Genomic DNA, 144,179 nt, shown 5'->3' with positions numbered 1-144,179 from the left:
TTGTCAGGATTCACTTTTCCTGCTGGCAGTGCACCTTCGCCAGCGGGTTTCGTGGCGGCGTGGGGTGAATTCAGCGGGAAATTCTGGAATTCTGCCGCCAGGAAATGGCACACTGCTGGGGGACCGGAGAATCCCACCCAAGGGGCGAAATTCTCCTGAAACGGTGCGATGTCCGCCGACTGGCGCCCAAAACAGCGGCAATCAGACGGGCATCGATCCGCCCCAAAGGTGCGGAATGCTCCGCATCTTTGGGGGCCGAGCCCCAACATTGAGGGGCTAGGCCAGCTGGCGGAAACGGCCTTTGTTGCCCCGCCAGCTGGCGCGGAATGACATCCCCGGGCGGCGCATGCGCGGAAGCGTCAGCGGCCGCTGACAGTTTCCCACGTATGCGCAGTGGAGGGAGTCTCTTCCGCCTCCGCCATGGTGGAGACCGTGGCAGAGGCGGAAGGGAAAGAGTGCCCCACGGCACAGGCCCGCCCGCGGATCGGTGGGCCCCGATCGCGGGCCAGGCCACCGTGGGGGCACCCCCCGGGGCCAGATCGCCCCGCGCCCCCCCCCAGGACCCAGGAGCCCACCCACGCTGCCTTGTCCCGCCATTCAAAAGGTGGTTTAATCCACGCCGGCGGGACAGGCAATTTATTGGCGGGACTTCGGCCCATCCGGGCCGGAGAATCGAGTGGGGGGGCCCGCCAAACGGCACGGCGCGATTCCCGCCCCCGCCGAATATCTGGTGCCGGAGGTTTCGGCAACCAGCAGGGGCGGGATTCACGCCAGCCCCCGGCGATTCTCTGACCCGGTGGGGGGTCGGAGAATGACGCCCAAGATCTTTGACTTGAAAGTTGAGGATATTAGGAAAATAATTCTAGGGGCCATAAAAATAGGAGAGTCATTAATAAATCCATCAGGAAATTCAGGAGAAACGTCTTTACCCAGGGAGCGGTGAGAATGTGGAACTCACTCCCATAGGGAGGGGTTGAGGTGAATAGTATAGATGTATTTAAGGGGAAGCTGGATAAACATGAGGGAGAAAGGAATAGAAAGAAATGCTTATAGGGTGAGAAGAAGAAACGTGTGAGGAGGCTCAGGTGGGGCATAAACCCCAGCATGGACCAGTTGGGCTGAATGGCCTGTTTCTGGCTGGAGAAGTCTATGTCATTTGATATAACATTTTGGATTGCTGAATGAGGGCAAATGCTTGCCAAAAACCTATTCTGAGCTTACCATACCCTTAAAATTAGTACCCACTTATTGTCTTGGAATGGCACAGGCAGTGGCTTAGAAACTGGGCAATTGGATCAATTTCTGCTCTGGAATGTGTTGACCCATGTCACACCCAACATTAGACCAGCGGCAAACTGGTATTGGGGTTTGGATTCCTGTGGCCTGTCAGTGGGCTGTGTGGGTAACGGCGAAACACTTAGCAGACGAGTTGAGTCAGTGTAATGAACGTGGCAATTAGGACAGAGTTGGGCAGTGACCAGAAAAGGTGGATGTGATCGAAAAAGGGAAGAGGGGAGATCGGGGAAAGGAAGGGGGTTGATCAGTAGAGGCAGGGGGAGATGGATAGAGGGAGGAGATAAATTGGGAGAGGGAAGAAGAAGCTCAAGGCAGGCCAGTTCCCCCAGTCTTGGCCAATATTTATCCCTCAACCAACACCTAAAAACAGATAACCCAGTCATCTATCATATTGCTGCTTGTGGAAGCTTGCTGTGCGTACATTGGCCCTTCATTTCTTACATTACAATAGTGACTACACTTTGAAAAATACTTCACTGGCTGTGAAGTTCTTTGGAATGTCCTGAAATGTCAGTCATAGTCTCAATCTTGAGCTAGATGGACAAAGGGTTGAGCATTTATAAACATCTCAAACATTCCTCAATCAGTGATGACTACCAACCATCCACTGAACAGTAATTGTGTCCGGGAAATGCTAAAATTGAAATCCAAACTTTGCTTTGACATCTTTCAGTTCTCTCAAGTTTACTCCACAAAATTGCATTTGTCTGGTGCAAAACGGTGGTGCAGTGGTTAGCACTGCTGTCTCACGGCTCCGAGGTCCCAGGTTTGATCCCGGCTCTGGGTCACTGTCCGTGTGGAGTTTGCACATACTCCCTGTGTTTGCGTGGGTTTCACCCCCAAAATCCAAAGATGTGCAGGGTAGGTGGATTGGCCATTCAAAATTGCCCCTTATTGTACTCGAATTATTTTTTTTTAAATTACATTTGCCTTAGATTGTGCTATGTTGTGGCATATGTTGCATATTTTGTTTGCTTTGATTTGATTTCTGCAAAAAATATCTGCCTGCTAATTAATCTTCAGCTTTGTAAAGGGGAATCTATTGAACAACAAATGACAGGATTCTCAGCCAAGTGTTAAAGCAAGTCTGTTTTTTAGAAGAGAATATTAGGGAGCAAAGGGTTTGTTTTAAAGGATTATTTTCCTTATTGTAGTGGTTGGCAAATTGTTGTTCATTTGCAGATATTTTCTGAAGCTTTGTCATTTGTAGTGTGCTGTGGTGCCGCGGTTATATTTCTCGAACAATCATCTGGAGAACATGAGTTCAAATCCCACGATGGCAATTAAAAAATAATAGGAACAAAAAGCAGTTATCAACAAAAATGATGGTGAAGCTGTTGGATTGTTGTAAGAACCCAATTGGTTCACTAATGTTCTTTAGAGAAGGAAACTTTTTGATGTTACCAAGCCTGGGGTATAGGCGATTCCAGCCCCAATCCAACATGGCTGTCTCTTAGCTGCCCATTTGAAGCAGCTAGTGAACCACTCAGTTCAATGTGCCGCCAGTAGTTTAAGAAGGTAGGCATGTTCAAGCCCTCAGAGTAGCTAGGAATGGACAATTAATGCTGGCCTAGCCAGTGCTGCCCACTTACATGAAATGAATGAATGTCAACAAAATGTGAAGCAACCTTCCTTTAATTTCTTCATGAGAAGTGGGCATCCCTTGCAAGGCCAGCATTTTCTGTCCAGCCCTAATTGCCCTTGAACCAAGTGACTTGCCAGAGGGCAGTTAAGAGTCAACCGCATTGATGTGGGTCTGGAGTCACATGTAGGCCCGACCAGATAAGGACGGCAGATTTCCTTTCCTCAAGGGCATTAGTGATCCAGATGAGCTTTTAGGACATTCGACAATGGTTTCATGGTCACCATTACTGAGACTAGCTTCCAATGTCAAATTTTATTAACTGAGTTTAAATTCCACCTGCTGCCGTTATAGTGTGATCATCATTTTAACAAAAATGTTGCTCAATTCTTACATTAAACAAATAAGGCACAGTGCTGAGGGGGTGCTGCGCTGGAGGTACAGTCTTTCAAGTGAGATTTAAAAATAAATACATTTAGAGTACCCAATTCTTTTTTTTCAATTAAGGGACAATTTAACGTGGCCAATCCACCTACCCTGCACATCTTTGGGTTGTGGTGGATGAGATCCACGCAAACATGGGGAGAATGTGCAAACTCCATATGGACAGTAATCCGGAGCCAGGATCGAACCAGTGTCCTCAGCGCCGTGAGGCCGCAGTGCTAACCACTGTGCCATCGTGCCACCCTTCAAGTGAGATATTAAACTGATATAGAATATCCCATGGCACTATTTCAAATAAGAAGAGGGTAATTCTCCCTGGTGCCCTGGCCAATATTTACACCTCAAACAGAACGCAAAAGTGGATGATCTGGTCCTTGTCTCATTGCTGTGTGTGGGATCATGATGTGTCTAAATTGACTTGCCGTGTTTCCCACATTACAGCAGTTATGGTACTTCAATAGTACTTCATTGTAAAACACCACGGGATGTCCTGATGTTGTCAAAACGTTTCCAATTGTTCTGATTATAAAATTGTGCGTTTAAGTCCTCTCTGGCTGAGGCTCCCAAGCATTGATGTGCGGCATGATCGTCACTTAACAGTATAGCTCACAGTGTAAATGGGAAGCTAGCGACGGAATGTATACAGCAGCAACCACCTGCAATGTCATCATTCTGCTCTTGGAGTTTTTGCTGATTGAAAGTGATCTGGTGTCCTGTTCTTTGAAATCTACACACACCTGCAGTATTCTGCTTAGCAACAGTGTCCATACCTGAAAATATATCCTCCTGCATAGATCAGCTGAAATCACTTTATCCAGCATTGGACTTTTAAACAGAGGGGGACAAGTTACAACACGCCTGCCATTTAATTAATTTCTAATGCAATCTAAAGGCAGAATTAATAAACATTGAAAGATTCAAACCTCACACTGTTAAATTATAGGTTGAAGCCAGACTTTCTTTGGTGAAGTTATCAGATTGTGTAATATGACCTGCACATAGAGTTTTAGACATGGTCAAAGTGTTCTCCTTTGGTTTCAGTTTCCAGTGCTATCGCAGCTTAATTTCTCTCCGTTGCTCTCTCTGGCCCGCCATTGGGAGACTGTTGAAGTTGAGATAAAAAGAAAAAAATGCTGGACCTGCTGCTGACTCAAAATTAAGTGGTGCAATGCTAAAAAGACTCAGCAGGTCAGGCAGCATGCTCAGCGGGTTAACAAAGGGCCACAGGCCCGAAAAGTTCACCTCATGCACCTCCCTCTCTCCACAGCTGATCTGCAATTCTATTCCTGGGATTTTCTAATTTTCTTACTGGGATTCCTCTCCCCCTTGGTTCTTTGAGAAGTGTTGTTGCGATTCTCCCTTCTGGGATTGCAATACAAAGTGGCAGGTTAATTTATCAGTTGCAGACCCTTAGACATTAATCTCTTCTCTTTCTGCAGACTGACTGACATGCTGTGTGCCATCAGCATATTTTATTTTTATTCAAAGTTTCCAGTATTTTTTGCAAAGCCGCAATTGAATGCAGCTTTGAAAGCACCAGCAATGATTAGCAAGCCTTGCCTCTGAATTGTCCTTCTGTTTTTGGGAAGGCAGAAGTGGGTGTCGTGTTGGGTGTTCCGCTATACAAACGAACCAACACGGTTGTAGGTGGTACAACTCTGTTTTATTATTCTTGGTAACAACAACTGTTAACTTCTGGCTGTGGTTCGTACTTTACCCTTTAACCTGTGGACCCAGCCCTAGCACTATCTTAGAGAGGCACTCAGGACATGGTGTATGTCTGAGTGGCACGCTGTGAACTCTGTGCTCTGAGCTATCTCCTGCTGGAATGAGCGGGAACTGTGGTTTTCCCTGTTTTATAGTGTGTGTGCTCTCACTGGTGATTGGCTGTGATGTTGCGTGTGTGGTGATTGGTCCGTTGATCTGTCCATCAGAGTGTGTGTGTGTGTTTGCACCATGATATGTTTATATAAATATCATGACATCCCCCCTTTTCACAAGAATATTTGCCTATATGGTAATAAATACTGGTGTGTGCTGAGTGCAGCTGAATATGTGTGTGCAATATCTACAACATGTACATGAGGCTAAACTATATACATAGGATGGTGTCGGGTGCAACAGAGCAACAAGGTTGTACCATAAACAAAACAAGTGCAATCATCAATTATCGAAAGAGAACTCCTGGAACGACAAAAAGAGAAACACATTAACATTGTTGCATAACAATTCAGTGAGTCCAATGTGCAAACAGGCTCATAAATCCAGCCTAGTAGGTGGGCGACGAATTTGTGTTGACTGCCTCAAGGGTGGGTCAGGATCCACCGGCTGAGGAATGGGCCTGGCCACGGGCGAGAGAGGAATAGGCAGAGTGGCAGGAAGCTCCACGAAGTCGACATCAGGGACAACAGGAAGGCGTGGCACCGGTGCATGATCACGTAGCGAGCGCAGAAGCAGCCGAAGGGCTCGCCGATTACGCCGGCGAATGGAGCCATCAGGCATGCGAACCAGGAACGAGCGGGGAGCCACGCGGCGGAGATCTTCGGCAGTTACTGACCAGCCACCCTCTGGTAGGTGTATGCGGACGTTGTCTCCAGGAGCCAAGGCAGGAAGATCAGTTGTCCGAGTGTCATGTGCCACCTTCTGCTGAGCACGCTGCTGTCGCATCCTTTGTAGTACTGGAGCATGGTCGGGTTTAGGAACATGAATGGATGGTACATTGGTCCTGAGGGCGCGACCCATCAACAGCTGGGCTGGTGAGAGGCCTATGGATAGTGGGGCTGAGCGATAGGCCAGCAGGGCTAAACAGAAGTCAGATCCGGCATCAGCAGCCTTGCAGAGGAGCCACTTCACGATATGGACTCCCTTTTCCGCCTTGCCATTTGACTGGGGATGCAGAGGGCTGGACGTCACGTGTGTGAAGCCATACGAAGCGGCAAAAGAAGATCATTCTTGGCTCGCAAAACAGGGCCCATTGTCCGACATGATGGTAAGCGGAATACCATGGCGAGCGAAGGTTTCCTTGCCTGCTCTGATTACAGCTGATGATGTCAAGTCGTGCAGGCGTATGACCTCCGGATAATTTGAAAAATAGTCAATTATGATGACGTAGTCCCTGTCGAGCGCATGAAAAAGGTCCACACCCACCTTCGCCCAGAGGGACGTTACCAACTCATGGGGCTGAAGCGTCTCAGGGGGTTGCGCCGGCTGAAACCTTTGGCAGGTGGGGCAGTTGAGCACCATGTTGGCGATGTCGTCGCTGATGCCCGGCCAGTACACAGCTTCTCGGGCCCTCCGCCTGCACTTTTCAACCCTGAGATGGCCTTCGTGTAATTATTCGAGGACCAGCCTGTGCATGCTGTGTGGGATCATAATCCGGTCCAGCTTTAGGAGGACACCGTCAATGACAGCCAAGTCGTTCCGGACATTGTAGAATTGTGGGCACTGTCCTTTGAGCCACCCTTCCGTCATGTGGCGCATCACACGTTGTAGAAGGGGGTGAGCCGCAGTCTCACGGCGAATACGGGCCAGACTTGCATCATTAGCTGGCAGATTGGCCGATGGGAACGCCACATGCGCTTCAACCTGACAGACGAACCCCCCCCCAATTTGGCGGCGTGCTCACTGCTCTGGACAGGGCATCCGCGATGATGAGGTCCTTTCCCGGGGTGTAGACCAGTTGGAAGTCGTACCTCCGGAGCTTGAGCAGAATGCGGTGGAAGCGAGGGGTCATCTCATTCAGGTCCTTTTGTATGATGCCGACCAGGGGGTGATGGTCGGTTTCCACGGTGAACTGAGGGAGACCATACGCATAGTCATGGAATTTATCTATGCCGGTTAACAAACCCAGGCAATCCTTCTCAATCTGCGCATAGTGCTGCTCTGTGGGGGTCATGGCCCGCAAGGCATAGGCGACCGGGGCCCGCCCATGATGCAGTGTCGTCCCGTTGCAGGAGTACCACCCCAATGCCGGACTGGCTGGCATCAGTCGAGATCTTTGTATCTCGAGTAGTGTCGAAGAACGCCAATACGGGGCTGTGGTGAGCTTGATCTTGAGCTCCTCCCATTCCTCCTGGTGTGCGGGCATCTACTGGAACTCCATAGTCTTCTTCACCAGGTGGTGAAGAGCCGTTGTTTGGGTGGCAAGGTTGGGAATAAACTTCCCCAGTAAGTTGACCATCCCGAGAAAGCGTAGAACTGCCTTCTTGTCTACCGGCTGCGGCATGGCTGTAATGGCGCTCACTTTGTCTGCATCTGGACGCACTCCTGACCGGGATATGTGGTTCCCCAGAAACTTTAGCTCAGTTTGGCCAAAAGATCACTTAGCTCGGTTGAGGCGCAGGCCGTGTTCTCGTATCCAAGCAAAAACGCGCTGGAGACGACTGATGTGCTCCTGTGGTGTGGTGGACCAGATGATGACGTCATCAACATAGGCGTGCACCCCTTCTATGCCCTCCATCATCTGTTCCATGATTCTATGAAACCCCTTGGATGCCGAGATGATGCCAAACGGCATCCTATTGTAGCAATACCTGCCAAAGGGAGTGTTGAAGGTGCACAGCTTCCTGCTGGACTGATCCAGTTGAATCTGCCAAAAACCCTTTGAGGCATCAAGATTTGTAAAAATTTTAGCATGGGCCATTTCGCTCTCTTCCCGTTTGGGTATGGGGTAGTATTCCCTCATGATGTTGTTGTTCAGGTCTTTCAGGTCTATGCAGATCCGGAGTTCGCTAAAGGACTTTTTTACGCACACCATGGATCTGACCCATGGCGTAGGCTCCGTGACTCGGGAAAGCACCCCTTGGTCCTGGAGATCCTGCAGCTGCTGCTTGAAGCATTCCTTAAGTGCTGCTGGGACTCTACGAGGTGCGTGAATGACCGGGGTGGCGTCCGGTTTGAGCCGTATTCTGTAAGTGTAGGGCAGTGTGCCCATGCCCTCGAAAGCCCCCTGGTTGTGTGCGAGGAGCGAGTGGAGCTGTGCCCTGAATTCTGCATCCGGGAAATCAGACGTGCCTTCTGGAGACAGAGAGTGTATCCTCTGAACGAGGTGGAGAACCTTGCACGCCTGTGCGCCTAGCAGGGAGTCCTTCGAGGATATAACTATCTCAAAGGCAGTGTGGCTGTGTATGAATTGTGTTTAACCTCGAGCTGGCAGGACCCCATGGCCGGGATAACATTACCGTTGTAATCGACCAACTGACAGCGGGATGGCCGAATCGGTGGTTTGACCTTCAAGGCGTAGAAGGCTGACCATGCAATGAGATTGGCGGAGGCACCAGTGTCTAAGCGGAATGTGATTGGTGATCGGTTGACCGTTAGGGTGGCACACCATTCATCACCCGGATTAACGCTGTGAACTGGCATCGGCTGGTGGGTCCTACTTGGGGACATCCGATTTCTGTCAATTATCGCAATGCGGAAGGCTTCCTGGTCGTCGGTATCACTGGTCTGTACGTCGTCAAGGTATGACTCGGTGTATGGAGGCTGAATGGCCCGCATGTCCCTGCGAGGCTGGCGGAATTGGGAAGCATTGACAGGTTGAGCTGATCGACAGCAGGCAGCGTAGTGGCCCATCTTGCCACAGCGAAGGCATTGTCGTTTTTTTGCTGGACATTGCCGCTTTAAATGTGCGGATCCACAGTTGCCGCACGTCGTGACATCATGGCGTTCGTTGCGCCACCGCGCATGCACAGTTCGGTCCTGTGTAGAGCACTCCTGCTCGTCACGCCCCTCTGCGTCGACGTCTCTATTGGCGCGTACAAGTGCGGGAGGCCACGGAAAGCGCGCGAAATGGCCGCCCTCCTCCGGGCCGCGGGCCGGGAGGAACTCGATGGACTGGACCCGCTCGGCCCCGTTGGATCCCTGCCATGCCGATTCGGCCGCCTGGAATTGGGAGTACCGGCTGGTCGCGTTTTCATGGAGGACGCAGGTTTCGATGGCGGTGGCGAGGGTGAGGCTCTTTATTTTGAGGAGCTGCTGGCATAGGGTGCCCGAGGTGACCCCAAAAACTACCTGGTCCCGAATCATGGAATTGGAGGTAGCCTCATAGCCGTAGGACTGCGCGAGGATACGGAGGTGTGCCAAAAAAGATTGAAAAGGCTCATCCTTACCCTGCAGGCGCTGCTGGAAGTGGTACCTCTCGAAGCTCTCATTCACCTCAATGCTAAAGTGTTGCTCAAGTTTTAGAAGGACCGTCTTGTACTTTGTCATGGCCTTGCCTTCCGCGAATACCAGGGAGTTGTAGATGTGGATGGCGTGTTGCCCTGCCGTGGAGAGGAGGAGGGCGTTCTTCCTGGTGTCCGATGCATTCTCCCTGTCTATGGCTTCTAGGAAGAGCTTCCAGTTGACGCCGAGGTTTCCAGCGATTTGGAGCGGCTGCGGCGGGCTGATGGTGTCCATGGCGAAGGGTGGCGGATCTCTGAAGATGTGCAGGTAGGTCTCACAGTTGCTGGGTACCCCACTCCTGGTACCATGTCGTGTTGGGTGTTCCGCTATACAAACGAACCAACACGGTTGTAGATGGTACAACTCTGTTTTATTATTGTTGATAACAACAACTGTTAACCTCTGGCTGTGGTTTGTACTTTACCAGTTATCCTGTGGACCCAGCCCTAACACTATCTTAGAGAGGCACTCAGCACATGGTTTATGTCTGAGTGGCACGCTGTGAGTTCTGTGCTCTAAGCTATCTCCTGCTGGAATGAGCGGGAACTGTGGTTTTCCCTGTTTTATAGTGCGTGTGCTCTCACTGGTGATTGGCTGTGATGTTGCGTGTGTGTTGATTATCATAGAATTTACAGTGCAGAAGGAGGCCATTCGGCCCATCGAGTCTGCACCGGCTCTTGGAAAGAGCACCTTACCCAAGGTCAACATCTCCACCCTATCCCCATAACCCAGTAAACCCACCCAACACTAAGGGCAATTTTGGACACTAAGGGCAATTTAGCATGGCCAATCCACCTAACCTGCACATCTTTGGACTGTGGGAGGAAACCGGAGCACCCGGAGGAAATCCACGCACACACGGGGAGGATGTGCATACTCCGCACAGACAGTGACCCAAGCCGGAATCGAACCTGGGACCCTGGAGCTGTGAAGCAATTGTGCTATCCACAATGCTACCGTGCTACCGTGATTGGTCCGTTGATCTGTCCATTAGTGTGTGTGTGTGTTTGCACCATGATATGTTTATATGAATATCATGACAGTGGGGACATTTGCAACAAGCAGTGTCCGTTCATGATCAATTGGTGGTGTCAGGGTTTGGAAAGCCAAGCTGTGATGGTGGACACCAGCGTCAGTTGTGACTCAGCTGAGATCATTCTCACCCTCTGTGTCAGAATGGCATGGGTTTAAGTGCCATACCCGAGACTTGTACACATAATCCAGGCCAACATTTTTTATTTTTGTTTTTTTTATAAATTTGGAGTACCCAATTCATTTTTTCCAATTAAGGGGCAATTTAACGTGGCCAATCCACCTACCCTACACATCTTTGGGTTGTGGGGGGCGAAACCCACGCAAACACAGGGAGAATGCGCAAACTTCACATGGACAGTAACCCAGGGTCGGAATCGAACCTGGGGCAGCACGGCGTCGTGAGGCAGCAATGCTAACCACTGCACCACCTTGCTGCCCTAATCCAGGCCAACATGGCCAGTGCAGTACTGAAGGTGTGCTGCACTGTCAGAAGTGCCTTCCTTCAGATTCCTGCTCTTGCAGGTGTTTGTAAAAGATCTCCTAACAAGCAGAATCTTCGCAGCATCCTGGCCAGTATTAACCCATAACCAATGTCACAAAAACAAGTTATCTGATCATAAATCCCACTGTTGCTTCTGGGATTTTGCTCTGCACAATTAGGCTGCAGTAATTCCTACATTAGGCTTTTCAAGTCTTTCTTATTTATAATATGATTTCTTTGAAGCTTCTTCATAACATTTCAAACCGAAGATCATCAGCAATATGGTATCTATCTTCCTTGTTGGACACATATGTTAATTTGCATAATACAAACTGATGTTAATTTGCATAATACGCACACCCAGACCAACACCAACACACACATACACACAGAAAGACACACTTACACATACAGAAAGACACAGCCATCCACACACAGAATGACACAGATATGCACACACACAGAAACAAAGACAGACACAGAAAGACGCAGACATACACACACACACACACAGAAAGACGCACACATAGACATATGCAGAGAAAGACACACACAGAAACATACACACACAGAGAAACACACCCACACAGAAACACACACACACAGAAACACACACACACAGAAACACGCACACACAGAAACACACACACACCACAGAAACACGCACACACAGAAACACGCACACAGAGGGAAACACACACACAGAAACATACACACACAGAAACACACACACATAAACACACACACACAGAAACACACACATACGCACAGAAACACACACATACACACAGAAACATACACACACAGAAACACACACCTATACACAGAAACACACACACAGAAATACACAGACAGAAACACACACACAGAAACACACACACAGAAACACACACATACATAAACACACACACATCCCACTAAGGGGTAATTTATCATGGCCAATCCACCTAACCTGCGCATCTTTGGACTGTGGGAGGAAACTGGAGCACCCGGAGGAAACCCACGCAGACAAGGGGAAAATGAACAAAAGCCACACAGACAGTGACCCATGGCGGGAATTGAACCTGGGTCCCTGGCTCTGTAAGGCAGCAGTGGTAACTGCTGTGCTAGGTGCCACCCCGTCACTGACACTGGTGTCCTCCACTGTGAAGACTGATGCAAAATACTTGTTTAGTTATTGTGCCATTTCTTTGCTCCCAATTAATACTTCCCCAGGCTCATTTTCCAGTGGTCCATTCTTGCCTCTCTCTTATCTTTCATATATCAAAAAAGAACTCTTGCAATCTTCTTTTATATTGCACCTACGCTAGTTTACACTCATATTTCACCTTCTCCCCCTAATTGTTTTTTGAGTTGTTCTCTGCTTGCTTTTAAACACTCCCCAATCCTCTGGCTTCCCACTAATCCTCGCCACATTGTATGCATTTTCCTTTGCTTTTATGCTGTCCTTGACTTCCCTTGTTAGCCATTGTTGCCTTGTCCTATCCTTAGCATGTTTCCTCCTCCTTGGGATGAATTTCTGTTGCGCCTCCCGAATGATCTCCAAAACACCTGCCATTGCTGTTCAACTGTCTTACCTGCTAGGCTCCCCTTCCAATCAACTCTGGGCAGCTCCCCCTCATGTCTTTGTAGTAACCTTTATTCAATTGTAAAACCATGACATCTGATTCCAGCTTCTCCATCTCAAACTGCAGGGTGAATTCCATCATGTTATGGTCACTGCCCCTGAAGAGTTCCTTCACCTTAAGTTCCCTAATCAAGTCTGCCTCATTACACATCACCAAATTCAGAATTGCGTGTTCCCTATTAGGCTCTACCACAAGCTGCTCCAAAAAACCATCTCATAGACATTCCACAAATTCCTTTTCTTGGGATCTGCTACCGACCTGATTTTCCCAGTCCAGCTGCAGATTGAAGTCCCCCATGATTATTGCTCCCCACAGGAAGCAAGAATCTCAAACCTGTTGGGCAAGGTTAAGGACTGAAGCTCCTGTAACCGTACCTCCTGCCTCACTCGCAGACAGGCCCTCCTGCCCCTGACCACTGGCCGAATTCAAGTTAGGTAATCTAAGGGGTGTGACTGCCTCGGAATGCGCCGGCCCCGACGAAACATGGTGCCGGGGTTCTGGGGCCGGATGCGCAACAAAGTAGGCCCGGTGGGGAGAGGCTGGCCCGTCGATCGGTGGGCCCCAATCGCGGGCCAGACCCCATCGGACGCCCCCCTCCCCCCAGGGAGCGAGCACCCCCCCCCCCCAACAGGCTGCCCCCTGGCCCTTCGTGCAGAGTTCCCGGCAGCAGCGACCAGCTATGCACGGCCCCAGCGGGACTCTGCTTTTTCTGCGCGGCCGCTCGGCCCATCCGGGCCAGAGGATCGGTGGACCTGCCGCTTACAGCGGCTCGCGACCGGTGCCGCGTCAAACGCGCAGGCGCAAATGGCACCGATTCTCCGCACCTCAGAGAATCGCGCGCCGGCGTCGGGGCGGCTTGGCGCGGTTGCGCCGATTCGTGGCCTGGCGCGAGGCTGGGAGAATCACGCCCACAGTGTCCAAGTACCTCTCCCCCTCCCTGATGTGTTGCAACGTCCAAAGCTCAGAATCTAGTTCATCAGCTCTGAGCTGGAGTTCCTCAAACCACCAACATTTACTATTCACTAAGAAACACAATTTGGCTCCCCCCCCTCCCAACAACTGACTGTAATCAGTTCCCTGAAAAAGGAGGTGAAAGGCTGCCATCTCACGTAAAACCCTTCAACCAACCCCCTCACGGTGTACTCAATCTTCTCAATGTGCAGAAATTCCATCAGGTCTCCCAACCAAGCAGAAGTCTTAGGTGGCACCAGGGGCCTTCACCCAAGCAGAACTTGCCTCCGGGCTATTAGCGAGGCCAAGGCTAGAACACCTGCCTTTGTCACTGTCTGCAGTGAATCCTATACTTCAAAAATGGCCACCAACAGGCACAACCCCAGCTGAATGTCCAAAATCCCTTGTATTGTATCAAAAATAGGAGACCCAGAAACTAACAAGCTTAGGGCAAGACCAAAACATGTGGGTGTGGTTTGCCAGCCCCCTCGAGCACTGCTCACATCTATCCTCCCCCCCCCTGAGAAGAACCCACTCATACGTGTCCTAGTCACACACACACACCCTGTGCACCACCTTGAACCGGACGAGGCTTAACCTAGCACATAAGGATGTGAAGTTGACCCTGTGAAGAGTCTCACTCCACACACACACAATACACACACACACACACACACACACACAAACTCACACACACAACACACACACACACAACAAGCACTCAATACGCACACACACAACACACATACAGATATACATACACACACAAGCACACAACTCAAAGCACACATACACAAATACAAAGGCACACATACACAGGCACACAAATACATATACCTGTACACAAACACTAACATACACACAAACACACTCACACAAATACACAAACACAGACATACATGCCTTTATACAAAGATATACACAGATACACACATACACAGACACACAGGGAGACATACAGAGGTATACAAACACACGTAAATTCGCAACACCAAAGCACACATACATACACAGACAAATACACGCATACATACAAACACAGACACACATGGAAACACAAACAAATACACACATACACACACCCATACACAAACACATAGACAGATACACATATGAACACATACACACACATACACATACACAAATAAAGAATGAGACACACATTTTAGATAGAGTGGACGTTCAGAGACTATTTCCTCGGGTGGATGTAGCTGTTACAAGGGGCATAACTATAAGGTTCAGGATGGGAGATATAGGAGAGATGTCCGAGGTAGGTTCTTTACTCAGAGAGTGGTTAGGGTGTGGAATGGACTGCCTGCTGTGATAGTGGAGTCGGCACTTTAGGAACTTTCAAGCGGTTATTGGATAGGCACATGGAGCACACCAGAATGACAGGGAGTGGGATAGCTTGATCTTGGTTTCGGACAAAGCTCGACACAACATCGAGGGCCGAAGGGCCTGTTCTGTGCTGTACTGTTCTATACGAAGTCTTACAACACCAGGTTAAAGTCCAACAGGTTTGTTTCGATGTCACTAGCTTTCGGAGCACTGCTTTTTCCTCAGGTGAATGAAGAGGTATGTTCCAGAAACATATATATAGACAAATTCAAAGCTGCCAGACAATGCTTGGAATGCGAGCATTAGCAGGTGATTAAATCTTTACAGATCCTGTTCTATGTTCTACACATATACTTGTGTACATACAAATAAACATGCACACATGAACACACACAAACATACACATACATTCACACACACCACATATACTTATACACACAGTCACAGGCACAACACACACAGACATATGCACATAGATACACACTCATGCACGAACACACACATAGACATGCACATATACACATACACATGCAAACAAACAGACACAAATAAATGCACAAGTAATCACATACACTAACGCATACACTTACGCACAGACATACACACTCAAAGGTACACACACATATATACAAACAATACATACATGCAAAGACACAAATACACACATACATACACATGTATTCACACATATACAGACACACACATAACACATGGACACATACATGCACACACACACGTAGGCACTGCCACAACACACACATGTGCACATACATACACACACATACACTATCACTCACACACCCACACACAGACATATATACTTATAAACACATGCATAAACACATATACTAGCACACACACAGGCTCATGCATAAACATACTCATATACAGATATACACAGACACAAACAACACACACATGCACATATACACAGACACGAACATAGACATGCATACACAAACAAATATACACCAGCGCACGCACATTCACACACCCATACACATGGGAACACACACATACACACACCCATACACAAACACATAGACAGATACACATATGAACACATACACACACATACACGTAAACACAAATAAAGACAGAGACAAACATCCACACATGGACATACACATATATACATGCACACACACAAACGCACATACACACACTCACATAGACAGATACACATATGAACACATACACACACAAATACAAACACACACACATACACAGATCCACACACAGACCTACACAGATACACAAATACAGATACATACACATATACACATTCACTCATACATACAGACACACACGCTTACATGCACATATACACACACATACACAGAAAGACAGAAGCAACAAAAAATATGCAATTCTTTTTCCATTTGTGGCTTTGATGATCGAAATTGCTAACGGGGAGAACTGCAATTCTATATTTGAATTACAATGTCCAATCTTTGGAATAGAAAGCTGCTCATAATCATGCAAAGAGGCACATCAAAGTGGCTGAAGCTTTTTTAAATTCACGAGCAATTGTAAATGGAACCTGTCGTGACTTGCGAGACCTGCTGCATACGTGATTAGCGACACAAGTGATTCCAAACCACCCCATTGAGCAAGAGACAAATAAAAACATCTCAAATTGATTTCGTGACCTCAAAAAACAATACTTAAACTCTTGGAAGTGAGAAAGAAAAGAAAGAATTTGCATATGTATAGCGCATTTCACCATTCACAACCTCCCAAAGCACTTCACAGCCAATGAAGTATAGTTTTAAAGTGTAGCCATTGTTGTAATGTAGGAAATTCAGCAGTTAATTTGTGCACAGCAAGCTCCCACCAACAGAGAGTGTAGACCAGGCTCAGTTTAATATTTCATCTGAAAGGCAGCACCTCCAACAATGCAGCACTCTCTCAGCATTGGCACTGAGCTCATCAGCCTAGATTGTGTAGTCAGATCTCCAGAAAAGTATGCAGAATTTGCTCCAGCTGCAGTCGATGGGGGTGGATGTCAAGGAGGATCTCCAAGAGGTGAAGAGCCAGCAAGCCTCGCTCTACACCTCGGAGGCCTCCAAGGTTATCTTCCGTTCCAGAGTCCGCTCCGTGGAGCAGGACGAAAAGTGCTCACGCTTCTTCTTCCAAAAGCTGCACAGAGAGACCTCTGTGATCAGCAGCCTGAAGGAAGAAGATGGCTCTGTAAAGTCATCGCAGTCTGACATCCTGAGGATCAGTAAATCCTTTTATACCGGACTGTATGATCTGAAGCCAACAGATAGCACTGTTTCCCAGACCTTCCTGTCGACTATCACGGAGGTCATAGGCGACAGCGAGCTGGAAAACCTGGACAAACCACTAACTCTGGACGAGTTGACAAAGGCCGCCAAGTCCTTCGAGACGAGTAAAACTCCCGGAAGCGACGGCTTACCGGTTGAGTTGTATTCGGCTCTGTGGGACTGGATGGGCCCAGACCTGCTGGAAGTGTACGAGAGTATGCTTCTGGAAGGCAGCATGCCAGAGTCCATGAGGAAAGGCATCATCACCCTCATCTACAAGCAGAAGGGGGAAAGGGAAGAAATTCGAAATTGGCGACCCATTTCACTGTTGAATGTGGATTACAAAATTCTAGCCAAGGTCATCGCCAATCGGGTCAGGTCTGCTCTGGAGTCGGTGATCCACCCTGACCAAACCTGTGCTGTACCCGGCAGGAAGATCTCTGATAGCCTCGCGCTACTCAGGGATACGACCGCCTACGTGCAGGACAGGAGGGTGGACACCTGTCTCATCAGCCTTGACCAGGAGAAGGCTTTTGACAGAATATCGCACACCTACATGATGGATGTGCTCTCCAAAATGGGGTTTGGGGAGGGAATTCGCAATTGGATCAAACTGCTCTACACAAACATCTATAGCGCAGTCTCAATCAATGGGTGGGAATCAGAAAAGATCCAGATCAAATCTGGAGTCAGGCAGGGCTGCCCTCTCTCCTCAGCCCTGTTTGTGTGCTGCATAGAACCTTTTGCCGAGTCCATCAGGAAGGATCCGGGTATAAGGGGAGTGACGATCCCAGGCAGTGGAGGCGTGCAAGTCAAGGCCTCCCTGTACATGGACGACGTTGCTGTCTTCTGCTCGGATCCTGCGTCTGTGCGCAGGCTCTTGACCACCTGCGACCAGTTTGAACTGGCCTCGGGAGCCAAGGTAGACCGTGGCAAGAGCGAGGCCATGTTCTTTGGAAACTGGGCCGACCGGTCCTTTGTCCCCTACACTGTCAGGTCAGATTACCTGAAGGTGCTGGGGATATGGTTCGGAGCTGCTGGGGCGTGCACCAAAACCTGGGAGGAGCGCTTAGCAAAGGCAAGGCAGAAACTGGGCTGGTGGGAGCAACGCTCCCTCTCCATTGCGGGCAAAACCCTGGTCATCAGGTGTGAGGTACTCTCGGTGCTACTGCACGTGGCGAAGGTCTGGCCCATAACCCGACCCTACGCCGCAGCAGTCACCTGAGCCATCTTCAAATTCATCTGGAGATCCAAGATGGACCGTGTCCGAAGGGACACCATGTACAAACCTCTGGAGAAGGGAGGGCGGAATGTACCCAACGCCTCCCTCATCCTGTTGGCCACCTTTGTGTCCAGCTGCATCAAGCTGTGCGTGGACCCCCAGTATGCAAACACCAAGTGTCACTACATACTGAGGTTCTACCTGTCCCCGGTGTTACGAAGGATGGGCCTGGCCTCATTGCCGCGGAACGCTCCAAGTAGTTGGACCGTACCGTATCACCTGTCCTTAGTGGAAACGTTTTTGAAGAAAAACACCTTTGACCACAAGGCAATGAAGCAGTGGTCAGCACGTAATGTCCTCGAGGCCCTCAAGGAAAAGGAGACCGTGGAGGACGTTGGATGGTTCCCTGAGCAGACTGCCAGAGTCATCTGGCAGAACGCCTCATCACCAGAACTTTCAAACAAGCACCAAGACCTAGCTTGGCTGGTGGTGACAAGGGCCCTCCCTGTCAGATTCTTCATGTACACCCGAAGGCTCTGCGCCAATGCATGCTGCCCTCGGAGTGGCTGTGGGGGAAATGAGACGGTCACACACCTCCTTGTGGAATGTGCCTTTGCAAAGAAGGTCTGGAGAGAGATGCAGTGGTATTTGTCAAGGTTTATCCCGAACAGATCTGTGACACAGGACTCTGTGCTCTACGGACTGTTTCCAGGGACACACACCGAGACAAATGTCAACTGCTGCTGGAAGGTCATCAACTCGGTGAAAGACGCTCTTTGGTCTGCCTGAAACTTGCTGATCTTCCAGTGCAAAGAATTGTCCTCGACCGAGTGTTGCAGACTGGCACATTCCAAGGTCCAGGACTACGTACTGAGGGACGCACTCAAGCTTGGGGCAGCTGCCGCCAAGGCGCAATGGGGAAAGACCACTGTGTAAGGTCTTTCCAGCAAAGGTACACTGAGGGGCGGGTAACAGTGTAAACCCCCCTCGGTCTGGGCAACCAACACTCCAATGTATAAAACAAACATGACAATGTAAATATTTAAGAAGGAATTGTAATGTAAAGAGTGATATGTGAATAATAATATCAAAATTGAATGGAAGAAAGTCAAGGCAATGTGCAACTCTGCCGGAAATGTACAGTCAAGCCAATTTGAAATGTTTCTGTAATGCTTATGATAAATTTTATGAATAAAGTATATTTTTTGAAAAAAAAAGTCAGATCTCTGGAGTGGGCCTTGAACTCATAAACCTCTGACTCAAAGACAAAAGTGTTACCTCTAAACTTAGCACATAGTCGCAATGCATAGAAAGAGCAGTCCAACATTGTGACAAATTGGGAATCCAGATGTACCTTTCAAATTAGTAAATTAAAGTATGCATCAGGTGTATGTATAGCGATGAGGCAGTGGTGCAGTGGTATTGTCACAGGACTAGTAATCCTGAGACCCAAGGTAATGCTCTGGGGCTCAAATCCCACTAGGGCAGATGGTGAAATTTGAATTCAATAAAAATCTGGAATTAAGAGGATTGGCATAAAACCCGTCTGGTTCACTAATGTCCTTTAGGGAAGGAAATCTGCTATCATTAACTGGCTTGGCCTACATGTGACCCACAGCAATGTGGACCATGATTTTAACGGGAAAAGTTCTAAGTGCCGTATTAGACGCAACTTCCTGGGTACTTCCTGACAGTCGATCGGCGAGACCGTGGCCCATATTTAACAACACTTAGTGGTGGAAATGATACCCCACGAGCTTCACAGTGGAACTGGCCGTTTCACCATCTGATTTTCCTGTGAGTCCGGAATCTCCCCTCTAACAAGGGGGAGCTGCTTATAAACCATTCCCTCCGAACCAGCTCCCAGGCAGCACACGACCATGGCATCACGTAGACCGGCTCCAGGCTTCGGTGATGCCAACCTGGCCAGGCTGCTGGATGTGAGATGGGTCACCGTGTTCCCTCAAGGGGGTTGGAGGACCAGTAACAGGGCCGCCAAGTGCGATTCCCAGCTTGGGTCACTGTCTGTGCGGAGTCTGCACGTTCTCCCCGTGTCTACGTGGGTTTCCTCCGGGTGCTCATGTTTTCTCCCACAAGTCCTGAAAGACGTGCTTGTTAGGTGAATTGGACATTCTGAATTCTCCCTGTTTACCCGAACAAGCACTGGAATGTGGAGACTAGGGGCTTTTCACAGTAACTTCATTGCAGTGTTAATGTAAACCTACTTGTGACAATGAAGATTATTATTATTACCGCATCTGTACCCCAGCATGCCATGGCACCCACCAGCACAACCTCTCCATGCCTAGGAGCAGTGCCCACACATACCACCTGCCATAGATACTCCCCCCTCCCCTGATGCATCAAGCGTGTGACGCACAATGCCCACTCTTTGTCCCCACAGGAGAAATTAGCCAATAATAGGCCAGAAAGGGCCCAGATGGACGGTGGGGTTACGGACATCAGAATCCTCACCCCCTATGAGAAATGGGCCCTCGGGATCGCGGGGTTGACCGATCGAGCCATCACAGCTCTCAACCCCATCTTCCACCAGCGCAGAGGCACACACCTTGGTGGGCGACACTAGTGGGCAGGCTTCTGGGGAAGAATCTGTTGAGAACCACACAGTTGCTGATGCACATCGGGCAGAGGCAGGAACACCCAAGGTAATCACTGTCGGTGGTCTGCTGGATTCCAGGACTCAGCTGAATCCCAGTCAAATACCGAGCCTCTGGGCAAGGTTATCCCAGAGCTGATGCAGATGCTAGGACACAGCTGTGAGATTCAGGAGGGGATGTCACTCAAATTCCAGCGAATGTATAGCTGACTGGTGTCCAAGGCATGTCTCAATCTGTGCCGACCATGGCTGAGGGCCTCAACATCATGTCCCAGTCGCTGAGGGATGTGTCCCAGATGCAGGTGGACACTGCCTGGACTCTCCGGTGTGTGTCCCAGTTACTGAGGAGCAGCGCCGAGGACATCAACACCATGGGCATTGCCAGGACCGGCTGAGCCGGATGATGCAGAGGCCTCTGGAGCTCAGTCCAGCTGCCCCTCCATCCCAAGGTGGCCCGCAGGGCCCTATGGGCACCATCCGGGAGGAGGGAGCACTGGTGTCTGACCCGGTGCCTTCCATCAGGGAGACAACGGTGGCCTCTACCTCACCCAAATGCCTCTCTCCAGGCACCAGCGCATCTCAAGGGTAGTGGGCAGAAGAGGTTGGCACAGAGACACTTGTGGCACCTATATGTTGGCTTGGGCCCCCCAGCTCCAGGACCCCAGAAGACACCCGCCAAGGACATCAAAGGTCACAGGGTGCCAGAAGTAGCACGCGGGCACCACCTCTGAAGTGCACCCTGGGACCCCACCTAGACATAACGGCAGAGCACAGAAGCTTATGAAAAATGAGGATCTCTGAGTGGGTACTGGCGCACGGGAGTGTGTGGCACCACGCGTAGTTAGGGCAATATGGGTTTTGAATGTGCACAATTATAACACGTAAACATGTTACACCTGATACATATGAAGCCTCTGACATGTCATTGTGGGAGGAAACCGGAGCTCCCGGAGGAAAGCCACGCACACACGGGGAGGACGTGCAGACTCTGCACAGACAGTGAGCCAGCCGGGAATCAAACCTGGGACCCTGGAGCTGTGAAGCAATTGTGCTAACCATTGCGCCACCGTGCTGCCCTGTCCAGCTCAAAGTTGATATAGTCTGATGCCTGGACATACAGGGCATCCAGTGAACTCACAGGTGCACTTGTGGGCTGTATCTTGTGAAATGCTGCACGAGTCCCTGCTCGCGCCCTGGAATGAACCGGCTGTACCAAAGTTCAGGGCTGCAGTGAACTTCATGGCCACCAGGAGCGGATGTCTTTCTCCTCCACGGGGTACCAGGTCCGCAAGGTGCGGCACCATCCCCTTGTTGAGATCCTGCAGCACATGCTTTCTGACATCTCCTCGAACGACCAACAACGCCTGTACACTTTGGGCTGTCGTTGCCATCCCCCTTCGGCTTCCTCCTCGGCCTGATGGGCGGCCTGGTCTCCAGGGTGTGTGGCGGCCCCCTGCCCATACGGTGCTGCCTGAAGCCTGTGTCGCGCGCTGATGCCTTCTCCGGCGTCTGGCTGCCTGGGTTGCCACCAGCACCGGGAGGGCTGCCACTGCAGGGTCAACAACACCATCTATCTTGGTTGCTGCAAGGAATTGGAGAAGGAGAGAGACGAACAATCAGTTAGGGCTTGCAGCCCGGGATCCTCAAATCTCCTGAGCCTCCCCCACCCTTTCTAGTCCCGCCTTCTCTCTGAGTGCCGTCCACCGAGCCAGTTATGCTGGAGGACCCCCACCCTGCACAATCACACACCACCACAACAGGAACCCCCAGACCCCAGACCACTGCCGGGAACACTTGGGGGACCGGGTTCAGGTCCCCTCCCATGATCCCATCACTCACCCTCTGGTTGCGGGTAGATTCCCCAGTGCTGAAGCCCAGCTCTTGGGTGTTTGATTGTTGGTTGCTGTCTGTGTGGTATTGACTGCCCCAGGGTTCAGACACAGTATCCAGGCCTCGCAGTTTAATTGGAATGCTATGCAATAAAACCAGTCTGGGACATGGCACATGTACCCACAAGAATGCACTTGAGAATATTTTATTGGCAAAAATGGTCAACAGTAACAAAGACTGGAAAATCAACTACATAACATTCTACACATCACACTAACCATTAAACAACAAGGAAACAACACTGTTCCATATTGGTACAAATACAAAGCTACATCAAGTATCACCCCCGGTACATTCCTCAACAGAAATGGAGGACAAGCTTGAGAATGTTTTATCAGGTCCAGAGCTTTGTCGTAGAAATGATCTATCCATCAATGCGCTACCTGTTGGTTGATCCACGTATCAGTGCCATTCTCCGTCCAGAAACTGCAGCTGTGCAATCCCATCGGAACCAAATCCTGGCACCCACACTCTCCACTGGCGCCCAAGGTGCAGCCGAACATCCTCAATCGTCAGTACGCCCAATCTGCAAGCTACATGCAGTGCTCACCACACTAGCAGCAAAAGCATCATCAATCCGTGAAGTCAATCCGTTCAATGTCTGCAGCAGGTGGCTCATTTGGATTAATGTCGCGCACCAGGTGCTGTAGAATCTTCTTGCTTCAAACCTGATTGCCATCCGGAGTCAGCGTCTCCGCAGCCTGGTGTTCCAGGTTCCAGATATCTTGGAAAGAATTGTCCTTCTTTCCGGCTACAGAAAAAGAAGGAAACAGCAACAGCAGCCTCCAGGTGACAAGCAGCAGCAAACAGCAAGCAGCAAACACAGCTGTGAAGTGCTCACATAACTAACAATGCTAATTCCATATCAGCAATTGCCTTCAGCTATGCAGCCAGAGGCTGCTCACAGTCAGAGGGAATTAAAGTGACTGTTAGCACATAACCACGAACAGGGCTCTGTCCTGGAAATGTTTGGTGGGGCAGACAGGCAGCAGCTGTAGCTGCCCCTGTTATGGGTATCCACTATATTGGAAGATGGCCTTTAGAACTCGCAGGTGCTGAGCCCCTCACCCCCACAGCCGAGGACGACCTCCAACCAATGGTGACAGCACCCCCACCAGCTCCCTCCCTCGCAGGACTCCCCCGAGCACTGGGGCAGCAGCTCCAGTACTCCTGGGGTGCATCCCCGAAACATACCTCCTCTGATCGCCTCAGCAGTCATTGTGTTAGGTTCACAATTTTAAATAGGAGTGCTATACAATGCCCGTGTGACCTCTCGCTGGGGAGCCGGGTAGGTCCTGGGAGGCCGGTCGATAGAGCATCAAGCCTGTTAATGAGATGGAGATTGCCCTTAATTGGTCTCAATTGGTATCTCACCACGTCTAGGTGGGACCCGGAACCCACCAACGAGTGCGAGTCAGGTATATAGCAATCCGATTCACGCTGGGCGCAACGCGACCGTTAAATTGTGCCCATGGGTTTTTCTCAAAATACCCTCTGAAATGGCTGAGCGAGCTACTTAGTTAAAGGACAACTAGGGATGGGCAACAAATGGACGGCCACTCCCAAAATATATTTTTTTAAAACACTGTTGTTGGGAAGTGATCTCCATATTTCATAATCACATGGCGTCTGTGAGTGAACATTCATCTTTTTATTGTTTTATTGATGAGCTCCAGAGGACTGAGTGCTTTTTGATTGTTGGAGTTAATTCTTGGAGGCAGATTTTTTAGTAGCGACACACGTGTGCAGAACATTTACTGGATTGTGTGCGAGGCATTTTCTACTAAAATTACTGCAAGCGGATAAAACCGTGTCACCATCTGTGATTCGTCAGCAATTTCTATTAGAGGGCACTGATTTTGTTAACTATATAACTTGATTTACAATGTTTCAGTTTTGCTCCATATTCATAAAGATATGATTGTGTAATGATTGAATGATTTTTCACAGATTTTTAAACGCCTTCAGATATTTGTCGTAGCAGATTTCACAGATGTACAATGTGATGGAGTACAATGCGCCATCAGAGAGAACATTGCCTGTGCAAGTAAATCAACTGAGCTCACAGCTTTTGCCAACCTTTGTTTCATAAACATTACGTTCAGCATTTGATGTCCATTTTTAATATTGACCTTGAGGGAGAAATGACAGGAGGTTTAGCAATGAGACCTTGGACGTATTCATTGAAAATAACATGATTGAGCTGATCAGCCAAACTCAAACAGGAAACATTGTGTGTACTTTTTCCCCCTTGTAGGGTTTCCAAGGGGCAATGGTGAAAGATTGCGCGCTCAAACGGCAATGGGCCGCTTCTCCATGGCATGCTCACCCAGACAGACGTACGACACAAATAAGGTGGGCATGACTGCATCAGTTGTCTTCTGAACGTTTGTTTTAATCCTTGTCCTTTCTCTTGTAGAGGTACCAGCAATTATGCATTGAGCATTATTGGTAATCAGTGAATGTCTATCTCATGGATAATTACATAGCAACTAACTAATAATAAACAATTGAACTGAGGAGAATGCTCACCACAGAGTCCTAGAGTAAAGAAAGGGGGAAAAAGAAAGGGAGAGAGAATGAGCAAGAGACCGTAAAGAGACCGTAACAGAATAGGGGTAATATCAGTGCAAGATAATGGAGTTGGGAAAGGGAAAAAAAAGACTGAAGGAGAAACAGCATTAAGAGGAGAAAACATATCCAAAATCCACATTGGCGGTCAGTCCATTAGTCAGTCTGTTGGTCAGTCCATGGCTTATGTGAAGGGAGAAGGCGGGTGAGGGGTCATGCACCTTCTTAAGCTTCCCTCTTGCCCTCGCATCTTCGGCCTTTTTCATTCATTCTGTTCTGAAACCACTTAGGCCTTGGTAAAGCAGGCTGTGCCATCATGGGTGATCCAGTGCACAGTCTTCCCAGCTGTTGAGGTCAAAGCCAATCTTCTTCCCGTAGGTTTATGGGCTATCTTTGAAGCATTTCTGCTGGCAGCCCTGTGATCTTCGACCAGTAATGGACTGGGAACAGGGAGGGCTCTTCAGAAGGCAAGTGTCCAGCCTGCTGATGCAGAGGCCTGACCAGTGAAGTGGTTGCCATGTGAGAATGGTCTACACCCAGGAGGCCTGTTTCCTGGAGAATGCACAAAAATAAAAGCAATGTTGATGCTGGAGATCTGAAATTAAAACAGAAAGATTTAGAAAAGAACAGCAGGTCTGGCAGGATCTGTGGAGCGAGAAACATAGTTAACGTCTTTGGTCCAGTATGAGTGTTCCGAAGAAGAATCATATTGGGCTCAAAACGTTAACTCTGTTTTTCTCTCTACACAGTTGATGCCTGGCCTGCTCAGAATTTCCAGTTTTTATTCCTGGAGAATACATTCATATGGTTATCCATTCAGGTGATACATAAGGAGTGGGATTCTATCAGCCAAGGGCCGGGCCGGAGAATCGCCATGACCCACGTGAATCGCGCCGCAGAGCGGAGAATCGGTGCCATTGGCGCCGGCACGGTCGGCGCGGTGCCAGTCGGGGGCCGCTTTATGCGGCCCTGTAGCCATCTGGGATGGCCACTTACAAAAGATCCCGGGAAATATGGCCACCTGCAAAGGACAATGGGAAATATGGTCAAGCGAGGACTCAGACTCTCAGAGCTTATGTATATTGGCAACTCAGATAACTAGACTCTATCAAAACCTCCAGCTACTTTGCATTCTAATGGCCCATTTCCCCAGAACAAAAGACCTCTCCTCAGATAACAGATACAGAAACAGACTCATCAGCGCCACTCCCTTTGCTCAGGGAGCCAAGGTCAATGACCGCTCAGGACACGCCCTGCCATCAAGGCACCCGCCCCTTTATTGGTCAAAATCGAAGGCAGTAATCGAAGCCTGCCGAATTATTGGGTCCAAAGCTAAGGACCACCCAAAAGAGCGCGAAACCGCAGAAGGATAATGAGAGGCACTGCCATGTGTTCGGTCTCTCTTGGTCCCGGCGCTCGGTCTCTCTTGGCCCCGACCTACGCCTGAAACCAAGTGTAGCATCACGACCAGAAGACAAGTTCAGGGCCAACGATCGCTACCAGCGGATGAGCCCAGCAGAAACAAAGTCACTTCTCCAGACCCAACCACGCAAGATCTGAACAAAGGCCTTGTTCCTCTGCATAAAGCCGGGTGCCTGAAGTTAAGTACAAGTTGTTGTAGTGTTAGGTGTAATTTAGCTTGTAGTGTTTTATGTTGCATGTCGAAGTAATTCTTGTGTGTAAATAAACTATCATTGAACTTGGACTAACCATCTGGTTGTTTTGTCTTTGATTGATATCCGGTAAAACCTTGTGGTGGTATCATTTGATACCTGGCGACTCTGAAAAGCAATATCATCATTAATAACTGTCATATCAGTATCCAGTTAAAAAGAACAACATTATTGCCGGCTCCGGTGCGAATTGGCAAAATTATTGGCGACATCGGACGGGACTCGACCTAGAAGTGATTTTGTCACTCCGAGAGAACCCACAAAACTTTGCATTAGAAACCCAATTGAGAAAAGTGAACGAAACCACAAGTGTAAGACCCATATCGATCAAATCTCCAAGATTCGGAAGTGTGAATTAACTTGCATGCATAATCACAGGGATATAAGGTAAACACGTTAGATTTTAGAACAAAGAAAGAACAAAGAAAAATTACAGCACAGGAACAGACCCTTTGGCCCGCCAAGCCTGCGCCAATCCAGATCCTCTATCTAAAACTGTCGCCTATTTTCTAAGGATCTGTATCCCTCTGCTCGCTGCCCATTCATGTATCTGTCTAGATACATCTTAAATGACGCTATCGTGCCCGCCTCTACCACCTCCGCCGGCAATGCGTTCCAGGCACCCACCACCCTCTGCGTAAAGAACTTTCCACGCATATTTTGTTGCGTAAAACTATCGGGAGTATTGTGAACTGGAAAATAGCCTAGGCCATACCCGTTGTTCGAATCGCCGCCTTATTCCCCCTGTCCCAAATTAACGGTAGGAAAAGAGATAATAGAAGCAATGGCAGCAAAGGCAATGGAACGCTTAATGAACAGGATTGCGAGGAGCCTGATTTCGTTTACACCACCCCACTAACCATCACCCAATTGAGAGATGCCTGCGCCAAAATTGAACCATTTGAACCCACAGCCGACCCGCATAATTTCTTTGAGAGAGTACGACAGCAAACAGTTATGTATGGTCTAAATGAAATGGAGGAAGCTAAGCTTATAGTCATGAGCCTTGACCCGTCCGTTAGCTCAGCTTTACCAGAACCCCAGAATGTAGGAGGAGGAAGCCTCCAGGAGATGAAGGCAGCTACTTTAGACGCAATTGGATACAACAGCGGAGATCCCGTAGAAGGTTTGAACCAATGTAGACAAAAGAAGGGAGAGCATCTGACTGCATACGCAGGTCGCCTTTGGATCCATTTTAAAGCGGAATTTTGGGAATTGAGCCGCACAAACCTAGATAACGACAATACAACTAAATGGACTTGTACTTTAGTCTCCCACGCCACAGAAGCACGTCAAAAAACCTGTGTAAATTACGACCTCACAGACGCCACACATAATGAAGTTTGGGTTTTAAAGAGACTCCAGAGCTTGGGAACAATTCCGACATAGAAAGGCAGATCAGGAGAAGGCACAAGCGAATATGAACCCAGTCAGGACTACTCAGGACCCCGCATGGGTAAATGAGGGCAGAAATGTAGGTCAGCACCCCAGAGCACAGGCACCACGAGGTTGCTATAATTGTGGACAAAAGGGACATTACGCCCGCGAATGCAACGCCCCCCCCCCCCCCCCCGAACCAGCAACGGAGGAAAATGTAACTGGTCTGATTAGTAAGTTTGCAGACGACACAAAGGTTGGTGGAATTGCGGATAGCGATGAGGACTGTCTGAGGATACAGCAGGATTTAGATTGTCTGGAGACTTGGGCGGAGAGATGGCAGATGGAGTTTAACCTGGACAAATGTGAGGTAATGCATTTTGGAAGGGCTAATGCAGGTAGGGAATATACAGTGAATGGTAGAACCCTCAAGAGTATTGAAAGTCAAAGAGATCTAGGAGTACAGGTCCACAGATCACTGAAAGGGGCTACACAGGTGGAGAAGGTAGTCAAGAAGGCATACGGCATGCTTGCCTTCATTGGCCGGGGCATTGAGTATAAGAATTGGCAAGTCATGTTGCAGCTGTATAGAACCTTAGTTAGGCCACACTTGGAGTATAGTGTTCAATTCTGGTCGCCACACTACCAGAAGGATGTGGAGGCTTTAGAGAGGGTGCAGAAGAGATTTACCAGAATGTTGCCTGGTATGGAGGGCATAAGCTATGAGGAGCGATTGAATAAACTCGGTTTGTTCTCACTGGAACGAAGGAGGTTGAGGGGCGACCTGATAGAGGTATACAAAATTATGAGGGGCATAGACAGAGTGGATAGTCAGAGGCTTTTCCCCAGGGTAGAGGGGTCAATTACTAGGGGGCATAGGTTTAAGGTGAGAGGGGCAAAGTTTAGAGTAGATGTACGAGGCAAGTTTTTTACACAGAGGGTAGTGGGTGCCTGGAACTCACTACCGGAGGTGGTAGTGGAGGCAGGGACGATAGGGACATTTAAGGGGCATCTTGACAAATATATGAATAGGATGGGAATAGAAGGATACGGACCCAGGAAGTGTAGAAGATTGTAGTTTAGTCGGGCAGTATGGTCGGCACGGGCTTGGAGGGCCGAAGGGCCTGTTCCTGTGCTGTACATTTCTTTGTTCTTTGTTCTTTGGAACCAGCAATCGAACGTCCCACCTAGGAACAATGTTAGGCCCATACATAGCATTAGCGCTGATCAGATAATGCAGTAATTAATAGCACAGATTGAAGGTGTTCGGACTCCCCAACTTGGGTCTGCGACACACTCTGGGACAAATGGATTTAAAGGACATGTACAGCAGGATACATTACGGCCCCCATAGATATTCAAATTGGAAACATAAACACCAAGCACCCCGTTGTTTTAGTGGACTTGCCCCAAACAGCAGAGCACATTTTAGGAATCGACTTCATGAGCTCACGCAACTTTTCCTTTGACCCCGTGAATAAGTGTGTATGGATAATGGCCAGAACAGCAAGAGCCCCCGCCACGCTCACAGTAGGAGACTACGAACATAGAATCTGCTCAGTAGGCAACTATTGGTTTGATCCGCAAGCCATCAGTACAGATAAGATGATTAAAGAGGTCCTAAGAAAACATAAAGCATCCTTTGCCCAGCACAAGCACGATTGTGGAAAAATTCCGGGAACAGTCACAATTACAGGTCCCGATCCCAAGCCCCAGAAGCAATACAGTTTCCCTCAGCAAGCCGAGGGTGAGATTGCAAAAGTTATCAATAGCTTACTAGATCAAGGAGTAATTCGGCCCGTAGCCTCAACAACAATGCCGTAATTTAGCCCGTAAAGAAACCCGATGGTTCATGGAGATTGACCATTGACTACCGAGAGCTCAACAAGGTCACCCCATTAGCTGCCCCCACCGTTGCCACGAGTCCCGAAACCATGCTGAAGCAGGGAGTACATGCTAAGTACTTTACTGTGCTGGACATTAGCAATGACTTTTGGTCTATTCCCTTAGATAAGGCCTGTCAATACAAGTTTGCGTTCACATTTCAAGGACAGCAGTATACGTGGACTTGCCTCCCGCAAGGTTTCCACAACTCCCCCTCCATCTTTCACCAACAATTGGCCAATGGACTTTCCAAATTTTCCCAACCCATATGCCTCATTCAGTATGTGGACGACTTACTCCTACAGACGGACACAAAGGAAGAGCATGTTAAGCTTCTTTCCGAATTGCTAGGTCTCTTACAATCAATTGGATGCAAAGTCAACCTGAAAAAAGCCTAGATCTTGAAAGAAAAGGTCCTTTACTTAGGTACCATTATCACATACGGGAAAAGAGAGATCGAACAGAAACGGATTGAATCAATAGTTAAATTGCCCCTGCCCCACAATGTCACTGCACTCCGATCATTCTTAGGATTAGTTGGGTATTGTAGGAACCATGTAGATGGTTTTGCCACAAAAGCAGCCCCACTTTCAGAACTCCTTAAAAAGAATGGGAATGGCTTCCTCAGCACATGGATGCCATCGATGAATTAAAACGCGCCTTAGGCACAGCCCCCGCTTTGCAGGTACCAGACCTACACTCTCCCTACGCCATAGAAGTAGCGACCACCGACCAAACGCTCTCTGCAGTACTACTACAGGAAAGACATGACCGTTTAGGACCTGTAGCCTATGCCTCATGAGTTTTGGATCCCGTGGAGCAAAGATTTTCAGCCTGCGAACGGCACTTACTCGCAGTCTGTTGGGCAGTTCAATATTTTGCGTATATCACAGGCCTCAACCCCATAATGATTTTAACCGAGCACACCCCAAGGCAGCTACTGTTAGATGGTAGGTTAAAGGATGGTTCAGTTAGCCAGATCAGGGCAGCTCGCTGGTCACTGTTATTACAAGGAAGGGACATCACAGTTAAACGGACAAGGACCCACACATTTTTAGCGGACAACCTGCAGTATGAAGGAACCCCACATGAGTGCCAGATCATTGCAGCCAAACACCACACAGGACCCTTTATTCCAAAATCACAACCCAAATGAGCAGGCATCAGAACACAGAATTCCTGGACCATGGATAACTCTTCAAAAATTTATGTAGATGGTTCCTCCACCATTGACAATGGAAAAAGAATAACAGGATGTGGTATTTATGTGGAAGACACGCAGGGATGTGCATTAGAAGAAGTATCTTTAAAATTGCCAGGCCACTTAGGAGCAATAGCATATGTAGTGCAGCACCCAGATTCTTTCCCGACCCCCGCAGATATATATTCGGACAGTTTATATGTCTGCAATAGTTTGACAGAATTCCTGCCCCTGCGGGAATCTAGAAGATTCATATCCGCTGATGGTAAACCCCTACCCTCAGCCCCATTATTGAAGCATATTCTTGAGACAGCAAAAGATTGCACATATGGCATAATCAAAGTCAGAAGCCATCATCGTTCCTCCCCACCCAGTAACGTAAAGGCAGACGCCTTAGCAAAGGCCGGATCACGACACGGTCACTTTTGGCAACCCCCGAGAGTGAACCGATACACGCAGTCCAGGTTTCACAGACCAATATCGAAGATTTAGCCCAGGCCCAAAAGGCAGACGACACTTTTAAGCAAGTTTTAGACGGAAACTACCCAGCCCCCTATGACAAATTCAAGGACTTACTGACGGTACAGGACAATATAATTTTAACGAATGGAATTTATGTGGTCCCCACCCAGGACAGAAACCAGATAATTTGCCAGTTTCATGACGGACACAGACATCAGGGGATAGAAACCACCATTGCCCACTTAAGACCTTTGTGCTGGTGGCCCGATTTAAAAGCAGGCGTCACGCATTATGTTGAGAACTGTTTAATCTGTGCAGAGAATAATTTTGAAAGGTACTCCAGTAAAGGACAATTAGGACACATCCGACCTGTTAATGGCCCATGGACGAATTTACAGCTCGATTACATTGGTCCCCCCCCCCCCCCCCCCCTGCAGAAATGGTTTTAAATATGTGTTGGTAGTAATCAACACCTTCACAAAACGGGTGGAAGCATTTCCCTGCAGGACAAACACGGCTAAGGCAACAGCCAAGATCTTAACACAGCAGATATTTACATGCTGGGGACTCCCCCGCAGCATTGAATCAGACCAAGGTTCCCATTTCACCGGCCAAGTAATGCAGAATTCCTAACGATTTTTGGAATAAAACAAAAATTCCACATTGCTTATCACCCCCAATCCAGTGGTATTATGGAACTTATGAATCGGGCCCTGAAAGCGACTATTAGGAAAATGGTGCAACATCATAACACCACATGGGATACAGTTCTCCCATTCACCCTTATGTCTATTAGGAAAACAGTATCAAGTTCCACAGGATTCACCCCCCACACCCTCCTGATCAGACAACCCATGAAAGGAACGGAATGTTTATTAGGACTTGATTTTGCCAGCCCCACAGTCATCGCCCTCATCCACGAAAAAGCAGTCCAACAACTCACGGAAAATATTAAAGCAGCCCAGCTCGCTGCAGCTGTCCGACTAGGTACTAGGAAAAAGCAGAGTAAGGCCTTCTTTGATAAAACAGTCTACCCAGTAGAGTATACAGTCGGTCAGCAAGTGATGGTTTGCCTGTATAATCCCAGTTCATTCCTCACCCCTAAATTTGCAGGACCCTACTCTATTTCAGATGAAGTGAGCCCCTCTGTGTACGAAATAACATACCCCAATGGAAAAACAGGTTGGTTCCATATCAACCAGCTTAAAGTTTATGGAACCCAATGTAGCCACTCCCACCATGTCTCCCGAGCAATGGCAGATGATTCCGCCCCGCCCATCGACAACTTAGACCAGCCCCCCCCCCACCCCCAGCCAGGACAGCACGTCCATGCCCACAGACCCAACCATGTCACCGCCCACAGGTACGCCTTTTCACCTTGAGCTTGATTCGGACAACAGCGACAGCCCCTGGAACCACGACCAGGACATGTTTGGCCCCCTGTACCCCCTTTCACTGCCACAGCCAGAATCAATGCCACCGCCCAACAACGGAACTTTGCCCTTTGCAGCTATCGCCCCTCATGACAAACGAACCCCCCATTGGCACCGCAACAACTCTTGGCGATTAGTAAGGAATGACGATTCGGATCCCACGGCGACCCACGCGACCACGGCACAGAAACGACAGGCACGAGTTTGGCAACTGGGAGATAATGATGACTCAGAGTCTGACTCCCATTATGGTAACGCTTTCACAACGCTTTTTGATACGGAACCCTGAGGTGTCCAGATGATGAGAAAAAGGAACCGCATGTGAATTACGGTGTCCTATTTCCTGATGGAACCTGCCCGCTTTCTTTCTTTCTTATTGCTGCATGGTTTTAATTAATGTCGGCCAGTTACAAAATTTCTTGATACTGTCATGGTTGCTCTTCTGAGCAATTTACTGCCCAATGACCGTTAAAGGAACAAATTGTTGGATCCCATACGTTACAAATTCTTTCTGCTCATTCGGTCACCCAGGTAGGGAGTAACGGCACTAATCCCCGCCCCGCCTGAGGACCCCCAATGCATCCAGTCAGCCAAGCTCGGGTAGTGGAGCAACGGCACTGATCACCGCCCTACCTGGGGAATCCCACCCATTCTTGCCCTGCCGCGCCCACACGCACCTAATGCTTCGATCACTTCAAGTAATCTGGAATGGTTCCCTACACTCCTTACTGTCCTTGACAGGTCTTTGTTTCCCCTTATCTGCTCTGTAGTGTGGTTTAAAGAATGCCTTTTGCCACAGCCTGTACACTCAACTCTTTACCTTCTGCAACTCTTTGGTCGCTACCCCAACTGCTATTTACATGTTTGACACACTTGGTTGTTATACATTTGCTGCTATATGTGAACTACCTCTGGACCCTGGCCGGAGAAATCATCCGCCCACTCACCGCATCGACCACCAGCTGCGGGATTCCTTGCACTTCAACAGAATTTTTTTTTCTGGATGTCTTGTCTCTAAAATGGTTATTTCAAAAAAAAAGAGGGAGTCACACGTGGTGGCGATTCTAACGGGTAATTGAAGTTGAAGAGAGAAAGACAAACAAAACGAGATGTTAACCAACGATAATAACAGATATTATGCTTGCACTGTCAGGAATATACGAAGAACAAAGAACAAAAAGACAAGATGAAGACAGGACTGATGACCTCCATTGTGGTCATCGCTGGACTCCTACAACTGCGCATGTTGACAGCCTTTGTACCCTACACCACACCGGCCCCGGACATGACCATACAATATGAGACCCCTCGCCCGGACACCACACCTCACATGAAAACAAACACTGCTACCCCCACATGGTGCGAAAACATTGTAAAATGGTATTCCCTTTCCTATACAGCAGAAGCCCTTTTGGTCATAGCAATACTCTGCAGTGTCGTTCAGACACTTAGACTCCCCAAATGGCGAAGGAGAGCCTCCCCCTCCCTGATATACACACTCCGAGCCCCTTTCCTTGGAATCCAACAAACCCCACAAACCTTTTAAACCTTTTTCACTGACAAAATAAAAAGATTGTACTTCAAGGTAGAGATGTGATGCTGCTGTTTATTTCTTTAAAAATTTTGTATTGTACATAAGTTCCTTTTTGATATTTGCCAGCAGCATGAGAGTAGCTTAGGTAATGATAGTTAGAGGTTCCCTTGTGTAAATAAGTTAAATGTAGAATGATTAAATGTTTTATAGTGGTCCCTTAGAGTTTATGAATTTATGATGTGTTGATAAAATTAGGTAAATGCACCAAAAACATAGGACAGAGTAGTGTAGAACCTGTCCTTGGCCAAGGATAACCGGCACACCAAGGACGGATGAGGATTAACAGTGTGATCCACCATGCTTCGCGTTCAAGATCAAAAGGACAAGATGTAGCCATCTGGGATGGCCACTTACAAAGGATCCCGGGAAATATGGCCACCTGCAAAGGACCATGGGAAATATGGTCAACCCAGGACTCAGACGCTCAGAGCTTATGTATATTGGCAACTCAGATAACTAGACGCTATCGAAACCTCCAGCTACTTTGCATTCTAATGGCCCATTTCCCAGAACAAAAGACCTGTACTCAGGTAACAGATACAGAAACAGACTCATCGGCGCCACTCCCTTTGCTCAGGGAGCCCAAAAAACCAAGAGCAATGACCGCTCAGGACATGCCCCGCCATCAATGGCACTTTATTGGCCAAAATCAAAGGCAGTAATCGAAGCCTGCCGAATTATTGGGTCCAAAGCTAAGGGCCGCCCAAAAGGGCACGAAATCCCTGAAGGGTAAAAAGAGACACTGCCATGTGTTCAGTCTCTTTTGGCCCCGGCGCTCGGTCTCTCTTGGCCCCGACCTACGCCTAAAACCAAGTGCAGCATCACGACCAGAAGACAAGTTCAAGACCAACGATCGCTACCAAGCGGATGAGCCCAGCAGAAACAAAGTCACTTCTCCAGACCCAGCCGCGCAAGATCCGAACAAAGGCTTTGTTCCTCTGCATAAAGCTGGGTGCCTGAAGTTAAGTACAGGTTGTTGTCGTGTTAGGTGTAATTTAGCTTGTAGTGTTTTATGTTGCATGTCGAAGTAATTCTTGTGTGTAAATAAACTATCATTGAACTTGAACTAACTAACTGGTTGTTTGGTCTTTGATCGATATCTGGTAAAACCTTGTGATGGGATCATTTGATACCTGGCGACACTGAAAAGCAATATCATCATTAATAACTGTCATATCAGTATCCAGTTAAAAATAGCAACATTATTGGCATCTCCAGTACGAATTGGCAACACTCCGGCCATAACAAAAAACCCGAGGCCGGCAGGCGCCGTCCACGTGTGGTCTTACCCGACGGGACCCTGGCGTGGAAGGGTCCAGGGCCAGCCTGTGGGGGAGGAGAGGGGTCCGACCCGGGGGGGGGGGGGGGCTCTGCTGCGGCCTGGTCAGCGATCGGGGCAACCGATCGGCGGGCCGGCCTCTTGGGCTGGGGGCATCGTTCCTTCCACACCGGCCCCTTTAGCCCTACGCCATGTTGCGTCGGGGCCAACGTGGAGAAGGGAGCCACTGCGCATGCGCGCGGAGGTGCCGGTGCCACTGTGCATGCGCGGACCCCGCGGCGCCCAGTTGATGCCTGGATCAGCAGCTGGAGCGGCATGGGTCGCTCCAGTGCCGTGTTGGCCCCCTGTAGGGGCCAGAATTGATGATCCTGAGGCCATCTTGACGCCGTCGAGAAACGTGACAGCGTTTACGACGGTGTCAACACTTAGCCTCAGAATCAGAGAATCAGAAAAGTCTGGGTGGTGGCCCGACCATTGCAGGTGGCCACTGTTCGCATGCGCGGCTACGGACCCGGCAATTTTCCATCCGTGTCTGCAGGGAAAGCTGGGGGTTTTACGTGGCGGAGCATCGGTGTGGGGGTGGCGCCGACTTTTTGGTCGTAATACTAGACACATGCTTCAGACATAGCCTCAAAATCAGAGAATCCAGCCCGAAGTGTCTGAATAAACTCCTTCCTCTTTTGATTACCTTGTCAATATAAACTGGTGAACCATGTATCAGAATGAGAGAGGTACATTGATGTCACACCTATTGGGTTACCGTAGCATAATACTTATATCACTGGATTAATGTTTCATACGTTCATGAATTCAAACCCCCACAGTATTTTTGTGAGTTGAATTGAGTTGAATTGAATTCAATAGAAAGCTAGTCTCAGTAATGGTGACCATGAAACTATTATTGATTGTCGTAAAAACCCATCTTGTTTACTAATGTCCTTTAGGAAAGGAAATCTGCCATCCTTATCTGGTCTGGTCTACATATGACCCCACATACACAGCAATATGGCTGACTCTTAATTGTCCTCTAAAGTGGTTGTGTAGATCACTAAGTTATATTCAAGAAGGGACTCTTAACTAACTTCTCAAGGGTAACGAGGAATGAGTGATAAATACTATAAGACCATAAACATAGGAGCAGAATTAGGCCACTCGGCCCATCGAGTCTGCTCCGCCATTCAATCATGGCTGATATTTTCCTCATTCCCATTCTCCTGCCTTCTACCCATAACCCCTGATCCCCTTATTAATCAAGAACCTATCTATCTCTGTCTTAAAGACACTCAGTGATTTGGCCTCCACAGCCTTCTGCAGCAAAGAGTTCCATAGATTCACCACCCTCTGGCTGAAGAAATTCCTCCTCATCTCTGTTTTAAAGGATCGTCCCTTTAGTCTGACATTGTGTCCTCTGCTTCTAGTTTTTCTTACAAGTGGAAACATCTTCTCCATGACCACTCTATCCAGGACTGGCAGTATCCTGTAAGTTTCAATAAGATCCCCCCTCATCCTTCTAAACTCCAACAAGTACAGACCCAGAGTCCTCAACTGTTCCTCATACGACAAGCTCTTCATTCCAGGGATCATTCTTGTGAACCTCCTCTGGACCCTTTCCAAGGCCAACACATCCTTCCTTAGATACAGGACCCAAAACTGCTCACAATACTCCAAATGGGGTCTGACCAGTGCCTTATATAGCCTCAGAAGTACATCCCCAGTCTTGTATTCTAGCCCAATGTGAATGCGAACATTTGCCTTCGTAACTGCCGCTTAACCTGCACGTTAACCTTAAACAAAACGTGAACAAGGACTCCCAAGTCCCTTTGTGCTTCTGATTTCCTAAGCATCTCCCCATTTAGAAAATAGTCTATGCCTCCATTTCTCCTTCCAAAGTGCATAACCTCTCACTTTTCCACATTGTATTCCATCTGCCACTTCTTTGCCTACTCTCCTAGCCTGTCCAAGTCCTTCTGCAGCCCGCCTGCTTCCTCAATACTTCCTGTCCCTCTACAGATCTTTGTATCATCTGCAAACCTAGCAGCAGTGCCGTGTCAATGAAGCCCATATGAGAAATAAACAAAATATCAGGGACCTACTTGCAATCGGCCATATTCTCAATCAAAAGCTTTCTAATGGAAAAAATAAACACGAGGGAGAAAGGAAAATGTTAATAAGGTAGATGAAGACGGCTAGGAAGAAGATTATGTGGAGTATAACCCCCAGCGTAGACCAGTTGATCTGTTTCTGTGCTGTATGCAATGTATTTAACACTCCACTGCCCTTAGAGATGGCCTAGCATGCTATGACCACAGATTGCCACCACCTCCTCAAGGATAAACGATAAATGCTGCCCTTGCCAGCAATGTCCAGATTTCAAGAATTAATAAATAATCTCTTCATGTCCTTCTGTGTTCCGACCTCCATGGCTATCGCTGGATACTTGTCTAATGAACAGAGATCCAAACAAATGAATTAGGAGCAGGTGTAGGCCATTCAGCCCCTCAAGCCTATACCATTCAATAATATCATGATCTGATTGTAGCCACCACCCACTTCCCTTTCTTTGACTCGCTTGTCAATCAAGAACCTATCTAAAAATATTCATTGACCCTGCCTCCACCACTCCTTGGGTGGTCACGACCCTCAGAGAAATAAATTCTCCTCACCTCAGCGTTAAATGGGAGACTCCCTGGGGTGAATTCTCCGTTTGGGAGATGAGGCGCGGGATTCTCCATCCAGCCATGCTGGAATCACGAAACGCGATTGTGTGGAGAATAACGTGCAGCCGAAAATTGAGGCCAGCACCGGGCACCCAATGGAATGCCATGTTCCGGTGCCTCGACAGCGGGTTAATGCTTGGGCATGCAAATTGTACAGTAAAGGCCGTTGGCATATCATTAATGGGCCTGACCCAACCCGACATTCTCTGGACCTCCTGCAATGCTCGGCTTCCACTAGGTGGAAGTACCGGCAGCGTGGTGCCCCCTCGCCACCACAAACCACCACTCACCAGTTCCCCCAGCCCCCGCCAAAAGCCCTTCCTTCCCACAGAACGGCTCCCCCTGACTGTGGCGGTGGTGGACTCAGTCCACAGCTACCACGCCAGTGTTATGGGTGAGGCATTTTCAGAACCCCAAAATGTATCATAGAGTTCAACCAACCTCTCCCTTTAATGGATTTGTTGCTTTTCCGAGCACACGGCTTGTTACCTAGGGGTGGGATTACAATTATGGACACGTGTGTTTTTAAAACAAAAAACACTGTTTATTCCATGAACTCAACTTAACATCTTAAATAAACATTGGATCTCTTAACACCCCTTACTTCAAAGCTAACTCAGAAAATATTGCAACAATAAATAATTCCTTAAAATGTTCCTTCAAACTTCCAAGAGACTTAACACCTTTAAACAAAATCACATCAGGTTAAAGGCTTCACTATTATAAGTTTAAATCACCCAAATGATCCAGAGATAGTCTTTCATGGGAGAGATCCAGCTCACTGCAAAACACAGACACACACCCAGTTCTTTTCAAAACTTGCAGCTCTCTGGAAACACACAGGCACACACAAACTGCTTTCTAAACTGAAACTAAAAATCTGCAAAATTAAACTGCAAAATGGCTGACCTGACCTCAGCCCCACCTACTCTCTGACATCACTGTTTTCTTAAAGGTACATTGCTTAAACATCCATGTCTTAAAAGTACTCTTACATGACACCAGGTTCACAAAAAAAAGGATGTGTTCCACGCCATAGGGAACTCGGCCCATCGGGAGCGGGCCTCAAGTGACGCTCTGAGGTCATCCATACAGCGTGCGGCATACTCTTTGAGTACGCCGTTTTCAAGGTGGTGGAGCATCGTAAACGTGGCGCCGCCCCCATCGTAAACAGGGATTCTCCGGCCGATCGTAGAACGCGATTTTGGCATCAGCAACAGGAGAATCCCGTCCTTTATCCCTGAAACGGCGAATTCCATCCTATGTTCTCCTGCTGGAGAAGAATTGCACCCATGTTATGATCCCCATGGGAGCGCGAATCAGGATGCAATTTTGTATCCCTTGCCATGCAAAATTATGCATGGCAAGGAATACGAGGGATTCCTGAAGGAACTCTGTTATTAGGGAGCCCTCAGATCCATTAGCTGCAACCATTCATAATATTCTAGTAGCGGACTGTAATGGACAGTTTCCACAAACCATCTTGAGCCTTGATTCATTCATCTCCTCTCATGAATCAAAGACTCCCAAGTGGTGAAACCCCAATGTTTACAGATATTGACCACATCAAAGAGAGGTAAGTGCATTCCAAGCACTATGCATTTCAATCACACGCTCTGCCCCTTATAGCCACCCGCTCCTTATCGTCAGCACTAGTGCATCTCCACACCTCAGGTGAGCGATACCTTGCTAAGGGGTTGCCAAATTCACCCCCCCCCCTTCATGCCCTGCCTCAATCCTATCTTCATAATCCCCTCAGGTTACCTGGATTCAGTGCTAGGGCTGTTGGGGGGCTTCAATGGCCTCCGAGCCACCTGGCGTGGTCAGTTTTGTGAGGGCCACGAATAATCCAGCACAAGTTTCAAGGATACAAAGAAATAACATTTATTTATAATAACATATATATACAACAGCAGCAACTTTGCTTGCTGCTTACTCCTTCCTGCTGGTTCCAGCTTTATTTATACAGGGAGTCTGCTAATGATTTCTCAGCTCCCCTCATTGGGGAAGCTCATACTCCCACAGGATTGTGGGATTGTCATTAGTCCCCAGCCAATGGTAAGCAGGCAGGTTATAACATCCCTCCCCCCCCAAAGTCCAAGGAATCCATCGAAGACCCTGGCGAAGGAGGGCATCGGACTCTTTTTGCCGCAGGCCAGACACCATTTGCACGAGGCGCTGGATCGGGCGGCGTGTAACGAGATGGAGGCCGGCGCTTCCGCGATGAACAGCGTAACAGTTGTACATCCACTGCCCATGGGCCCGAGGATTCCCCCTCTGATGCGTCCTGTGTCTCCATCTCGGAGTCAGAGTCTGCTGCCTCTGTCATCTCGGCGTCTCTATCTCCACGGGGTTGTGTAACGACCTGCGCAGGCTTTGAGTGAGGCACCAGAGGAAGATTGTGAGGACTACTTTCCATTGTCTCTGGTCTCTGTGGCTGTAGAAATTAGCTCCGGGGGCGGGGAATCTTTGGAAGGGATAGTTTTCTGGACCGAATGTGGTCTACATGTTTGCGCTGGAGATGACCCTGGGCTTGCACCTGGTAAGATATAGGGCCCGTTTGGCGAAAGATTACGCTAGGGACCCACTGGGCACCACCAGCAAAATTGCGAACGAACACTGGGACACCGGGCGCAAACTGCCGAATGGGCCGATGCCGAGAAAAACCCTGTCCCTGCCGTTCTTGTGTGCGGCGTACTTTTGCGCTAATAAAACCATACTAAGGCGGGTGCGAAGTCTCCGGCCCATTAGGAGTTCTGCGGGAGCTATCGCAGTCACCGCATGGGGGGGTGGTCCGATACGAAAACAAAAAGTGAGCCAGTCTCGTGTCCATTGACCCTGAAGACTGCTTCTTTAGGCCTCGTTTGAATGTCTGCACTGCGCGCTCCGCCAACCCATTTGAAGCCGGGTGGTAAGGGGTAGTGCGGATATGGCGTATGCCGTTCATCTTCATGAACCTCGCAAACTCCTCACTGGTGAATGGAGTGCCGTTATCTGTGACCAGCACCTCTGGGAGCCCATGCGTACTAAAAGACAAACGCATCTTCTCAATTGTTGCGCAGGACGTTGTGCCTAGCATCTTATGCACCTCTAGCCATTTAGACTGGGCGTTGATTAATAAAAGGAACATGGATCCTTGAAAAGGGCCGGCAAAATCCGCATGCAAGCGCGCCCAAGGCCACCCTGGCCATTCCCAGTGATGTAGGGGCGCGGCCGGCGGAAGCTTCTGATGCTCCTGGCAAATGCAGCAGTTTTGGGCCACCTTCTCAATGTCGGCGTTGAGGCCTGGCCACCAGACATAACTCCGGGCCAACATTTTCATTTTGGTCACACCTAGATGCCCATTGTGCAAGTCTCTTAGTATCAGCTGCTGTCCTTTTTCCGGGACAATCACACGCGTCCCCCACAAGAGGATGCCGCCTTCCACGCTGAATTCTGACAGCTTGGAGGAAAATGCCTGCAACTCGCCTGGGAGCTGTCTATACTGCCCACCATACAGGACTATGTGTCGAACCTTTGACAGGACTGGCTCCATCTGGGTCCACTCACGGATCTGTGATGCCGTGACAGGCAAGGTGTCCATAAAATTTAGGATTGCAACCACCTCACCGGTCATGGGGGTCGACATGGGGCCGGTCGATAAATCGGCTCAGTGCGTCGGCATTCGCTATCTGCGTACCTGGTTTGTGCTCCAGAGAATACTCGTATGCAGCGAGCAACAAAGCCCAGCGCTGGATCCGTGTGGAAGCAATGGTCGGTATTGGCTTATCCTCTCTGAAAAGTCCCAGCAGAGGCTTATGACCAGTCACGATAGTGAAGTGGCGGCCATACACATGGTGGAAACGTTTCACTGCAAAGACCACCGCCAGGCCCTCCTTCTTGATCTGCACGTACTTTTTTTCCGCTGCAGTCAATGTGCGGGAGGCGAAAGCTATCGGTCGCTCGGCCCCGTTCTCCATCTTGTGGGACAGGACGGCCCCAATACCATACGGGGATGCATCACATGTGACGAGCAAAGGCTTTCCAGGATCATAGTGGGTTAGTAACCCAGACGACGACAATTGTTGCTTTACCCGCCAGAAAGCGGTTTCTTGCGGCTGACCCCAAACTTCAGCAGAAGGTGCAACGGGGCCAGCGTAGTTGCCAGATTGGGGAGGAACTTCCCGTAATAGTTTACGAGGCCGAGAATAGAACAAAGATGCGAAGTGTCAGTCGGGGCGGGGGCCTGTTGAATTGCGCGCACCTTCTCTGCGACAGGGTGCAAACCTTTGCGGTCCACCCGATAACCCAGGTAGACTACTTCCTTCGCCTGAAAGACGCACTTTGTGCGATGTAAACGGACTCCAGTCTCCGAATCTGTACCTGTAAATTTATAGTCGCCGCACAAGCGATCTGTGGCATCTGGCTTCAGTACAGGTACAATTGGTGCTGCCCAGTCAGCGAAACGGACGGGCCTGATAATACCCAAAGTCTCCAAATGAGTGAGCTCCCCTTCTACCTTCTTGAGCAAGGCGTAAGGCACCGGGTGCGCCCGGAAATAGCGCGACGTGGCTCCTGGTTCGACTTGGATATGGGCTACGACCCCTTTTATTTTCCCCAAACCGGGCTGGAATACATCTGGGTATCGTCCTAGCACCTCAGTCAACTCTCCAGAAACTGTTTGGAGGATATGCTGCCACTGCAACCGCAAATTGCGCAACCAGTCCCGACCCAACAGGCTGGACCCATGGCTGCCCACCACGATAAGTGGGAAACGCCCCTCCTGGCGTCCATAAACAACAGGGGTCATCGTCGTTCCTGCAATGTCCAATGGCTCCCCCGTATAGGTGGCCAACCTGGCCTGTGTGTCGGTTAATGTAAAGGACTGTATACCCTGCTTGATGCGGTCGAATGTCCTCTGGGCGATCACGGAGACCGCTGCGCCAGTGTCCAACTCCATCTCGAGCGGGTGACCATTGACCCGTACTATCACTTTAATGGGGGCCACACAGGGAGCTGCCACACAATGCAGCTGCAGGCTGTCGTCCTCTGTCTCCACGTCCTCAGGAGTAATCGCCGCAGGTTCATCCACATGGAAGGTACGGCCCCTGGACTGGTCCCAGTTTCGGTCGGAACGACGGCATCTCTGGCGCCCCCAGGACCGGCGTCCGCGACGGGGTCGGCGCCTACAAGTCTGACACGGACATGGCTCCTCATCCATTGGTTCTGAAGAAGGCTCCCTTCGGGGAGGAATATCCGACGGCCACTGGCGTCGATCCAGACGTCGCCTCACCCAAGGTACCGCAGGAGTGCGGGGGGACATTTTCGGACGGAAGGGGTTGCGCCCCAAGGCATGCACCTCCATTCCCTGTAGCTCCTGCACTCCTCGTTCTGCGCTCTCTTGGGACAATACTATTTGAATGGCCTGTTGAAAAGTCAATGTTGGCTCAGCTAACAACTTTCTCTGGGTGGCCGCATTGTTAATACTGCAAACCAAACGGTCGGGTAACATTTCTGACAAGGTCTCACCATAGTCACCGTACTCCGCAATCCTGCGTAGCCTGGATAGAAAGTCGGCAAGGGATTCTCCTGGGGTCTTCTCAGCAGTAATAAACCGGTAACGTTGGACTATAGTGGACGGGGTTGGATTAAAATGTTGCCTCACTAAATTCACAAGTTCATCAAATGTTTTGGTGTCTGGCGCAGCTGGGTACGTAAGCCTCCTAATCACCGCAAACGTATGCGGGCTGCAGGCAGTGAGCAATATGACCATCTGGCGCTCATTTTCGGTGATATTGTTTGCCCGGAAATAGTAACGCATCCGTTGTGTGTACTGTTCCAGCTTTCCAGCGCAGCATCAAAAACATCCAAACGTTCATACAGAGGCATGGTGTTATAGAAAACAACTTCCAACCTGTATCCAACAAAAATCCAGGGATGTGGCTTCAGCAGTGTAGACAGCTATTCACTTTAACCCTCGTCGCCAGTTTTGTGAGGGCCACGAAGAATCCAGCAAAAGTTTCAAGGATACAAAGAAATAACATTTATTTACAATAACATATATATACAACAGCAGCAACTTCGCTTGTTGCTTATTCCTTCCTGCTGGTTCCAAACTTTTATACAGGGAGTCTGCTAATGATTTCTCCGCCCCCCTCATTGGGGAAGCTCATACTCCCACAGGATTGTGGGATTGTCATTAGTCCCCAGCCAATGGTAAGCCGGCAGGTTATAACAGTCATCAAATCTGGTTTCTCGTGGCGGAGACCAATCGTGATTCCCGCTGGCCTCAGCTGTGCCGGTGGGTGGGAAAGAATCCCAGGAGCTGGGAGATTCCGGCTTGAAACGTTCTGTTTAAATGCTTGTTTAAATATACTCATTTGGTTCATGCCCAGCGAGAGCATGAACGAGATCCCTTGCCAACTTTCTATCCAGGCTACGCAGAGGTATATGGCATTGAGCTCTGCTCGGCATCCGGCATGACCCCCGATTAGAGGCTCTCCCTCTATTCTCCTGCAACAACGGGATGTGCGCTGGGCACAAAGCTGGTGGAGAAATGCCCCCTATATCTCTTTAACGTGGGGAAATCTCTGAAGGTGCTTATCGTAAATGTGTCCCAAATGTATGTGTTTGTGTGTGTTGTGGAAATGTGCGAGTGTTTAGAAAGGTTTAAGTATGCAAACAAAAGCAAAATACCGCAGATGCGGGAAATGTAGACAGGAAATTCTGGAAATACTCATCAAGGCAGGAGCAGGCAGCATCTGTAGAGAGACAAATGTTTCTGATCAATGTCCTTTTGTTAAGCATGGAAAAAGTGAGAGTTTTTAGCAAATATCATGGAGAGGGTGAGGGAAAAAAACAAAAGAGGGTGGAGGAGCAGAGGGACCTGGATATGTATGTGCATAAATCTTTGAAAGTGGCAGGGCAGGTTGAGAGCACAGTTAATAAAGCATACAGTATCCTGGACTTTATTAATAGAGGTATAGAGTACAAGAACAAAAGATTATGCTGAATTTGTGTAAGTCACTAGTTTGGCCACATTTGGAGCATTGTCTTCAATTCTGTGCACCACACTTTAGGAAGGATGTGAAGGCAGTACAGCAAAGAATCACTAAAATTATCCAGGAATGAGGAACAGTGGCAGGATCAGACAGAGTCAGCATGGATTTACGAAAGGGAAATCACGCTTGGCATATCTAGTGGAATTCTTCGAGGATGTAACAGGTTCTGCACTGTAAATTCTATGTAAATGTAGAGTTGATGAGGGGGAGCCAGTAGATGTGGGCCGGAATTCTCCGGCCGATGCGATTCAATTTTCCCGCTGGCAATGCAGCATTGCCAGCTGGTTTCCCAGTGGCGCGTGGTGGTTGCAATGGAAAATCCCGTTGACAAGAGACGGGATGATTGAATCCTGCTGCCAGTGAACGGCATGTGACCGAGAAACTCGTGCCTGGCGTACTGACGAATCTTGCCCATGGTTTATTTGGACTTTCAGATTGAGAGAGGGGAATGTGCAATGAGACAGGGGTGTCCTTGTATACCAGTCGCTGAAGGCAAGCATGCAGGTTCAGCAGACAGTAAAGAAGGCCTTCATAGCGAGAGGATTCAAAACATCTTGCTGCAGTTATACAGGGCCTTGGTGAGACCACACTAGAAATATTGTGAGCAGTTTTGGTCTCCTTATCTGAAGAAGAATGTTCTTGCTCTTGAGGGAGTGCAGTGAAAGTTTACCAGACTGATTCCTGGGATGGCGGGACTGTCATATGAGGAGAAATTGAGTCGGTTAGGATTATATTTGCTGGAGTTGAGAAGAATGAGGGGAAATCACATAAAAACATATAAAATTCTAATAGGACTAGACAGGGGAGATGCAGGAAGGATGTTCCTGGTGGCGGGGGAGTCCAGAACCAGGGGCGTCATTCTCCGACCCCCCGCCGGGTCGGAGAATGGCCGTTGGCCGCCGTGAATCCCGCCCCCGCCCCCGCCGAAGTCTCCGGTACCGGAGATTGGGCGGGGGCGAGGATCGGGCCGCGCCGGTTGGCGGGACCCCCCGCTCAATTCTCCGGCCCGGATGGGCCGAAGTCCCGCCCAGAAATTGCCTGTCCCGCCGGCGTAAATTAAGCCTGGTATTTACCGCCGGGACCAGGCGGCGTGGGTGGGCTCCGGGGTCCTGGGGGGGGCGCGGGGCGACCTGACCCCGGGGGGTGCCCCCACGGTGGTCTGGCCCGCGATCGGGTCCCACCGATCCGCGGGCGGGCCTGTGCCGTGGGGGCACTCTTTCCCTTCCACCTCCGCCACGGCCTCCACCATGGCGGAGGCGGAAGTGACTCTCCCCACTGCGCATGCCCGGGAAACTTTCAGCGGCCGCTGACGCTCCCGCGCATGCACCGCATTTCCGCGCCAGCTGGCGGGGCAACAAACGCCATTTCCGCCAGCTGGCGGGGCGGAAAACCCTCCGGCGCCGGCCTAGCCCCTCAATGTTGGGGCTCGGCCCCCAAAGATGCGGAGCATTCCGCACCTTTGGGCCGGCGCGATGCCCGTCTGATTGGCACCGTTTTTGGCGCCAGTCGGCGGACATCACGCCGTTGGGGGAGAATTTCGCCCCAGGAGTCACAGACTAAAGTTGCGGGGTAAACCATTTAGGATTGAGATGAGAAAATTCTTCGTCCAGAGAGTGGCGAGCCTGTTTCATTTGCTACCTCAGACAGCAATTGAGGCCAAAACATATGTGTTCAAGAAGGAGTTAGATCTAGCTCTTGGAACTAAAGGGATCAAAGGATGTGGGGGAAGACGGGAACAGATTCCTTAGTTGGATGAGCTCATTTCAACAGCTGGTGCAGGCACGATGGGCCAAATAGCCTCCTTCTGCACTGTAACAATTCTGTGATTCTGTGTAGATCTCTGAGATGGGGAACAGCAAAGATTACTAATATCACTTCCGGTGACGGCGGGCGGGAGGCGGCCACACAATGGAGGGCTCCCGTTCGGGAACAGCATTTTCGGGACTTTAAGCCCGGTCCCAGGGTCCACGGAGGTGGCAGAAGCAGGGAGAAGGCACGGAGGTGGGCACAGTGAAGACACAGGAGGAAAAAAAAAACAAAGAAAAATGTCGAGGGTGAGCAAAAAAACGGCCGGAAAAAAAACAGCTGAAGGTCCGTCGGGGAGTGGAAAGGTCACCGTGGGATCACCAAAGAAAATGGAGGCTGGAGCACCAGGGAAGGCCACACTGCTTACGGCTGAAGAAATAACTAAGGTGATGGCTGCGGAATTTGAAATGCAGTTGGCGCAGATTGCGAAATGCATGGAGACGGTGAGGAAGGAGATGAGGGAGGCTTTGAGTGTGCTGGTGGAGGAGGCAGTTTCCCCGGTGAGGACGGAGGTGGCGAGCGCAGTAGCGGTGGTGCGAGAGCATGGGGAGGTGCTGCAGGAAGTGGAGGAGACGTTATTGCAGCACAGTGATCAACTTGCCTCGATGGGGAAAGAGATGCGGAAGGTGATGGACACTAACAAGGATCTGCGAGGAAAAATGGAAGACCTGGAAAACAGATCCAGGCGACAGAATTTGAGGATTGTGGGGCTGCCCGAAGGAGTTGAAGGACCGAAGCCGACTGAGTATTTTGCCGCGATGCTGGAAAAACTATTGGGGGAGGGGGAGGATCCCTCCTGATATGAACTGGATCGGGTTCATCGGTCGTGGAGGCCTGTACCAAAGGCGAGTGAGCCGCCAAGGGCAGTGACTCTGCTTCCGTAGGTACAGGGTGAAGGTGAAGGTCCTGAGCTGGGCCAAGCAGAAGCGGGTGGTGAAGTGGGCTGGAGCTGGTATACGTATATACCAGGACTTTACGGTGGAGCTGGCAAGGAGGCGGGCTGCCTTCAACTGGGTGAAGAGGGCACTGTACATTAGCAAGGTGCGGTGCGGCATTGTATATCCAGCAAAGCTGAGGGTGACTTACAAGCTCAGGGACTTTTATTTTGGAACGGCGAAAGTAGCGGGGGAGTTTGTGAAAGCAGAAGGACTGTGGCAGAATTGACAAATTCAGGAATGGCCATGTGCCGATGTAACCTCATGACTGTATTTTCTGCTTTTTTGTATCACTGCGCGCGGGTGTAGAGGCTAAAGGCGCCAATGTGGTATATATTTGGGCAAGGGAAGGGACGGGACTTTCACTCGAAATGAGGGTTCTTTGGGGTGTAGGTAGATATGCGGGGTTTGTGTGCTAAAAGGGGATCTTTGGGCTTTCCTAGGGCCGGGCAAGGGGGAAAGGGACCCGGGCGGGGGCCTCCACGCTGGCCGGTTTAAGCCGGCCAGTGAACGGGAGTGAGGTGGGGGGAGGGGCTGCGGCCATCGGAGCCTGGCAGAACAGGGTCCGAGTGGTCTAGCCGGGGTGGAAAGTTGGGGGGAAGGAACCGAGGTTGGGAGGAGGAGTTTTACAAGAGGCAGTGGACGGGAGGAGCTGGAGACCTGGGGTGGGGGGGGGAGCTGTGTAAGATTAAGGGTGACTACGGGTAATCCCTGATTCCTTTTTGTCATTTGTTTATGTAAACATGCGGGTTGAGGTTTGGGGGTTGGTGGGTAGATGGGATCGTTGTTATTATGGGGACTGACATATCTTGCTGATTATTGTGTATTGTTGATGGATGTAAATGTGGGAGAAAATGTGAAAAAGGAGGAGAATAAAAAAATTTTTTAAAAAGAAAACCCAAAACAAAAACAAAACAAAAAAAGATTACTAATATCTAAATGTATACAGTTGGCACTCACATTTGAGCATCCATATAGACAGTTGCTTATATGGGCAAGGCCATATCCATTATCCATTATATTGACATCGATTTCAAAGTTGTTGCTCATGGTGTATTCAGTGTCCTGTATATTATGGGCAGAAACAGTAATGTTTATTCACTCATTCACAACTCATTATGGTATGCTGAAAGCAAGAAGAAAGATGAGTGAATAAAATTTGCTTAATGTTCAAGTATCTTTTGTGTACTTGAACCCTGCCAATCCCCTCTCAGTGGAGTGTCAGATTACAAGTTATATTCAACACTAACTGCAGAATAAATAAAGCTGGAGGTCGGAGTGAAACGGAGATAGGCTGGACAGTCAATACACAGGAGGAACAAGCTTGTACAATTGAGTATTGTAAGAACATTACTCCATCATACCAGCTGGTCTGAATCAGGGGCAAATCTCCTTCACATGAAAAGTACATGTTTGGAACATAGGAATGTAGGGGCAGGAGTGGAGCATTCAGCCTGTCCACCACTCAATCAGCTCATGGTTGATCAGCTAACTCAACTCTACTTTCCTGTGATATTCCATGTCTCTTTATATCAATAGTATCCAGTTCCATGGGGGGGGTTCTATAATATTGAAGGCACTATATAAATATAAAGAAGAACACTTCTCAATTAGGATCTTTCCAGCCTTCTAGACTCAACATTGAGTTCAACAATTTCAGGTCATAATCAATGCTCGCATTTTTTTTGCACACGAATTAGGATCAGGAGTAGGCCATTCGGCCCCTCGAACCCACTCTGCCATTCAATAAGATCATGGCTGCTCTGTTGGTGTTTCTAATTCCACATTCCACAGTGGTTAGCACAGCTGCCTCGCTGTGCCAGGGACCCGGGTTCGATCCCAACCTTGGGTGACTGTCAGTGTAAAGTTTGTACATTCTTCCAGTGTCTGCGTGGGTTTCCTCCGGGTGCCCCGGTTTCCTCTCACAGTCCAAAGATGTGCAGGATATGCTAAATTACCTCTAGGTGGGTTTACGGGGATAGGGTGGGGAATTGGGCCTAACTGGGAGCTCTTTCAGAAGATCAGTGCAGACTCAATAGGCCAAATGAACTCCTTCTGTACTGTAGGGATTCTATGGTTTGATGATTCCTATCTACCCCTGATAACCTTTGACTCTCTTGCCTAACAAGAATCTATCTACCTCGGCCTTAAAAATATTAAATGACCCTGCCTCCACTGCCTTCTGAGGTGGGAAGTTCCAAAGTCTCACAACCTTCTCTGAGAGAAAGCATTTCTCCTCATCTGTCCTAATTTTAAAACAGTGCGACCCCTAATTTTAAAAGAGTGTCCCCTAGTTCTGGATTTACCCACAAGAGGAAACATACTTTCCATGTCCAACTTGTCAAGACCATGTATACTTCAATCAAGTCACCCCTCACTCTTCCAAACTCCGGTGGAGACAAGTCCAGTGTGCCCAATCTTTCCTCAAAAGACAACTCTCTCATTCCAGGTATCAATCTAATAAACCTCCTCTGACCCACCTCCAACGCATTTACGTCCTTCTTTCAATAAGGAGGCCAAGGAGACAGCAGCTGTTTGTAACTCACACTTCCTCTGCACCCATCTTTTGTTTCTTTACTCGTCCCATTTCCACCCTCTTTCATCTTGCAGCATCATCTGTTTTAATCTTCCCTGCCTTCCACTTTATCGCTGATCGTCCCTTCTGTTCTTCCCCTTAAAATCTATGATGTCTTTCTAACTTCATCCCATTTTTACGAAAGGTCATTGACCTGAAACATTAATTGTTTTATTCTCTTCACAGATTCTGCCAGACCTGCTGAGTATTTCCTATTTAAATTCAAGTTTCCGTTATTGTCTTGATTATATGTGTGCTGATGTGTGAATATATGTGAATGCGTGTGTGTAAATCATGTGCTGTGAGTTTGTATAAGATTACCCGATTTAATCTGTCACTTTTGCACCATGTGCTATCACAGTGTGATATGGTTCCTTCAACACTAGGTCGCAGCTCTGATCAGGGAAAAGTTGAACTCCAGTTTTCATACAGTTCAACGGATGTTTCAGGCGAGTGATCCTAAGGGAGCAGGCACAGTTTCAAAGTAAGTCATAAATTCTACAAAGACTTTGCTTTGGGAGAAAGCCAAAAGTCTTGACGGATCATATATCTTTCTGTAGTCTTCAATACAGTGGGGTTTATTTTAGGCGTGGAGTATGTTGGTTGAAAGCAACAACAGTTAGATTCTACAGCTTGTACCTGTTAGTGATTATCTTAAATTATAGATGATAAATTACAGGAATGACATGAGTTTATTATTAATTAATGCTGATGCTTGTTGTTTCATAGTCAGTTGTTACAACACAGAAGGAAGCCATTTGGCCCATCAGCTCCATCCTGGTTTCGTTGAGTACAGATAAGAGTTGCAATGTTGGGCTCCGAAGCACCTGTGGTTTTGACGCTATAGGGGACTGTTACCACGATGCCATTGGCAACATGTGTGCATGTGCCCAGCACATTCTGTGTCAAATGCTATTTTGTTGAAAGTGTTAATGAGGATGTAAGGAGAGTATGCTGGAGTAGAATAGAGTAGACAGATTACACCAGGCAGTGTGTATCGCTGATTTGATGGTAATGCTGATATTATGGGGCCTCATTATTCTATCTATCATAATCTCTTAGCCCCACACATTGGAACATGCATTCAGAGACACCTCACCTTCAACACCAATGCACCCACCCCTCGCCCACACACGAACCATCCACTCGCCCACACACACACCACCCCTCGCCCACACACACACACCACCCCCTCACCCACACACACACACCACCCCTCGCTCACACACACACACCACCCCCTTGCTCACACATTCCCCCTCGCCCACACACACACACACACACCACACCCACACACACAACCCCGTCGCCCACACACACACATCCACCTCGTCGCCCACACACACACAACCCCGTCGCCCACACACACGCACACCACCTCCTCGCTCACACACACACCACCCCCTCACTCACACATTCCCCCTCGCCCACATACACATCATCCCCAGCCCATACATTTCCCCTCACCCACACATATACCACCCATTCGTCCACACACGCACCACCCCCTTGCCCACACCACTCGTCCTCGCCCACACACATGCACACACACACATCCTCCTCGCCCACACACACATCCCCCCTCGCCCACACACTCACATATCCCCCCTTGCTCGCATTCACATCCCCTCTCGCCCACACACATCCCCCTTCACTCACACACATATCCCCTCTCGCCCACACACAATAGATCCACCCTTGCCCACATACACATCCCCCCTTGCCCACACACACATCACAATCTCGCCCACACGCACACATCCTCCAACAATATTTAAAGGGATCATCAGCATCTTTCAGGTTATATTCTGATTACATCTGACTGATTCTCTTCGAAATTTTCTGTTAAAATTCTTTGGATTTTTGTTACACAGCCTCCTGAAGGAGTATTAATTAGTTAATCAGTTATTTACTCAAAAATATATAAACGGAGACTGCTGGGACACTGGGATGGTTGGTAGGTAGGAATCAGACATAAGTAATGCTGCATTCTGTGAAGAAACCTAATATCAAGAAGTGTAATAATGTCTAGTTTCATATTTCACCAATTGACTTGGTATTGAATGATCATTGATAACAGGGCTGCTCTCTGTGTACTCCCTGCTTGATCCCAGTGATGGGTGCCATGGTAACATTCCCACTTGGGCTGCAGTGTGGGAGGGAGATAATCAGAGGCAGCATAAAATATAGAAGCTACCTCATCAACATGAGTTTTCAGGGGCACCTCTCTTACTTGCATATAAGCCAGGAGAAGAGAGTGCGCAAGGAAGTCAGCCATCTCTTGGAGCCAGACCTGCAACCTCAGATCAGAGCAGGGTGAGGCCGACACCGTCAGTGATTGTAAGGTTATTGCGGCCCTGACTTTCTTTATGTTGAAATGTTTCCATTCTGCAACAGGCAACATATCTCACATCCCTCAATCTGCAGTAAACATCCGGGAGGTGACAGAGGCTCGTCAGGCCAGGAGAGCAGAGTTCCTTGTGTTCTGTGTTCAGTCCTGTGTTCCATCAATCTTTCAGTCACTCTATTAGACCAGGGGGTCTCTCCTGGGTGACCAAGGCTGTTCACTCTATTCACTTGATTGATGGCTCCACACTACAACTCAACAACATGTGTCCATCATGCAATGAGGGCCATGTTGTATGAGAAAAATCATCGAGCAGACCATTGGGTGGCTGAAACAATAGTTCAGCTGCCGTAGTTATTCTGGAGAAGCCTGCAGTACAAGCTGGAATGAGTGTTCTGATGTATGACAATCTGCTGTATCCTCCAGAACCTGGTCTTCATGAGGGCACACACCTCGCCTCCAAGGATCTGCTGAGCACCTCAGCAAGAAGGTGGAGGAGGCAGTTCACTCATCCATGTCCTGGCTGGACTGCCAACATCATTTCATTCAAATCCAAAATCCCATTTTATAACACTATCCTCCCTCTGGTACACACCATCACGCACCTCATGGTCACAATGCTAAAATAAAATCCATTACAAAACAACAAAACAGCCAACAGTCCTTATAAAGCTTTACAAATCACCCTTATGCATTCTCTTCATTATTGTCATGTCTTTGCCTGGCCTACTGATCCTACACAGTCCTCCCCAGTCGTTGCAGCATGGCAAATCAGAACAGATTGTTTGAGGACAAAGGGAGATGTGGAATGTTGGATTATGTAGGAACATACTATTATCTGTTATGGTATCAACCCCGTCATGGTCACTCCAACGATGATGAGCAGCTTCTGCTCCAACAGTGTAAAGACATGTCGCCAAGCCGATAGCTTCCCAGTTAATTGCAGCTGCCTCTGGTTGTGCACATCCTTTTCCTGAAAGAGAGTGGGGGAAGTGTGCCAGTGCATGTGACGCAATGTGTTTGAGTGATGTGGCTCTCATGGTTGAATAGCTGGCAGAGCATGCAAGGTGTGAGATGTGTGCATGTAGATTGCAGCAGTGCTACATTGCGAGGGTGAGGCAAAGTAAGTTGTGGTTGCTAGAGGCGGATGGTAGGTGGAGTGTTGGATGTGTGATGCACTGAGCAGTGTGTGTGAGGATAGTGGTTCAGTTGTAAGGACATGGCATTTGAAGGGGAATTCATTGGGTTTGACCATAGGTGTGAAGTAATTAAACTTCCTGTGCCATTGCATCCAGGTGCTCAAGGCAAATGTTATATCCCGCACCTGTCTCACGGGGTAGGGGTGATCCACTACCCCATGGAGCTTGCAGAATATGAGCTCCCCTATAAGGGGGCGGGGACCCTTAACAAGGTTCATACATCGTTGTACAAATAGACCCAGTAGGGAACTACTGGAGCTGTGCATAATAGTTAACGTGGTACATAAAGTAAGTTTTGTTTTTATCTAGAAATTGGTGTGGACTCTTTATTGCTCCCTTCGAAAATTGGCGGCAAGAGGCAGCATTGTTTGCATCCATGATTATCTGTTCCAATTCCTTTCTAAGTGTTTGTCTGCATGGCCTCCTGCCCCGCCCCCCATCTCCCATGGATCCAGGATATCACTCCTCCTCCCCACCTATTTATTTAATTATTTAACCATGGAATCACCATGTTGTTACCAATGTAAGGTAACCAAAACAAATCAATGTGTGAGATTTAAAATATGCTATTAACATGAGGAACTATTTCCGATGCCCTCTTGGCCAATTTCCCACCTTACACACCCGATGAGTGTGAGCTCTTCCAAAACCCGGCTGTCCATATCCCAACTCGCATCAAGCCCCAATCACCCCTGCATTCACTGACCAATATTGACTTCCAGTCTGGCAAGTAGCAACACCCCAGTTTTAAAGTTCTCATCCTTGTTTGCAAATCCCTCCCAGTATCTCTATTTCTGTGAACTCCTCCAATCTCACAAACCTCCAAGATATTTATGGTTCTCTAATTCTGGCTTCTTGAGCATCCCTGATTTCAATCGTCTATCGTGCCGTCAGCCCCAGAGGCCCTAACCTCTGGAATTCCCTCCCAAAAACTCTCCAACTTTCTATTCCTCCTTTAAGGCACTCCTTAAAATTATATATTTGGTAAGGTTTTGGTCAGCTGTCCAAGTGCTGCATTATGAGGCTCAGTGTCATATATTCTTGAAAATGCTCATGAGACATGTCGTTACTTTAAACCTCCAAATAAATGAAAGTAGTTGTTGGCATATTAACTAATCACCAACTGGTAACTGATTCATTTGGCACAGAGAGGCCCTGACCAGAATTCTGTGGAATTTGTGCGGATACTTAAATACACAACAGATCAATGACCTCCTCAGCAGGTAATTACAATCTTTAAATACATTCCAATGCTTTTTCTGCTCGTAATTGGAGATTAATGAATGCAATGGTTAGGTGTACTTGGGGGAAGATCTCAGTGGGGTACTGCAAGTACGTCCCCTAATTATTCCCCATTTTGTCACCATTGATTGGCTGCCAAGACACACTGGCTGTTTCGGTGGACGCCATCAGTGGAGAGGGCACATTAATGTCTAAGGCAATGATATAGATTTATAATTACTCTCTGAGGAATTAAGAGCATGAAATTCAAGGAAGGAAGTCAGTTTTTTCTCAAGTTTAGAATGTCGCTTATTTTTGGCCTCTCTCCAGATTTTCTCATCCCGCCCGTGACTCTGGCTGCCCCTGGTCAGAGTGGAAGACCCTCAGCCCAAGTACCCATTTGAAGAAGAACACGGGAGCTCCCCCCAGGCTCACATTTAACCTTCAACCAACATTATTAAATCAGGTTTTAAAGAAAAAAAAAAATCGCATCGCTGTTTGTGGGATCGCGCTGTGCACAAAACCAGCTTCAGATGAAAAGGTCCTGCCTCTGTTAAGTCTGGTCACTGAACTTCATATTTCATTCCTATTAGGCGAGACACTTCACAAAACTGTAATACTTTACACTAACTTAACAAGTTGTTAAGTTTCAATCATTTTAATCACATCTATCTCAACATCTTGTTCTGGCAGTAAACTGCAGGTCAGAATAGATAGAATTGGGCAAGAAGTCTAAATGGTTTCTTCTACCAAACTCTCAAGTGGAATATGCAAATGCTTATATTCAGGTTTGAGACATCAATCATTTGCATTTATGTAGCACCTTTCAGAATCTCATATAGCTAGTGAAGTACATTTTGAAATGCAGTCACTTTAGTAATGCAGAAAATCTGTCGCCAATTTTTGCACAGCAAGCTCCCACAAACAATAATAGATAAAAACAAGAAATGCTGGATAAACTCTGCAGGCCTGGAAGCACCTGAGGAGGGAGAAACATAATTAACATTTTGAGTCCTTATGACTCTTCTACAGAACTGAAGAGAGGTGGAAATGTATGAATTATATAGTTGAAGAGGCGGTGGAGGAAGTGAGGCAGAATAGAAGAACAGGGATAGGTTGGAGCGAAGAAGAGATTAACAAAGGACATAAGATAAAGGGTAATAGTTAATGGTATCATTAAGGACTGAAGAATGCTAATAAGGTTATCTTACCTTTTGCCACTATTAGCATTCTTCAGTCCTCAATGGCACCATTAAAATCCCCCTTGTCTTGTGTCCAGAACACTTTTGTCAATCCCCTTTTGCTCTGATCGAACCCTGTCCTTCTATTCTGCGATTTTACAGCCAGATGCCGTTCCCACTGCTAACCCTCCCCATTTATCCAGCCTGGGACTGGTACCAATATGCACCAACATGCCTGCTTCAGTGACTGGATTCTTTCATAGACAACAAGTGCTGGAGCGGGACTTGAACCCTGGGACCTTCCAGCCCAGAGGCAAGAGAGCTACCCACTTCGCCAGTCCAAAAGAAGAGTGTTCCAATATCAATCTTTGCCTTTTATTACTCTGGAAGTTTAGTTCGATATAATTTTTTAGGTTAACCTCGAGTACTCACTAAGGTCTTGTTCCAGAGCTGAAAAGTCCAGTTTGCTCTCATTGTCCTTTGGAGCTTAGTCTTCTCTGAAGACAAACCTGAATCCTGGTTCCCATTTTTGTGGCAAAAGTTCAGCCTATTGATCGCGAATCTGCTCCTGGAAAATTATTGGAAATTTGTCACGTTCCTTACCCTGAGCACCATGTTTTTGCCGACCTATACGTCTCCTAATATTGGTACTCTTGTCCTGTTGCACAGCTTTGAAAAGTTTGCTCATCTATCTCCTCCTCAGTTCAAGCAAAAACCTCCCACCAATGTAATTACTGCCTCTCTGTTCCCCAACTCAAACCAAATCGATTCAATCCTAGAACCATCCTGTCAGTCTTTCGTAACATCCTTAATATCTCCACTCACCCATCTCTTTTCCCTTCTCTTACATTCCTGAATAGTTGCTCGGCAGGAATACTAAGAACCCCTTTCTGGCTTTATCTGAGCCATGTATCTGTTAATGTAGCCACATTTTAAATCCCGTGTTGCAGCCCACCAAGCTTGGTTATACTATGGAGTGGACACAGATTTAGATACAGCTTAATGCTGCCGTAGTCACTTTTGTTATTTTCCTCCATCCTGTCCCTGTGATTTCAGAGGTATTTCTAATTTTATTGCTGTTAAATCTCTCCATCCTCCCTATCAATACAAGCTAACGTCTCAGTGAGATCATTTGTTCTGTCCACCTTGTACAGGAGCTCGTGCTCCCTGAACCAGTCCCAATGCTCCAAGAATCAAAAACTCTGCCCCTTGCACCATTTATCCAGCCATGTATTTACTTGCACTAGCTTCCTGTTTTTATATTGATTAGTATCTGGCACTGGGAGTAATCCTGAGATTACTAACTTTGTGGTCCTTTGTTAAGTGCTTTGCTTAGCTCCTCAGTTTTTATAGCTGTGCTATTGGCTCCAACATGAGCCATAAATTCTGGCTGTACCCGGTTCCTCAGAACATGTCCTGCATCCGTTTGGTGATATCCTCGACCCTAATACCAGGGGGGGCAACATACCCCAGGGGAATCTGTGGTTACAGGCAAGCCTTGTCATGCCCCTAACTAGCGAATCCTTTTTGACTACACCATTTCCACCCATTCATTTTTGTCAAATATAGTCAAACCACTGCAGTGCTGGAGGTTTAATTCTTATTGGTTTCCTCCAAGTTCCATCTCCCCTGAAAATTGCTTAACGTGACAGAAATTTTGGGGTCAATTGCACTGTCCGTGTCCCTTTCTCTCCTACCTTGTGGCTATTGTGTTTTTGTTCAGTGACTTCCTCATGACAGAACAGATATTTTATGATGATAGTTAGATAATTATTAAGCTTTGTCTCTCTTTAATCTCTATGTAGTTTTGGAATGGTTGGCTTATCGCGATTCCCCTTTGCGGACTTTGTGAGCCGTTTCCAGAATACTGAGGTAAGCAGAGGAAGCATGAAGGGAACCTTCCTTCCCCAAAGTACATTTATTAAGAAGGAATGAAAGAACTTGGACTTTGCTGAAAAGAGAGACATGATGCTGAAGCTTTTCACCTTACCCTCATCAGGACAAACACAAGAATACCAAATTGCAAAAACCTGAGAAAAGGGTGCCGATTGGTTGGTAAGCCAACTCTGATTGGCCAAGGCATTGTCATTAGAAAGCAATAGGGAACTGTAGACTCCTCAAGCCCCCGGGTAATTCAAAAATGATGCAAGGCTTGAACATGTCTCTCTTGTTTGCAGAGAATGGGTCATTGTGTATGAATGTATGTCGCTTCTAGCAAGCGTAAGTGAGCCAAGTTATAAGCTCGACTGATTATCTTAAATTGGTTGTTAGCAGAGCTATTAGTGCACTCAGGATTGCATTTGTCTTGATGAGTGCAACATAAAATCTTCAGCGACATGTCTCTTTTCAACAATATTCAACTTGTGTACTGCCAAGCAACTGAAAGAACATGAATTTCTATAGCACCCTTTCACAACCTCTGAATGTTCCAAAGCACTTTGTAGCCAATGAAGTAACTTTTGAAGTGTAGTCACTGTTTTGAAATATCAAATGGGCAGCCAATTTACATACAGTAAGCTCCCACCACCAACAATGCAATAATGAGCAGAGATTCAGGTGCAGGTTGAGGGACAAATATTTTAGAGGAGATTCGGGAGAACGCCCTTGCTCTTCAGAATGGAGAAATTGGATCTTTTATGCCCACCTAAGAGTATTGAGGGGGCTTCAGTTTGACGTCTCATCTGAAAGATGACACCTCTAACAATGAAGCACTCCCTCAGCAATCCATTGGGGCTTCAGCCTAGAATTTGTGCTCAAGTCTAGAGTGGGGCTGAATGCAGAACTTCCTGATGTAGAAGCAAGAGTGAGTTGCAGCCCTGCCATGGGTTGAATATCTACCCTTTTTTGAAAGTCGTTGGTGCAGGCTAACATTTTCAGGTTGTAGGCAATGATACACGATTTCAGAGTGATTCTTCAGTGCAGGTAACTGGCCCAGCTAAACAAGATGAATGCCAATCTGCAAATCCGCCCAACACATGCCAATGGCAGGCGGTAAGAGTGGGAAAGGTTCTTGGTCAGCCATGTAATGGGAAGAAACTTGGAGCCTCGACCATCACTCTCCATAGCTGCAGACCACAACATGCTTGTAAATGTGCATCTTGCCGCAGCAACTCAGACTCCTCAGGGGACAGTTTGTTCAGTTGGCTGAATGACTGATGTGGATCAAATTGGTGTCAGTAGCTCTGGGGTGAATTCCCTATTCTAGTTAGGGAGGATTTGGGACCTGCATACTTACCCAACTGTGGTGGCGATCGTGGTGATATACAAAATAGGAGCAGGAGTTGGCCATTCGGCCCTTCAAGCCTGTTTGGCCATTCAATATGATCATGGCTGATCCTCTATCGCAGTGTTTTTCAAACTTTTTTCCAGGGAGCCATTTTTACCAACCGGCCAACCTTCGTGACCCATGCCGGCCAACATTCGGACCCACCATTTTCTCTTGCCTTTAATGTGAGAGGTGAGCCTGCTTGGTCCTCACGATCTCACTCCGATCAGGTTGACAGGAGAAGAGGGCTATGCTCATATCAGGTGCAGGATTCGCGAGTCCCACTTTGAAAATGCCTGCTGTATCTCAACCCCACACTCCAACATCCTCCCCATTCCCCTTGACATCTTTGAGTATAGAAAACTATCTATTTCCTTCTTAAATATATTTAGTGACTTGGCCTCCAGTCTTTTGTGGTAGAGAATTTCACAGGTTCACTATTCTCTGAGTGAAGCGGTTTCTCCTCATCTGAGTAATAAATGGGCGATCCTGTAACTGTGACTCCATGGGCGCGATTCTCTACACCCGCGTCGGTTGGGAGAATCGCCTGGGCCGCCAAAATTTCCCGCGACGCCGGTCCGATGCCCCCCCGCGATTCTCCCAAGCGGCGGGAATGGCCCCGTCGGGTTCCGCGGGCCGCAGGCCGGAGAATCGCCCGAGACACCCAAAATGGCGATTCTCCGGCTCCCCTGCTATTCTCAGGCCCGGATGGGCCGAGCGGCCAGCCCAAAACGGCAGGTACCCCCCGGCGCCGTCCACACCTGGTCGCTGACGTCGGGAACAGCGTGGGAACGCTGGGGCGGGGGGGGCGGCCTGCCGGGGTGGCGGGGTGATCCTGCACCGGGGGGTACCTCAAATGTGGGGTGGCCCGACGATCGGTGGGCACCGATCGTCGGGCCGTCCTCTCTGAAGGAGGACCTCCTTTCTTCTGCAGCCCCGCAAGATCCGTCTGCCATCTTCTTGCGGGACGGACTCGGAGAAGACGGCAACCATGCATGCGCGGGTGACGCCAGTTATGCGGCGCCGGCCGCGTCATGTATGCGGCGCCGCCTTTATGTGGCGACAAGGCCTGGCGCATGTAAATGACCCGGCCCCGCTCCTAGCCCATTATCGGGCCCTGAATCGGTCGGGATAGGAGCCGTTTTGCGCCGTCGTGAACCTCGACGGCGTTCACGACGGCGTGGGCACTTCGACGCGGGATTGGAGAATCCCGCCCCCGGTTCTAGAATCTCCTTGTTCTTACTCCCCTCCGATCTAGACACCCCCCCCCCATCCCCCCCATCCCCTCACCCCCACCCAGCCGGAGGAAACAACATCCTGTGTTCTGTCTGTCCAGGCCTGTCAGCATTTTATGTTTCAATTAGATCGCCTCTCATTCTTCTGAGTTCCAGCGAATACAGTTCCACTTGACCTAGTCTCTCTTTATATGACAATTCTGCCATCCCAGGAATCAGTCTGGTGAACATTTGCTGCGCTCCCTCTATGTCAAATATATTCTTTCTTCGATAAGAAGACCAAAACTGCACACAATACTCCAGGTGTGATCCCTGTACAGCAGTAAGACATCTCTGCTCCTGTACTCAAGTCCTCTTGCAATGAATGCCAACACATTATTTGCCTTCTAACTGATCGCTGTATTTGTATGCCTACTTTCAGTAACTGGTGTACTAGGACACCCAGGTTCCTTTTTCTTTTTGGCTAATCCACCTACCCTGCACATCTTTATGTTGTGGAGGCGAAACCCATGCAAACATGGGGAGAATGTGCAAACTCCACACGGACATTGAGCCAGAGCCCGGATCGAACCTGGGACCTTGGCACCGTGAGGCAGCAGTGCTAACCACTGTCCACCGTGCTGCCTGCCCAGGTCCCTTTTCACTTTAACATTTCCCAATCCATCACCATTTCGATAATACTCTGCCACTCTGTTTCTACGTCCAAAGTGGATAATTTTACATTTATCCACATTACGCTGCACCTGCCATGTATTTGCCCGCCCACTCAAGTTGCCTCTTAACATCCTCTTCACCACTCACATTCCCACCAAATTTCATGTCATCAGCAAACTTGGGTTGGTCCTGCCTTTGGGCAGAGAACTAATCTAACTGTGGTCTTGGTCACTTCTGATGTTGATCATTTAGCACAATGGGTCTTACCTTCAGCCAATATTTGTAAATGACATTTATTACTTTGAAGTTTTGTCCCATAGGTTGGGAAGACTGAGTGGATAACGAACGTTCAACCAAAACAATTGCAGGAGAATGGGGCCAAGAATGCCAGAAATTGTTTTCTGCTGCAAAAATCAAGTAAAGTTGAAGAAAACGTTCAAAATCATCTCACTTTACTTGAACAGAAAGTACACGAGAGGTGAATGTTGCAGAGCAAAACAATAATATTTGATATTTTTTGGTGATTTATTAACATAGTGAAAGAGTTGGTGTGGAAATGACTCTTGGAACCATCACAAGCCCATCGCTTGCGTCAAATATTTGAGATTTTAAAAAAGACTTGCATTTCTGTAGCACCTACTACAACCTCAGGAAGTCACAATTAATTTCACAGCTGATGAGCTACTTATGAGGCATTGTCACTGTTGTAATGTAGGAAACAGGACAGCCAATTTGAGCATATGATTATCCCAGAAACAACAATGTGATAAACCTTCAGGTGGACAAAGAAGATCCCATGACATGAAACAGAGCAGAGGGAATCGCACTGATGTTCCAGACAACATTCATCCCTCAATCAATATTGTTGAAACAGATAATTTAGTGATGATGGTATTGTATTTTGTGGGAACTTGCAGTGTGGAAATTGGTTTCTTACAATACAATACCAAAAGTGATGACAAAGTAATTAAGGGATATGGGGAAAAGGCGGGATCAGGGTATTGAACTTGATGATCAGCCATGATCATAATGAACGGCGGAACAAGTTCAAAGGGTCAAATGGCCTCCCCCTGCTTCTATTTTCTCTGTATGTTTCTGTGTAAAAGGTTTTCATTTGTTGTGGGAAGTTGATAATAGTGCCATGCATTTCAGGGTTAAAGAGATGGCTAGTAGATCAATATTTGCACCTAGCTCATACAATCTTAGAAATGACAGCACCAAAGAAGGCCATTTGCTCTATTGCTCCTGTTCTATCACTTCCAGCTAATCCCCTTTCCCTCCCTTTTCTTCATATCCTTCTAAATTTGCCCCTTTAAATACCTATCTAATTCCCCTTTGAATGTGCTTTCTTTTCAATAGCCAGTTGCAGTAAAGCACCTTTGTCCTAAAACCCCATCGTCTTATTTGAGAAAGAAACCTCAACAGTCAACATCTATCAGGCTTATTTTATACATAGGTATTTTATTCATATTTCCATGTTGTCACATCAAACATAAACTGGTGAATATCAAGAATGTAATATCTGTGGCCCCCCCCCCCCCCCCCCCCCCACCCCAGGTGGGTTTCCTTCACCTGGATATTACAAGCCTGTTATAAATCTCATCAACATGATGTCACGTCAAAAAGGGGGAAGATCCCAATGTGAGTGGATTATACGGTGGGGAAGACTGAATGATATGATAATCTATTTAAATGATCTTCCTGGCTTTTCTGGGTGGGAACCTCATTACGTCAGTGGTAGTGGGGTGGGGACAATTGCGCCACGCGATCTCGCCACCGAGATTCTTGTTTCAGAGATCTTGTGGGTGTAAAATCCCGGCTATGCTTCTGTACAAATGTTCCCATGCGCGTGGACTAATAAATGAACCCTCAATGGGGTTTCCCAATCCCTTATGAGCGATTCGTGTCTTTATGTCATAAAAACGTGATTATTATGTTACTGAGTTAATAGATCAAAGAACATGAGCTCATGAGTGGCACGGTAGCACAGTGGTTAGCACTGTTACTTCACCCCACCAGGGTCCCAGGTTCGATTCCCGGCTTGGGTCACCGTCTGTGTGGAATCTGCACATTCTCCCCACGTTTGCGTGGGTTTCCTCCGGGTGCTCCGGTTTCCTCCTACAAATCCCGAAAGATGTGCTTGTTAGGTGAATTGGACATTCTGAATTCTCCCTCTGTGTACCCGAATAGGCACCGGACTGTGGCGACTGGGGTATTTTCACAGTAACTTCATCGCAATGTAAGCCTACTTGTGACAATAATAAAGATTATTATTCCATCATGACAGTGTAAGAACTTGAATTTATGTTTGTTATTCTTTCATGGGATTTGGATGTTACCCTTGAAAAGGTGGTGGTGAGTTACTTGTAGTGTTCAATGGTTTAACTGATCTGTATTTTATTATGTTAGTTTGTTGACTAATCAATGATTGATTGTGTGCCTGAACTGTGCTTGATTGATTAAACCTTGGAGTAGCCTCTGTGTGCTAAAATAAACAGAAACGTCCAGAAAGACTTGAGAAGCCAGAGTTGTGAAAATATGTATAGAAGTCTTGTGATTACTGAGTGGTAGTAAATAAATTGATTGTAGATGTAGAACTAGTGTCAACCTGCATCCTGAAGTAAATCAGATATACAAAATATACTATATTGCCTTCTTGAATCACTGCAGTCTATATGGTGTAGGTAGATTCATCAAAGTGCTGTTAGGGAGCAAGTTCCAAGATTTTAACCCAGTGACTGAGAAGGAACAGTGAAATAATTCTAAGTCAATCATAGATAATCATAGAATCCCTACAGTGCAGAAGGAGGCCAATCAGCCCATCGATTGGCCTCAAACCAATCGAAAGAGAACTCTACCTAGGCCCACTCCCAGCCCTTTCCCTGTAAAACATGCATTGAACATGGCCAATCTACTTAACCTACACATCTATGGACACTAAGGGGCAATTTAGCATGGCCAATCCACCTACCCTGCACATCTTTGTACTTTGGGAGGAAACCAGAGCACCCGGAGGAATGCCATACAAACATGGGGAGAACATGCAAACTCCACACAGACAGTCACTCAAGGTCGAAATCGAACCTGGGTCCCTGACGCTATGAGGCAGTAGTGCCGATGTGGCACTGTGCTGCCAGTCAAGATGGTGTGTGTGCCTTGGGGGGGGGGGGGGGGGAGTACAAGGTTTTTTTATTCACTCATGGGATGTGGGTGACGCTGTCAGAAATTTTGCCGATCTCTACTTGCCTCTTAGCTGAATAGGCCATTTCAGAGGTCATTTAAGAGTAATTGCTGTGGATCTGGAGTCACATGTAGGCCAGACTAGCTAGGGATAGCATATTTCCTTCTATAAAGGACACAACAATGGTTTCATGGTCATCATTTAGACTTTCAATTCCAGCTTTTTAAAAATTGAACACAAATTTCATCATCTGTGGTGGTGGGATTCGAACCCATGTCGCCAGAGTCTTTGGGTCTCTGGATTATTAGACCAGTGAAATTATCAATAGACCACCATGTCCCCGGCTTTAAAGCTGGAAACAGCTAACAACAGAAATGACCATGTGGCTGATGGATTGTCATAAAAATGCCTTGATTGGTTCATTAATGCTCTTTCGAGAAGGAAACCTATTATTCTCACCGATGACCTCCATGTGCCTCCACTCCCACACCAATGTGGTTGTATTTTACCTGTTCTCTGAAATGGCAGTGTTAGCCTCCTTATTTAAGGAAGGGATGTTGACGCAAGAGAAGCAGTTCAGAGAAGGTTCATTGGATTAATACCAAAATGGGTGGGTTGTTTCATGAGAAAAGGTTGGGCAGGCCAGGTTTGTATCGATTGAAGTTTAGAAGAGTAAGAGGTGACTTGATTGAAATCTTTAAGAGCTTGGGGGGTATTGACAGGGTGGATGTGAAGAGGATATTTCCTCTTATGGGACAATCTAGAATGAGTGTCACTGTTTAAAACTAAGGGGTCGCCCATTTGAGACAGACATGAAGTTTTTTTCACTCAGAGGGTAATGAGTCTTTGGAACTTTCTTCCTGGAAAGACAGTGGGGGCAATTCTCCGATATGAACGCCGTCGCGTTTCACGATGGCATGAACAGAGCCCGGGCACGACCTATTCTGGCCCCCACAGAGGGCCAGCACAGCGCTGGAGCGGTTCACATCGCTCCAGCGTCCTTACGCGGCGTCAAATAGGTGTCGCGCCAACCCGCGCATGCGCAGTTGGGGCAGCCCAATCCTGCACATGTGCAGTTGGGCCGCGCCATCCTGCGCATGCACGGGGAACATCTTACGCACGCCGACCCCTGACCAACATGGCGCCGGTGTTCTGGGGCCGCGCGTGGAAGGAGGTAGGCTCGGGGGGGAGGGGGGGTGGAGGCCGGCCCGCCGATAGGTGGGCCCCGATCGCGGGCCAGACCCCATCGGAGGCCACCCCGGTGAAGGAGCCCCCCTCCCGCCCCCACAGGCCGCCCCCCCCCCCCCCCCCCCCCAGCGTTCCTGCAGAGTTCCCGCCGGCAGCGACCAGGGGTGGACGGCGGGAACCTGTCGTGTCGTAGTGGCCGCTTGGCCCATCCGGGCCGGAGAATCGCCACTCGCCGGATCTCCGAGCGGCCCGGTGCGAATCGCGCGCCACTGGTTTCCGGGGGATGGGAGAATCGCGTGCGGGGGTCGGGGAGGCTTGGCACGATTCGCACGGTGCCTCGCCGATACTCCCACCCGGCATGGGGGGGGGGGGGGGTGGAGAACAGCCCCCAGCGAAGCAGATCTTTAAGGCAGAGATATATAGTTTCTTGATTAACAAGGGGGTGAAAGCTTATCAGGGGTAAGTGGGAAGTCACAATCAGATCAGCCATGATGTTATTGAATGACGGACCAGTGTTGAGGGGCTGAGTAGCCTACTCCTAATTTATTTGTATACTCAGAAAAATTTGCAGAGATACAGGGGAAAAGATAGGGGAGTGGGACTAGCTGAGTTGCTCTTCCAGAGAGCTAGCATGGCTATGATAGGTTGAATGGCCTCCTTCTGTGCTGTAACCATTCTATGATTCAATGACTGACTCTCCAACGTCTTTATTTTGATTGTTTTTCAGTGGATATTCACTGGAATCCCACTTCCCACCATCCTGTCTGGAACCTGGGGGAGTCATTACACCTGAACAACTAAAGCAAGCCCTCAACAGCATGGGGTTTGTCATGAACAATGTGGAATTCAACATTCTCTGGCTGAGGTGAGGAAAATTACCGGATATTTCAGATTGTCCTGAATGATTGTCCTGAACTTAAACCATGTGTGCTGAATAACCACACATTGAGACAGAAACAGAGAATATTGGAGACACATGGCAGGTCAGTCGGTACAGAGAACAGAGCAGATAAAGTTTCAGACATACAACCTCCCACGCCCCAAACATTAATTTGTCGGTTCTCCCCACTGATCCCACCGGCCCCCTGTCAGATTCTGGTACAATCTGGTACAGCCTCTGTGATATTGTGATTTTTCTATCTTGCATAGGAAATATCACACAGGCACATCGAGAGGGGATAATTATAACGGGGGATCAATGCTTACGAAGCAAAATAAGGGACACTTCGACTGTGGGACAGTTTCTGGGGATGGGGTGGATGGTGCTGATGACCTTGTGAGTGGGGTTGTAAGAACGGGGTGGGGTGGTTGGTAACCATCAGAGTACGGGGGTTGGTGTTCAAGATGAGAGGACGATGAGGAGACCATATGGTCTTGAGACCTAATAGCAGGGGAGAGGGGTAACATCTTGTTCAACCATTATCATCTCCCTGCTGGTCAGCTCACTTCCTTGCAGCCCCAGCTGACTTCCAGGATCGACTACCCACAGGTTGTCCTAGAAATACCGGACAAAAGGCAAACCCTTAAGAGATACAGGAGAAACAGTCTAAATAAAGGGCAGTCCCTTAAATTACAGGACAGTAGGTTCCCTTAAACTGTTGGTGGTAGGGGGATGACATGATATTATGCTGATTGTGGTAATATACCCCAGTATTAGATATAATATGATACACTCTGTACTTCATTCGGTCACCTGAACTGGGAGTCAAAGGTCAGACAGCACATGTAACTGTAAGCTATAAACAGGCTGCAGGCCTGCATTGGGTCCAGGTTCTGTTCTTAATTGAGTTAGTTTACAATAATGATATGGGTTATCCTGTAACATAGAAAACTAGAAGCAGGAGTTGGCCATTCAGCCCTTCGAACCTGCTCCACTATTCATCATGATCATAGCCGATCATCCAACTCAATAGCCTGTTCCCGCTTTCTAACCATATCCTTTGATTCCTTTAGCCCCAAGAACTCTATCTAACTCCTTCTTGAAAACAGACAGGGCAGGATTCTCCATTCTGCCAGCCCCGATTTCCTGCACGGCACGTCCTTGCTAGCAGCGGGATTCTCCGTTCCTTCAGCTGGCCAATGGGGTTTCCCATTGTGGCCACCCCATGCCGTCAGGAAAATTGCGGGCGTCGGTTCGCTGCCGGAGAAGCGGAGGATCCCGCTGACAATACCACAGACAATGTTTTAGCCTCAACTGCATTTTGCAGTAGCAGATTCCACAGGCTCACCACTCTCTGTGTGAAGAAATTTCTCTCCATCTCAGTCCTAAATTGTTTCCATATCCTTAGACTGTGACCCCTGATTCTGGACTCACCCACAATCGGGAACATCCTTCCTGCGTCTATATCTGTCTAGTCCTGTTAGAATTTTATGGGTTTCTATGAGATACACCCTCATTCTTCTAAATACCAGCGAATATAATCCTAACTAATTCAACCTCTCCTCATGTGTCAGTCCCGCCATCCCAGGAATCGCTAAACTCCCTCAATAGCAAGAACATCCTTCCTTCGATAAGGAAACCAAAAATGCACACAATATTCCAGGTGTGATCTTACCAAGGCCCTTTATAATTGCAGCAAGACATCCCTGCTTATGTTCTCGAATCCTCTCGCTAGGAAGGGCAATACATAAGTTGGCTTCTTCACCACTTGCTCAGCCTGCAGGCTTACCATCAGAAACTGGGGTATGAGGACACCCAGGTCTTGCTACACAATCCCTCTCAATTTACAGCCATTCGGATAATAACCTGCCTTCCTTCTTTTGCTACCAAACTGGATAACCTCATATTTATTCACATTACACTGCAAACCTCGTACATTTGCCCACTCACTCAGCTTGGCTAAATCACACTGAAGCATTTCTGTATCCTCCTCACAGCTCCCCCTCCCACCCAGATTTATGTCATCTGCAAATTTGAAGATATTGGGAGCGATTGAATGGCCGCGTTGCGCCTATCTCGGTGACGCCACGAGGCCATTAAATCTCTAACGAGACATCACAATCTAGGTGCCGCCCTCGCTGAGTGAGATCCAGGTTTACATATTTAAGTGAGCCGTTAGGCTCACTTAAATATGTCGGTGCCCCATGCTCCCGAGGTCTGGGAATGAACGCCCATGCTTGGGAGACCTCGCCATGCTGGTGTGTAGATTTTCCGGCCATGCGGATTTATTGGCCTTCCAGCCCACCAGTTTCCCCAACACAATTTCCCTACTAATATTAATTTCTTTCAGTTCCTCCCTCTCACTAAACCCTGTGTTCCCCAACATTTCTAGTATGTTATTTGTGTCCTCCTTTGTGAAAACAGAATCAAAGTATGTACTTAGTTGCTCAGTCATTTCTTTGTTCCACAGTATAAATTCCCCTGTTTCTGACTGTAAGGGACCTACATTTGTCTTTACCAATCTTTTTCTCTTCACATACCTACAGAAGCTTTTACAGTCAGTTTTTATGATCCCCATAAGCTTACTCTCATATTCTATTTCCCCCTCCTTAACCAATCCCTTTCTCCTCCTTTGCTGCTCCCACTCCTCAGGTCTGTTGTTTTTTTCTGGCCACTTTGTATGCCCCTTCCTTACATCTAATACTGTCTCTAATTTCCCTTGTAAGCCACGGTTTCGTGACTTGTCCCATTTAACCTTTGCGCCAGACAAGAATAAACAACTGTTGCAGTTTACCCATGGGCTCTTTGAATGTGCCATTGTCTTTCCACCATCATTGCATTCCCCAATACATCATAGCCAACTCGTGCCTCATACCATCGTAGATTCCTTTAATTAGATTCAGGAACCTAGGGCGGGATTCTCCGACCCCCCACTGGGTTGGAGAATCGCCGGGGGGGGCAGCGTGAATCCCGCCTCCGCCAGCTGCCAAAGTTTACAGCGCCGGGGTTTTGGTGGGGGTGGGAATCATGCTGCGCCGGTCAGCGGCCGCTGACAGGGGCCCCCCTCCCCGGCGATTCACCGGCCCGCGATGGGCCGAGTGGCCGCCCGTTTTCGGCGGGTCCCGCCAGCGTAAATCACAACAGGTCCTTACTGGTGGGACCTGGCTCCACGGGTGGCCTGCAGAGTCCTCGGAGGGGCACGGGGGGATCTGGCACCGTGGGGCCCACCGATCCGCGGGTGGGTCTGTGCCATGGGGGCACTCTTTCCCTCCACACCGGCCGCTGTCAACCTCCGCCGTGGCCGGTGCGGAGAAGAACCCTCCTGCACATGCGCTGGGATGACGTCAGCACACGCTGGCACTCCTGCGCATGCGCCAACTCACAGTGGCCAGTGGAGGACCATTCGGCGCCGGTTGGCGTGGCGCCAAGCCCTTCAACGCCGGCTGGCGCGACGCCAAACACTCCGGCGCCGGCCTAGCCCCTGAAGGTGCGGAGGATTAGGGTTAGGGTTTGGCCCGCCCCGTCTGTTCGCGGAGAATCCCGCCCCTAGTCTCAGAATCAACTATGTCGCTCTCCACCTACATGAACAATTCTAACATATTATGATCACTCATCCCCAGGAGACCTTGTACAATTAGATTGCCAATGATTCCTTTCTCATTACACAATACCCAGGGCGGGATTCTCCCAGCCCTGCGCCGGGTCGGAGAATCCCTGCGAATTGGCCACACCGCCCTGACGCGAATTGGCCACACCGCCCGGGTCGGAGAATCGGCGCAATTGGCACCAGCGTGGTTGGCGCGGCGCCGATCACGGGCCGCTCTATGCGGCTGGCCCGCCAATTCTCCGGCCCGGATGGGCCTAGCGGCTGTAGGAAAAGTGCCGAGTCCCGCCGGCACCATTCTAACCTGCTCTGGGCCCGATGGACCTCAGCGTGTAAGGATCGGGTGGCGGCCTGTGGGCGCTAGGGGGGGCCGACTCCAGGGGGGGCCTCCGGTGTGACCTGGCCCGCGATCGGAACCCACCGATCTGCGGGCCAGCCTCTGTGGCTGGGGGCCTCCTATCCTACGCGCCGGCCCCTGTAGTCCTGCGCCATGTTGCATCGGGACCGGCGCGTTGAAGGAGGCCACTGCGCATGCACGTGTTGGCACCGGCGCCACTGCGCATGTCCTCGTTGGCGCCGATGCAACTGCGCATGCGCAGATCCCGCGGCCGGGGATCTGCAGCTGCAGCGGGAGCGGCGCAAACCGCTCCAGCGCCATGCTGGCCCCATGTAGTCTGTGACGGTGGTGGCATACTCATTTAATTTGGTCGCTGAGTTCTTAAATATGGACCAGTCACTGTCTCTAAGCAGTCACGTAAGAGCTCTTCTGTTTTCTCGGACAAGCACTGCACGACCTTCTTAGCTGGATTCTCCCGCTTGAGTTTCTGCTTGTATGCCGGGAGAAGGAGCACCGTCTTATGGTCTGATTTCCCAAAGTGCGGTCGGGGGATGGAACGATAGGCGCCCTTGATTTTTGAGTAGCAGTGGTCAAGAGTGTTGTCACCCCTGGTGGGACAGGAGATGTGCTGGTGGAATTTTGGCAGTACACTCTTGAGGTTGGCCTTGTTGAAGTCTCCGGCCACGATGATCAAGGCCTCCGGGTGTTCTGTTTCTATAAGCTTTTCTTTTTCTTAGAATCCCTGCAGTGCAGCAGGAGGCCATTTGGCCCATCAAGTCTGCACTGACCCTTTGAAAGAGAGGCTATTTTTATTGGTGTAGACGGAAGACCGTGAATGAACATTCCACATTGAGTGGATCCAAGTACATCTCTGTTGCCATCGAATCAGCAACCGGATTCTCACCCCAAGTTAAATTTAGTTCAATAACTCAGGGAAGAAATGGTTAACAATACCCTCCACTGCCTGACATGTCAAAAATGTTGCACTTAGACTTTGAATTATCCAATACATATTGTATAGACTCGAGTACTGTAGAAAAAAAGAGACATGCCATTGAGGTTGTTCCTCTTGCTCACATCAGGACAGATACAGGAACACCAAATTTCAAAGGAAACACCCATTTATACTGTATGATATCCAATAAATGACATTAAGCAAAGTGGAAAATTTGATGAGAGGGATGAGCGAAATTTATTCTGTAACTTTCAGGAAGAGAATAAATCTGAGCTGAGCTTGCGAACCAAAAATAAAGATGTTGGAATAATTCAAAAATCGGACGTGCATTGAATTGCTTTTTCACTACTCGCACTGTTCGAAGGTCTACATTTCTATCGTGTTTTTCATGTTTTCAGATGTCCCAAACTGTTTACAGCCAATGAACTACTTTTGAAGTTTAGTCTTGTAGGAAACACAACAACCAATTATTGCACAGCAAGATCCCACACGCAGCAGTGTATCAAATGATGAAAGATAGTGGGGGCGATTCTCCGATATTGAGGCCAAGTGTTCGCGCCACTGTGAACGGCGTCGCGTTTCATAACATCGCGAACAGGGCCCGGGCATGACCGATTCTGGCCCCCATAGGGGGCCAGTATGACGCTGGAGCGGTTCACGCCACTCCAGCCTCCTTACGCGGTGCCAAATGGGCGCCGTGCTAACCCGCGCATGAGCAGTTGGGCCAGCTCAATCCTGCGCATGCGCAGTTGGGCCGCACCATCCTGCGCATGCGCGGGGAACTTCTTACGCGCGCCGGCCCTGACCCAACATGGGGTCGGTGTTCAGGGGCCGGCCGGGCCGGAAAGTAGGCCCGGGGGGGGGAGAGGACGGCCCGTCTATCGCTGGGCCCCGAACGCGGGCCAGACCCCATCGGAGGCCCCCCCCCGGTGAAGGAGACCTCCTCCACCCCTCACAGGCCACCCCCTGAGCATTCTGGAGAGTTCCCGCCGGCAGCGACCAGGGGTGAACAGCGCCGGCGGGACTCTGTCGTATCGGCGCGGCCGCTTGGCCCATCCGGGCCGGAGAATCGGCGGCCCCGACGATTCCAGTGGCCGGCGCTGCGCCAAACGCACCAGCGCAAATAGCACTGATTTTCCGCACCTCGGAGAATCGTGCGCCGGCGTCGGGGCGTCATGGCTCGGTTGCGCTGTTTCTCCGGCCCGGCGTGGGGCTCGGAGAATCGCCCTCAGTCTGTTCTCAATGTTGATTGAGGGATAAATATTGGCCAGGAGGATACCCCTGCTCTTCTTCATTGTCGTAGACTTTTGCATCCATCTTAGAAGTCAGACAGGGCCACAGTTTAGTGACTCATCTGAAATACAGCACCCCTGAGAGTACAGCACTCCCTCTGACACCAGACGTATCAGCCTGCATTTGTTCTGTAACTCAGAACTGAAGGTGCTACTGAGGCGCAGCTGAAATGTGGAGACAGCTATTTCACACGGAGGAAAATCCTGCATAGATGCAGTGAAACAAGTGGCCAATCAATCTGAATTTACCCCCCTTGGTTGCGCATTGAAATGATACACTATTGTAATAGTGTGTGCCTAGACTGTCGCACCAGTTAGATTGGTGGGTCCTTTTAATTGGCTGCAGTTTAATGTAATATGTGAAGAAGAAAATATAAAAGAAAGACTTGCATTGACGATTGGACATGTCAAAAACCTTTGAGAACCAGTAAGTACCTTTGAAGTGTAGTCACTGTTGTAATGTAGGAAATGCAGCAGCCCATTGTGCACAGCAAGCTCCCACCAACTGTAATGTGATAATGACCAACTAAGCTGTCTTTGTGTTGTTGATTGAGGGGTAAATATTGGCCAGGACATCAGCGAAAACTACCCTGCTTTTCTTCAAAATAATGCAACAAAATCTTTTACATCCACTTGAGTAGGCTGATGGGACCCCTGTTTAATGGGGTCTCTCTGACAGCACCGCTGACCGAGCAGCATTCACTCAGTACTGCCCTGAAGTGTCAGCCTTGATGCTTGTGTTCATGTCCAGAAGTGGGACCACGAATTATGATTCAGAGGCACAAGTGCTACCTGCACTAAACTGACAGTGTTTAGCAGGAGAAGGTGACATGAGTATAAATTTAGAGTTGTAGTTTTCACCTTCAATTATATTATTTTATTTAATTTTCTGCATGAAATACCAATGTACACATTGTGTTGTCAGTGGATTGTACTGATGAGCTTTTTCTTTGCGGATTCTGTAAGAGTCTGAAAGCTTTTTTCTGATATTATCCTTGAGGATATAACACTGGGCAATTATTGATTTCCATACATGAACCGGATACCAAAAAAGAAACATTCGCTCTGCATTCTATGCAGCTAATGAGCATAAATATTGATTTTTTAAAATCGATTTGCTCCTTTTCTGCTTCACTGGGTCCAAATTGTTGTTACCTAATAGGAACCGTCCCACTTTCTGTACTTTCTCAGTCAGAGAATAAATGGAATTTACCAGACAGAGAGCTAGCTTTTCTGTTTGGACATTGTTTTATTTTTGATTGAGTGCTTTCCTTCAAAGAAAGAAATGTGTATTTTTTTTCCCTATTTCAGGCAATTCATATCAAAATCAATTTTGTTTTTCTCTATCCAGCTTGAAAGTTGCCGTTCCTAGATACCGCTTGTATTTTTAAAAATAAATTTGTTCTCGGAATTTGGGTGTCATCAGCAGGATGAGAATTCATTGTACATCCCGGATTGCCCTGGAGATACTGGAAGTCAAACGGGTTGCTGGAGGGCTGGGGCCAGATGTAGATCTGAGTTGTGTAAAGATAGCATGTTTCGCTAAAGGGACATTAAAGAAGCAATTGAGTTTTTCTGACAATCCAATCGCTTCATTGTCACTTTTTCGGGCACCAACCCAGATTTGAATGACTTCAGGGTCATAGCCCACCATGGTAGGAGGTGATTAAACCAGAATTCTACGCTCAACTCCAACCAAGGTCTTTTCTTTCCAAGTTTGGGACCTCGTTAATGTTAACCTTTTAAATGGGTTCCTAGCTGGCCATAAAACCACCCATATTTGGTAAAGAATACATTACTGTCCACTGTGATTTTGTGGGTAGCACTCTCGCCTTTCAGCCAGAAGGTTGTGGGTTTGAATCTCGCTCTGGAGACTTGAACACAAAACCCAGGTTAACAATAAAACCCATCAATACAATATCAATACATCAGTACAATAAAAGCAAAATACAGCAGGAGCTGGAAATCTGAAATGAAAATGGAAAGTGCTGGAAATACTCAGCAGGTCTGGCAGCATCCATGGAGAGAGAAACCGGGCTAACATTTTGAGTCGATATGCTCTTCTTTAGACCAATCTTCGCCATTGACAATCCCAATCTTGCACTGTCAAAGGGGTTATCAGTTTCATTCTTGGGTAGATATTAAAGATCCTATGACACTATTTTGAAAAGAGCCAATATTTATCCTTCAACTAACTGAGTATCTGGTCATGATCACATTGCTGTTCGTGGGATCTTGCTGTGTGCACATTTCTGCTGCATTTCTTGCATTGTAACAGTGTCAATGCTTCAAAAGTACTTAATTTACAGCAATGCCACACTGTAGCTGTAAAGTGCTTTCTGATGTCATGAAAAGGGCTACATTAGTTAGGAAAGAAACTCTCAGCACCTTAAAAAAATACTTGGTTATGCACCTGAAGTGTAACCTACAAGCCTACAGACTGATCACTCAAAAGTGCAATCATTCTACTTTAGTTTCTGAACATTTTGGAAGGATAGTTCAGTTTCAGCTGACATGAACATGGCAGTCTAAATGGTTTCCTTCTGCACTGTAAATTTCTATGACTCTTTTCTCCAATCTCTTTCCGACATTACTGTTCCTGTAGGTTAAGATTGAAACAGGAGCATGTTAGAAAGGGAAGCAATAGACTTGTGCTTTACTCTGATGTCTGTTAGCTTATTCTACCTTTGTCCTGAAAGTGCTTTACAGTCACACTAAAACCGAGGTGGAAGAATATTCGACTAATTTCACTGACTTTAACACATACAGAAACGTCATCAAATGAAAACTATCGGTAGAGGAATAAAGTTGAGACATTTTCTCTGCAAGGGGAAGATAGTACAAATAAAATATTGCACCATACAAAGAGAGGGTAAAAGAGCCATCATAGGGAATGGAAATATTGTGGGAACGATGCTGAATGAGTAATCTGAGGGGTCCTGAGTTCAAATCCCAACATAGCAAAATGATGAAATTGAATCCAGCAATGTGGTCGGGTACCAGGGGAAAAGCTATGGCCATTGAAACTGCTGAATGAAAAATCCAACAGGCTCACCTGTCCTTGAGGGAAACAATCTGCCATCCTTATTGGGTCTGGTCTACATATAACTAAAGTTCTACTATATGTGGTCCAAATAAGGATGGACAGTTAAAATTGCTTTGGCCACTTCCCAAGATCAAGTTTATGCCTGGCCTTTAAACAGCAGAGGAAGTCAGCACGTGCTTCTGTGGATCAATTATTGTCAATGCATGAATGAGAGTGGGTAAACGCCTACTGTGACGCACTGTATTGGTGTCTGTCACTTGCTGTCTTCTGTTCTTGTGCTACCATCTGTCTAAAGCCCTATTATTGTTTTGCGTACAGTGTGGCATTGCTGCAAATAGCCGCATGAATACAAGCCATTAGACTGAGGCCTGCAGAATACATCGGAACCTGAGAGAAGACCTGCTGCTTTCCTTTGGTTAGATTTGACTGAGTACCAAAGTGGAAGGAAAGGGAGGCGCCACAGATAATGAACAATATGAACAAATTGCATTTATTTAGCACCATTAACGTAGTCAAATATCCAAAGGCGCACAACAGGAATCTTCCCCCCCCATAGTCTTCTTTGCTCTAAGGAAATTAACCCCAGCCTATCCAGCCTATTTTCATCAGTGAAATGCTCCAGCTCAGGCAACATCCTGGTGAATCTCCTCTGCACCCTTTCCAGTGCAATCACATCCTTCCTATGGTGTGGCAACAGAACTGCAGACAGCACTCTAGCTATGGCCTAATGAGCGTTTTATACAGCTCCATCATAACCTCCCTGCTCTGACATTCTATGCCTCGGTTAAAAAAAGGCAACTATCCCATGTGGCTTCTTAAGCACCTTATCTACATGTCCTGCTGCCTTCAGGGATCTTTAGACATGGAGCCAAGGTCCCTCTGATCATCTGTACTTCCTAGCATCCTATCATTCGTTTTATTGCAGTGGAGGTGGATTTAGGGGCTTAAGTGGACATTAATTGATGACTTAAGGCCTTCCATAGACCTATGGTCAGACAGGCTAGTAGGCACCTTAACCATCCTGTAGCTTTCCCACCCCCTTAGTGATTATGAATGGGTCGGGGTAGGCAGGAAGTTGATGGGCCACCCAGCATATTTAAGATAGATTTTTGGACTCCAGAGAATTCAAGGATATGATGATAGGGTGGGAAATTGAAGCAGAGGTAGATGATCAGCCATGACCTTATTGAATGGCAGAGCAGGCTCAAGGGGCCATCGAAATTCCGTACATCCCAAATTCCTCCATTTATATTTAATCATCGCTGCACTTTCATTAGCAAGTAAAAACTGGGATATACTAAACTATGGGGTGCATGTAGCATTGATCACAGGTGATTACCCAACACAATATCATTGATCAGAGGTGTAATAGGGTTCCATTTTAACTTTAAATATGGTTGTCAGGGTCTGAAAGAAAACTGACTATAACATTGGTAAACTTTAGTCAGTTTCTTCTTGAGTTCTCTGTCCAAAGGGCAGGACCCTGGGAATTATTCACCGAACCATTGTGAAGTGTTGTGATTTTTAATTCAGGTCGGGTGAGGAGGCAGGCCAAAGGTTGACTACCTCAGCCAGAATGGGGATTAAGAGTCCTGTGGTTGGCATTGATCTGATCCTCAAACTGGCTGCCTAACCAACAGAACTGCTCACAATCCTGTTGAATACCATTATGATCTCAGCTAATGACAGTCAAGTCCCTGAATGAAACCCTGGTTCGATAGACCAAACTTCTTTTTCTTAATTTAGCGTTGTGATTGAACAGAGTCACAGGACAGCTAATTAACCTTTAACGAAAGAATAACACACCGATTAAACATGAAAAGATTGACTATAATACAATATTCTTTCGCTCCACCTCTATCTTCACAGATATCTTCACCAGAAAGGGTGAGGAGGAGATTCACCAGGATGTTGCCTGGACTGGAGCGTTTCAGCTATGAAGAGAGGCTGGTTAGACTGTTTTTTTCCCCTTAGATCAAAGAAGGCTGAAGGGGGACCTAAATGAGTTGTGCAAATTATGAGGGACATAGTTAGGGTAGATAGGGAGGAACATTTCCAATTAGTAGAGCGGTCAATAACTATGGTGCATAAATTTAAGGTAAGGAATAAGAGATTTAGAGAGGATTTGAGGAAAATCTTTTTCAACCGGAGGGTGGTAGAAATCTGGAACTCATTTCCTGAAAGGGTGGTAGAGGCAGGAACCCTCACAATATTTTAGAAGGAGTACTTGAAATACCAGAACATACAAGGCTACGGGACAAGTGCTGGAAAATAAAATTAGAATACATAGGCACTTGATGCTGTCACGGGCATGATGGGCCGAAGGCCTCTTTCTGTGGTGTAAAACTCTTTGACTCCATGACTAGATGAGATGCACACAGATTTTTAAGAAAGTTACAGAATATATCTTTTACTCCAATGTTCTCAGTAAGTAGACAGTCCCTGTAAACCAACAGGCCAACTGTGGTCAGAAACACCACACTCTGTAACCAAGTGACAGATGCCACCCAATATAATGACTATGGATTCCTTATCAAACCCTCCGAGATGTTAGTCACACTGTGAGCCAAATAGTCTCACTGAAACACACCTTTCCACCCATGTGTTTCCAAACTCCACTCTCGGAAGGACATGCCTTGGAATCTTCTCTCAAACAATGCTTTCTCTCAGATGCCTTCATCAAGGATCCACTTCCAGGATTGTAATCTCTCCTTTCAATATTCCTGTCTTGGATTACCACATGCATTCAAGCATCCACACAATCTCTTAGGTGCCTAGGGTTGGGAAACTTAAAAATTAGTCCAGTCCACAAGTAAGACCTTCTCTTATCGGCTCTAATCAGCACATGCTGGATTTTGCTCTCTTGGACCACCAAAATTGCACTTTAGTGGAGGCAGCTGGTGATTTAAATGGTCAATGAGCACGTGAAGCCCTGCCCAACTCCACTCCTGCCCCCGCGAAAATAGAACATGCGTGTTCAGGGGTCGAGACTTCGGATTTTCGACCATCTCCTGGATTTGCGCCACGATGGTGGGCCCCTGGGCCAGATTGTTTGGGCAGTTATGTCATATTGCTACTGTTTCCTGTATACAGACGGGCTGCAGAATATCCTACATTACAACAGGGACCGCACTTCCAAAAACACTTCATTGGCTGTAAAGCAGTTTGGAAATACCGCTCAAATGTTATAACTGGTGCATCTGCAGACACAAAGGTTATCAAAAGCATTTCAAACATTCAAGCACTTTGTGTTCCTGTCAGATTTATTCCTCAACTGTGCTGCTCTTTTCTTGCAGAATCACCAAGGAAAGGAAATCGGAAATCCCGACCGTGCAGCTTTTAAATGAGATTGGGTTGAGTTCCCAACAATCTGGTCATTGTGGAACAATGGATCTTGGCACAATCTGTAGAAAAGGTAATTAGAATCATAGAAATGTATCTCATTGAAGGATGCCATTCGGTCCACCCTGACTGTGCCAATTGGAAAAGATCCTTCCAGTCTAATCCCACTTTCCAGCACTTGAGGCTGGATTTTATGGGTGGATGAATTCCTTGCCTGAGCGAAAAGTCAGTTGTCAGTCCACCCACCAAAGTCCAGCTGCCTTGCAGCAGTTTTACGCTGGGGGCAGCCTTAATTGGATCAGAGTGGCACCTTTTATAAAATTAATTTACAGGATGTGGGCATCACTGGCTAGACCAACATTGATTGCCCATCACTAGTTGCCCTTCAGAAGCTGCCTTCTTGAATCGTTACAGTCCCTGAGGTGTAGGTATTGTCAGGCAGGGAACTCCAGAATTTTGACCCAGCAACAGAGAAGGAACGATGATATAGTTCCAGTGGCTTGCTCGGCAATTTCAGAGCACAGTTACAAGTCACATTTCTATGGATCCAGAGTCACATGTAGGCCAGACCAGGTAAGGATGGCAGATGTCCTTCCCTAAAGGGCATTGGTGAAACAGATTGGTTTTTACAACAATTGATGATAGTTCTGTGGACACCACCACTGAGATTTGTATTCCAAATTTTAGTCATTGGATTTAAAATTCCACCAGCTGCCATGGTGGGATTTGATCCCATGTCCTGGGCAATAGCCTGTCTAGTTACTAAACTAGTGACATTACCACTATGCCACCATCGCTTCCATCTTTATTAAGTCAAGAAGTTAGAGAGATAGCTGAGGATAGGGTCAGAGTTAAAATATGGTAGGATGGGGTGAAAGGACTAATGGGGACAGCACGGTGGCACAGTGGTTAGTACTGCTGCCTCACAGCTCCAGGGACCAGGGTTCAATTCCGGTCTCAGGTGACTGTCTTTGTTGAGTTTGCACTTCATCCCCCTGTCTGCGTGAGCTTCCTCCGGGTACTCTGGTTTCATCTGACAGTCCAAAGATGTGCAAGTTAGGTGGATTGGCCATGCTAAATTGCCCTTAGTGCCCAAAAAGGTTGGGTTGGGTGGGGCTACTGGGTTACGGGTGGGGGATGGGCTTAGGTAAGATGGTCTTTCCAAGGTCCAGTGCAGACTCGATGGGCCGAATGGCCTCCTGCACTGTAAATTCTATGATAACTTCATTTTAGACTGGGATTGGGACTGGCAGGAGTAGGGGAAAGGGTGGCAACACACAAACCTAATTATGGATGATAAAAAAATGATCAATGGGAATGGGATGGTTTGGAGAGGTTAGGATCACATGTAACAGGAATGGATGAAATTCAGACTGGGAGGAGAATGAGTGCGGGACACGGGTCTGTTGAAGATATGTTAGTGTGGCTCTGGAAATTTGTTAGCAAGGGGCTGGAATGTGGCAGGAGGTTAAGACTCTGTGAACGGTGCTGGTAGGTTTCCGATGAAGCGGTGACGAGGCAGGCATGGGTTCCTGGCCGCTTAAAAACAGCAGGGCAGCTCTTAGCAATGTTAGTCTGGGGCTTGCATGTCTTGGCACGGTATTGGATGCTCAGGAGTAAAATCTGTCTGGAGAAGAACGAGAACTTTCAATCCGAATGTGGAAAACAGCCAACAGAAACTTTGTTTGAATTGTGAAGCCACTTGCAATTCCAAGGCACAGGTTGCATCAGGTTGATCATAAATCTCTTTCAGATTCAAATGAAGATTCAGCAAGGTCATCAACAGCTAAAAATAAACATAACCCATCAAATGGTGCTGCTGATCCCAGTGAAGACATTATTAAGATATTTAAAGATAAGGTAGGTGAAATAGAATGCCGAAAACCAATGCAGAACCATCATTGACCTCACTCTCTCACTATTTTGTCAACTGCTTAAAATATTATGGGTGCAGCTGGAGCCTGGTTTGCACATATATGGGAGACCACACCAGGGCTCAGTAGGTATTTCCAGCATTTGCTGTTTTTATTTCAGATTTCCAACATCCGCAGTATTTGGCTTTAATTTCAGGTATATTGAATACTTCCATCACATGCCGTGCCAATAAGCACCCAGCTTGGTAGAACGTACAGCACGGATGGAGGCTATTTGAGTCTATATCATGAACAAAATGGCTGAAAAAGTGTTATCCAGTCAAATCCCACCTTCCAACTTTTGGGCTGTAGCCCTGTAGATTACAGCAGCTCACATTTGGTCAACATCCTGGAATGCCCTCCCTAAGCACGCTGGGAGAGCACCTTCACCCCATGAACTGCATCCATTCATGAAGGTGCCTGACCACCACTTCTACTAATGGGGGAACCAGGGAGGGACAATAAATGTCAGCCTTGTCAGCAACACCCACATCCCGAGAATGAGTATTTTTAAAAAATACATATATTTTATTAAAGTTTTCAAACACAATTTTTCCATCTTACAATTCAACATAAAAGATAACACAATAACTAATAAGTGACATTATTTAAATAAAATAGTGAACTAGCAAAGTAACAAAAAATAGTGCTCCCCCCCTTCCCTCCCCCCCCCTCTTCCCTCCACCACCCCCCCCCCCCCCCCCAGGCTGCTGCTGACGATCTATTTTCCCTTAACGTTCCGCGAGATAGTCAAGGAACGGTTGCCACCGCCTGAAGAACCCCTGAACCGATCCTCTCAACGCAAACTTCATCCATTCCAGTTTTATGAAACCTGCCATATCGTTTATCCAGGCCTCCACGCCGGGGGGGGGTTCGCTTCCTTCCACATGAGTAAGATCCTTCGACGGGCTACCAGGGTCGCAAAGGCCAGAATACCGGCCTCTTTCGCCTCCTGCACTCCCGGCTCCTCCGCTACCCCAAATATAGCTAACCCCCAGCCTGGCTTGACCCGGACCTTCACCACCTTTGAGATCACCCTTGCCACTCCCCACAGATCCTCCTCAATCTCCTCCCCCAGCTCTTCTTCCCATTTTCCTTTCAGCTCCTCTACCAGCGCCTCCCCCTTGTCTCTCATCTCCTGATATATTTCGGACACTTTGCCCTCCCCGACCCATACCCCCGAAACCACTCTATCCTGGATCCCCTGTGTCGGGAGCAGCGGAAATTCCCTCACCTGTTGCCTCGTAAACGCCCTCACTTGCATGTACCTAAAGATATTCCCCGGGGGCAACTCATACTTTTCCTCCAGCGCTCCCAGGCTCGCAAACTCCCCGTCAATAAACAGGTCTCTCAATCTCCTAATTCCTGCCCGATGCCAGCTCTGGAACCCTCCGTCCATCCTTCCTGGGACAAACCTACGGTTGCTCCTGATCGGGGACCACACCGAGGCACCCGTCACACCCCTATGTCGCCTCCATTGCCCCCAGATCCTTACGGTTGCCGCCACCACTGGGTTTGTGGTATACCTTTTCGGGGAGAGCGGTAGCAGCGCCGTCACCAGCGCCTTTAGGCTCGTTCCTTTACAGGACGCCATCTCCAGCCTCTTCCACGCCGCCCCCTCCCCCTCCCTCATCCACTTGTGAACCATCGCCACATTGGCGGCCCAGTAGTAATCGTCCAGATTCGGCAACGCCAGTCCCCCTCTGTCCCTGCTGCGCTGCAGGAACCCCCTCCTTACCCTCGGGGTCTTCCCTGCCCACACGAAACTCATAACACTCCTATCTATTTTCTTAAAAAAGGCCTTAGTGATCAAAATGGGGAGACATTGAAACACAAAAAGAAACCTTGGGAGGACCATCATCTTGACCGCCTGCACTCTGCCCGCCAGTGAGAGCGGCAGCATATCCCACCTCTTGAAATCCTCCTCCATCTGCTCCACCAGCCGCGTCAGATTGAGTTTGTGTAAAGTTCCCCAGCTCCTGGCTACCTGAATCCCCAAATATCGGAAGCTCCTTTCCGCTCTTCTTAACGGCAGGCCGGCTATCCCTCTTCCCTGATCCCCGGGGTGTACTACGAAAAGCTCACCCTTCCCCATATTGAGCCTATATCCCGAAAAATCTCCAAAATCCCTCAATATCTGCATGACCTCTGTCATCCCCTCCACAGGATCCGCCACATACAACAGTAGGTCATCTGCGTAGAGTGCCACTCAGTGTTCCTCTCCCCCTCTAACCACCCCCCTCCATTTCCTAGAGTCTCTCAACGCTATGGCCAGTGGTTCAATTGCCAGCGCGAACAGTAATGGGGACAGGGGGCACCCCTGCCTTGTTCCCCTATGTAACCAAAAATACTCCGATCTCTGCCGATTTGTGACTACACTTGCCACTGGGGCCCCATAGAGGAGTTTAACCCAACTGACAAATCCCTCCCCGAACCCAAACCTCCTCAACACCTCCCATAAATACTCCCACTCTACCCTATCAAATGCCTTCTCTGCATCCATTGCTGCCACTATCTCTGCCTCCCCCTCTGCTGGGGGCATCATTATCACCCCCAACAGCCGTCGCGCGTTGACATTCAATTGTCTCCCCTTTACAAATCCTGTCTGGTCTTCATGCACCACCCCCGGGACACAATCCTCGATCCTCGTCGCTAGCACTTTTGCCAGCAACTTGGCGTCTACATTCAGGAGCGAGATAGGCCTATATGACCCGCATTGCAGCGGATCTTTATCTCGCTTCAGGATTAATGATATTGTCGCCTCCGATATTGTCGCGGGTAGAGTCCCCCCTTCTCTGGCCTCATTAAAGGTTCTTGCAAGCAGCGGGGCCAACAAGTCCACATATTTCCTATAAAATTCCACCGGGAACCCGTCTGGTCCCGGGGCCTTCCCTGCCTGCATGTTCCCCAGCCCTTTAATCACCTCGTCCACCCCAATTGGCGCCCCCAGACCTGCCACCTCCTGCTCCTCCGCCTTCGGGAACCTTAGTTGGTCCAAAAACTGTTGCATCCCCTCTTTTCCCTCTGGGGGTTCGGACCTATAAAGCCTCTCATAAAAGGTCTTAAACACCTCATTTACCTTCCCTGCACTCCGCACCGTAGTTCCCGTTTCATCCCTAACTCCCCCTATTTCCCTCGCCGCTATCCTCTTACGAAGCTGGTGGGCCAGCAGTCGGCTCGCCTTTTCCCCATATTCGTATCTCACCCCCTGTGCCTTCCTCCACTGTGCCTCTGCCTTCCCTGTGGTCAGCAGGTCAAACTCCGTCTGAAGTCTTCGCCTCTCTCTATATAGTCCTTCGTCCGGGGCCTCCGCATATCTTTTATCCACACTCAAAATCTCCCCCACTAATCTCTCCCTTATATATATTTACCAGCACAACCTCCTTTCCCTGCAATCTACCACTCACCATCACATATCTACCACCGTTGTCCACCACTATATTCCTAGCCTCGAACGACACCCGTTTCCCCACCAATATCGCCACCCCTCTATTTTTTGCATCCAACCCTGAGTGGAACACCTGTCCCACCCATCCTTTCCTTAACCTAACCTGATCCGCCACCTTCAGATGCGTCTCCTGAAGCATGACCACGTCTGCCTTCAGTCCTTTTAAGTGCGCGAACACTCGGGCCCTCTTAATCGGCCCATTTAGGCCTCTCACATTACACGTGATCAGCCGGATTGGGCGGCTGCCGCCCCCCCCCCGACTAGCCATCCCCTATTCTAGGCCAGTCCAACGTCCAGGTCCCGCGCACCCACCCGTCCCCCAGGTGGCGCACTCCCGTCCCGACCACCTCTTCCCTTGCCAGCTCCCTCTTGCTCCCAGCAGCAGCAACCCAGTTGACCCCCCTCCTCCCCCCCCCCCGCCCCCCGCTAGATCCCCATCTAGCATGGTTACTCCCCCAATAATGCTTCCGAAAGTCAGCTGACTCCAACTGACCCCGGCTTCCCCCGCTCTCTCCTTGACCCCCCCGTGTGTGGAACTCTCATCCTCCTTGCGCCTATCTTCCCGCCATCATTTCCCTAGCGCGGGAAAAAACCCGTGCTTTCCTGGATCAGCCCCGCCCCCTATGGCGCAGCTCCCCAATTCCCCATCCCCCACCTCTGTCCCTTTTTCCACCGGCGCCCACATTTCTCAGTGTCCCCCGTCAAGAAGAGAAAAAAAAACCATCTATCGTCCCGATATGGTGAACCTCCCATTCCCCAATTTACATTTCTGTACATCAACATCGTCGTCTCCCCCACAGCATCAGTCCCTCAGTTCTGGTCCAATTTCTCTTCTTGGATGAAGGTCCATGCCCCGTCAGACGTTTCAAAGTAGTAGTGTCTATCTTGGTACGTGACCCACAATCGCGCCGGCTGCAGCATCCCAAACTTTACTTTTTTCTTGTGAAGCGCCGCCTTGGCCCAATTAAAACTCGCTCTCCTTCTCGCCACCTCTGCACTCCAGTCCTGATACACTTGTATCACCGCATTCTCCCACCTGCTACTCCGTACCTTCTTGGCCCAGCTCAAAACAGCCTCTCTGTCGGTGAAGCGGTGAAATCTCACCACTATCGCTCTTGGTGGTTCTCCAGCCTTTGGTCTCCTCGCAAGGACCCGGTGAGCCCCTTTCACCTCCAGGGGGCCCGAGGGGGCCTCAGCTCCCATTAGCGAATGGAGCATCGTGTTCACATAAGCCCCAACGTCAGCTCCCTCCACTCCCTCGGGGAGACCCAGAATCCGGAGGTTCTTTCTCCTCGAGCTGTTCTCCAGGACTTTGAGCCTTTCGATACACCTCTTATGCAGCGCCTCGTGCGTCTCCATTTTTACTGCTAGGCCCAGAATCTCATCCTCGTTCTCAGCTGCCTTCGCCTTCACCCCAAGGAGCTCTATCGCCTGGGCCTTCTGCATTTCTTTTAGCCCTTCGATTGCCAATAACATCGGCTCCAGCACCTCCTTCTTTAATTCCTCCACACACCATCGAAGGAATTCCTGCTGGTCCGGGCCCCATGTCGTCTAGATCCATCCGTCGCCATCTTGCTTCTTCCTTCTCTTCTCTGCTGCTGCTCCAAAGGATCCTTCGCAATCTGGCCACTACCACCGATCTTTTCCATACACACCAGTGGGGACTTCCTTCGTCACCCCACACTGGGTTTGGTCCAAAAAGATTTCCGTTGGGGCTCCCAAAAAGAGCCCAAAAGTCCATTAGAACGGGAGCTGCCGAAACGTGCGGCTTAGCAGTGCATCGCCGCAACCGGAAGTCCCCGAGAATGAGTATTAAACGACAAACCTTCTGAGAATGACAAAGTCAGTTTTGGCCTCCGTATGACACGAGTTTGTCAGAATTTTAAAGTTTATCCAAGTGAAGTAAATTGCTGACAATCTCTGCGTAGACCTGCCTTGTTTAATTTAATTTCCCAGAATGGTATTTTTCTGAACTTGTTTTATTTTTTTCCCCAGCTTTTCCTCAGTCGGTAGCTTTGACTGGTGAACTGTAATAAGATGAATTGTACCTCGTGCTATTCACTTAAAGTTTCAGCATTTTCACCTGGAGTGTAATTATTTGCAGCTGTGAAGCTGATATGTTCTGCTCTGTGATGCAAGACCCTTTTGTTTGAAAATATTTTACGTTTGTGGTCGTTTGCAGATTTTGTTCAAGGCCAGTTATTTCAGTGCAAAATACTTCCAGGGATTGGATTCCATTGTCAGGGAAGAAAAGTCTTGGGGCAGGATTCTCCATTTGGGAACAATGTTCTCCCACCGAGGTGAATTGCAATTGGCTTACGATCCCCGGGAGCGCAAACTGGCAATCAATGTTCCTTGCCAGGAAAATTTATGCATGGCTTGGAATGCAAGGGATTCCTCCAATATCGGGCCATCACTTTGAGTCCCCCACACCTCTGTCTGGAAACTGGGGCGAAATTCTCCCGAAACGGCGCTATGTCCGCCGACTGGCGCCCAAGACGGCGCCAATCAGACGGGCATCGCGCCGCCCCAAAGGTGCGGAATGCTCCGCATCTTTGGGGGCCGAGCCCCAACATTGAGGGGCGAGGCTGGCGCCGGAGGAATTTCCGCCCCGCCAGCTGGCGGAAACGGCCTTTGTTGCCCCGCCAGTTGGCGCGGAAATGACATCCCCGGGAGCGTCAGCGGCCGCTGACAGTTTCCCACGCATGCGCAGTGGAGGGAGTCTCTTCTGTCTCCGCCATGGTGGAGACCGTGGCGGAGGTGGAAGGGAAAGAGTGCCCCCACGGCCCAGGCCCACCCGCGGATCGGTGGGCCCCGATCGCGGGCCAGGCCACCGTGGGGGCACCCCCCGGGGCCAGATCGCCCCGCACCCACCCCAGGACCCCGAAGCCCACCCACGCCGCCTTGTCCCGCCGGTAAGGTAGGTGGTTTAATCCACGCCGGCGGGACAGGCAATTTATCGGCGGGACTTAGGCCCATCCGGGCCGGAGAATCGCGCGGGGGGGGGGGGCCCGCCAACCGGCGCGGCGCGATTCCCGCCCCTGCCGAATCTCCGGTGCCGGTGGGGGCGGGATTCACGCCAGCCCCCGGTGATTCTCCGACCCGGCGGGGGGTCGGAGAATGACGCCCCTGGAGTGCATTCCAAACAAGGGCAGTGAGAGGAATTACAGCTGTAACACTTACTTTGAAGCTCCACCTGTCCATGCCTCCAAGGATAACAGCTAAAGGGCAGGTTTAGCACAGGGTTAAATAGCTGGCTTTTAAAGCAGACCAAGGCAGGCCAGCAGCACGGTTCAATCCCCGTACCAGCCTCTCCGAACAGGCGCCGGTATGTGGCGACTAGGGGCTTTTCACAGTAACTTCATTTGAAGTCTACTTGTGACAATAAGCAACTTTCATTTCATTTGATGGTTCCCACAGATCCATTAGCTGCAAGCCATTCATCGCTTTCTCGTAGTGGTCTGTGATTGACAGCTTCTAAAAACCATCTACAGCTTTGATTGATTCATTCATCTCCCTTCACAATTCACTGGCCTAAGTGGTGAAACCACTTGTTTGTAAACAATGATCACCTCAAAGAGAGGGAAGTGCATTCCAAGCACTAAGTGCATTTCAATCATACACTTGAAATGAAAATTGCTTATTGTCACAAGTAGGCTTCATATGAAGTTACTGTGAAAAGCCCCTAGTCACCACATTCCGGCGCCTGTTCAGGGAGGCTGGGACAGGAATTAAACCGTGCTGTAGGCCTGCTTTGGTCTGCTTTAAAAGCCAGCTCTTTAGCTGAACTGGCCATGATCAATTGCCCCTTAGTGTCCAAAGGTTATGTGTGGTTACAGGGATTATGGTGGAGGTCGGTGTAGACTCGATGGGCTGAATGGTCTCCTTCTGCAATGGAGGGATTGACCACGTCAAAGCAAGGTAATTGCATTCCAATCACTCAAACACGTGGGCGGTCCCTTTGGTCATAGAGTCCCTGAGGGAGTCCTGCTATTACAAGGGGCCCTGGGGGCGAGTGTGTGGGGGAGGGGATCTGGTAGAGGGGATGGGCAGGCAGTGCATTATGGGGGGGGGCTCAGTTGGACTCAGATGATTTCTACCAGTGTTGTCCTGCAGTGGTAGACCTCACAGAGGGCCAAGGGGTAAGTCCCCTAAGGAGAAGACAAGGGTATTCCTTGATACCTGGTGCGCCAAAGTTGACATGCATGCCATCTATAACCTCCAGATTAGGGCCATCCCGGCAGTGGCGGAGAGTCCTGCTGCCCGGGCAGCTTGTTGGCTTGATCCAGGTCAAAGTTTACATAGTTAGCGACCTGAGCAAAGAGGGCATTGTGACTTCACAAATGCACTTCTGGACTGTTGGTTGGGATATGCTGCACACGTCCCCGCTTGAGCCCTGGAATGTTCCTGAGGCTTCGAATTTCAGGGCTGTGGTGACCTTGACGGCCACCAAGAGCAGGAGTCCTCCTCGTCCACATAGTGCCAAGTGCACAAGGACATGGCACAGGTGCTGCACCGTCCCCTTGTTGAGGCGGAGTCTCCTGCAGCACATGCAATTTGCCATCTGTCCTAATGACCGTCGACACGTGTATACCTTGGGCTGTCGCCGACCTCCCCTTTGGGTCTCTCTCTGGCCTGATGGGTGGCCGGGTCCTCAGGGTGTAGGGTGGGGGCCTGCACATGGGCCGCCACCTCGAGCCTCTGTCGATGCTGCTGCTGCCGCCTTCTCTGGTATCTGGTCTCCTGTCTGCTGCAAGCACCGCGAGGGCAGATTCTGCGGAATCCAAGATATCATCCAAATCGTGTAATATCTGTAAGGAATTGAAGAGGGTGAGGGCCAGACAATCAGCTTCCAGCCCCGCACCATCCAGTCCCCCATGGCTCCCCCCGCCCCACAACCCCTTCCATCCCTCAGGATGCCGTTCAACGCGTCCTGTACATGCATCCCTGGTCGCAGTGGGAGCCCCCGAGCACTGGATCCCAGACCCTGTACCCTAGACACCCACTGATAACGTTACCGGGACCATTCGCTGGTTCCCTCCCCGGTGCATATATCCACCTTCTGTTTGCGGAAATGTTCCCAGTGCTTCTGTGGTGTGGAAGCCTCTGGTGTTCAGGCAAGGTGTCCAAGTCTCACGGTCTGTTTGGGATGCGAGGCAGTAACGCTCACCTGCGATGGCACGTGTACCACACAAATCCACTTGGGAGCTGTGAAGTGCTCACATTACTGCAATTGCTAATTCCCTAATAGCAATAGCTGTCAGCTGTGCACCCGGAGGCCGTCACGGACAGTGGGGCTTATGGGTGGTCAGTGAAACAGATTGGCAGTAGCTGGAGCTGCCCCTGTTATGAGCAGAAGACCCATGGGGTGGCATGGTAAACGCGCGAGCACTGCGCCACCAACATTCCCCAGCCCAGGGGCAACCCCCCCATGAATGGTGGTCCCACCCCACCAATCAAGCCGTCGCCTCCTGTAGTCTCTTCCCCTCCCCCCTCTGCCCCCATCCTCTCCTGCGGCCTCCTCTCCCCAAGGACTGAGCCAGCAACCCCAGTGTCCTGGGCTCACTGCCCGGGATCGAAGATGGCTACTACCTTCTTGGATCCCCACAGCGGCCATTCCGATAGCTTCACAATTTAAAAAAGATATACTAATTGGCGCCCACGTGACTGCTTGCTGGGGAGGCGGTTAAACCACGAGAGGCCATTAGATAGGCGGTCCTTCCCGTTAATGGAAATTAGGCTTAAGTAGTAATTATTGGGTTCTTGGTCTCGCCAACTGGAGCAGCCATTTAGACCGCAAACCGATTGGAGCCCGACGCTGTCCCCGATTTTGGCCTCTCCCGCGATTTGACGGCTGCGCTGCGCTCGAGCAAGAATGCGACGCGGCTGACAGGTCACGCCCTTATTCTTTCCTGGGATGCTAGACAGGCCAGCATTTGTTGCCCTTTCCTCCTTGCCCCTGGACTGAGTGGCTTGCTGGGTCATTTCAGAGGACAATTTAGAGTCAACCACATTAATGAGGGTCTGAAGTTACATGTAGTCCAGACCTGCTAAAAACGGCAGATTTCCTTCCATAAAGGATGTCAGTGAAGCAGATGGGTTTTTACAGCAATCAATGATAGTTTAATTTGGTGTGGGAGTGGTGTCGGGAGGGTGTTGGGTGGTTAGTTGATGTGTCTCGGGATGGGAGTAATCGGGGATGATCGGGTGCTTGGTGGGGGGTGGGGGATGAGTGGTCAGTGACAGGGTTGCGAGCTCAGTGGAGGGGGACTCAGGTTGTCAGGGAGATGGTAGTGGGTGGGTGGGGAACATAGTCAAAGGGGTAGTTGGTGAAGGGTGTAGTCGGGCGAGTGGGGGGTTTAATCTGGGTAACTTTCTGTAAGACAGCTGGAACCATCCAAAGCTTGTGATTTATATTGTTCACTTGGATGGATCCCACAGCAGGACAATTGCCTTTAATCCTTCCCTGGGGATTCCACATAGGCAGTGTGGGTGGTGTCCCAGGAGTGGGTTGCGTCCCCCAATGCATTCTTGGAAAAGCCCCCTGCTTACGATGCCCTGGAGCTCAGAGGTTAGAACCATTATTTCTTTTTCCAATTAAGGATATATTCCCCGTGGCCAATCCACCTATCCTGCACATCTTTGGGTTGTGGGGGTGAGACCCACCCAGACACGGGGAGAAAGAGGCCATTATCAAACTATATCACCATCATTCCCATCTAAATACAGCAACATGCGTACAGTTCAAGGGATGTGTTATGGGGGCAGCACTGTTACTTCACAGCTCCAGGGTCCCAGGTTCAATTCCCGGCTTGGGTCACTGACTGTGTGGAGTCTGTGTGGAGTCTGCACGTTCTCCCCGTGTCTGCGTGGGTTTCCTCCGGGTGCTCCGGTTTCCTCCCACAAGTCCCGAAAGACGTGCTGTTAAGTGAATTGGACATTCTGAATTCTCCCTCTATATACCCGAACAGGCACCGCAATGTGGCGACTAGGGAATTTTCACAGTAACTTCATTGCAGTGTTAATGTAAGCCTACTTGTGAAAATAAAGATTATTATTATCAAATGCATCTGGGCACAGACCAAAGATGGAGATCCTTGATGTGGAGATGCCGGCGTTGGACTGGGGTGAGCATAGTAAGAAGTCTTACAACACCAGGTTAAAGTCCAACAGGTCTGTTTCAACTTCAACCTGTTGGACTTTAACCTGGTGTTGTGAGACTTCTTAAAGATGGAGATGTCAGGGAGAGGTTGGGACGTAGTGGCAATGTCACAGAATAGTTAATCCTGATAACCAGGCTAATGCCCAGATGACATGAATACAGCAGCTGGTGGAATTTAAATTCCATTATCAAATCTGGGATTGAAAATGGTGACGATGACCATTGGCGATTGTCACCTGGTTTGTTGATGTCCTCCAGGGACATCCTTATCTGGTCTGGCCTTCATATGATTCCAGACCCATAGCGGCACGGTGGCACAGTGATTAGCACTGCTGCCTCACAGTGCCAGGGACCCAGGTTCGATTCCAGCTTTGGGTGACTGTGCAGAGTTTGCACATTCTCCCCGTGTCTGTGTGGGGTTTTTCTGGGTGCTCCGGTTTCCGCCCACAATCCAAAGATGTGCAGGTTAGGTGGATCGGACATGATAGATTTGCCCCTTGGTGTCCAGAGATGTGCAGGTTAGGTGAGGTTATAGGATGAGAGGGTGGGTCTGGGTAGGGTGCTCTTTTGGCAGACTCGATGGGTCGAATGGCCTCATTCTGCACTGTAGGGGTTTAATGGAATGTGGTTGATTCTTAAATGCCCTTTGAAATAGCGGAGCATGCCATTCAGGTCATGGGTAATGAGAGATGGACAACAAATGCTGGCCCAGTCACCAGCACCCATAGCCCATGAAAATAAAATGACCAATATCTTCGTCAAAGAAGTAAGTTTCAAGGACATCACTTTTCCAAGGAAAGTGTGGTTGAGAGACAGAGAGATTTTGGAAGGGAATTCAGGAGTTTTGGGCCCTGAAGGCACAGTCAGTGTTGGGGTGAAGGAGGTGGAGATTGGACACAAAGACAGAGAAGGAGCAATGAAGGGATTGAGAGCCTGGAGGAGGTTACAGAGATAGAGAGGCCTTTCTCCTTGGTTGGTTTTGAAATAAAGGATGAGGATTCTAAAATCGAGGCATTGCTGAACTGACAGCCAGTGGAGGGGTGAAAGGTGAGCAGGACTTGGTGCGTGTTAGGGAGCAGGCAACAGCGTTTTGGATGAGCTACAGTTTATGGGTGTTGGAAGATGTGAAGCCGGTCAGGAGAGCTTTGGAATAGTTGAGTGTAGAAGTAACAAAGTTGTGAATGAAGGTTTCAGCAGAAAATGGACTGAGCCAGGGACGGATCACAATTTTCACCTAAGATAATTTTCCGTTTGTTCTAGATGGATGAAGCCTGTGACTCCACCCTCCATGAGTTTGCCAAGTATGACAAAGAGACCAATGGCTTGGTAAGTAGATGATTAATTGAAGGTAGTTTTTCCACTTTTACCTACCCTTCATTATCTGATACAGGATCTCAGAGTGTGAGGCTCCACATTGGGAACAGAGGAGCGAATAAAATTACCCTTCAGGTTCCGTCTTGATATAGTTTTACTCCCAGATGTTTTGATTAATTCTATTATGTAATTTTGTCAGGGAGTGGAATTGTTTGGATTCTCCTTCAAAGAGCAGCACAAGCATGATGGGCTGATGGGCCTCTTGCTGTGCTGTGCAATGTGAAACTGTGGTAGAAATGTGGCAGAAATGTAAGGTAATTACTGAAAGAGCATTAAATTCAGTAAACGTGAACTTTCTCACATCCTCACTATTTCACCATGGTCCTGTTTCAGTCAAAAATTAATCCCACTGCTCTGCTTTCCCCATAACCTTCTACCAATCTCAAACTAATCCCACTGTTCTGCTTTCCCCCAATTGCTAATTAATCCCACTGCCTTACTCTCTCCATAGCCCTATACCAATCCAAACCTAATCCCATTGCCCCGCGTTCTCTCTCATAGCCCAGTATCAATCCAAAACTGACCCCACTGCCCCACTCTCTCCCCATAGCTCTGTAAAAATTTCCCAAACTAATCCCACTGCCCTACTCTCTCCCCACAGCCCAGTACCAATCCAAAACGAATCTCACTGCCTTAATCTTTCCCCACAGCCCAGTACCAATCCAAAACGAATCTCACTGCCCTGCTTTTTCTCCATAGCCCAGTACCAATCCAAAACTAATCCCACTGCCCCACTCTCTCCCCATAACCCTGTATCAGTCCCAAACTAATACCAATGCCCCACTCTCTCCCCATAGCCCTCTGCTTCAAATACATACTCAATTTGTTTAAATTGGAGTTAAATTAACAAGAGTTAAACAAAGTTTTATTTTACCATTCAGATCAGCAAGACTGCATTTCGACACGCACTGGTTGATCTAAAAATTTCAATGTTTGCAATGGATTTGGAGCATCTATTATCCAGGTACTGATGCAGTTTAATTGTTGTTACTTTATCCCTCAGATGGAAGTGATTACTTAGTGGTATCACTGCACTGATTTAATGGGAGATGGCACTCTCACTTGAGTCAGAAGGTTATGGATTCAAGTCCCAGTCTGGACACATTTGTGCACACACTATGCTGACACACCAGCACTGGGGGAGTGCTGCACTGCCAGAGGCACCATCCAGCAGATGAGGTATTAGAGGTGTTGTCCTTCAGTTGGTTGTAAAATATACCACAGTGCTACTAATTTGAAGAAGAACCAGAGGATCGCCATAGTAACCTCGCCAATATTTATTCCTTAATCAACCTTCAGAAACAGAATAGTTCATCATTACCTGTTTGCAAATTGCCTGCAATGTTTCCTACACAGCAACAGAGACTAATCTTCGACATGCTTCATTATCATTATCATCATAGAATTTACAGTGCAGAAGGAGGCCATTCGGCCCATCGAGTCTGCACCGGCTCTTGGAAAGAGCACCCTACCCAAGGTCAACACCTCCGCCCTATCCCCATAACCCAGTAACCCCACCCACCACTAAGGGCAATTTTGGACAGTAAGGGCAATTTATCATGGCCAATCCACCTAACCTGCACACCTTTGGACTGTGGGAGGAAACCGGAGCACCCGGAGGAAACCCACGCACACACGGGAAGGATGTGCAGACTCCGCACAGACACTGACCCAAGCCGGAATCGACCCTGGGACCCTGGAGCTGTGAAGCAATTGTGCTATCCACAAGGCTACCGTGCTGCCCAGATATACAGAGCTCTGAAAAATGCTCGTGAAAATTGCTACAGAAATACAGTTATTTTCTTTCTAAAACTGAGGCCATTTCCATTGCTTCTAAATACTGTAGCAACCTGAAATTCGTTATCGGGTTCAGTTTATTTATTTATTGGTCACTTGCACAGTAAGGACATAGGAACAGGAAGTGTTCATTCAAAGGATGTGGGATTCACCAGCTGGGCCAGCATTCATTGGTCATCCATAATTGGCCCCCAAATCTGTTCTGCCTTCCAATTAGATTGTAGCTGATCTGTATTTTAACTCAATTTAATAGCATCACCCCCGCCAACCAACCTTGGTTTCCTAACACTATAATACCCTTGCTCTATGGAGCTCTGTTTTGAGAATTTTCAATTGATTCCTGGTCTCAACTTTTGAGGGAGAGATGTGGATTCCCATCATCCTTTGTGTGAAGAAGTACTTCCTGACACCTTCCCTGATTGGCCTTGTGTGAATGCTAAGGTTATGGCCTCTTGAACTGGACTCTCTGTCACATGAAGTAGTTTCCCTCCAGCTCAGTTCTTCCTGAAGGTTTTTGTGTTGTGACCCCATCTTAATGCTTCACAGCCCCAGAGTGAAAATTGTAGGAAGGTGGGTGGGGGGTTGGTGGTGGGCGGGTTGTTGAGTGGGTTGGGAGTTCAAACAGCAGAGACACAGGCACAAAAAACAACAAAGATGCCTACCATTTGTGGGCACTGATAATGTCAGCTATCGGATATCAGATCTCATTGGATTAGACCACGTTCACAGTCAAAAAATAAATTGCACACATTTAAAGAGGAAAAATCCCAAGATATTCAAATCTGAGTTTTCGTTCCACAGCTATCATTGTTGTCTCGCAACCCATCCACCCCAGTTGCACATCCCGCAACCTGACTCAGGGTCACAACCCACAGTTTGGGAAACCCTGCTCCGTGTTCACTATCAAGTTCTATAATCAACTTAACCATCTCAATTAGATCAGCCTATAATCATCCAGATTCAATAAATTACAAACCTATTCTAAACAACACCAAAATATTGCAGAAGTACTTCTTCACACAGAAGATGATGGAAATATTAACAGAAAATGCTCGAAGTACCCAGCAGGTTCAACAGCGTCTGTGGAGTGAAAACACTGTTATTCAGGTCGATGACCTATCACCAGATCTCAGAGAATGATCGGAAGCATTGGCCGTGATTCTGCGTCCTGGAGCCTAAGTGGTCCCATCAGCAGAGAATCGGGACTGCTCTCCGCTGGCGCTAGGAACGGGACCCAAGTGCAGGTTTCACTCTTTAACCTTGCAAATATATGCATGAAGGAGAGCTTGCTAGATTCTGTAAGAATCCCAGTACCGGGCTGCCATTTTGAGTGGACGGTCTAATCCTGAGGTCCGGCGGCTGGCCCAACCTCCCCCACACAGCATTAATCCTGCCGCCCTCGCTCACTGACAAGAAGGGGCATCCTTACTCCCACCACAGGAATAATGGGTCACCTCCCAATAACACGCATGCATGAGGGTGACCTGACCCCTCCCACTGACCCCCGTAGCCCCTCCATCAGACATCCCCATCAGACATCTCCATCAGACAGTCCCATCCGACTCCCCATCAGACATCACATTAGACCCCCCCATCAGACTCTTATCAGACTTACCCTCAGACTCCCCATCAGGCATCCCCATCGGACGTTCCCATCAGACTCCCCATCCAACTCCCCATCAGACATCCCCATCAGACGTCCCCACCAGACATCCCATTAGACTCCCCCATCAGGCTCGTTATCAGACACACCATCAGACACCACCATTAGACCTCCATCAGATTCTCCCATCAGAACCCCCCATCAGCCAACTCTGCCTGAAAGATGAAGGGCAGTCCAGGCAGTAGAGTGAAAAATCACTGCAGAAATACTGTCCCTTTCCTAACATCTGCTGCCTCAGACAAAAGCAGCAGAAGTCACAAGTGTCAGAGGATTCCTCCAAAGCCCAGAACATCAGAACATTTGAAAAGTTTTCAATTCCCCTGGCAGCCTTTGAAATGCAAAACTTCCATTCAATTTCACCCAGCAATACCTTTTACTAGCCTGTGATTGACGGTTTAATGACCCAGACACAGGTACTTGGTAGATTGTTTATTTATCTTTCTCCTCATGCTTGAATGTATCTCAATAACCTTGCTTTGATGCTAACCGAACTGTTAATAAACACCCTTCTATGATTGACAGCTCTTCACCATATCAAAAGGAGCTAAATGGGTTCACTTCCTCTTTTCTCACAGCAGAAATAACTTAGCTGTTGTTGGGGGTTCTGATGGGGGGGGGGGTTCTGATGGGGTGGTTGACGGGGAGCCCCAGGACCCTTGGGGGCCCACCCCCCTCTGCCGCCTGGAAGCAGCAAAGGGGCACTTACTTCATCAATGCCCTGACCCCTCGGGCTCCACTGTGGCCTGGCTGTGCTTGGCCAACAGCACACCAATCCCAGCCATTAACTCTGTTTCTCTCTCCGCAGATGCTGCCTGACCTGCTAACTATTTGCAGAATCTTCTATTTTTATTTCTAGTCAATGCAACCTGTCCTCATCATGACAGTTCAGAGTCAATGGGACAAATGGCCTTCTTCTGCAATGTATAAATTCTGTGATAATGTCATACTTTTGGTCATGGCATCATGCTGGTAAATCATAGAATGATAGACTTTACAGTGCAGGAGAAGGCCATTCGGCCCATCGAGTCTGCATCGGCCCCTGGAAAGAGCACCCTAAACAAGCCCCACATCTCCACTCTATCCCCGTAACCCAGTAATCTCACCCAACCCATATGGACGCTAAGGCCAATCCACTTAACCTGCACGTCTTTGGGCTGTGGGAGGAAACCGAAGCACCCAGAGGAAACCCACACAGACACAGAAAGAACGTGCAGATTCCGCGCAGTGACCCAAGCCGGGAATCGAATTTGGGACCCTGGAGCTGTGAAGCAACTGTGCTAACCACTGAGTTACTGTGCTGCCCTCCCCCCAAAAAAATTCCCGAGCTGGGAAGGTCTCTCCACACCCAAACACCACACAGGGCACACATAAAAATGCCAACTTGTCACCCTGCATGCCAGCTGGCAGTGCAAACTGGGCACCCTAGCAGTGCCAGGCTGCCCAGGTGGCACCAGAAATGTCAAGGCACCACCCTGTCCAAAGGGCATGCAATTCGGGGCATCCGATCCCCTGGGAGACCCCTACGAGTGCTGTTTTGTCAGATCCCCGTTTGTGCGTTTAATGTTCAATGGCACTCACCCAAGGTTTGAAAGAATTTGGGGAGTTGGTGGTGTAGTGCTAATGTCACTGGACTAATAATCCAGAGACTCAGGCTAATGCTCTGGGCACATGGGATCAAATCCCACCACAGCAGCTGTAGTCTCAGTAATGATGACCATGAAACTATCACAGGTTAGGCAGGACTGTCCGATGAGGAGACATTGGTTTGACTGGGCCTGTACTCACTAGAGTTTAGAAGAATGAGAGGAGATCTGATTGAAACGTAGAAAACTTTAACAGGGCTAAACAGACTATATGCAGGGAGGATGTTTTCCTGTTTGGGGAACCTATAATCAGGGAACACAATCTCAGGATACGGGGGTAATCATTCAGGACTGAGATGAGGAAAAATTTCTTCACTCAAAAGGTAGTGAACCTGTGGAAATCTATACCACAGAAGGTTACGGAAGCCAAGTCACTGAATGTATTCAAGAAAGAGATGGATAATGTTTTAGATTTTAATAGCATCAAGGGGCATGGGGAGAAAACAGGAATATGGCATTGGGAAAGAGGATCAGCTGTGACCATGTTGAATGGCGGATCAGACTCGCAGAGTGGGGTATTCCTCGCCAAGGCCAAAAAAAAGATTCCATTTGATAGCTATTCACGCCCAAAACAAAACTTTGTTTTTTGGGGCGTTAAATCGTGCCCCTAGTTTCTATGCTTTTATGAATTGTTGTATCGGGTTCATGAATATCCTTTAGAGAAGGAAATCTGCCATCCTTACCTGGTCTGGCCTACATGTGACTCCAGACGCACAGCAATCTGGTTGACAGAAACCTGCCCCCTGAAATGGGTGAGCACACCACTCAGTTGAAGGAGAATTAGAATGGGCAAAAAATGCTAGACTTGCTAGTGACACCTACATCAAATGAAAGAATTTTTAAAAATCTGCACTGCACCCCATCCTAGACCTACGCTGTTTAGCATTTGAGGGATCGATAGGTTGCATCCTGGGTGCATATAGTATAAGGCCTTGTTATTCTTTGCATCCGCAATTCATGGACAACAATAATTTAGCAGCTCTGTTACATTCCAAAGCTAAATGATCCTCCCCCATTGCTCACCATCCTGTGTGACAGCAGTGAGAGACAATCATGTCAAACTGTCCACGTTTCGTAGGTGTCTTATCCTTGCAACTTATGATAAATATTCTGTGCCTCTTTTCTTCGGAGAATTTATGAACCTGGAGATTTTAACAGCAGCTGTCATTGGCGTGAGAGAAAACAAATTGATTTTATGCAGATGCAGCTATTCCAAAATCCCAACAGTGTCAGGTGTTGAGATGAACGTGACCTGTTTACTTCTTTGTCTCCATGCAATTAAACAACTGTTCAGTGAGAGAATCTCTGCGGCAATATGAAAAACTCTTTCCCTGTTTTTGAGAGGTGTAACTGAGATGCCCGTATCCAACAACAACAACTTGTATTTATATAACACCTTTAATGGAATAAGATGGCCCAAGGTGCTTCACGGCAGCAAACTTTGACTGTTGAGTCAAGTAAGGAGATGACGGGACAGCTGATCAAAAGGTTTGTTAAAGGAGCATCATAAAACAAGAAAAAGATGCAGTGAGATGGAAGGGTTGAGAGAGGAATTTCCTGGGCCTTGGGCAAAGGCAGCTGAAGGCAAGACCACTAATGGTGGTGCAATTAAAATTGGAGATGTGCAAGAGGTCAGCATTAGAGGAGTGCAGATATCTCAGAGAGTTGTAGGCCTGGAGGGAATTAAAGAGATAGGGAGGGTTGAGGCCACAGAGGGATTTGAAATCAAGAATGGGAATTTTCAAATTGAATGTTGCTTAGCCTGGAGCCAATGTAAGTCAGTGAACACAGGGGTGACAGGGGAACTTGGGAAGTTAGGGCATGGGCATAATAGCAGCATATGAACTGCAGGAATCCGTTCAGCCCATCAAGTCTGTTCCGTCATTCAATTAGATTAAGGCTGGTCTGGAACTTAACTCCAACTACCCACTTTGATTCCATAATCCTTAATACCCTTGCCTAAAACTTAATAATTGAGCCCGCCAGAGGGGACATGATGTCAGGGGGTGGAGGGCAAGAGAATTACGTGGAAGGACTCACATCGGATTTGCAGCATCAGATGAACTGTCCCCAATTAAGATGAGGGTGAGAAGGTCCTAATGCAGGAATCCCAACCACCAGCTGCAGGATGTCAATTAGGCTCATTAACGAGCCAATTGACACCATTCGTACGTGAGCCCATCGGAATTTACAGGTGGTTCAGGAATTGAATGGGAGTTGTACAGCTTTCTCATGCCTCCTGAAGGCAGTCCAGAAAAGCATGTTGGGATTGCCAGCAGCTTTATAATGGGTGGTCCCTCGCTGTCAAGCACACAGTGCATGATATGGAGAGACCCATCCTCTCTCATGATCCTCCTTCCACACAACTCCCATCTGTTCTCTTTAGCCCAGGGCACCTGGTTAATCCTGGGCCTCTGGTGGAATGCATTTCTGGCAACTTCCACCATTCCGGTGGTACTGATGGCAATGAGGAACTGGATTAACCAGGTGCCCTGGGCTAAAGGTAAATGAGAACAGATGGGGGTTGTGGGGGAGGAGGATCACGAGAGAGGACGGGTCTCTCCATATCATGCATTGAGGAACTGTCTGCATCTGATTGGCTGGCAACTCTCAGCAGGAATGTTTTTTAGCTCCAAGGTCCTCAATTGTGAGTGCCTGATAGGCGCTTAACTCCGTCTGACAATTCCCACTGATGTGTTTTTCCCACTGGTTGGCGAATTGGTGGTTGAGACCCCCGTTGGGCCAATTAAATTCCACCCAAATGTTTCAAGTTTGATGAAAAGACTCAAACCTATAAACATTATACCCAGGAGTGAGAGTCTTGCCCAGTGAGTCACGGCTGATACATTTGGTTGTCTATTAATAGCCTACTGTGCTAACATTCTCAAAGCTCATATAATGGGCTCTCAGGTCGGGTGCTAGGAAACTAATGAGACCTGAAGTCTTACCGGGGGTCAGTGCCTTCTGAAGTAGTGGTTAGCACTGCTGCTTCACAGTGCCAAGGACCTGGTTCGATTCTGACCTTGGATGACTGTCTGTGTGGAGTTTGTATGTTTTCCCCATGTCTGCGTGGGTTTGCTCTAGGTGCTCCAGTTTCTTCCCACAGTCCAAAAATGTGCAGATTAGGTGGATTAGCCATGATCAATGCATGGGGTTAAATTGATAGGGCGGGGTGGGCAGAGAGTGGGCCTAGATAGAGTGCTCTTTTGGAGGGCCGGTGCAGACTCAATGGGCTGAATGGCCTCCTTCTGTACTGTAGGGATTCTATGGATGCTATGGAGAGGAATGAACAATTCCCAACTCGCATATGCAACAACCCAAAAAACAGTCACGTAGCAGAAGGAACTCACAACTCGCACAAGGAGGGAGATGTGTTGGCCAATGAGGTAAAGTAGAACCAATAGTTCAAAGCTCAGTGGAACAAATACCTCTCATTCCCTCTATCTTCAGAAATTCAAAATGCCTTCCCTCCTATAATCATTCAGCCATTTCCCAAAGGCTGAGCTGTCGGAAGAGGATTAATGCTCCATTATGTGAACTCATCTATTCTACAGAATACAATAGGAAACTGTGAAAAAGATACAAAACCTTCAAGCTCTGCAAGGAGAAACCATCCACGATTATTTCTAGGACTCCAATGCAAGTATATGATACCCTTTATGTGAAAGAGGACTTACAATGAAGCTGCAATTACCCTGTCAAACTCTTGTAATTTGTTTAGAGTTATAGGATTTTACTTTTCCAATACTCACGATAAGATCACCTCCTGACAAGTTCCTGTCCAGTCTGAAAAGTTCTGCGGAATGCCTCTCAATGATTCCCTCCCACCCCACCCCGCATAAACCAGGTCTCATCACAAATCCTGCCACCTTAATATGCACCATGTTGGTTGTCCTATCACCTCCATTCTCGCTGATCTCCATTGGCAACACGGTAGCACAAGTGGGTAACACTGTTCCAGGGTCCCAGGGTCAGTGTCTGTGTGGAGTCTGCACGTTCTCCCTGTGTCTGCGTGGGTTTCCCCCGGGTGCTCCGGTTTCCTCCCACAAGTCCCGAAAGACGTGCAGGATAGGTAATTTGGACATTCTGAATTCTCCCTCTGTGTACCCGAACAGGCGCCGGAGTGTGGCGACTAGGGGCTTTTCACAGTAATTTCATTGCAGTGTTAATGTAAGCCTACTTGTGACAATAAAGATTATTATTATGTAATGCCTCGAATTTAAAAGTCTCGTCCTTGCTTTCAAATCTCTCCATGTCCTCACCCCTCCATATATCTGTAATCTCTTTCAGCCCTATACCTTTGAGATCTCTGCACTCCTCTAATTCTGGTCCATTCAGCACCCCTGATTTTAATCCCTCCGTCATTGGTGGTTGTGCTTTCAGCTGCCTGGCCCTGTGTGTCTTGGGATTTTCTCCTGACCCTCTTTGCCCCTCTCTCTCCTCTGATAAGGCGCTCCTTCAAACTTAGCTTTTGAATAAGGTTTTAGCTATCTGTCCGAAGTTTTTCTTGGGTCTGAACTTCCGCGGAATGACAATCCGAGTCTGATTGCCTTTCTGCTCTGAGTTACTGCCCTGAAAGCTCAGCTTTCTCGCCTGTCGCTCCACCTAAGGTTAGGCGAGCAATGGGATCCCAAGGCCTTGAATCAAGGGCTGGAACGTTGGAGGTAAGGCAGACATGCCCCTTTTTTGTGGCAATTTCTTCCATGAAATGGGCAATTTTAAATGTCCAGGCCTATTCCTGTTCCTTTGAGAAGCCAGGAACAGGAATAGGCCATTCAGCCCGTCAAGCCTGCTCCACCATTTGATACCATCATGGCTGACTGGACACTTCAATGTCCCCATTACCATTTATGTTGTTGTTAGTCAGAAATCTATCAATCTCTACTTTAAATATACTCAATGACTTAGCTTCCACAGCCCTCAGGAGTAGGGAATTTCAAAGATTCACAACACTTTGTGTAAAAACATTTCTCCTCATCTCGGTCCTAAGTGGCATCCTCCATATTTTGAAATTTTGCCCTCTGGATCGAGATTCCCCGACCAAGGGAAACATCTTACCTGCATCTGCCCTGTCTATTCCTTTAAATAGTTTGTAGGTTTCAATGAGATCACCTCTCATTCTTTGAAACGCTAGACATACAGGCCCAGTTTGTCCAATCTCTCTTCAGAAGACAGTTCTGCCATCCACGGAAGAAGTCTGGTGGACAGTGAAAGGATGAGAGTCATATGGTCAGTGGGGTGGTGGCCAGTGGTTGTCTGTGAGGAAGTGGTGGGTAGTGGGGAAGCAATCAGTGTGGGTCCAATGGGGGAGGAGGGGGTGGGTGGTGTTGGGGGGTGGGGGCGGGGTTGTTCAGTACTAGAGTTACCCAGGTGTTAGAAGTGGTTTTAATTCTAATTTGTTTGGGGTAACTATTACCTGAAGACATTCAGAACCTCTGGCGTTTGCAAATTAAATCATACTTTGGGATGGCTCCCATTGCAGAGGAATTGTCCAAGGGAAGTTTGAACATCCTGGCAATTGCTGGGCAATCCTTACCTGGGAATCTCCAAGAGGGGATTCCCCAGCGCACTGTTGGGGTACCCCTGATACGATGCCCCAACATCGGATGCTGAATGTTGAGTGTACTGAGGGCTGAGGATACTGAGTTCTGAGCATATTGAGAGTTGGGGATATTGAGGTTTCGGCATATTGAGGGTCAGTAGTATATCAAGGAGTGATTAGCATCTCTGTCACTGAACCAGAAGCTCTAAGTTCAAATCCCATCCAGGACTTGATGGTCACAGAAGGTGTATTCAAAACATGGCCAAACAGGTTCATTATCAACCTGAAAATCCTTCTGACATCCACCAATACTGGGCAGAAAGATCAGGAGGGATTCCTTGCTGACCAGGATATGATGGAACGAAATTGAAGCCTCTACCATCACTGTCCGAAGCTCTAGGCTGCAATGTACATGTAAAGAGGTGTTATATTCTTTTGTGTCCGCAAAGAAAAAAGGTATGAAGTTGCCCACACGTTTAAAATCTCCACAAATTCCGTCTGAGCCATCCCGTTTTAATACAGGAATGATTGGTGTTGCCCAATCACTTGTAGCAACAGGTTCAATGACCCCCCTGTTCATATTAATAAATCTAGTTCTTCATCAACTTTAGGCCTGATGGCGTACTAGGTTCTAGCTTTGATACATTTGGGTGTGCTGTGTGGCTTGATTTTTAGGTGTACTTCAAGTCCAATCATAGGGCCTAGTGAATCTTCGAACACCTTCTCATACTGCCTCAGACATTGTTGCAAGTTGCTCTTTGAATCCACTAATTGATTGACTGCTTCCCAGTTAAGCCTAATTTTAGCCAACCATGCTCTGTCAAAAAGAGCAGGAAAGTACCCCAAGGTGCGTTGGTGAATACCCCCTTGGAGGTCCCCAGGTAAGGATTGCCCGGCAATTGTCAGGATATTAAAACTTCCACAGACAACGTGAAGAGGCAACATCGCCGTCTGTCCATTTGCTTCTAATTTCACAATTATTTTTTATTTTAATGGTACGACCTATTCAGTGTACATCATTAGGATCACATTTGATGGTTTTAAAGGCAGATGCTTCAGCTTTTAGAGATAAATTGTCTCGGGGATTAATAATACTGCTGAGCCCATATCCACTTCCATTTTAATTTCATGACGTTCAGGTTTTGGATATGCCCAAAAACGTTGTTGATGTTCCTGCATTGACAGGTCACCTAACTTTAGCTCGTGCTGTAGTTCGGTTGTGTTGGCTTTTGAGTGATCTTAAGCTTCATCCATTAATTTGTAGACATTAGATTGTTTGATTGCGCTTTTCTTCTTGCACTTTCTTGCCACAGTTCTTGCATGTATTCGATTTGCTCCAGCATTCCCCCACTGAGTATCCAACCTACGTGCAACAGTGACATTGTTTCACCTTTGCAGCCTTGTTCCTTGAGGTATCCATTTTGTGGATCTTTGTTCCGGCCTCTTTCTACGAACCTTCTCTCATTGCAAGCTCCATAGATGTGGCAACTTCCATGGCACATTTAGAGTTAAATCACTTACAGTAAGCAGCTTCCTCTAAATGGCTTCCCTGTGGAGTCCACAAACCAGCCAGTCTCGAAGAGTATCATCACGTGTTGTACCAAATTCACAATACCTAGCTAATCTTCATAAAGACGCTACAAACTATAAAATACTTTCACCTTCTTCCTGACTATGAAGTGGAACTGAAACCTTTCTGTAATCAATGACAGTTCGGAGAGAAATGTCCTTCTAAGATTTTCATTAATTCACTGTAGGACTTACCTCCTGGTTTTGCTGGATGAATTAGATTTGGTAGCATCATAAATGTTTTACGGCCAATTGAGCTGAGAAATGTTGCGACCTTTAGGTCCTCCGGTGTCTCATTTGCTATTAAAAGGCAATTGGGATCTTTCCACATATGAATTCCATGTTTCATAATCCTCATCAAACCCGTCAGTAACGCAATTACTCCCCCCATTTTTGGATCCCGGATCTTAGGGTCTATACTTCCTTCCTTCCGACTGTGTTGGAAAATATGGCACAAATGATCCCTTGAACAATCAACTAGGAATTTTTTACAATTTTTGCCTGATTATTTTTTGACTTTTTCCCCCGAGTCGTGGCCCGTGCAGAGTCAGCCGTCTGCAAAATCCCCCTTCCCCGCAGCCCTTGTAGCCTTGTAGTTTCGCCACGTGCATGGTCCCTGCAGCCCAAACCCCACTTACTTCAATGCAAGCATGTCTTCACTGACTTTCAGCCTTCTTATCCATAGTTGCAGTTGAAAATTTTGTTTAAAACCTTTGCATCAGCGGCAGTGCTTCGCCCAACATCTGTGTGTGTGCAAGTCCGGTCCCGCGAATCCTCCGTTGCTCCTACTGCCTCCTCACAGTTAGTCAACAACATTTTCTTTTCAGACATTATTCTGTGTCAATCCTTGTCCCCAGTTTTCTGTTCTGTTATATTTCTTTGTTGTTGCAAAGAGAAAAGGTATGGAGGTGTCCGCACTCTGGATTTTTGTAAAACACAATGAGAGGTTTATTAAGAGATGTTGCCCATACAATCTAGATGCCGATCTGCCCAAAGCCCACACAAGTACTCTGCTGACATCACTACACAGCATGTGATGCATAATCAGCAGAAAGATATTCTTCGATACATAACAAAAGGTATATGTTAGCACAGCAACTCAGGCCCCTTAGGGAGAGGGTTGACTGGACGGCATGTGTGGATCAGATTGGTGCCAACAGCACAGGGTTTGACTTGGCTCGGGTGGATTTGGGACCTGCTTTCTTACGGGTACTCTTTGTGGAAGGTGTGGTGCTGTGCGTCAAGCCTGCCTTTGGGCCGAGAACTAAAGTAAGTAATAAATTAAGGGTGGGGAGAGTATATTGAGGGTGAGGATAGTATATTGGGGGTAAGGATAGTATACTGTGGGTGGGGAATAGTATATTGGGGGTGAGGATCGTATATTAAGGGGGAGGATAGTATATTGAGAGTAGACAATAGTATATTAAGTGTAGAGATAGTATATTGAGGGTAGAGGATAGTATAGAACAAAGAACAAAGAAAAGTACAGCACAGGAACAGGCCCTTCGGCCCTCCAAGCCCGTGCCAACCATGCTGCCCGACTAAACTACAATCTTCTACACTTCCTGGGTTTGTATCCCTCTATTCCCATCATATTCATGTATTTGTCAAGATGCCCCTTAAATGTCACTATCGTCCCTGCTTCCACCACCTCCTTCGGTAGCGAGTTCCAGGCACCCACTACCCTCTGTGTAAAAAACTTGCCTCGTACATCTACTCTAAAACTTGCCTCTCGCACCTTAAACCTATGCCCCGTAGTAATTGACCCCTCTACCCTGGGGAAAAGCCTCTGACTATCCACTCTGTCTATGCCCCTCATAATTTTGTAGACCTCTATCAGGTTGCCCCTCAACCTCCATCGTTCCAGTGAGAACAAACCGAGTTTATTCAACCGCTCCTCATAGCTAATGCTCTCCATACCAGGCAACATTCTGGTAAATCTCTTCTGCACCCTCTCTAAAGCCTCCACATCCTTCTGGTAGTGTGGTGACCAGAATTGAACACTATACTCCAGGTGTGGCCTAATTAAGGTTCTATACAGCTGCAAAATGACTTGCCAATTCTTATATTCAATGCCCCGGCCAATGAAGGCAAGCATGCCATATGCCTTCTTGACTACCTTCTCCACCTGTGTTGCCCCTTTCAGTGACCTGTGGACCTGTACACCTAGATCTCTCTGACTTTCAATACTCTTGAGGGTTCTACCATTCACTGTATATTCCCTACCTGCACTAGACCTTCCAAAATGCATTACCTCACATTTGTCCGGATTAAATTCCATCTGCCATCTCTCCGCCCAAGTCTCCAAACAATCTAAATCCTGCTGTATCCTCTGACAGTCCTCATTGATATCCGCAATTCCACCAACCTTTGTGTCGTCTGCAAACTTACTAATCAGACCAGTTACATTTTCCTCCAAATCATTTATATATACAGCAAAGGTCCCAGCACTGATCCCTGCGGAACACCACTAGTCACAGCCCTCCAATTAGAAAAGGATCCTTCCATTGCTACTCTCTGCCTTCTATGACCTAGCCAGTTCTGTATCCACCTTGCCAGCTCACCCCTGATCCCGTGTGACTTCACCTTTTGTACTAGTCTACCATGAGGGACCTTGTCAAAGGCCTTACTGAAGTCCATATAGACAACATCCACTGCTCTACCTGCATCAATCATCTTTGTGACCTCTTTGATAAACTCTATCAAGTTAGTGAGACACGACCTCCCCTTCACAAAACCATGCTGCCTCTCACTAATACGTCCATTTGCTTCCAAATGGGAGTAGATCCTGTCTCGAAGAATTCTCTCCAGTAATTACCCTACCACTGACGTAAGGCTCACCGGCCTGTAGTTCCTACACCAGCCTATAGTGAGGTTGGAGATAATATATTGAGGGTGAGGCTAATATATTGAGGGTGAGGATAGTATATCAATTAAGGATAGCATATCGAGGTTTGAGGATAGTTTATCGAGGATTGAGGATAGTATATTGAGGATTGAGGATAGTATATCAAGGATTAAGGATAGTATATCAAGGATTAAGGATAGTATTTCAAGGATTGAGGATAGTATATTGAGGGTTGAGGATAGTATATCAAGGATTAAGGATAGTATATCAAGGATTAAGGATAGTATTTCAAGGATTGAGGATAGTATATTGAGGGTTGAGGATAGTATATTACAGATTGAGGATAGTATATTGAGGATTGAGGATAGTATATCGAGGACTGAGGATAGTATATTGAGGATTAAGTATAGTATTCAAGTGTTGGACTTAGTGACGTTTGGGGATACTGAATGTTGACTATAATAGATGTCTAAGTTATTATTATCTTTATTATTGTGACAAGTAGGTTTAGGTTACACTATAATGAAATTACTGTGAGAATTCTCTCTATATTCATTCTTAACTAGTTCTACAGCTGTGAGGTTCTGTAAGTTTGGGGCAAAAATCCTAATGCAGACATGATTGGTCAAATGGTCTATTTGTTTGCTGGAACATTCTAGAATCCTGTATTTGCTTGTATGCAATGAAGTTACACCAAATAGATATTTATTTTTTCTGTGATTGAGTAATTATGTAAGTAATAATTGACAATTAACTGTAATTTTACACTTTATTCAGATTGAATTTAAGAAGAAATGATGGGTGTGTGGATTATGTAGCGTTTGTGGGAAAACTGCAAAGCAGATCAAATCTGAGCCTATTCCAAAAGATGATGAAGAGATTAAGTCCCAGGTAACTCCTGTGTTTAGTTTAATAAGGGCACAGGGAATCCACACTGAGTAAAACAAAGAAACATGGTTTTATTTGCATCACGAGATATACTCTGGATGGTAGACGCCTTCCGGTTTCCTGGTCTGGTCGATGCCTAACTGGTCGACCTTTTATACAGAGGTTACTATAGATCCTCCATGCCTAGTGGGGGAGCTCGTACTCCGCAAGGACCGCGCGGAAGATAATCATTCCACCTAGTAGGGCTATTACATTTGGAATGCAAGGATTTTGTCGATGGTACCATTGTGGGTCAGTGATGGAGGGAGTGAATGATTATGGATGGGCTGCTTTGTCCTGGATGGTATCGAGCTTCTTCAGTATTGTTGGAGCGGCAGTCATCCAGGCATTCCCTCACAGTGTTGACTTGTGCCTTGCAGATGGTAGACAGACTTTGGGAAGTCAAGAGGGGAGTCATGGAATGCTCAGCTTCTGACCTGCTGTAGTAGCCATAGCATTTATGTGGTTGGTCCAGCTGAATGTCTGACCAATGATGACCATGTCACCTTACGTTGGCAATAGCTCCACCTCAGAGCTTTCTACACTGATCGTTATGCCCTCTTCTGAACCTCTCTTGACTTGCTCTTGAAGCGTTGACCTAACTTTCTCAAATGACTAACTTGTTATTAATGTCTGCTTGTTTTCTTTAATCTTTTATTGGATCTTCAGCGATGGAGGCAGTTTGAGGGCCGCCAAGGGCAGTCTGACTGCCTCAGAAGCTGCGATTAGTCTGTTGAGCCAATGTCACCGGCTCTACCTTCAGCTGTTGGCAGCGTTCAGGTATTTACATATCGTTTGTAGATTTAAGTCGAGTATGGATAGTTTCCGAAACTCAGTGTGCACCAATTTTTATTACATTTAAGGAAGAATCATGTTGTAAGTGGGTGATTGAGGAGTGTTTGATTTTGGAATGGAAGGTGCTGGAATTTGTTTCTAGTCCAGTATGTTTCAAGGCCTTTTGCTCTGAAGGAAGTAGGTGAGATAAATTGAATATCCTGGTATTGAATAATTAATGAACCTCACCCTGGTTGCATAGACTGGACTATTTGTATACCTTACAGAAGATTAAACAGGGAAATAATTCAAGTGTTTCAGTTGATTAAAGGATTTGATGGGTTTGATAAAGAAATGTATTTTCCTGTGTTTGGGGGTGTAGCGCACAAAGACTCCGTGAGACGAATAGAGTGAAGTCGATGAGGCTTTATTAAGCGTGTCTGTTCCCCCGCAGCTCGATAGTAGAATGGCCTGCGGGGGAGGACTCCGGCTTCTTATACTCCGCCTTCAGGGCGGAGCTAGAGGTCAACGGCCAACCAGGACCCGGGATCTGTCAGCCAATGACATTAGGGCTTCCAGTCCCACATGACCCCTAATACATACTACCACATTCACCCATTGTCAAAAATGAACCCGGCGGGGTGATGCTTCGTATGGTGGTAAGAGTTTACAGGGCTGGTCCTGGGAGGAAAAAACATTCACATGGCAATACAGCATTGTACAATTTTGTCCTGTTTCAACTATTTACAGAAGGTATCGGGAGAAAAGCAAAATGTTCTTGTGAAAAGTCCATATATTGATTTAGATCGGCGCCACGAGTCGGTCGGGCGGTCTGGTCGTCCGTGTCGATCGCCTCGGCCCCGGTGGTGGTGGTGGTGGTGCTTGTACCGGTGTTGTCGTCTCCGGGAGCCTTACGGTTTCAGCTTGGGCTTTATTCTTGGTCGGGCCTGAGGGGAGGGGAACCGATCCTCCTGGGAAGGGGGCGGTCGCGGGTTGCGGCGGTGGCAGGAAGGGGGGGGTTGGGTGAATGGTGTCGGGGGGGTGTGTGTGTTGCCGGCGGGCGCCAGATCCCACAGGAAGACCGTGTCCTGTCGGCCATCGGGGTACTCCACGTAAGCGTACTGCGGGTTCGCGTGGAGGAGGTGAACCCTTTTGACCAACGGGTCCGCCTTATGTGCCCGCACATGCTTTCGGAGCAAGATGGGTCCTGGGGCCGCCAGCCAGGTCGGCAGCGACGTTCCAGAGGAGGACCTCCTAGGAAAGACAAGGAGACGCTCATGAGGCGTTTGATTAGTGCTCGTACATAATAGCGACCGGATGGAGTGGAGAGTGTCCGGGAGGACCTCCTGCCACCGTGAAACTGGGAGGTCCCTGGACCGTAGGGCCAGTAGGACGGTCTTCCAGACCGTGCCGTTCTCCCTCTCTACTTGCCCGTTCCCCCGGGGGTTGTAGCTGGTCGTCCTGCTCGAGGCTATGCCCTTGCTGAGCAGGAACTGGCGCAGCTCGTCACTCATGAAAGAGGACCCCCTGTCGCTGTGGACGTATGCGGGGTAACCGAACAGTGTGAAGATGCTGTTCAGGGCTTTAATGACTGTGGCCGCGGTCATGTCAGAGCAGGGAATGGCGAATGGGAAGCGGGAGTATTCGTCCACCACATTAAGAAAGTATGTGTTGCGGTCGGTGGAGGGGAGGGGCCCTTTGAAATCGAGACTAAGGCGTTCAAAGGGGCGGGAAGCCTTAATCAGGTGCGCACCATCCGGCCTGAAAAAATGCGGTTTGCATTCCGCGCAGATGTGGCAGTCCCTTGTGACTGTACGGACCTCCTCTAAAGAGTATGGGAGATTGCGGGACTTGATAAAGTGGAAAAACCGAGTGACCCCCGGTTGGCAGAGGTCCTCGTGGAGGGTTTGGAGGCGGTTAATTTGTGCGTTGGCACATGTGCCGCGGGATAGGGCATCGGACGGCTCGTTCAGCTTTCCGGGACGATACAAAATCTCGTAGTTGAAGGTGGAGAGCTCGATCCTCCACCTTAGGTCAGTGAGGAGAGTGAATCTCCTGCCGGCCAGGTAATGCCTCCAATGTCGCACAGCTTCCACTATGGCTTGGGCTTCCTTTTCCACTGAGGAGTGGCGGATTTCTGAGGCGTGGAGGGTCCGGGAGAAAAAGGCCACGGGTCTGCCCGCTTGGTTAAGGGTGGCCGCTAGAGCTACGTCGGAGGCGTCGCTCTCGACCTGGAAGGGGAGGGACTCGTCGATGGCGCGCATCGTGGCCTTTGCGATATCCGCTTTGATGCGGCTGAAGGCCTGGCAAGCCTCTGTCGACAGAGGGAAGGTCGTGGTCTGTATTAGGGGGCGGGCCTTGTCTGCGTACTGGGGGACCCACTGGGCGTAGTATGAAAAAAACCCCAGGCAGCGTTTCAGGGCTTTTGGGCAGTGCGGGAGGGGGAATTCCATGAGGGCGCGCATACGTTCAGGGTCGGGGCCTATTATCCCATTGCGCACTACGTAGCCCAGGATGGCTAGCCGATTGGTGCTAAAAACGCACTTGTCCTCGTTGTACGTGAGGTTCAAGGCTTTGGCGGTCTGTAGGAATTTTTGGAGGTTGGCGTCGTGGTCCTGCTGGTCGTGGCCGCAGATGGTTACATTGTCGAGATACGGGAACGTGGCCCGCAACCCATGTTGTTCAACCATTCGGTCCATCTCCCGTTGGAAGACCGAGACCCCGTTTGTGACGCCAAATGGGACCCTTAGGAAATGGTATAATCGCCCGTCTGCCTCGAAGGCTGTGTACTTGCGGTCACTTGGGCGGATGGGGAGCTGATGGTAGGCGGACTTGAGGTCCACGGTGGAGAAGACTTTATATTGGGCAATCCGATTGACCATGTCGGATATGCGGGGGAGAGGGTACGCGTCTAGTTGTGTGTACCTGTTGATGGTCTATGACCATCCTTTGTTTCTCCCCTGTCTTCACTACTACCACCTGCGCTCTCCAGGGACTATTGCTGGCCTGGATTATGCCTTCCTTTAGTAGCCGCTGGACTTCGGACCGAATGAAGGTCCGGTCCTGGGCACTGTACCGTCTGCTCCTAGTGGCGACGGGTTTGCAATCCGGGGTGAGGTTCGCAAACAAGGACGGGGGTTGCACCTTGAGGGTTGCGAGGCCGCAGATAGTGAGTGGCGGTATTGGGCCGCCGAATTTGAACGTAAAGCTCTGTAGATTGCATTGGAAATCTAATCCCAGTAAGGTGGGGGCGCAGAGTTGGGGAAGGACGTTTAGTTTGTAGTTTTTGAACTCCCTCCCCTGCACCGTTAGGGTAAATATGCAGAATCCTTGGATCTGTACGGAGTCGGATCCTGCAGCTAGGGAAATCTTTTGTGCGCTGGGATAGGTGGTCAAGGAACAGCGTCTTACCGTGTCGGGGTGGATAAAGCTCTCCGTGCTCCCAGAGTCGACTAGGCATGGTGTCTCGTGGCCGTTTATTAGCACTGTTGTCGTATTCGTCTGGAGTGTCCGGGGCCGAGCTTGATCGAGCGTAATTGAAGCGAGACGTGGTTGTAGTAGTGGAGTGGGGTCCGTTGTTGCCATCCAAGATGGCGTCGGGGATGAACAAAATGGCTGCCCCCATACATCGCACATGGCTGGGGGGTCACAAGATGGCGGCGGGGGTGGACAAAATGGCCGCCCCACGCGTCATACAGGTCTGGGGTGGTCCAAGATGGCGGCGCCCTTCCTCCCCTCGTGGTGGCTGGGACCCAAAATGGCGGCGTCTGCAGGTCACACATGGGGCGCTGGGGGGGTTGGGGAGCGTTAGGACCGCACGGGGCTCCCTCATCTCTGGGGACAGCGGTGGTCGGGACCCAAGTTGGTAGCGCCGGCGGGTCAGACGTGGGGCGCGGGGGGGGGGGTTTGGGGGGCGTTAGAGACGCGCAGAACTCCCTCTTCTCCGGGGAGAGCGGTGGTCGGGACCCAAAGTGGAAGCGCCGGCGGGTCATACGTGGGGATGGGGGGGGGCGTTGGGGAGCGTAAGCGGTGTGCAGGGCTCCCTGTTCTCCCGGGACCGCGGTGGTCGGGACCCAGAGCGGCTGCGCCTGCGTGTCGCACATGGGGCGCTGGGGGGGGTTGGGGAGCGTAAACGGCTTGCAGGGCTCCCTGTTCTCCCGGGACAGCGGCGACCTAACGGAACCGGCACACAACCGCGAAATGGCCCTTTTTCCCGCAGCTCTTGCAGATTGCTGCGCGGGCCGGGCAGCGCTGCCGGGGGTGTTTCGCCTGGCCGCAGAAATAGCAGTGGGCGCCCCCGGTGCGACTTGGCGTTTGGACCGCGCAAGCCTGTGGAGTGTCCGGGGGGTGGGTAGGTTTGTCGCGACGGGTACGTACGGAGCCCAATGGGCTGCCACGCGGTCGGGGCCGTAGGCGCGGGTATTACGCGCGGCCACGTCTAGGGAGGCTGCTAGGGCCCGGGCCTCTGAGAGTCCTAGCGACTCTCTTTCTAGAAGTCTTTGGCGGATTTGGGAGGAATTCATACCTGCCACAAAAGCATCGCGCATTAACATGTCCGTGTGTTCATTTGCGTTCACCGAAGGGCAGCTGCAGGCTCGTCCCAAAATCAGTAGCGCGGCGTAGAATTCGTCCATCGATTCTCCGGGACCTTGCCGTCTCGTCGTGAGCTGGTAGCGAGCGTAGATTTGGTTAACTGGGCGGACATAGAGACTTTTCAGTGCTGCGAACGCCGTCTGGAAATCCTCCGCGTCTTCGATGAGGGAGAAAATCTCCGTGCTCACCCTCGAGTGCAGGACCTGTAGTTTTTGGTCTTCTGTGACCCGGCCGGTGGCCGTTCTGAGGTAGGCCTCGAAACAAGTCTGCCAGTGCTTGAAGGCTGCTGCCGCGTTCACTGCATGGGGGCTGATCCTCTCCGGAATGATCCTGAGCTGCATAGTCCTTTTTAGGCACGCTTAATAAATTGTAGCGCACAAAGACTCCGTGAGACGAATAGAGTGAAGTCGATGAAGCTTTATTAAGCGTGTCTGTTCCCCCGCAGCTCGATAGTAGAATGGCCTGCGGGGGAGGACTCCGGCTTCTTATACTCCGCCTTCAGGGCGGAGCTAGAGGTCAACGGCCAACCAGGACCCGGGATCTGTCAGCCAATGACATTAGGGCTTCCAGTCCCACATGACCCCTAATACATACTACCACAGGGGGTAATCCAAAACAAGGAGCATAACTTAAAGATCAGTGCTGGGCCAGTGATTCCCAGACTTATTCCCGGTGTGAAAATATGTCGGGTATGAGGGTTGTTGAGCTTGGAAGGGGTGGGGAGGAGGGAGGTGTTCAACTACCCGGGTGGGGGTGGGTGGGGTGAACCTTAGCTGCTGAGTGGAACCTGATATGCCTAATACCAGGATATTATTTTACTTTCTGAAGTGCACAAATAGGCTTTATGCACAAGGCAATCAAAATGTTTACTTTTGGCTATGCTGCTTGTGGCTTGCAGTATGCTATTTCTTGGATGTCATTATAAAATCTGATCTAATATTCTCGACACAATCACTAAAACTCTGCAACTGCTTATTTGGAATGTATTCTAGCCACAGACAGCAGTTCTGAGTGAGTCTTATTGATTGCACTGTGTAAACCTAGTTTGACTAAAACATTTACCTTTTGTAAAAGAACCACCTGTTTAAACTGTTTGTTCCCTTCCTTTTATTTCTTTTATTTTTGTTATTACAATTTTTGACCATGGACGATTAATGGGCCTGTGCCTTTAGTGCGGACTTTGCCTTTAATTCGAGTAGAAGCCCGAACTGGTTTAAACTGAAAATTGACCTGGGACCCTAAGGCAAAGCAGGCTGCATGAAGCTGTCTGTAATTCCAACCATCAGGTTCCAGAGGGGTGTTGCCGCCTTTAATTTAAACAAGCAGATTCCAGAACGATTTGACTGACATCAGTGATGACTCAGGTTGACTGACTTGGCTGGTGGCCAATGAATGAGCAGAAGAGGCTGTATTCTGCCTGGACACCATTGGTGATTGGATATTGTCTCTCTGGAATGTTCTTCAGAGCCACGGTTCTCTCCAGAAAGAACGATTGCTAAGCCTCTGCATGAAAAGATCTATCCAACCCTTTCTCTCCAATAAGCCAGGGAGTGTTTGATTCCTGAAAACAGGGCCTGGAAGAGAACCCACGAGCTGAGAGCAAAGTCTTGGTCTCTCCAGGAAAGATGTGAGTTCTATGTTTTTAAAACTGCAGGCACACCAGTGTGGGTGGCAAAATTAAAGATTTCAAACCTCACTCATGCCGGGAAGAACGTGCACTAAAGAAATCATCAACTGAAGCAAGGACTTTTATCTTTTGCCCTTAACCCTTATTATTTTCACCCCTTTCCACCCCTCTGTGTGTGTCTATTTTGTGTGTGTGGGCAGTGAGGGGACAGTTATGGGGTGGTGGTAGTTGGTTAGCTTGTAATTATTCCTTCATAATTGCTGACTCATCTTTATTTCTGTTATAAATAAACAGTAGTTGTGTTTCAACTTACAAACTTGGTGACTGTAAATTATTGGGCAGCAAGGGTGAACGATTTCAGAAAGTTGATACAAATTATTGGTTAATTCACTTGTGTTGTGACTCCGGGACTTGTGGGGCTGGAATTGACCGGGCACTAGCCCAGGATTTTACAGCCTCTTTTTTTGCAGTAGCAATCAGCCCTCAAAGATCTGTCCATTAGGTCACGCCCATGAAAACTGAGGATTTAACGAGACCTCGCAGCTGTCAGCACTCAGTACGAACTTCATGGCAGCAATCGCTGCCTCAGAGCTCAAGACCTCAAAATCTGTTGTTGTGACCACACTGTGGGGAGGGGTCACGACCCACAGTTTTGGGAAGCCCTGCACAAGGCCATTTAAGGGTGCTATGAGGAAACACTTCTTGACATAAAGAGGTGTGGAAATATGGAGCTCACTCTTCCCCCGCCTCCCCACCCAAAAGAAACTGGTGAGACTGCAGGTCAATTTGAATATTCAAAACTGAGATCAATGGATTCTAGTTAGCTAAATATATTAAGAGGTATAGGACCAACGTGGGTAGATGGAGTTAAGATATAGAACGGCCATATTCGAATATAATGGCGGAACAGAAAATCTTCCTGTTGTTCCTATCTAATCTTTGTCTGTATAATCTGTATAATTTAGTCTGTATAATCTTTGGCATGTATTAATTCATTTTAACTTTTTGATCCATTAGAAAAGTTGAGATTCCAGGACAGGAGGCTGTTAATATTCAAGCGTTTAAGGAAATCATTGAGAAGCATTTTCAGATCCAGCTCTCGGTGAATCAACTGGACTGTGTTATGACAAAAGTCGGCGAACCACAAAACAATTTGGTTTTCTACTCAAAGTTCCTGTGCCTCTTTCAAAACCGGTGAGTTCGATATTGGAGGCTCAGAACTCTCCGATCCCTGCCAGGCCGGAGAAGCCCTGGGGGGGTGGGGGGGCGGCGCAAATCCTGCCCTGCCGCTCCGACGCCGGCTGCCGTATTCTCTGGCACTGGTTTTCGGGCGGGGATCGCGCCAAGCTGGTCGGGGGCCGTAGGCAGCGCCCCCCGGCAATTCTCCGGGCTCCGATGGGCCGAGCGGCCGTCAGTTTCTGGCCAGTCCAACTGGCGTGGATTGGACATGGTCCCACACGGCGAGACCTGGCTGGTCGGCCAGCTGGTGCACTCCTCGTGGTGGTGAGGGGGCGGGGGCCGCAGGGGAATCTGGCCCGGGGGGGGCATGGTGGCCTGGCCTGCGATCAGGGCCCACTGATCTGCGGGCGGGCCTGTGCCGTGAGGGCACTCCTTCCTTCCACGCTGACCATGGCGGAGCCCTACAGAACCCTGTCGGGCTCCACCATGGCCGGTGTGGAGAAGACAACCCCCCCCCCCCCCGCGCATGTGCCAGAATACGCCGGCCGATCTGCGCATGTGCTGACTCGCGCAGTCCCTTCGGCGCTGGCTGGCACGGTGCCAACTCCTCCGCCGCCGGCCTAGCCCCCAGAAGTGTGGAGAATTCCACAACGTTCAATTGGCCCAACGCCAGAGTTGTTCGCGCTGTTCTTGGCGTCAGGCCAATTCGCCGATTGCGGTGAATCCCGCCCAGGATGTCTGATACTTTGAAAGATATCAGTGAACATTTGGAATGATGCCCACCTTATCATGAATAAAATGGATTCAGATCTTTGAACCAGGCTTGAAATGTTTGCATTTTCTGTCTACAGATTAAATAGTATTCAAAATATTTTCTGATTGTGTTTTGAAATGATGGCCAGGATTCTCCGCACTGTTTCCAGTGAGCGGGAAAGTCAGTGGGGCGGAGAATCCAACGGCAGTCCCCAAACAGCTTTTACATCAGTGGGATTTCCCATCGAGAGAGTCCCCATGTCCTGCCAATCATGTAATGGGGCCCCACCATGAAAAGTTGGTAACTCCATTACCATATATTAACATATCATTGGCGGGTTTCCCCCCTGTATCAAACCTCACGTTAGTATATAGCCCTCACCGGCATTGCATCACGTCACGTCAGCGGGGCTTACAACAGGTCCTGACAAATGGGATCTCATGAAGAGAACCTGCTGAGGGCGCACAGATAAGTACAGGCCCCACGGAGGGAGAGTGTCCTGCTGTCATGCCCAGGCAGACTTTGGGCACTGCCTCCTGACACTTCTCCCTGGCACTGCCCCCAATACATTAGTGTCACAACTTTATTGAGCTTGCATGGACCGAGAGGCCTCTTTCTATGCTGTAACGCTGTGATTATTTCCCCACATTGTTTTTTTTTGTGTAGACCCAGCACAGGGGAGCTGAAGCAGGAAGTAAACCAGAATGCCCTCCTCATGAATAACAAAAATTTCCGTCTGGACAGAATCCGATACTTGGATAGGTTCGGGAGTGACTGGGTGAGATACAGTCACGCACAGAAACAACGCTCTCTTCCAGAGGTAAACTAGATTACCACAAATTTAAAGTTGAGCACAGAATTTGCTGGGAGACTTTAATGGCATTTGCTGTTAATAATGTGCAAACCACCCCGTAACTTGTGATGAAGCCAAATGGTCTGCTTCTGCCACTTTCGGGAGGCTTATAGCGGAATGGAACAAATTATCCAGCAACTTGAGATAATTCACAATTTGTTTTTGTGGTGTATATCTTATGTAATCCTACATAAAGAACTATTGGACAAAGAAAGAGACTGAAAGAAAAAATGAAGGAAAAAATGACTAAACTGTAAAAAATCTCTAAGAACTATTTTCCAGCTGCAGGAATAAGATTCTATAGCTTTAATTATTCCCTTTCTGGGCTGGAGAGGCGGATTGACATTGCAGGGACAGAAATCTTATCATTGAAAGGCGACAAATTGCAAAAAGTTTCTGGATAATTTGTTCCATTCCGCTATACGCCTCCCGGAAATGGCAGTTCAGCCCCACCTTTCAGTCAGTTTCATGAATTTGTTACATTTACACAGCCCCACCTGCTGCAAGATTGCCACGGGCAGGACACAAACCATTTAAAGGTCCACTGACCTCGGGCGGGAATTTCCAGCCTCTGGGCAAATACGGTCGGAGAATCTCGCTTTACTTTTGCAGAGTCTGGGAATGAAATCCCTATTTGGCACAGAGGTTGCTTAAAGAAAAAATTTACAAATCTCTACTCCATCCTCGGTTCACCTCACCCTGCACCATCCTGTGTAAAATCTCGCAGAAAGTGGTCACATCGTGTGACTAACATTTCTCTGGGGGAGAATTCTGATCGTCTATTGTAACTCTGGCAAAAAAACATTGAAAATTCAGGGAACAAGATAAAGAGCTTTTACCATAATGGATCTTTATAGGAACCCAATCCTGTGATCAACTGCTTCTAGAAATGATTTCTCCCAGGACCTTGCCGTCACACTTGTTTTTCACGGTTGGGAGTTTCTTATTTATTAATTACATTTTTCCACTTAATGTGCCTGCTTCTCTCACGATTCAAACATCAAGTAGAATTAAAAAAAAATACTATTTGCACATTTACCTGGTACAAATGTAATGCAACATCATGTGTAAACTGTGGATAGGCTGTAAATTCACAGTGTGCAACAAAACTTGCATGACAGCTCCTGGGAGAAGGGAAAAGAATTCAGTTCTTGACTTAAGGCTGCACTGAATTTTGAAATCAATCATTTATGGGATGTGGGCGTCCCTGGTTAGGCCAGCATTTATTGTCCATCCTTAGTTGCCCTTCAGAAGGTGATGGTGAGTTGCCTTCTTGAACCATTGCAGTCGTTGAGGTGTAGGTACACCCACTGAAGGGAGTTCCAGGATGTTGCCCCAGCGACAGTGATGGAGCCTTTTTTGTACCATGTATCATTCTCCTCTGAACACTCTGATTAATAATTCAGTCTATATTCTTCCTAAGTTGTTGGTAAATGTCTGATTGACACATTCTGAGGATAATGTGATTCACGTAAAAGGTGCATATGCCATTAAGAGTTGGTTGGTTCCAGAGAAGTCAGGATGGTAAGGTTGCCCTAAGTGAAGAGTTTAATTATTTTGTAAATGTAGGACATGATCGTGACCGCATTGCACCTAAACGGGAGCACGATGCGATGGTAGATGCTGGTAGAGGCCTACCGTGGGCTTCCCGACAGCTAGTATGCCTCATGAAATCTACCCAGGTCTCCAAGGTCGCAATCAGGACCCCACCCACAATGGGCAGGACAAAGCCTAAGTGCATTTTAAACTCTCTTCGGTGTGCTGGCCCGGGATCTATCAGGCTCCCCAGGGTCACCCCCAGCTGGGCGCCTTCAGTACTGGTCCACAAAACGTGTAGAAAGGGTGGTCCCCAGGCCCTCCCCGGAACACGGGGCATCTTGCCAGGCTTACACCCAGGTGGCACTCAAGATTCTAGGCTGGCACTGCCAAGGTGCTAGGCTGGCACCCACATTGCCAGGGCACCACCAAAGGTCATGCAGCTGGGGGCCTCCAATCCCCATCACGAGTGCCGTTCCGTCTGGTCCCCTTTTGTGGGGACCAGTGCTAAATGGTGCTCGCCCGAGGTCTCTGAAGGGGTTGAATCCTAAAGCCTCAGGTCCCTCGGGAATCTGCACGTTAGAGTAAGGCTTACTGCCTTGCTCTAATTTGTAGATTTGCTTAAAAAGTGATAGCGCCCATTGTTGGTGGGATTCACATCGCAGCATCTCGCGAGATTCAACGCAATCTCGTGAGGCGTTGCGAGCCTGGTAGATCCCAGGAACGGCGTCACTGGCTTTCAATGGCCGTAGGATCACGCCTGAAGTAAACAGCAGCAGGACTGGAAGATCCTGACACCGCAAAACACACGGCAGAACAACCCGCCCAAATTAGGCATTATCAAATAGGGGAGCAGGCCTACTCCTGTTCCTAATGCATATGTTTGTACGTCATTCTGGACGAATGAGATGAGTTGGGTAGATGGCCTTTGCCATCATAATTATCTTTCAGAGGGTGGAATCATGACTGGAGTTCTCATAGTGAATCTGTAACGTTATAGACTGTACATGATTCTCCAAGAGTCTTTTCCATTGATCGCAATCTTGTCTCTTTTCTACTTGCCTATCATCCAACGTTACCTTGGTGCGTTTATGAGTTTTCTGAGATAAAGTTGTGTTGCATAGTAGACATTGAAAATATATTGTAGTGAGAAACAGCAATCAACAGAGTCTTCAAACTTGCTGATCAACACAGAGACAATTATGAACCACTCAATCTTTTTCTTCTGGCTTCTTAAAAGTGGTGTTGCACAGAGACACCTGAGAGCTCCAGTGCTTCTCAATGATAGTGAAGACCTGACTGAGGGGAGGGTTAAAGGTACAGGCTAGGGTGATGGGGAGAGTGGCGGTTGAGGGTGCGAGGGATAAAAAGAGCCTGAAACAAATGAAGTACCAAGGCCTATCATTTCTCTCCCTAGCCATGCTTGTGCATTCCCAATTTTAATAGCTCCAGCATTACTGTTTGTGCCATTGCCTACCTGACCCCAAGCTCTGGTGCTCCCTCTCTAAACCTCTTTGCTTTCCACCTCTCTCTCCTCCTTGAAGATGCTCCTTAAAACCTGTCACTTTGACCAAGCTTTTAGTCCTGATAGCATCTTCTGTGTCTCGTTGACAAGCTTTGCTTGATAATGATCCTGTGAGGCACTTTGGGACATGTTACCACATTAAAAGTGCTATTTAAATGCAGTTTATTGTTCATCCAAGTCAGTAAATATGAGTGAGATATCACTATGTTGAATAGGTAGAGAGCAAAGACATGTTCTTCCACTACTGATGGTATTTTCCTATTCTGCCTTTTTCAGCTGCGAAACATAATCTGGGGCCTCCTGCAAAGAAAGTTCCGCTCCTTTTGTAAGGTTTTCATAAGCGTCTGCATCAATGATGAGTGTACAGCAGATAAGGAGAAGCTGGATAGCGTGCTGCTAAGGTAACACTAAATACAGCACAAGGACACAGCATTTCACCATCAGTTACTACAGCTATCTGAGAATGAAAGACATGCTGGGAGCTTTTTCCAAGAGCATTTCCCAGGTTTATTTGGTGAGGAGAGTGCCATGTCCTTATCTCATTCAGCTCCACCCTGTAGTGCTCAATTGATTATGTGAATCCGTTTACTATTGATGCTCACTGTGCTCGATCTATTAAGCCTGGGCGGTGACTCGGAGAAATGTAAACAAACTGCAGAAAGAGCTAGAAGCTAATAATAATCTTCATTGTCACAAGTAGGCTTACGTTAACACTGTGATGAGGTTACTGTGACAAGCCCCTAGTCACCACATTCCAGCACCTGTATGCGTACACGGAGGGAGAATTCAGAATGCCCAAATTACCTAACAGCACGTCTTTCGGGGCTTGTGGGAGGAAACTGGACCACCTGGATTAACACACTTCAGGGGTGAGAAAAGTCACAACTCTTTCCATACAAAACATATTGATAATGGATGGTAAGCAAACAGATACATTCTGGCCATGATAAATCACAGTGATCAATCTCTATCGATGAATCTATAACAGACTCAGCCAAGAGACGGATCCCCTTTGCTGGAGAGCTTTAGGTCCAAAGTTATATATTTCTCCCAAGATCCATGCACTCGCCACAAGTCATGTCTCATAATAAGGTTGACTGCTGTCGCTCCTTAAAGGACATTAGTGAACCAGTTGAATTTTTACAAAGATCCTTCTACTTCATAATCAGTTTCCTGGAAACCCAATGTTTACTTTCTGATTTGTTTATCTTGTAAACTGAGTTCTAATTCTCAGAGACACCAGGGCAGGATTTCAACACATCCCCTTCTGGATCAATCAGCTCAGTGACAAAGCCATACAGCTACCAAACAACATCAGCAACTTGTATTTATAAGGCACATTTAACATGGTAAAATGCTCAAGAGTGCTTCACAGGAGAAATTATCAAACACAATTTGACACAGAACCTCATGAGGAGATATTAAAACAAGGGAGAGAGAGAGAGAGAGAGAGATCAGAGAGGTTTGACATTCCAATATTGCATTGTCTGAGAAATAAGTCGTTATTTTTGTTAATCGGAAACATCTCTCTAGAATGAACGTAATCCTTCTCCCTATGGAACTTGAGAAATTGTGGTACAGTTTGCCAATCAGCTACCCAGCCGAAGCCATTTCATTGAGAAAATTCCTTCGATATTTTAGCAGATTGAAAAAGGTTAAGGGTTCAGGTAGGCAAAACTTTTGTGTCTTTCTCATGATGTGGAATAAGAATAAGAAATTGTTCAGGAGGAGACCATTCGACCCCTAAAACCCACTCCACCTGATAAGATCATGGCTGAATGTCTACCACAATTCCATTTTTCTGTCATATCCCCATTGTCTCATGGTTCTCCCAGTGTCCACAAATGTGTTGATCTCTGTCTTAACATACACAATGACTGAGCAACCTCGGGTTCCTGGGGTAGAGAATCCCAAAGATTCACAACCCTCTAAGTAAAGACATTTCTCCTCGTCTCAATCCTAATCTGGACCCCCTTATCTGGAGACCTTTCCTCCCTATACTCTCCAGCCAGGGGAAACAGTCTCTCAGCATCTACCCTATCCAGTCCTCGAAGAATTCAAAGAATTTTATATATTCCCAAAGAGATCACCTCTTATTCTTCCAAACACACTATTCTTATTTAGAGTAAAATGCAATTTGTTTGAGCTTTTCGATGAGGTGTTTTGAGGTTGTGTATATCAGAAGCAACGTAACCAGACCAGGTGCATTGGCCTCCAGGATTGGAGAATTAGCACAGGGGTCAGGAACTGTCTTGCTCCCTAACACCAGATTAATCATCATCCCCATAAACAACTGAGTTACTTTTAGCAAATGTCAAAACACTGCAAATGTCGGCAACCTGAAATAAAAACAGAAAATGCTGGAAATACTCAGCAGGCCAGGCAGTATCTGTGGAGAAAGAAACAGAGTTATTGTTTCAGGTCAGTGACCCTTTGATGCAGTGGAACAGCTGAGGGGGAGGGAACCATGGGAAATTAGGCTGAGGAATGTGGTGAGAAAAGGCAGAGGTTCCCCAGTGATGAGGGCCACCAAGCTGGGGAGATCTCCCACACCCCATGCCCACAGCACCAGCCCGTACCTCCCACCCCCAGAGCCAGCCCACATCTTCCCTCCAAGTGCTTCTGATGCAGACATTCTCCATTTCCAACATCTCCTGCTTTTCACGTTTATTTTTAATGATAATTGATGTATCTTGGAAATAGGAGGAAATGTGTGAAACAGTTCAAGTTATGTATATCCGCATCAGGAACATACGAACGAAAGAGGGCTATTTAAACTTTCCAGCTTGTACCACCATTCAGTGAGATCATGGCTGACCTGTGACCACACAACAAGCTTTTTTAGCAAAGTTGAAACCCATGGAATTAAAGGGATAGTGGCAGAATGGAAACGGAGAGTAGTGACTGGCTGTTTTTGTGCTGGAGGAAGTAATCCAATGGGGTTTCTCAGTGGTCAGTATTAGGACACATTTTTCCCTGATGATTATGAATGGCTTAGGCTTGGTGTACAGGGCATCATTTCAAAATTTGCAGATGACACTAAGTACAGTGAGCAATGAGGAGGATAGAAAGGGTGGAAAAGTGGTAAATACAATTTAATGCAGGTAAGTCCGCAGTGATATATTTTCGTAGAAAGGACAAGGAGAGTTAATATAAAATTAAGGGGATAATTCTGAGGATGTAAGAACAGAGGGTCCTGGAGGTAGAATGCACCCCAGCTCCCAGGAAATCCACTAGTCATAGGAGGAACCTGGGGATTTATGTGCATAAAACACAAAGTGAATGAAATGAAATAAAAATCCCTTATTGTCATGAGTAGGCTTCAATGAAGTTACTGTGAAAAGCCCCTAGTCGCCACATTCCGGCGCCTGTTCGGGGAGGCTGGTACGGGAATCAAACCGTGCTGCTGGCCTGCCTTGGTCTGCTTTAAAAGCCAGCGATTTAGCCTAGTGTGCTAAACCATCCCCTGGTGGCAGGACAGGTTAAAAAAGTGGCCAATTAAATGTACAAATCCTGAGCTTTATAGTATGAAAGCAACAAAGTTATAATAAGCCTTTATGAAAAGGAAACGCTTCAGCCTCCACTGGAGGACTGTGCCCAATTCTGGGCCCCACACGTTAGGAAGAAGAAGATATTTTTAGAGAGGGTGTAGAAAATTTTCACGAGAATGGCTCCAGGCATGAAAACTTTGGTTAGGTGGATAGAAACTTGAACTGTTCTTTTTAGAGAAGAGAAGGATGACAAGAGATTTGGTAGTTGTGAGGCATCCAGACAGAGTAGCCAGAAACTGTTCTCATTGGCAGAAGGGTTGATAGCCAGAGAACACCTTTTTAAGGTGATTCACAGAAGAACCTGGGGTTGTGTAAGAGCTCGCTCCTGAAACCCACAACTTACTGATTTGTACTTGAGATATATGAGAAATAACTCAAGACCCACAAGTTCTGTCTTAAGACTTTTTATTGTCAAGTGTGATTCAAAACCGCTTTCACTATTGATTAACACCCATCGATGAATTCAAGCATTGCTCTAGTGACATTACAAGAAATCATTCATTGAATCACTTGTGGATGATCAATCCAGCATTGATTGTAAGTGAGATGACTGGCCAAGTCAACTCCATCTGACATCTCCCTCCAGTCTCTTTGGACATCCGATTGTTCTAGCTTTGCACCATTTGGAAAGGATCCTGTTCTCATCCTTTTGAGATCCACCTACTTTGAAATCCATGTGCCGCAGTTTTTTGCTCGTTCACTTAATCCATCAATATCTCTTTGTAATTTTACACTTTCATCACCTGATTTACAATGTCACCTATTTTGGTGTCACGGCAACAAAATCATAAAATTCTGACCCATCATGGCTTTTTGAAAGAGCTACCCAATTAATCCCGATTTTCTCGTCAACCCTCATAACTCTGTAAATGTTGACTTCTTTAAATATTTCTCCAATTCCCTTTTGAAAATTTCTTTTCAATTTGTTTCTGCCACCCTTCCAGCAGCTCATTCCGGAGATCACAAGAACTTGCTGTGTAAACAACATTCTCCTCACTCTGTCCTGGTGTCTTTGCCAATTAATTAAACAGAACTGAGACAGTCCAATATTCCACTATTCCAAAGCCTCTCTGAGTGTACTATTAGTTAAATAACACAAATGTGTTTATTCAGAACTCTTTGATTTTCTAAAAATTGTACTTCAACGTTTTGTTTATAATGTCGTCCTTCTGCCTTTTCAAAAAAAAAAACTTTAGTTCCAGTTTGGCCAGGTTTGGGGTAAGTTTATCAAGCCACAAAACCTGTAAATGTGTTGCGTGTCTTTGTGTCTAATCCTTTATTCTGAAATATTCCAAGTAGAAAAGGACCTGCAGCAAAGCCCTGTCGCCCACATCCAGAATAAGCTGCGGCGCGACATCGTGAATCATTGGAACGACCTGAAATCTGTCCTGAAGGCGCGAGATCCACATGGTACAGGGAGAGTGCCGTTCAGAGACATTCAGGCAATTTGCATGAGTCTAAGGTGGAACCTGCTGCCTGCGGAGGTTGATAAATTGTGCGCAGCTTATGATCTGGAAAAGAACGCAGAGTTTCATTACATCCCATTCATGAAATCCTACACTAAAAAAGAGAAAGGTAAATAGTTCTAACTTCCCATTTATCACCTTTCCATCTCACCCTTTTTTTTTCACATTTTTATTTAGCAAACTAAGTGATAGCCTCCTCATTTGTTGAGTTTAAGGGGATTAATCTGGCATTTAGTCTTTAGAGGAGACATTCCTCGACCACAGAAAATAGGAGAAGGCCATTCACCCCTTTGAGACTGCTTCACCATTCAACATGATCATGGCTGATCCTCGAACTCAGAACCATACTCCTGGGCTCTCCCTATATGCCTTGACATCTTTAGAGTCTAGAAATCTATTTATTTCCGTCTTAAATATATTCAGCGATTTGGCCTCCACAGCCTCCTGTGGTAGAGAATTCCACAGGTTCACCACCCTTTGAGTGAAGAGGTTTCTCCTCATCTCAGTCCTAAATAGCCCACCCCATATCCTGGGACTGTTCTAGACCCTCTAACCAGAAGAAACATCATCTCTGTATCCAGTCTATCCACCGTCAGAATGTTATACATTTCCATGATATCCTCTCTCATTCTTCTAAACTCCACTGAATACAGGCCCAGTCAATCCGATCTCTCCTCGGACAGTAAATTGCCATCCCAGGAATCGGTCTGGTGGACCTTCACTGCACTCCCTCTTTAGCAAGTGCATAACTGCAGCAGGAGTTTAGACTGAGGGCCCAGTGCTGGAGGTTGCACAGGGGCCTTGGCCTGTCCTGTTAACCAAGGACCACTGTCGCCATGGGAGCTCAAAGTCTGCCATTCGACAGATGGTGTGTCCCAAGGAACTTGTTTGTGGCTTCCCATGTTTCCCATTCTTGATCCAGAGGATATCTTCTGGTTGATCTTGCTTAGGAAGGTTGCTCCATATAGAACATAGAACATACAGTGCAGAAGGAGGCCATTTGGCCCATTCAGTCTGCACCAACCCACTTAAGCCCTCACTTCCACCCAATCCGCGTAACCTAATAATCCCTCCTAACCTTTTTGGTCACTAAGGGCAATTTATCATGGCCAATCCACCTAACCTGCATGTCTTTGGACTGTGGGAGGAAACCGGAGCACCCGGAGGAAACCCACGCAGGCATGGGGAAAACGTGCAGATTTCGCACAGACAGTGACCCAGCGGGGAATCGAACCTGGGACCCTGGCGCTATGAAGCCACAGTGCTATCCACTTGTGGGCGCCGAGATGGATGGTGGGCTATGTGGGTTGAACAGATCATCATAGAGCGGGTAAGTGAGGTACAGCATGGATTGTTCCAGGCAGTTTGTGGGTTTCTGTTAGTTGTGGGATGTGTGAGGGTGTGATGTTTATGAGGACTGGAAGCCAGAGGACAAGTGTAGAGCACAAGGCTTTAAACTTGTTTTCAAACACCCTCCTGGCCTTGTCCATCCCTGTCTCTGCAATCAACTCCAACTTCGCAACCCTCTGAGATATCTTGCCTCCTTTCACTCAGACCTCTTGATGTGGAGATGCTGGCATTCAACTGGGGTGAGCACAGTAAGAAGTCTTACAACACCAGGTTAAAGTCCAACAGGTTTGTTTCGAATCACTAGCTTTCAGAGCACTTCACCTGAGGAAGGAGCAGTGCTCCGAAAGCTAATGATTCGAAACAAACCTGTTGGACTTTAACCTGGTGTTGTAAGACTTCTTACTGTGCTCAGACCTCTTGAACATCCTTGATTTTAATTACTCCACCATGGATAGCCGTACATTTGGTTGCCTGTTCCCCAAGCTCTGGAAGCCTCCCTAAATCTCCCACTTCTCTTTCCTCCTTGATCATTGACACATAGGACTTCGGGAACAGGAGGAGGCCATTGGGTCCTTTGAGCCTGCTCCAGGATTCAATAAGATCATGGCTGATCTGGCTGTGGTCGCATCTCCACTTTCCTGTCTGCGCCCCCCCCCCCCCCCCCATAACCCTTGACGCCCTTGTCGATCAAAAATCTGTCAAACGCAGCCTTGAATAAATTCAATGACCCAGCCTCCACTGTTTTGTGGGGAAGAGGATTCCACAGACTAACAACCCTCTGAGAGAAGAAAATTCTCCTAGTTTCTGTTTTGAAGATGTTCCTTGAAACTTGTCTCAATATGTCCATGGCTCAAACCTTGACCGATAATTTGATCGTGAAATTTTTCGGACTCCGCACTCAGCCAGAGCTGACACCTTAACTAAAATAAGAAATATTAAAAACTGGATTCCAATATATGTAACGTTAATATTGTTTTATTCTGATTACAGCAGTGGTCTAGTGATAAATGGAACCAATATTATATCAATAAAAACTAATGGTGCACGGAGACAATGAGAAACAGAATTAGAATATGGATCATTTGGAGCCAATGTGATAAACCTCAATCCACTCACTCATCAATACAAACCAGACCAAAAAACAAATGGAAACCTGCCCTGCAAGTGACAAACATTGCATTTATCTTTTGAAATCAATGTGTCAAATGTAGATCTGTAAATTCTTGTAGAATCAAGGCACTAATGTTTAAGTGCAGTAATTATTAGGTTGTTTTTTCTTGTTTTTCGAAGCATGGGTTTCTAAAACATAGCATAGACCCATGTGTGCGCTCCCACTACCTCTCTACTCCCGATCTCTGACCCGCAAGCATTTCCCCCTTTCTTTCATCCCTTCCCTTCTCATATCCTTGCCTGTGTTTCCGCAATGCCCTCAATTATCCCTTCATTCTTTCCTCCTTCTCCCCCCCCCCCAAGCTCATACTTCCCTCCTTCCCCTCCTCTGCACCCAGCCCTAGCCTCCTTCACCATCCCTTTCCTTTCCCATTCACCCTTCTCCCTCTACCTAGTGCCTCACTTCTCTCCTCAATATTATCCTCTACCCCTTCCCCTCCCCTCAAACCATTCTCCCTCCAGTCCTCCCCCTCCTAAAACCCTAGTCATTTGGCACTCAAAGCCCAGACTTGGCCTGTTAGCTTGCCTTGTTTGGATTGCATGGACTTGAATAACTCGATGAAGGAAAGTATATAGGGAACAGAGGAAGTTAACAATATTCTAGTAGATGGATTCAGTTGAAGGGCTAGTACTGACAGGCTATTGGGCTGAATGGCCTCATGTGCTGTTTCTAGAACTTCTGTGATTTGAAGATTGATTTCTATTGACTTTGTATATTAAACAATTATAAACATTCTCTCCATGACTGCTGTTCTATTGTAACAAAAGAAGAGTGCGGAGTTTTTATTGATTCTCATTCAGTTGAACAGACACGACAATATAACTTAGCTCGAGTGCTATGTCAGTAAAGCTCCTCAAAGGTTTTATTTTATACATGTGGCAATAAATAGTCTCGATTTGAACTTCGTATTTCACAAACACCAGGGTCTCAAATTTAACCCAATTCATGTTAATGGATAACTGAAATGGTTCAGACTCAATCCCCAAGACCTCAGCACAGCACAGGGCAGGTTAGGTTAAAATCAGAGCTCAAGTATGAAAATTTGTAAAGGAGCTTGGAGCCATATTGAACGTCAGGCTCAGTTGCCCCTTCATACAATCTGGAGTGTGAAGCAAATGCAGGAAAGACATCTTACCAATGTAGTCAATGATGGTAACATTTAGACTTATGTAGCTTTACTGGTTTGAGTCATGCCTATCACAAAGGAAAATGGTTGTGGTTGTTTGAAGTCAATCATCTCTGTGCCCAAAAATCCGTGGAATCTGTCTTGGTCGCACCTGCCATTTATTATGCAGTGGAGTGTTTTCAAACACAGCTTGCCTGTTAATTCAGTTGTGCCTCATATTAACACTGAATATTACAGCTAGATATTGTAAATTGTTTTGTTTTCCTGACTTTATTTTTGTTTGTTGAAAACCCCATGGAATCTTTGAGGCATTATTCACTAAGCAAATGGCTTGAGTCTCAAACTTCGTCTACATTAAACAAAAGGTTACAGTTCCTAACCAGATCGTGCCAGGAACTTGGGAGATCTTGTCCAGGATCATAACACCAGTGATACGCACATGCATTGAACAGATTAATAAATGAAAGTGACCTTCGCATAAAATAAACCGATTGACACAACAGAAAGGAGGAGTCACTGACAAGACAGGCAGCTTTCCACCTGCATAAGCAGATCTGTAGGTCATTAGAAATGGCACAGGTCAGTGAGCACACATCAGAGAATATATTAAACTCTAAAACACATGTTTACTTTCATTGCGTAGAATCTCTGAGGGCTGTGGCTGATTTTCAAGATTTTTGTTTTGGGGGATGTCCAAACTGCAGTTTGTCTGCCTAAGTTGACAATCCCCTTTCCACTCACACCTTCAACCTCCCTCCTCTCTCCTCCCTTGCCTTCTTCCTCTGCTCCACTCCCTCTTCCCTCTCTCCAGCTCACCCTTAATGTCTCCCTTCCCCTCGCTCCTCTCCTCCCCCCTCTCTCCCACTCCACCCTCCGAGCCCATTTTGATTGGTTTGCTGTGTTTTACCAGCTGTATTGTGCATAGAACATAGAAAATACAGCACAGAACAGGCCCTTCGGCCCACGATGTTGTGCCGAACCTTTGTCCTAGATTAATCATAGATTATCATTGAATTTACAGTGCAGAAGGAGGCCATTCGGCCCTTTGAGTCTGCACCGGCTCTTGGAAAGAGCACCCTACCCAAACTCAACACCTTCACCCAACACCAAGGGCAATTTGGACATTAAGGGCAATTTATCATTGGCCAATTCACCTAACCTGCACATCTTTGGATTGTGGGAGGAAACCGGAGCACCCGGAGGAAACCCACGCAGACACGGGGAGGACGTGCAGACTCCGCACAGTCAGTGACCCAAGCCGGAATCGAACCTGGGACCCTGGAGCTGTGAAGCAATTGTGCTATCCACAATGCTACCGTGCTGCCCTTGAGAACAAATAAATCTACACTATATCATTTAACCGTAATCCATGTACCTATCCAATAGCTGCTTGAAGGTCCCTAATGTTTCCGACTCAACTACTTCCACAGGCAGTGCATTCCATGCCCCCACTACTCTCTGGGTAAAGAACCTACCTCTGATATCCCTCCTATATCTTCCACCTTTCACCTTAAATTTATGTCCCCTTGTAATGGTTTGTTCCACCCGGGGAAAAAGTCTCTGACTGTCTACTCTATCTATTCCCCTGATCATCTTATAAACCTCTATCAAGTCGCCCCTCATCCTTCTCCGTTCTAATGAGAAAAGGCCTAGCACCCTCAACCTTTCCTCGTAAGACCTACTCTCCATTCCAGGCAACATCCTGGTAAATCTTCTTTGCACCTTTTCCAAAGCTTCCACATCCTTCCTAAAATGAGGCGACCAGAACTGTACACAGTACTCCAAATGTGGCCTTACCAAAGTTTTGTACAGCTGCATCATCACCTCACGGCTCTTAAATTCAATCCCTCTGTTAATGAACGCGAGCACACCATAGGCCTTCTTCACAGCTCTATCCACTTGAGTGGCAACTTTCAAAGATGTATGAACATAGACCCCAAGATCTCTCTGCTCCTCCACATTGCCAAGAACTCTACCGTTAACCCTGTATTCCGCATTCATATTTGTCCTTCCAAAATGGACAACCTCACACTTTTCAGGGTTAAACTCCATCTGCCACTTCTCAGCCCAGCTCTGCATCCTATCTATGTCTCTTTGCAGCCGACAACAGCCCTCCTTACTATCCACAACTCCACCAATCTTCGTATCGTCTGCAAATTTACTGACCCACGCTTAAACTCCCTCATCCAAGTCATTAATGAAAATCACAAACAGCAGAGGACCCAGAACTGATCCCTGCGGTACGCCACTGGTAACTGGGATCCAGGCTGAATATTTGCCATCCACCACCACTCTCTGACTTCTATCGGTTAGCCAGTTCGTTATCCAACTGGCCAAATTTCCCACTATCCCATGCCTCCTTACTTTCTGCATAAGCCTACCATGGGGAACTTTATCAAATGCCTTACTAAAATCCATGTACACTACATCCACTGCTTTACCTTCATCCACATGCTTGGTCACCTCCTCAAAGAATTCAATAAGATTTGTAAGGCAAGACCTACCCCTCACAAATCCGTGCTGACTATCCCTAATCAAGCAGTGTCTTTCCAGATGCTCAGAAATCCTATCCTTCAGTACCCTTTCCATTACTTTGCCTACCACCGAAGTAAGACTAACTGGCCTGTAATTCCCAGGGTTATCCCTAGTCCCTTTTTTGAACAGGGGCACGACATTCGCCACTCTCCAATCCCCTGGTACCACCCCTGTTGACAGTGAGGACGAAAAGATCATTGCCAACGGCTCTGCAATTTCATCTCTTGCTTCCCATAGAATCCTTGGATATATCCCGTCAGGCCCGGGGGACTTGTCTATCCTCAAGTTTTTCAAAATGCCCAACACATCTTCCTTCCTAACAAGTATTTCCTCGAGCTTACCAATCTGTTTCACACTGTCCTCTCCAACAATATCGCCCCTCTCATTTGTAAATACAGAAGAAAAGTACTCGTTCAAGACCTCTCCTATCTCTTCAGACTCAATACACAATCTCCCGCTACTGTCCTTGATCGGACCTACCCTCGCTCTAGTCATTCTCATATTTCTCACATATGTGTAAAAGGCCTTGGGGTTTTCCTTGATCCTACCCGCCAAAGATTGTTCATGCCCTCTCTTAGCTCTCCTAATCCCTTTCTTCAGTTCCCTCCTGGCTATCTTGTATCCCTCCAATGCCCTGTCTGCACCTTGTTTCCTCAGCCTTACATAAGTCACCTTTTTCCTCTTAACAAGACATTCAACCTCTCTTGTCAACCATGGTTCCCTCACTCGACCATCTCTTCCCTGCCTGACAGGGACATACATATCAAGGACACGTAGCACCTGTTCCTTGAACAAGTTCCACATTTCATTTGTGTCCTTCCCTGCCAGCCTATGTTCCCAACTTATGCACTTCAATTCTTGTCTGACAACATCGTATTTACCCTTCCCCCAATTGTAAACCTTGCCCTGTTGCACGTACCTATCCCTCTCCATTACTAAAGTGAAAGTCACAGAATTGTGGTCACTATCTCCAAAATGCTCCCCCACTAACAAATCTATCACTTGCCCTGGCTCATTACCCAGTACTAAATCCAATATTGCCCCTCCTCTGGTCGGACAATCTACATACTGCGTTAGAAAAGCTTCCTGGACACACTGCACAAACACCACCCCATCCAAACTATTTGATCTAAAGAGTTTCCACTCAATATTTGGGAAGTTAAAGTCACCCATGACTACTACCCTATGACTTCTGCACCTTTCCAAAATCTGTTTCCCAATCTGTTCCTCCACATCTCTGCTACTATTGGGGGGCCTATAGAAAACTCCTAACAAGGTGACTGCTCCTTTCCTATTTCTGACTTCAACCCATACTACCTCAGTAGGCTGATACTCCTCGAACTGCCTTTCTGCAGCTGTTATACTATCTCTAATTAATAATGCCACCCCCCCACCTCTTTTACCACCCTCCCTAATCTTATTGAAACATCTATAACCAGGGACCTCCAACAACCATTTCTGCCCCTCTTCTATCCAAGTTTCCGTGATGGCCACCACATCGTAGTCCCAAGTACCGATCCATGCCTTAACTTCACCCACCTTATTCCTGATGCTTCTTGCGTTGAAGTATACACACTTCAACCCCTCTCCGTGCCTGCAAGTACTCTCCTTTGTCAGTGTTCCCTTCCCCACTGCCTCATTACACGCTTTCGCGTCCTGAATATCGGCTACCTTAGTTGCTGGACTACAAATCAGGTTCCCATTCCCCTGCCAAATTAGTTTAAACCCTCCCGAAGAGTACTAGAAAACCTCCCTCCCAGGATATTGGTGCCCCTCTGGTTCAGATGCAACCCGTCCTGCTTGTACAGGTCCCACCTTCCCCAGAATGCGCTCCAATTATCCAAATACCTGAAGCCCTCCCTCCTACACCATCCTCCTACTTCCGTTAGACTGCGAGTATCAATAACCAGAAACAGCTGCACATTAATGACAACATGGGATGCGAGTCAGCGGACTAGAGTTAAAGTCTGCTGAAAGGTGCAGTTAGCAGAGTTTTTCTCAGCACCTGCAGTGCCAAGAAACATCTCGCTATTCAATGGCACTTCGCCTTTATTTTGGCCTCAGGGAGATTCTCTCCACCGAGGCCGCACTTAGAGGGATTTCCTGCTGACGAGCTGAAATTTGCCACAGGAAAGGCTCCTCGCAGATCAGGGTGCCATTTTAGAAGGCTGCCCTGATCTTGCCCCCACCTCCTTTCAGGTCCCCCCTACGGCTCATTTAAATATGTTAATCTGGATCATGATAGTTTAAGTGTCGCGAATTTCATGAGAGGCCTCGTGAGATTCAACGGCCTCATCCTGTTGGGCACGACTAGGCTGCTGAATCGCACCCATGGTTTTAAATTACATGTGTCACCCGAACACTCTGGACTGGATTATTCTGGCGAACAAAGCAAACAGGATTGAAGACCCCTGTCTATTGGAGATTATTGAACATAAAACACTTTACCACAAGAAGTTATTGAAGAAGATACTATAACATAATTCAAAAGTCATAGAAGTCATAGTATTTACAGCAGAAGGAGGCCATTCAGCCCATCAAGTCTACCATCAGCCCACACCTCCACCCTATCCCCATAACAAAATAACTCCACCTGATATTTTGGATGCTAAGGGACAATTTAGCATAGCCAATCCACCTAACCAGCACATCTTTGGACTGTGGGAGGAAACCGGAGCACCCGGATGAAACCCACACAGACACGGCAAGAAAGTGTGCAAACTCCACACAGACAGTCACCTGAGGCCAGAATTGAACCTGGGACCCGGGTGCTGTGAGGCAGCAGTGCAAACCACTGTGCCACCGTGAAGGACATTCAGGGCAGTCTTCCAAAAAGGAATTTGATAAGTATTTGAAAAGGAAGAACATGAATTGTACAGGGAAAAGGGAATGTTGCCAGTATAATAGAATGCCGACAGTGCAGGAGGCCATTCAGCCCATCAAATCTGCAGCGACCCTACGAAAGAGCACCCTACATAGACCCACACCCCCGTCCTATGCCTGTAACTGTGTGCATTGATCATGGTCAATCCACTTAACCTGCACACCTTTGGACCGAGGGAGGAAACCAGAGAACCTGGTAGATAAATTCAGTTGAAGGATGAGTTCTGACACAGGCACAATGGGCTGAATGGCCTCCTCTAGTGATACTTCTAGAATGTCTGTGATTTGAAGGTTGATTGGAATTGACTTTGTACATTAAACAATGACGTCCATTTTATTTGCAACACAAAAGCATGTTATTGAGTGCAGAGTTTTTATTTATTCACATTCAGCACGGGAGACCTCAGCAACATAACCACACTTTCCTTAGGTATTGAACCTACCTCGTATAGCCCCCAAAAGGTTTTATTTTAAACATTTGACAACAAATAATCTCAATTTGAACTTCATGGTTCTTAAACACCAGGGCCCAAATTTTGACCCAACTCAGGTCACAACAGTATAGAATGAGTTCCAATTCGACCTGAAACCGCATACCATAGACCAGTTTGGGAAAAAATTAGGGCTCAAGTTGGAAAATAGATAAAGGAGCTGGTGTCATATTGAGTTTCAATAAAAGGACCCAAGTGTCCATTCTCTAAATGGGGAAAGGCTTTGGAAATCAAAAGCACACAGGAACTTAGGAGTCATAGTTCAGGATTCTCTTAAGGTTATCATGCAGGTTCAGTTGGCAGTTCGTAAGGCAAATGCAATGTTAGCATTCATGTCGAGACTGCTAGAATACAAGAGCAGGGATATACTGTTGAGGCTGTATAAGGCTCTGGTCAGACCCCATTTGGAATATTGCGAGTAGTTTTGGGCCCTGAATCTAAGGAAGAATGTGCTGGCATTCGAGGGGGTTCAGAGGAGGTTCACAAAATGATCCCTGGAAAGAAGGGCTTGTCATATGAGGAGCGGTTGAGGACTCCGGGTCTGTACTCAATGGAGTTTAGAAGGATGAGGGGGATCTCATTGAAACTTACAGGATACTGAGAGGCCTAGAGTGAACATGGAGAGGTATTTCCACCAGTAGGAGAAACTAGAACCCGAGGGCACAGCCTCAGACTGAAGGAATGATCCTTTAAATCAGAGATGAGGAGGAATTTCTTCAACCAGAGGGTGGTGAATCTGTGGAACATTTTGCCGCAGAAGGCTGTGGAGGACAAGTCACTGAGTGTCTTTAAGACAGAGATAGATAGATTATTGATTAATAAGGGGATCAGGGGTTATGGGCAGAAGGCAGGAGAATGGGGATGAGAAACGTATCAGCCATGATTGAATGGTGGAGCAGTCTCGATGGGCCGAATGGTCCAATTCTTCTCCTATGTCTGATGGTCTTATGGTCTATGTTGAGTAGCTGCTTACAGATCTGCCAGGTGTGAATTAACAATCTGTTCGTTCATGGAATGTGGGCATCGCTGATTAGGCCATCATTTATTGCCCATCCCGAAGATGGTGAGAAGGTGGTGCTAAACTGCCTCCTTGAACCGCTGCAGCCCATGAGATGTAAGTACACCCACAGTGCTCTTATGAGTTCCAAGATCTGACCCAGCGAAAGTGAAGGAATGGATGAGCGGACATTAGGCTTTACAATCCATGAACTCGTCTGCCAGAGTCGGCTGTACAAATGAGTGCCACCCACAGGTGGCCGGACTATAAATGGCCCCGGTGAGGGCGGAGTCCACCGGGGTTCCAGTACAGTACCTGGAAGTAGTCCGTATCATCACTTCCAGGTCATGGGTCACATCATTATACAGGCAGTACCGACAGCTCATGCATTAGGTGAAATACATTCACCACATTCACCCCCTGTTAAAAAAATCAAATCCAGCTGGGGTGACGTGGGATCATTAGAGAATCAGTGTCTGGAGGTCGGATCGTTCTTTTAGACCTCCTCAGCTCTGGCGATGCGGCGGGCAGGGTTGTTGCCGATGGTGACTCCGGGGGTGTCGTGTCTGGAGCTTGAGCCTCAGTCCAGCATGTCGAGGACGGTTGGGGGTTGAGAGTAGGCAAGGGAGGCCTTTACCAGGCGGGCTTTGTCTGACTGGTAGAAGTGCAGTTTGCACTCCGCGCAGACCTGGCATTCCCTGGTCATGGCCTTGACCTCCTCGGTGGAGAACGGCAGATTATGGGCCTTAATAAAATGGGTAAGCCGGGTGACCCCTGGGTGGCAGAGGTCATCGTGGATAGCCCGAAGTCGGTCATCTAGCGCGCTGGAGCATGTGCCACGGGACAGGGCAACTGGGGGTCGTTGAGCTTCCCAGGACGATACTTTTTTGAAAAAAAAAATATTTTTATTCTCCTCCTTTTTCACATTTTCTCCCACATTTACACCCATCAACAATAAACAATAATCAGCAGCAAAAAATCCCCATAACAATAACAACGATCCCATCCGCCCACCAACCCCCAAACATCAGCCCGCATGTTTACATAAACAAATGACAAAAAGGAATCAGGGATTATCCATAGTCATCCTTAGTCTACACAGCCCCCCCCCCCCCCCCCCCCCCCACCACCAACTAATGTTCAATGTTATCCAGTTCTTGAAAGTGCATAATAAATAGTGCCCATGACTTGTAGAACCCCTCCGAGCTTCCCCTCAGTTCGAGCTGAACCTTCTCAAGAGTTAAGTATTCCAACAGGTCCCCCCGCCACGCCAGGGCACTGGGTGAAGAGGCTGCTCGCCATCCCAGCAGGATCCGCCTTCGGGCGATCAACGCCCGTTGTGCGTTGTCAAACATGAAGGCGACCGACCGCTGGTCGGTGACGAGGGTGAACCTCCTACCGGCTAGGTAGTGCCTCCAGTGCCGCACGGCTTCCACTATGGCTTGTGCTTCTTTCTCGACCGAGGAGTGTCAGATTTCGGCAGCGTGGAGGGTTCTAGAGAAGAATACTACTGGCCTGCCCGCCTGGTTGAGTGTGGCGGCCAGTGCGACGTCTGACGCATCGCTCTCTAAGTGAAAGGGAACGGACTCATCCACGGCGTGCATAGCGGCCTTGGTGATGTCGGCCTTGATGCGGCTGAAGGCCGAGCGGGCCTCAGCCTTCAGGGGAAAAGTGGTGGTTTGAATAAGCGGGTGGGCTTTGTCCGCGTAGTTGGGGACCCACTGGGCGTAGTAGTAGAACAGCCCCAGTCATCGTTTGAGAGCCTTGAGGCTGTGGGGAGGGGGGAGTTCTGTGAGGGGGCATATACGGTCGGGGTCGGGCCCTAGGACTCTGTTCTCCACGACGTGGCCGAGGATGGCCAGTCGTGTAGTGCGGAAAACGCACTTCTCTTTGTTGTACGCGAGGTTGAGGGATTGGGCGGCCTGGAGGAACCTCTGAAGGTTGGCGTCATGGTCCTGCTGATCATGGCCGCAGATGGTGACATTGTCCAAGTACGGGTATGTAGCCCACAAACCGTACTGCTCCACCATTCGGTCCATCGTTCTCTGAAAGATCGAGACTCAGTTAGTGACGCCGAAGGGGACCCTGAGGAAGTGGAAGAGTGGGCCGGCTGCTTCAAAAGCAGTGTAGTGGCATTCTTCCGGGCGGATTGGGAGCTGGTGGTAGGCCGACGTCAGATCGACTGTTGAGAACACATTGTACTGTGTGATCAGGTTCACCATCTCCGCTATGCGGGCGAGGGGGCACGCATCCAGTTGCGTGAAGCGGTTAATAGTCTGGCTGTTGTCTACAACCATCCGGTTCTTTTCCACGGTCCGGACGACCACCACTTGCGCTCTCCAGGGACTGTTGCTGGCCTCGATGATCCCCTCACTCAACAGTCGCTGGACCACCGACTTGATAAAAGCCATATCTTGGGAACTGTACCGCCTGCTCCTGGTGGCGATGGGCTTACAGTCGGAAGTGAGGTTCGCAAAGAGCGAAGGGGGAAGACCTTGAGGGTTGTGAGGCTGCATACCGTGAGAGGGGGGTAAGGGTCTACCGAACTGTAGGGTCAGGCTTCGGTGACTGCATTGGAAGTCTAATCCAAACAGTAGGGGAGCGCAGAGGTGAGGGAGGACGTACAACTTAAAATGGGCGTACTCGACGCCCTGCATCGTGAGGTTAGCGATACAGTACCCCCGGATCTGGACCGAATGGGATCCGGAGGCAGGGAGATGGTTTGGGATGCGGGGTATATGGGAAGGGAGCAGCGCCTTACCGTGTCAGGGTGAACAAAGCTCTCCGTGCTCCCGGAGTCGAAAAGGCAGGGGGTCTCGTGCCCGTTGACCCGGACGACCATCATTGAGTTTTTCAAGTGCTTCGGCTGCGGCTGGTCGAAGGTGACTGTGCCCAGCGTGGTCGTCGTTGTCGTGGTCACAAAATGGCAGCCCCCATGAGTCGCACGTGTCGGGCTGGGTGGAAGGTGGCGACCAAGATGGCCACCCCCACGAGTCGCACGTGTCGGGCCGGGCCGAAGATGGCGAGCAAGATGGCCGCCCCTATCGGTCGCACATGTCGGTCGGTGTTGGAGCCGGTGGGCAAGATGGAGGCCCCCACGAGTCGCACGAGGCTGATGTCGCATCTGAAGGGGGCGTTCCGGGCAGGCACACAACCACGTTGCGGGGTCTGCGGGCCTGTGAGTCCACGGGTCGGGCCTGGTGAGTGTTCGATTTCTGGGCTTTAGGTCGGCCCAGACAGACTCTGGGCGAAGTGTCCCTTTTTCCCCACAGTCGCTGCACGTCGCTGTGCGGGCTGGGCAACGCTGCCGGGAGTGTTGACCCTGGCTGCAGAAGTAGCACTGCGGTTCCCCGGGCTGGACTGGCAGCCACGCGGCACAGGCCCGTGAAATAGTCGGGTCCGACGGGTGTCACAACGATGGTGTCCACGAGGGGTTCGCCGGGTCCGCGGGGAACGCACTGAGGTTCTAGTAGGCCACCTCTAACAAGGCAGTTAGCTTTACCGTGTCCCGCAGGTCAGTGGTCCCATTTTCCAGCAAGTGCTGCCTGATGTAGTTCGATCGGACCCCAGTCATGTAGGTGTCCCGGATCTGTAGGTTCATGTGTTCCTCCGCCGTCACATCCTGGTAGCTGCAGTTCCTCGCGAGTAGTGTCAGTTTTTCCAGGTACTCATCTAGCGATTCCCCAGCACGTTGACGGTGAGTCGTGAGGAGATGTCGGGCGTACACTTCGTTTACAGGCTTCACGAAATGCGCCTTGAGGGTTGGAAACGCCGCCTCGCATGTGGCCGCTTTCTCGATCAGCAAGGAGATTCGATGGCTCACCTGAGCATGGAGGAGTCGCAGCTTGAGGGTTTCAGTGGGAGGCCTTGTGGAGGAGTCGAGGTAGGCGTCGAAGCAGCTAAGCCAATGTTCAAAGATCGCCTTCGCTTCCGACTCGCACATGCGCGTCGAGTTCGAGCTTATCTGGCTTTAGAGCAGCTTTTATGATGCTGTCTATGGATATTAAATTGTTATACCGTCAATTCACTGTGAGACTGTGAGAACGAGCGAACATTAGGCTTTAATATCCATGAACTCGCCTGCCAGAGTTGGCTGTACAAATGAGTTCCACTCATAGGCCGGATCATATATGGCCCCGGTGAGGGCGTAGCCAGAGGCGGAGCCCACCAGGGTTCCAGTACAGTACCTGGAAGTCGTCCGTATCATCACTTCCAGGTCATGTGTCACATCATTATACGGACAGTACAGACAGCTCATGCATGAGGTGAAATACATTCACCACAGGTAATTTATTTCCTAGTCAGGATGGTGTGTCACTTGGAGGATAACTTGCAGGTGGTGGAGTTCCCTCGTGCCTCCTGCCCTTGCTCTAGGTGGTAGAGTCCATGTGGAAAGAAGCTTAGTAAATAAATTGCTGCAGTGCATCTTGCTGCTGCCACTGGGCATCAGTGTTGGAGGGAGTGAATTTCTGAAGGTGGTGGATGGAGTGCCAGTCAAGTGGGCTGCTTTGTCCTGAATGGTGTTGAGCTTCTTGAGTTTTGTTGGAGCTGCACTTACCCAAGAGACCCAAGAGTCATCCAGACTCGAAACATTAGCTCCGTTCTCTCTCGACATATTCTGTCAGACCTGCTGAGATTATCCAGCATTTTCTGTTTTTTGTCACAGGAGAATGCAATTTTGCTTCCTTTAGTTCACTCACGAGCGCTAGTATTTATTGCCCACCAATCATAGTCCACCTGCCCACCAATCTATTTGTTAGTTGTCTGACCTCAGTCATTTTGCAAATAGTCCTGATGAGTGGGAGACAAAAAACTTCAACAAATAAATGTCTTTTTTTCTCAGCAACGCTATCTTTCAGGAGAGATATTAAACAAACACTCCATCTACTCTCACAGGTGGATGTAAAAGATCCCTGGATCACTATTTGAAAAAGTGCAATGTCTTGGTCGACACTTATCCCTGAGTCAACAGCATTAAAAACAGGTGATTTGGCTATCAGATCGCCACTTGCGGGATCTTGCTGTGCATGGATTGGTCGCCACGTTTCCTGCGTTACAACAGTCACCGTATTGCAAAAACTATTTCAAGGCCGTAAAACAGTTTGGGACCACCCAAAGTTGTGAAATTAAGATTCTATAGAAATGAAAGTCTCTCTTTAAAATCCAGCATGCAATGATTTCAGAGGTGGAAACTGGACCAGTGCCTGAAGCTTCCTTTGCCTCCAAGGTGCGACCCCCAAAGGGAATATGCTAACGTAGGTTCTTTGACTTACCACTCTGGAGGTTTTGGAAATGGTGGGCAATACAGTGTGTATGAGCAAATGTTCGATGCTGCACTGCACTCACCAGTATAACCAGGAGATGGCGCTCAAAGACAGTCTGACCTGCAACTAAAATAATCCCAGTCACTGATAACTTTTTCATTTCATAACATGTTTGTTACAAACTACAGAGCAGTAATGATGTCCTCTAACCTTTAACCAAGTCTG

At 48.2% G+C, this 144,179-nt stretch overlaps 1 protein-coding gene across 1 annotated transcript; it reads left to right on the top strand.

The window, feature by feature from the left end:
- Nucleotides 1-33,663: 33,663 nt before the first annotated feature.
- LOC140395963 (uncharacterized) lies at nt 33,664-131,393 on the top strand. The gene is made up of 18 exons (XM_072483991.1): nt 33,664-33,771; nt 51,853-51,950; nt 56,161-56,235; nt 59,220-59,286; nt 62,889-63,046; nt 67,665-67,802; nt 80,348-80,466; nt 82,147-82,253; nt 94,177-94,242; nt 95,172-95,254; nt 110,130-110,243; nt 110,949-111,059; nt 118,291-118,467; nt 119,873-120,026; nt 123,397-123,521; nt 124,654-124,787; nt 127,971-128,246; nt 130,478-131,393. The coding sequence occupies exons 1-18, from the start codon at nt 33,664-33,666 to the stop codon at nt 130,486-130,488; spliced, it is 2,121 nt and encodes a 706-aa protein (XP_072340092.1). The 3' UTR covers nt 130,489-131,393.
- Nucleotides 131,394-144,179: the final 12,786 nt, after the last annotated feature.

Source organism: Scyliorhinus torazame, chromosome 19, assembly GCF_047496885.1.
Source record: "Scyliorhinus torazame isolate Kashiwa2021f chromosome 19, sScyTor2.1, whole genome shotgun sequence".
NCBI classification, from domain to species: domain Eukaryota; kingdom Metazoa; phylum Chordata; class Chondrichthyes; order Carcharhiniformes; family Scyliorhinidae; genus Scyliorhinus; species Scyliorhinus torazame.
Note: the sequence above shows the minus strand (reverse complement) of the source record. Positions and strands in the feature narration are given on the sequence as shown.

Excerpts from the sequence above, each read along its gene's own strand:
- LOC140395963 (XM_072483991.1), top strand. The coding sequence starts at position 33,664 with ATGACGATTCGGATCCCACGGCGACCCACGCGACCACGGCACAGAAAC. Across the intron at positions 110,244-110,948 it reads ATGAAGAGATTAAGTCCCAG|CGATGGAGGCAGTTTGAGGG; the intron begins GTAACTCCTGTG and ends TTGGATCTTCAG. Across the intron at positions 124,788-127,970 it reads GAAAAAGGTTAAGGGTTCAG|AAAAGGACCTGCAGCAAAGC; the intron begins GTAGGCAAAACT and ends TATTCCAAGTAG.